This window comes from Oxyura jamaicensis, chromosome 3 (assembly GCF_011077185.1).
Source record: "Oxyura jamaicensis isolate SHBP4307 breed ruddy duck chromosome 3, BPBGC_Ojam_1.0, whole genome shotgun sequence".
NCBI classification, from domain to species: Eukaryota; Metazoa; Chordata; class Aves; order Anseriformes; family Anatidae; genus Oxyura; species Oxyura jamaicensis.
In genome coordinates this window covers 97,478,185-97,591,683 of record NC_048895.1, presented here as the reverse complement: position 1 = coordinate 97,591,683, position 113,499 = coordinate 97,478,185, and the positions used below count along the sequence as shown (strand labels likewise).

The window sequence follows — 113,499 nt, the reverse complement described above, 5'->3', positions numbered from 1 at the left end:
TGAAAAGTTATCCAAAAGTTTGTAATCTTACAAACTTTTTACAAATGTGTAAAACACGGGTTACAAAACAACATGCCTAGTTTTTCTTCCTTGATCTTTCAGAAACAACGCTGTAATATAATTAAAAAGTCTGGAGAATCCAAGAGTTAAGCACAAAAATTTTAGTGATATTTATTTGATGGAAATTTTGCATGGATTTAGGTCCTAAACCAAACCCAGTGGGGTCAACACAAGGAGTATCATCACCATCAGACCTCCTCTGCTGTCTGTGGAGTGTTCCCTCAGTGGTTCAGTGCATTATAACCAGTGAGTAATTGGTCCCTCCTCTCAGCACATTTAACTACAGCCATAAAACCTAGTAGTCAGAAGTCTTCCTATAGACAAGTTTTTCCACTTTCTGTTACCTTCTGACTTATGTCCACTCTCAGTCCGGCTTTCACAAGGCCAGATGGGTGGAAGCTGTTGCTCTCCACCTGAGCCCCAGGTGAAGGCTGAAGAGTGACATGACTCGCAATTAGAAGTACCCCTTGTAACACCCACTGCTCTTGCTGTGTGGTGCGTGGCACAGTGCCGCGAGCTGGTGCACCAGAACAACTGAGGAGGCAGGCAAATGAAGTGCAAAGGCAAGACTGAGCAGACAGGATGGGCTACACATGAGGTGCAAGCAAGGCAAATATTAAATCAGTTTGGACTCTGAAGGGCTGTCTTGTCAAATTATTCCCTCGTGTAAAACAGCAGAGTGCTAGCAAATGAAGTGGGGTTGAATTCACATGAGTAAAATTTTATTTTTTCCAGAGCAATGGAGTTCCTTAAGACTGTTTTAAGATATCTGGTAATGTTCATTCCACGAGCTGAACTGCCTCCCACTTCAGGCTTTGTGATGTCAGTCATCTCTGTCCTCAATGGGATTTTATCTTTTAGCACCCCAAAACTTACCATATCTCATGGAGCCACGCTTCACATTAGTTGCACTTTGTCAGAGAGACACCCTAAAGAGCAAGTTCTCATAGATTAATTGCAGAGAATTCCCCTTCCTTGTTCCCCAGGGTGTATCACTAAATAATTGGTTATGTATGTAGTTACAGACTTGCTGTACCACTCTATATTCTGCGTACTGATGGGTGTGCAGCCAACCCAGCCGCAGAACCTGCTGAGCAGAATCCCATGGGCCAGCGCTACCACAGCAAGGAGCATCCCTCATTTTAACAGCAGAAGTTCGGTGCACAGGTGCACCAGTGAGTCTTCATGGGGACCTGTGGGCTACATAGAGGGCATTTTTATGGAATGGTTGCTTTTAATGCTTCTTAGGGAAAACTTCCCTGAGATAGATAGATAGAGTTCATGTTTTTCTTCAACACACAGGAATTTTATGAGACTTCTGCTTCCATTGAGGGTGTTGGGGGAAGTACCTGAGCTGTTGTAAATATTAAAAGCAGCTAAGTAAACATACTGATGATATAATTCTGTGTGCACCCACTTAAATCAGGATGGAAGTAGACAACCTAAACGTCCAGAATTGGATTGAGGAGTCAGAGTGAAGGAAAGGGGAAAAACAGCCCACCTCTCTTTGTACACCAAAGTACTTCAGGTGAATATTCACTCCAGAAATCCCCGCACAATACTATCACTGTATGAAGTAGAATGGTTGAGCTTGATCTTAAGAGTCTTTTCCAGCCAAAATGAGTCTTTGATTCTAAGTAGGCTTTGACCTACAGCACTTGTGTATGGATGGCATTTAAAAAGTTGTTCACCACCCCTCTAGCCCTAATGTAATTTCTGTTTCCATGTATCACAGTAGGAGCAAACTGGATCACTACAAATAGCCCAGCCCTTGCATTTGGTCCCAAGCATTTCCTACTGTGATAATAACCCTGCACATTTCTTTGCTTGCTCTCCACAAATGTATTAGCAGGCACAAGGAACCACTATGTATTAAACCAGTGTGGGTGACTGCAGCACAACAGCAAGAGCTTCACCCAGCAGCTTTTGCATCAAGTTAACATCTTCTGCCTTCTTTAAAGATATTTAGAGTTTAAAGTGATGGAGATTGCCTTATTCCCAGTACAGTGTTCCACGGGGTGAGGCAGTTTTTTGGCAGCGATGAGAAGGATGATTCATTTGTCTAAACCACTCAACCTTGTTATACACTCAGCTGGTAAATAGAAGTCGCACCCGGGTCTGTGCTCACATACTCCTAAAGAGGAACATATCTCATCGCTTGCAGAAAGAAGGAAAAATTAAATTTGCTAACATTACAAGTTTCATAGCACTTAAAATAATCAGCAGCTGTGGCTAGGAGTCAATTTATTTTCCTTTTCAATTCTCTGTTCTCTTCTGCTTCTTCCTTTATCTTTTAAGCACAGATACAAGGGGCTGGCTGAATTCTTACTGCTATTTTGTAAAAGTTTCCTGGTTTGGCAAAAATAATTGTACATCAAAAAAAAATAAAAAAAAAAAGTCTACCTTCTTACATCTGTAAAGGCAGAAGTTTGCACAGGTAGGTTTATGAATATGTCCTTGTAACAGGGATGCTTTAAGTATCTCATCTGGAAACGTGTCCTCAAATTCCTTGCAGTAATGGATATTCGGATTCAGTTATTCCGAAGACCAAGTCTACGAGTCATCAGAGATTACTTAAAATGAAAGATGCATGTCATTTTTATGGAGCAGCCTCGGCAAGCAACACAGAAAAATGATGTACAGTGAATCAGACCGGAACCATTTGCTGAGGGGCCTGAGGGTCCGGAGCTCTGGGCCATGTGTCTGACACACCACCAGCCACTGCAGGGTGGGAGAGCTCCTCCATGCCCACTTGGTATCTCAGCAGGGTTTGCATGGAGGTCATTGCATCCCGCAGGGCAAGGCTGTTGCCTGGCTTGTGCAACTGATAAAACGATGCTGGTAATGACAGCGAATGTTTCAGTTCCAACCCCTCTGTCTGCAAAAGGTGACCCAGGATATTGCCAAGAACAGTTTTGGCCTGATGTTGGCCTGAGTTCTTTGGGTTGTCCTAGAGCTGGTTGAAAAAAGAGCTAGATTTCAACAAGAGATTAACAGAGATGCATGAGATACTTTTCACTGTTAATTTTCATCTTATTTTTTTTTTTTTTTTTTTGGCCAGTTCTATTTGTGCCTACATTTCTGAAAGAAATATCTTTTCTCTTCTCTCTTAGTCTTCATGCTTCACCCACGCCAGTGCTGTGTGAATAGCTCAGAGCTAAGAAGGAAACCCACAATAACATTTTGTCTCTTGATGATCAATAGCATGTGAAATAAAAGCTCTGTTACTAAAAATAAACAAGGGATTTCTGCTTTCGCATTAACTTGACTTTACCTTAGGCATATAAACTATTATTTGGGTTACATAATGTTGATAGTAAAAACAAAACAAAACAAAAAAAAAAACAAAAACACCAACACTAGGCTGGTGAATTGGACCATGAACAACAATGGCAGTAACAAGAAGAGTTACTTGTACTTAAAAAGTCAAAAGTTAGAATAGGGCATAAAATGTATAAAATGTTAAAACTGGGCAATAACTCCAGAAATGGGAACTAGGCTCCTGCACCAAAGCTGGACACCAAACTCCCTCTCTGGTCAAGGGAGCAAAGCTGAGGCTGAAAGAGAGGAGGAGGTGGACGTTAAGTGCCTCAGGGGGCTTTGCCCTGTGGATGTGCAGCTGTGGCTGCTGAGACCAGGTCCAACCCTGAGATCTTATGGTCCAGCAGCCCCACACTGCAAGGAGAAGTTGAGCATAGAGGTGAGAAACTTGTTGCTATCCTTCTTCCCATGAAGGGACTGCGTGTGCAGACCTACTCAATGGTGCAGTCTTGCAGTGTGATTCTCTCAGGACTGGGTTTTTCACCTGAGGTGACTGAAGTTGTTTATCACTTGCAAACCATCTTAGAGCACAGACAGGCTCATAGCTCTGTCTCAGAGATTATAATGGAAATAAGAATTAATTTAGCAGATTACTTTTGTTGAAGTTCAGTCAGTCTGTTTTTTGTGTGTGCAGTCACATTTCTCTGGGAAGCCACGGGAAGAGCAGGGAAGGCACTAGGAGATCCGTGGCATGAAGGTTTTGGCTGGGTTTCGTACTCAAGCTTTTGGATGCCATTCTGCTGCTGCTCACCAGTGTTCCCTGTGCATCACCTGTGCTGTGGCACAACCCTGCCTCCTCCCCAGCCCCGCTAAAAAGGCCACAACAGCGGGCTGCCCGTGGAGCTCCTGGTGCCACTTCCAGCTTTCCTCATCCTGGGACAGGTACTTTGACTGCTGGACTGCCAGGGCTCAAAGTGCTGAAGAGGGCTTCAATGTAAGATTGGTATTTTTGAGTAGCTTCCCTGGCCAGCACTGGTGTCCTGCAGGCCTTCTGGGTTGCTCTGCAGATCTCCTTTTTCCTCCTGCCCTTGAGGGGAGTGGGGAACAGGAGGTGCTGGCTGGACATCAGGCAGCACTTCTGTGCTGTGCGGGTGACAAACCACTGACACAGGCTGCCCACAGAGGCTGTGGAGTCTCCTCCTTGGAGATCTCCAAAAGCCACCTGGACATGGGCCTGGGCACCCTGCTCTGGGTGGCCCTGCTTGAGCAGGGGTTGGGCCTGATGAGCTCCAGAGGTCCTGCCAACCTCAGCCATCCTGTGGTTCTGAGCTGTGGCATCCACCTGACATGGCACTACTTATTTCAGTGAGGTGAATTTTTGTGATACCTGAAGAAAGCCACCTGGATTTGGCTTCAGTGCCTTTATAAATCTAAGCCAGACATTTTTTTAATTTTTTTTTTCTGTAATATTATGGACCCTTTCCCAGGAAGAGTGGGCGAACAACAAGAGATTGACTCTGCTGGCACTTCTTTTACTAAATAAAATTGAAAATTGATGACTTCCAGCTCTGCCCTTGTACCAAACAACGCTCGGTAGCACTTGGCAATGCCGCTGTGCATGTTGATGTGCCTGTACATCAAACTGCAGGAAGGAGAAGGTCTGAGATCCCTCAGTCCCTGCTTGAATGTTAGGTGGCACTTCCCTCTGGTGAGTCTCCAGTATCAAGTGCTGGTTGCTGTGTTGGCCACTCAGCCTGGGCTCGGTGAGCTTCTTGTCCATAACAGCTTTATCCAGAATTAACACTGGGGCTGTCTGGGGCTGCGTTATGTTCTGGGGCTGCGTTATGTATCTGCTAAAATACCATCAAGCAGGATGGCCTTGGCTTTGCCAGAGTGCAGTGTGAAAAACATACAAAGCTTGGTGTGAGAGCCCTGTTCTAGATGTCCCCACGAGACTGCCTCCCACCCCCGCGGGGGTTTGACAGGGATGACTTGTGCTGTGATTCACCCCATCGATCCTGTGCTTCTGCTCGTCCCATGTTTGTACAGCTGATGTTTTTCCCCAGCCATCAGGCTTTTTGCACTTATCCTTCTGGAATCGCACTGCCGGTTTGAGATGACCCTCCAGATTTCAGATCATTGTGAATTCTGCTCCTGCCTTTAGGCACTTGCAGACCTTCCTGGGTTGATGTTTTATGCGTACCCACTTCCATAATATGAGTCATTAGTAAAAATATCAAGCAGGCCCTGTTCACAGCAGCTTGTAGCAACCCATTCTGTACTTTTTCTCCCAGATACCCATAGAATACCGTTCATTCTTTGTAGTTCTCAGACAAGATCTCATTAGAGCAGCTCATTTAAGAATGCATTTCCCCAGTTTGTTTACAAGACTCTTCTGCGACCATCTAACTTACGACAGTGCTTGCCCACTTGCTTGTTAGCTTGTCAGAGAAGGAAACTGGGCTGGTTCCACATGATTTATTCCTGGTAAACAAGTTAGCTGCCTTTTATCATCTTTGTTTTCTGTGGGTTTGCAGATCGCTATGATTATCTGTTGAGTACTCTTGAGTGTTTGCTGAGTGCTGTTGAGTTGCAAGCTGATCCTAGGCTTTTTAGGATATTTACCCTTTTTTAGTCTTCTGGGAACTCACCTGAACTTCAGATACAACCACTAATAGCTCTGAGTGCTTCAGCCAGATCCCAGTGTACTCCAAAGAGAGTTTCGTCAGGTCCACCTGATAATAGCATAGTTATTAGGTGAGTGCTTGCTCTCTTGCAGCAGCACCTCTCAGGTAATGGATTCTGATTCTAAAATGCTATTTAAAATAACCATACACAGATTATATTAATTAGAAATAACATCTAAGAGCACTGTTTCAGACTTTTTATATACAAAGCATCTGAGACCTCGGCATAACTCCCTTTCAACATTATCTAATACAGTGTGGACACTTTCAGTGAAACTGATGGTCTGAGCAATTCAGTTATTTCCTCATTCTCTCTGCACAAGCTTATTGATGTCTTTCCCCCTCCTTTTGTTAGGAGCCAGCGGCAAGTAAGGCAGGAAAAACATTCTATTGCTCTCTTTTGACTCTTCAGAAACTCTAACAGGTTGTCTGGGTGACCTGTCACACTTTGCATCGTGCTCATTTGCATGGAAAACCATTGGGGCAGGATATTATGTTTAGCTTGTTTGTGCGTGCCAAGCACAACAGGGAGATCCTTGGGGCCTCCAGGAGCAATTGCAACAGCAGTTGTAAACATCCATTCATTAAGGACTGATATCATCCCTGGCTGTACGACACTTAACAAGCTACTTATGCAGCTGGAGGAAGGGAAGACCACTGAGTCAGTTGCTGATGGATGTGGAGCCAGGTGACTTACTATCTTGGCAAGGTTGGATTTGTTCTCAGGAGGAGAGGACCGCAGGCACCCAGGAGGCCATCATTTCTGTTCAAGATGATGATGATGATGATGATTATTTTATGACAGAGACCATTATTTTCATCACTGCATCTCTACCTATGGCATCAGCTCATTTTCTTCGCAGCAAAGGCTCGTTGGTGGCTCTGCCTGACGGTGTCTGGAAATGGCCACCACGGGCAGAGCATAGGCGTGAAGGCAAGGGTGAGGTGTGGAAACAGCTGCCAGCATCCCCATGGGACAGTCACGTACAGCCTGATGCTGCTCTCCACGTACCCTCTCCATTTCTCTCCCACAGGGCAAAGTGGATGATTTGGGGTTCTTGGCACCACCTCTGCTCATGCAGCACAAAGCACACACAGCACTTTATTTACGGTGCAGCACGGATCTGCCGATAACTCACCCTTGGCGATATTGCACAATTACTTATAAACGCCTGCACTGAAAGCAAATGAAAATTATTATTTATGGAGAACTTCTCAGCAGTCCCTGGGATTAAAGAATGTAATAACCAGTAACATTTTATGCCAAACATTGCGTTAACAGAAAGAATACTATCATATAGATATTGACAAAATAATATTTCATTGGAAGGGCCATTAGCCTACAAGTATATGCAGCCTACCTTTAAAGGAACCAAGCAAATCAAGGTAGAGCACAACTCACTTTTTACGCAGATCTCAGAGATGACAGTGAAGCTCGTGAGCAACGGGATGGCCCAGGGGTGGAGGTGTTTCAGTGCTGATGTGTGTAAGTTCATTTCTTGTGCTGCTTCATGCCCTATCTGCATGCATTGCACTGTGCTAGGGTGCTGGGCATCTCAGGATGATGAGCATTAATTCTACCTGAAGAGGACTGTGGCATCGCTAGCTTGGGACAAATGAGTGCCGACAGTGGTGTGCTTTGCTTGTGAGTACACATTTACATCTCCAGTGAAAGCATAACGTTACTCAGTGCTGCTCCAGGCTCTCTGGGTTGTCCAAGTGCCTTGGGTCAGTGCCCAGACTCCGCTTTCTTGGACACTGCTGAGCTGCTTCCTCTGAAAGCTATCCAGATCCTGGCAATCATGCCTTGGAATTTGCTAACTGATTATCTCAGTATCTGTCCTCAATGGGAAATTACTCTCTCACCCCCCTTGGGCTTTCTAAAAGTGAGGTGCTCAGTCCAAGTGATTTCTCCACACACTTTCTGCAGTCAGTAAGGAGAGAGGCACATGTTCAGTGGTGGAAATGGCCCTCCTGTTCTGGGCACCTCCAGAGGGGATCAGTTGCTCTCTGGGCATGCCAATTTTTGGCACTGGCTATAGAGAAAACCTACAGAAATAGCTTAGGCTGAACATTTAATATGCAGTGTCTGAGGTTTAGTGAGATAAAGATCTAGCATCCTACTTCAGTGGCAACATCCTTGAGCAAACTCTGGGCTTTTTAACGTGTTATGCAGTGAAGAAATATTTTTGCTTTTGTGTGGGAGAGCAGCTATGAAGTGGAAGTCAGACTGCATGATTTAACAGAAGAAGGAAAACAAACACCAAACCCACAAAAACCTGTTTGTGACCCAGTATAAGCTGGTGGGTTTACATTCACCTTCCTGTCTTTTTGGCACAAACTTGCATTGAGACTGTGGGAGAAGTAAACCACAGCTCAAACTACCCAGGGCTCAAGTCCCCAGCACTGCTAAATGTCTGCAGGAGCGCTGGCTGATGGCAGCCACCTCTGGATCTGGCGGATGCTGGGCTCCCCGCATGGCCCATGAGGTCGGATTTACACCTCCCCTTCTCCTGCCGGAGGGATGTTTGCTGTCTTCTCTTGCTCTGTGCTGAATTATGCCCATCTTTTCATCGCATACTGGTCTGCAAGACAGGGTCAGCCGAGGCCTCAGTGCCTTTCTGCTCGGCAAGGGAAAGGCCAGAGAGATGCAGGGAGGGACATGAATACAAAGAGCTGAACTATTTGTTATTGAAAAATTGACAAGAAGGAGGAAAAATACATTGCAGGTATCTTTGCATGGCCAACACTGCCAGTGTTTCTGCAGTTTTTCCATTTGTTACAAACATTATCAAATTAACAGTCTAGTTCCATCAGGGGATGAAACAGTACAAACAACCCTTAGGTGATGCCAGCAGCCTTGGAAGTGAGGGTAAAGCCAGGGTTTCCGTGCTGTCCCCCCACCCTTTCTTTCCCCATCTACAGTGAGGGTCTACCCTGGTGTTGTTGGTAGCAGCGCACACTCCTTTGCGCTTATTTTTCCCTTTCCTTAGGGCAAAGCTTGCTCTTTAAAAAGAATTATGGCTCAGTTATGACAGGAAAGCCACACGTTGCTTGAGTTATTCCCAGCCAGTGATGATTCTGTTCAAGCCTTTATGCATTTTGGCTTTATGTGCCACCATCCCTTTTGGGCTGATAGTTTCAAGTTCCTGTAATTCATTACCAAAGAACACAGAGTGAAGGACAAAACATTTTGTTATTTGCTATTTTTTTTTTTTTTTTAAGATTCAGAATGTTTATCAGCAGCAGGGTCACTCTCCGTTGATATTTCTCCCTCACTCTGGTTTAAATCACAGTAAGAAGATACACCCCCTTTCCCCAGTCAGGAAAATTACGGAAAAAATAAAATATTCCCCAAACATGAAGTAAATCCCTGTGTAAGGAAACCATGTACGTTCCTTCCGCTCATTTTAAAGTCCCCTGGGGTGGCTGCCAGGCCACAACGTGGAAGTGGCTTCCAGAAGCCACTTTGCTGTCCAGCAAAAGCCAGCCCTTGCTGCCCACAGAGGGAGCTAATGGGACCCAAATTTTTGGTGGCTCGTGCTCGCTGAGATGAGTCTCGACCACAGTTTCTGAATGGAAACATACTGAAGCAACTACTGGGAATTAATCCAAATCCTCACTCAGTTTGGCATCAGACACATCCTTTAACCACCCTGCCTCAAATTTTTCCCTTGCAGGATGGATTTCATCAGGGGTGTGCTGTGGATTATATGAAGTTCCTACAAACATTGGAAAAGGATTGGGTTACTGTTTTCAAAGCTTTTTGTCCTCTTAAGATATTTTCACAGAAATTCTGCTATGGAAGTGAAGAAACATCTCTTTCTGGGCCTCCTTGGACTAGTTTTATACTTGCAGACACTCACTACAAAGACAGGGGAACTCTGATTAAAAGTCAGTCCCATACCGTAGCTCATGATTACATGCTTAGTTAAAACCTGGAGTGAACATAGCTCCAGGAACCATATTAATCTGCTGTTTGATTAAACTACCTCTCAGCTACCTTATTAAATTGCTGTCTTAGTGGAAGAGTAACAAGAAAGTCATATGAAAGACAAGACAGATTCAGGGGATTCATTTATGTTGTCACTGGCTACTCATAACTAAGGGGGAAAAGCAATGATTAACATTAACATCTTTTGTCTGCTTGTTTTATCATTGATAGGAACTTTAATTGGGAATTGAAAGGAGATGTGAACACAGACCATGCTGACAAGGATGCATTTTCATTGGTGTGTTACCATCACAGCAGCACCCAAAACCTCAGCTGAGGTCAGACATCCTGTAGTGGGTTTACGTGGCAAGGTTTTGGTAGCAGGGGGCCATAGGGGTGGCTTCTGTGAGAAGGATCTAGAAGCTGCCCCATGTTTGGTAAGGGCCCCACTGCTGACCAGAACTGAGCCAATAAGTGATGTTGTTTTGTGCCTCTGTGAGAGCATATTTAACACAGGGAAAAAATAAAAAATAAAAAATGCTGCACCACACAGCAGCTGGGAGAGTGAGAGGAGTGAGGAACAGCCTTGCAGGTGCCAAGGTCAGTGAAGAAGGAGGGGGAGAGGTGCTCCAGGTGCCAGAGCAGAAGTGCCCTGCGGCCTGTGGTGAGGACCATGGTGAAGCAGGATGTCCCCCTGCAGCCCATGGAGGAGACCACAGTGGAGCAGGGTTCCACGCTGCAGCCCATGGAGGAGACCACGGTGGAGCAGGTGGACCTGCACCGACGGAGACTGCGGCCTGTGGAAGACCCCTGCTGGAGCAGATTCCGGGCCAGACCTGCAGCCTGTGGAGAGGAGACCACGCAGGAGCAGGTGACCTGGCAGGAGCTGCTGCCCGTGGGGGACCCAGGTTGGAGCAGTTTGCTCCTGAGGGATGGACCCCATGGTACAGACCCATATCTGGAGCAGTTCTTGAAGAGCTGCTGCCTGTGGGCAGCCCACGCCAGATCAGTTCAGCAAGGACTGCATCCTGTGGGAGGGACCCCATAGCACAGGGGATGAGAGTGACCGAGAAGGAGCGGCGGAGAAGTGCTATAGACTGACCATAACCCCCATTGCCCTGTTCCCCTGCGCCGCTTGGAGGGGAGGAGGTGGAATAGGGTGGATGGGAGGGGGGGGGGGGAGGTGCTTTAGGTTTCTTTCCTTTGTTTCTTGCTTCTCTAGCTTGTTAGTAACAGGCAATAAATCTTACTGTCTCCCTATGCTGAGTCTGTTTTGCCCATCACAATAATTACTGTGCAATCTCCTTGTCCTTATCTCAACCCTTGAGCCCTTTTCATCATATTTTCTCCCCGCTCCTCTTTGAAGGGGGGGAGTGAGAGAGTGGTTGTAGTGGAGCTCAGCTGCCCACTCGAGTAAAACCACCACACATCCATGTATCTGACACAAGCAAAAACGCAGGGTATAAAGAGAAGGGTTTCTCAGCAAGGTACTGAGGGTTGTGCAGCCAGAAAACCCAGAGCTATGCAGCAACTCCCCTGAGGGCCAGGGCAGATGCTCCTTAAGGAGATGGATACCTATTTTGCCCAATGTGAAACTTCAGGATAGCTGAAGGACAGCAAATAGCCCATCCCAGTCCTTTGGTTCTTCAGACCGTATATGTGTACATAATTTAGGGATAGAAGAGATCTTGTTTTGGTTTTATTCTCTCTTTGTATGCAGATTAAAGGCTCAGAGTGACAATCCCATTACCACTGCCTAATGAGTGACCAAGTGTCCGCTGAAAGGTAACTGCTCGAGTTCTTCTTCTTGGTCTGTGGCATATATTGAGATACAGTCTGCAGCTCTATAACCTTCAGTTTTATAAATCAATAATGCTTTAGAGTGGGAATTGTGATGCAGAGACATAATTTTCAGAAGATCTCCAAAAAGATATCACAGACATTGCATTCATTTTATACTTTACTTCTTATTAAATGAATGTTATCTTGAGTAAATGTCCTGGGCTGTCCATTCTGATGTGAAGAAGACAGAAATTCTGCTTTGGAGAACTCAGTATACATATGTGAAAGTTTTCCATTTCAAGTAAATGTAATGGACTTTATTTAGCTCAACAGGCCAAGCTTGAATGCTCCCTGATATACACTAGTAATGCCATTCCCCTCAAACAGCTCTCCAGTCTACACTACATCTATTTGAAGAGAATACCAAAGATGCTTGATTTTCTGATTATTTAATACTTTCATTCCACTTTACTTTAGGAGGTGGACTTGGGCATACAAACCACACAGTTACAAAATCTTCTGGGAATCCTTCTCAGAGAATAAAATAATTAGCTTGATGTATCGAGGCATAATTCAAACTAGAGAAGTGACTGCTGACAGAATTGGACTTGCTTAGTTAAAATTGTTTGGCATCAGGAGATATTAACCTGTATTTGCCTGATTTTCAATGGAAAATCTGTAAAACAAATTTTATGAAATGGCTTTTAAAGTGTATTTGTGAAGAAGGTCTAATATTTACTTATTTAAACCCTAATTCTGCTTCAATATTTTTACAAGCTAGCAAAGGTAAAAGGTATTTCCTGGAGCATAATTCCGCAAACATAACAACGTACGTGCCAAATGAAACCCATTGCTGGTGTTTCTTAAAAGCCTTGCAAAACTAAGTAAGCGGCATTGGCCTCCCGAAGCTCACCAGGCTCCCAACTTTCATCAGCATTCAATTGCTGATAACTTGCCAACATTTTTGAAGTAAAATCCATATAAACAAAAGTACAAATATGTTTAAAATGTAAATGCTTTTTGAGGGAGATCAAGGAAGAGATTAAATACCTCCGTTTGGCAAAGGATACAAGGATGTTCCTTAAATTCCCCTTTGACTTCAATGAGACATAAACATATGCTTGAAGTCTGGCGTGCTTGGAGCTTGAAGGACGAAACTTGCAGGCAGGTTTGGGAATGGAGCAGCACCCTGCCCAGCTTTCGGGAGCCTTTCCTCTTACTGGAGTCTGCGGGTTGAAATTAGGTGTCTATAAATACGGCAAACTTAGGTCAGGTCCAAGAACAGAAGATGACATGCTGGCTGTGGGAAAGGAAAGGAGGTGTACTAAGTGGGTGAGTAACGAGGAGCAAGAAGTCTTCAGTTTGTCCAAATTCTGAATGTAGGCCCCTTCCTGTAGTGGATGTGTAACTCTGAGAAGGTCATATCATTACTCTCCTGTATGATCAGGAATCCACAGGACCATACCAGTCCTGCCAAGGAAATCATCTCAAGAGGAAGAAGGCACAGTGCCAATGGCTCATTTGTAAGAATCTCACAGGTTCTGTTTCTTCCTCTGCCAATGAGTGCTTGTTCTAACAAACAAACAAGAGGACAGAAGGGAACAGGGGATGTTGTCTTCCAGCCACGTTATGGGCAGACCTCCCTTCCAGCCACAGGGAGGACAAGAAGATGACCGTGTCGTTGTGTGCACCCACACAAGGTTTAATGTCCTCCTGCTCATCATGCCCTGGTTACCTGGCTGCGGGGAAGCCTGTAGGCAGATCTTCCAGAGAGCCTCAGCAGCAAAAGGGATGGGCAAGGGGATGTCCTTCATGGCCAGTGTCAGCTGGCAGCTATGGTTTAGAAAATCTAAATTTTGGATTTAGATTTTTACTGCAGCAGATAGGCTTGCTGTAAATGCTGACATCTTCTGCTGGATGGAATCCTAACTTTTCACCCAAAGATGCTTTTCAGTCCAGGCCCAAATCACCATCATCAAATTTGAATGTATCCATTCTGTAATTAATTTCCATTTTGCCTTCCTGCTGCTTCACTGTATGTTCCTGAGGCTCTGAAGTCCCCTACCTTTGCTGAGTTCTCCACGGTCCAGTTTGTCTATTGCCTGTGTTGTCCTTCTTCTGATGGTTTCACTGGTCCCAAGTAAAACTTCCAAAACTATTGAAAGCAATTCTCATGGAAAAAATACGTGGTCCTCATGAGCTCCATTTCCATGATGCAGTAAGATGAGAATGTTTCACTGGTCAAGTTATCATTTATTTTATTTTGTTCTAGTGTATCTACTGAAAATTATATTGTTATTGTACTTAAAATTGCATCATGTTATTATACTTAGCTTTTATCTAAGAGAAGAATTCATATTAGCATAGTAATTGAAGTGGTAACAGCTGCTGATTTTGCATTCACCTTGCAGGAGTGCAGGAAAGTAGTTGACAAAAACAGAGCTCACCAATATCATCTGCATTGATTAGAAAGTCATGAAGATTACACACGGGGGGGAGGGAGATGTCACTCCATACATCCTCAGTCAATGTGATGAAATGCTTTCCAGCGATATCACTTACTTTTGTCAAAAGAATCATGTTTCTTGTTGTTGTCTATTTTAATTTCTTGTAGGTGAAGGCAGAAGATGGAATATTCCATTACATGATGATTTTAATTTTAAATATAAACAGAAGGCTGTACAAGATGGAGGCAATTTGTGGCTTGGTAAATTGAAAAAAAAAAAAAAAAGACCTTGTAAACAGTGATTTTCTAATCTTCTTCAAATTAACCACAGTTGTGGGGAGAAGAGAGACATCTCTTGGAGGCGGTGAGAATGGAAAACATGGAGCAGAACAATTTTAAAAAGAACAGGTAAGAATTTCAACCTTATTCAATTTGTGGTTTGTAAAATTGAGCTGAACAATCTGAAGACTTCAAAACATTCATCTGTGTAGGATGCCCCTTAGTGGTTGAATATAATTATTGTTGACAGAAGAAAGAACTTTAAACATTGAAAAAAAAATGCATTTATTAGCAGAGAACAAAGGATTTCAAACAATAACATATGTACAGAAGAGCCTACTAAGCCATGTTTACATAAAGCATCAGAAACAGCTGCAAAATGCTAACCAGTAGTAACAGAACATTCCTGAATAAGATATTACATTGAGTGAACAGAACAAGAAAACAAGAGAAAAGGAGGTAAAAAAGGTCAGTCGCTATTTTATTTTAATCAGAATGTATATTTTGGAATGATGAGTTTCTGCAGAGGAATAATGACCAGATGTTGAACTCTACAACAAAACCCAACCCCAAATTTTTACTGATCCTTTCTAGAGAGTTTCTGTACAGGATTACAAAGGTATCTGGTCTAGTGTCATGGTTCCTTTCCAATAAAGTACTGATGGTGTAGCCTCCAGCCATCTCTGCTGTTGCACAAGGATATCAGCATGTGTTTCAATGCACAAACATTTCTACACAAGAGGCATCAAAAAGGTGTTTAAGATTCAATAGTAAAGGTTACAGTGCACAAATTCTGTAATCCAAGTAAACGTATCTCAGTTAGATATAACAGTAAAAGTAGTCTATGAGAGATGTATTTTATCTGGTTTAACTCTTGCCATGAGGAATATTTTGCTTCCAACTTTCCTTTTCAAAACCAGTCTTTGTATAGGAGTCAATGTGCAAAAGCTGTAGCAAGGCAATGCTAAGCATGGCATCCTCATCAATCTGCTTACAACTACTCTGATTTTAACTGTATTTTATACATTCAGATGTCCCTTTATGTATGCACTGGATAACAAAGGAAATCTGTTGTATTTACAGACAATTCTTGGAAATCTGATGCCTCAGTTAGTCCATTATTTTTTTTTCTTTCTTGAAGAAATCTGTATTCTTCCATCCTTTCAACTTGTAAGAAGTTGAAGCATGTAGAAATCGAGGCTGCAAAGTGTCTCATTACCTCCACACTGGTAATGGAGACAGAAAAGCTACTCATCAGCACTACTGACACAAGCATTTATTTCTTGGGCCACATCCCAACACAGCTTAAAGGGTCATGGGAAGTCTCTTCTGTTGAGCCAGCTGGTGCGTGCTGTAGCTGGAGAGACTGATCCCAAACATGCCCAGGAGCAAGGCAGTCTGTTGCAGCAGTATGTCCGATGAGTTGACAACTATTTTTCCTGCAGCTTGAGTCTATGGGGAAAACAGGGCAAGTTATACACTGATTCTGCTGAGTGTGACACAAAAGCAAGTCTCTGGAACCTACAAGGCAGTTTTTTAATTTTTCGTGTCATTTAATATAGTATGGCTCTGCTTTCTGCTGAAGAGTGTTTGGCACAAGCTGTTAAATGTTTTGGAAAGATTCTGTTTTTATCACTTTGTAAGACAAAGGACACATTTCTGATCTGATTTTTCTTTCATTTATAATTCAGTGATTTCAGTGACTGATTTTCAGTGATGGGGTTTCCTCTGGCAACTTGGCTGAGAGGGAGAGCTGAATCAAGCTTAGAGGCTTAGGAATAAAGGAGAAAAGACTTTCTCGTTCTGTGAAATAGAAAGGTCTCTTCCTTCCCACAGATTAGCTCCTAATACAGTGATGCCCCCTTGAATGTTAGTTATTCATTCAGGAAAGCAACGGGTCAGTAATGTCTTTCATTAGCTCCACAGGTAGCACTAGACCAAGCAGACAAGTTTTAACACAGGTTAGCTTTTCATCAAGTCTGAAAAAGCAGCAAGAAATGCCAATCAAATAAAGATAAAATTTATTTACTGATTATCTGAATAACGATAAGAAAAAAAAATCATTTACTGTTGTTTGCCTAATACAAGTAAGTGTGTGATACACCGACCAAGAAGCAGAAGCACATTTGCATAGATTCCCCACAGAGTAAAACACAAATCCTTGCACATATTGACACTGTGAGTTAAAACATATTGTGTATCTTTCTAGTTGTGGCATTTCTTATATGAAATGATGACTAAGCCTTACACAAAGACTTCATTCTTTAAGCTTTCTCTTGCCCTCAATGCATGGGAACCACTGAAATGATTGACAAAGCTCCAATTCCAAGGAGCCTGATTTTCACTTCCAGATTCTGTAATGCTTTCTGTCTGAGCTTTGATAACCAGAGCTCAGTGCTCTGACCTTGATAAATGTGGCTGACAGCGTGACTACTTCAGCAGGAGAATAAACACGAAAGAAATAATATTACTATGATATTGATATTGAATGATAAGCAGGTGATATTGAAAGATAAGCAGGGATGCATGGAAGAAATTGGTTGCTAGGACTGAAACACAGTAGCCTTAGCTCTGCCTTATCACTTCTCAACCACCAAATGCTATGAGTTTGAGTGCAGATTGCATTGTTAACAGCTGGGAGATTGTCTGTCAAAAGAACATACATTCTGTAATTATCAGAATATGGAATACAATAAGGAAGATGCCCTACTTTATAGTATCTTTCCTATGGATGTTTTATTCTCAATTAAAAAAAAAAAAGAAAAAAAAAAAAAGCTGATTTAAAATATTTTCTATCCGTATCTTTATTTTTTTAAATAACAATCAATACTCTGGACCGTCAGTGGTCCAGAGGTCAATACTCTTTGAGTTTTCTTTATGATCCTTACGTTCTTAGACATAAAGAAGAAATTCTTCACTCAGAGGGTGTTGAGGCACTGGCACAGGCTGCCCAGAGAAGCTGTGGATGCCCCATCCCTGGAGGTGTTCAAGGCCAGGCTGGATGGGGCTTTGAGCAACCTGGTCTGGTGGGAGGTGTCCCTGCCCATGGTAGCGGAGTTGGAATTAGATAAACTTTAAGGATCTGTCCAACCCAAACCATTCCATGTTTCTGTGATTATAATCATAGAAGTCAATTGAAATGTTTCACTGACAACTCATAATTCCTTTGAAACCCTATCATTCTCATTCCCATTAAAGCTTCCCCACTGCCCCAAACACACACACACAAAAAACGCAGTAATCTAAAATGAGGGAGAAGGAATTTCAGTTTAAGTACTGCAGAAATACAAGCTTTGTCCAGTGTTCTGCATTTGATATTCCAGCATGATAACAATTATCATGAATTATCATAATTCATTTACTTTTCAGCAGAGGCTTAATTAAGATTTCTCTGAGTTGTTATGAATGTTAACCCACCAGAAGCCTGGGTTCCCTTGGGTTGGTCATCCAATAATTTGAAACAAAATCAGTCTGAGCAAGAAAAATACTGGTATTTCAAAGATCTAATTAAAAGGAGAAAAAATCAGAATTTTCATACCTGCAACAACCTTATATACCCAGGTGTCATTCTCCGTAGAGGAATAACCATTATTTCTAAGTATTCGTAGAACTTCAGTCCCTGCAATTTTAGAACAGATAAAACATCACTAATTCCCAAGGATTTTTACACAGTGACCTCCAAATGAAACAGAAAATTAAATCTAATATGCTTTGTTGCAGAGCCAAAGTACTCCAAGAAGCAACATATGCAAACATTTTTTTCCTCACCTGGTGTTCTTCTCCTCGTAAGCCCCTTACATGCTAACGTCCTGCGAGTATATAAAGGCCAGTTCAGTTGCATAACCTGTCACATGTCTGCAAAGCTTAGGTGTTGGCAGAGGCCACAAGTGTCTTGCCTGGGGCTAAGTATGTCTGCGATATCAGAAGGCTCTCTGGGAATGTCTGAAGCTCATTAAGAAAGCAAAGCAATAGCTGACCTCCTTAAGAACAAAAGGGCCTAAGCCTGTCTTATAGATAGCACTGGACATCAAAAAAAGAGGTCATTATAGCATTTTGTATCATAGAGTGACAATGCAAATAGGATTGGATTGCTTTTATGTGACTTAGAGCACGTATTTATATCCACAGGACAACCTGGCTGTGTAGGAAGCTTAATTCAGCCATGACCCAAGTTGAAAGGATGTGCTAATACAAGAAGGCTATTTGGAGGAACATTTAAAAATAAGTTCCTTCTTTTCTGATAGCACTCTCTTTTATGCAGGATTATACATGTTATTGCCCCTTTTTCCACTCCTGAAACTTTACAACTAGAAAATACATAATCTAATATTTGTTATTACTATTATTACTACTTTCTCTTAACTGCGATTCTTTTCACTGTAGTGAGCTTGGATTCAGATCTGCTCCTGGGGTTATATAGTACACAATGTGAAAAATGGTAATCAGTAACTCTGGTCTACAAAATCAAGTTCTCTTTCTTTAAGCAGTGTCCATGGACACACTGTGCCAAGAAAGCTTCTTTTTCCCATTATCAATATATGCAACTTGAGTAACGATAGCAAGGCACAATTTAGCTCCAATTATGGTCACACTTCTAAACACAATAGGTAAATCTTCAGGTGATGTCAGCCAGCATAGCACCGGTGTGCGCTGTGAACTCACATTGTTCATGAGAAGCGCGCAGCAGAACAGCACTGACTTTGTATTGGGTTTACACGGCAAGGTTTTGGTAGCAGGGGGCTGCAGGAGTGGCCTCTGTGAGCAGAGCCCAGCAGCTGCCCCATGTCAGAGCAGAGCCAGCTCCAGCCGGCTCCAAAAGGGATCCACCACTGGCCAGAGCTGGGCCAGGGAGAGGTGCTGGGTGGGCCTCTGGGAGAGCAGATTGAAGGAAGGGAAAAACAAAAAAAGAAAATATAAAAACAAACAAAAGAAACCAAACAACAACACTGTACAACAGCATCTGGGAGAGGGGTGAGAAAATGTGAGAGAAGCAGCCCTGCAGCCTGTGGAGAGGTCAGTGCAGCAGGAGGGCAGGAGGTGCTCCAGGCACGCAGCAGCAGTTCCCCTGCGGCCTGTGCAGAGGCCCCTGGTGGAGCAGGCTGTCCCCCTGCAGCCCATGGGTCCCACATGGAGCAGATCTCCACGCTGCAGCCCGTGGAGGAGCCCCCGGTGGAGCAGGTGGATGTGGCCTGGAGGAGGCTGCGGCCCATGGAGAGCCCCCGCAGGAGCAGGCCCCAGGCCGGAGCTGCAGCCCATGGAGAAGAGCCCACGCAGGAGCAGGGGGGCTGGGGGGAGCTGCCGCCCATGTTAACTGTTGAGTGATCTCCCTGTCCTTATCTCAACCCTTGAGCCCTTTTCATTGTATTTTTCTCCCCCTTTCCCTTTGAGGAGGGGGAGTGAGAGAGGTTGTGGTGGAGTTCAGCTGCCTGGCTGCGTGAAACCACCACAGATTTTCACTCCTTTAGTCTCTCTCAACTATGGCATTCTGTAGCTCTCAGAGAAATATTCTTGCCATAAACCAGCAGAAACACATCATGTGCCTACTTGGAGAAATACTCTACATTAGGAATTCCACAACGATACCAGTTATCAAGAATTATTGTAACTTGTTAAGCAGGTGCCTAGTTAATGTTACATAAAGGAATGATGCTGTTTTATTCTGAGGCTCTGGTTTGCAGGCAGATCTTATTTTTCTCGTGCTGCACCACATTTATACCATACAAACTCTCTTGGCATCAGTGGAGTTATGTCTCATCCACAAAAAAGATAGTTGAGTTGCACGAGTCCTGTATCATCAATCTAAATACTAAAAGATCAGGAAATTGCTAATGTGGGCCTTTTTTAATATGCATTTGTACAATGACTCCTTTCTAAACCTTAACTGCTGTATACTTCAGCTATAAGAAACACTGTATTAATGGGAATCATTCAGCATAAAATTTGGAGCCAGCTGAAATTCATGGAAAGAATTCTTCCTGATTTGGGTTCACATTATCCTAACAGGAGAAGCCACTGAAACACAGCCTATTAGTAAATACAAGTTACTGTGCCTGTACTGTACAGACAACTTTGGGGTTAAAATCGATATTGGAAAAAGGCAAAAGTTTTTTTTTCTTTTTTTCTTTTTTTTTTTCTTTTTCTTGTTATTGTTTTTCAGAGTATGCCACATACTAACTTTTCTGTACAAACAGAAAAACACCTAGCATCGCTGCCTGGAGCATGCTGCTAGAGCCTCGGAGTCTGCATTCTTTTGGAAATACATAGAATGCTTTTTTTTTTTTTTTTTTTTTTTTTCCTTTAAATCTCCTGTCTGGCTCATATTCAGAGCAAGACATAGTTATTGCGGTATCAAAATTTCAGTAGTTTCAGAAATGTACTACTGGCAATTTTTGTAATTGTGTTTGTGATTTTTCAGTTCAGAGGATGGCAGCGGAAAGGAGAGGGGAGGTTCCTGGGGCATGGCATTCAGGAAAGGAGAGCTTTCCAAGCAAGCATCTTTGTGCTGAAAATAAAAGAAAATGGAACCAGTATGCCTTGCGTGCCACAGCTGTCTTTAAAAGTGATTTCCTGGCCATGCTCAGCACAGTTGAACTGACAAATGTTTCTTGTAATTGCAGATGTTACCAAAATCTCTACGACTTTCCTGAGGACTCTAAAAGAATCACATGCACAAGTCATTTCTGGAGGACTTGGAGCAACAGTCTGCCTCAGTTCCTTTGAAATCCGGACCTTGATTTAAGGAAGGTTTTGTAGCCCACACCAAGCCTTTGACCATTCTGATAGGCATGCCTCAAATATTAAGGATGACATTACACTGTAATCATTTCTGGACTTGTTGCTTTCCCTATGTGCCCCAGAGTTGGTTAGCGTCTTTCACACACAGCTGCTCCTCCCATCATCCTGAATTAACAATAATCCTGCTGTTGTGTCTTAAAACCAGGCTCAGCTTTCCTGGGTTTTGTTGCTGTCTGTGCTCTGGTCAGTGATTCCTGTTTTCCAGCTCATTTTCCCATCTACTTTCCAGTATATTTACTTTTGTCCCCAAGAACAGGCAGCTTTTTCAACATTCCCCTCTACACCAATACTTCAAATTTAGTGCCAGAAATTTATCTTCAAAAGAGAGGCTTGTGCTGCTTTTGTCTGGTGGTTAGGGCTCGCCACTGCAGACCATTGTAGCTGCTGGTTTGTGGCACTCAAGAGAATCTAGATGTTAGGTGGCTCTAAGGCATACAGCAGTCTACTGCCTACTGTTTTACCACTGTGTTTTCTCATATATCTTAAACATAGAACAGAATAGCATAGAAACACAGAATGGGTTGGGTTGGAAGGGACCTTAAAGTTCCAACCCCACTGCCATGGGCAGGGACACCTCCCACCAGACCAGGTTGCTCAAAGCCCCATCCAAGCTGGCCTTGAACACCTCCAGGGATGGGGCACCCACAGCTCCTCTGGCAGCTTGTGCCAGTGCCTCCCCACATCTTTAGCCATCGTGAAGCAGAGGGGGAGAGGAGTGAGGAAGCTGGCAGGCTGCAAGAGCTAGGAGCACAGGCATCGGCAGCTGGAGAGAGCAGCTTCTCGCGTTTGTGTGGAAGCCCGGACTGCAGAGCTGCAGCCACACGTGGCTGCTCTGCAGAGGATGCTGAGTCAGGTTCACCTGCACAAGGACCTATCAGTGGAGTCTGCAGCTGCCGCCGTACCCCGAGTCTAACACGGAGAGAGTTACTTCTGGTCAAGAACAGACACCAAAGAGGAATGGGGAGGGAGAAGAAGAGAGGGAAGAGAGGAAACAAAAATGGGGAAAAGGGAAAGTGGCCAGTAGGAAGATAAGTGATGGTGGTCCCCAGGCAAGCAGCCTCCCCAGGGCTCCCCTCCAGTGCTGCAGGGTCCCCCCATAACACTCCTTTAGAAATAACACAGGTTTCTTTGGGACCTGCTCAGACTCTTGGTGGTAGTGATCACAAGGACCCACAAGGACCCACTGCAGCCACGTTACCAGCTTCGCTGGGGCAAGGACCATGAGGCCCAGGAGGGGAACACCCTGCCTCAGGGCCCTGGGGGACCCTGCTTGGGTGGTCAGGGTGATGAGCACCCTGCTGCCAGGGGAAAGAAGGTACACACCTGCACACAGGAGGCTGTCGGCAACACAGAGGCACTCAAGGCCCTGTGCAATGTGGTGCCGAGTGTGCAGGCTTGTGGGCATCAGTTATTTGTGATCCGCCATATGCTCAAGTGACTGAAGCCGATGTCTCCCAGCAGCTGTTGCTCCTCCTACATGATTGTACAAGACTGTTTGCAGGACATCCCCCATGTGTGGTTTCATTTCTGAGCGATAAATTAGATTTATGCAAGCTTCTCTGCTGGCTTTGCAGGTCATTGAGCTTGCTTTACACTAGGCCTTCAAAACCAACAAAGGTGCGGCATTGTACAATAGGATTCTCCATAAAGCAAATACAATTTTTATTCTATACCTGGACGACAATAGCAAGCTGCGTCATTTTGAAGTTATAATTTTGAAAGTAATTAAGATATGTAACTGAAGAAGTGCTTTCTAAATTCACCATCCTTACACAGGCCAGGGGGAGGAATATGTCCAGTATTCTGAACTTACAGAGGGCTTCAACTCTATGTGCAGGATGGGAGTAACACACGATACTGTCTGCAAACAAATTAAACAAACCATATGAATGAAACAAAAGAGCAAATCTTCCTCTACACACAACTATATGAAAACCATGGGGCTTTTTGTACTTAAACAGTCCTTAGATCTGAGAGTACTTCCTCACAAATCATTACATGCAATATTTAAAAATGAAAGGTAAGCTAACAGGAATTTTGCCTAAAACAGATGTAACTCGAAACACCAGCTCTTCAGCTGTAACAGGTTTGGGCACCATCAGCTCATAGAAGAAAGACATGGTCCTGCCCCAAAGAGCCTACAGTCCATGTGGAAGCAGATGGATGCCAACAGATGGAGGAGCACTGAGAAACAAAGAGAGAATATAGCGATTGGCATGGGAGGCAATGTTCTCAGCTCACTCACAGTCAGATTGTTTCCAAATTTTGTAGGCGTTGCAGCAAAGTACAGTGTTAAGGAGGGATCTGAAGGTGGTTAATGAATTTTAAGATGATGAGACGGGCAAGGGAAAAGAACAATGTTAGTCATATTGTTGCATTACACAGTAATATCTTTGTGGAGCACAAAATTAGAGAGCTGTATTGAAGCGTGCTGCTGGCAGAAGTGGGAAATACTGTCAATAAAAGAGGACTGGAACACTGTGTGGATGAGCAGAGGCATAGATTGACAATTGCAAATAGTACATCCTCAAAGTCATCTAAGGTTATGGATAGACAGTAGCAAGAGACTGTGTTGCTGAGGCTTATGGAGTTACCAATGAAGCAGCTTAAACTACTCATTATTTCATGCTGAGAATTGACTAGTTCACTTCCCACAGCTCCAGTGTGAAGTGGTTACTCCTGTATTTGCAGCCAGCCTACCCACACTGCTTTGATGACATTGAAGGACAGAATAATAGAAACAGACAAAAATTTAACAGCAAAAAAAAACAACACATAATACCAGAAAATCAAGTTAATTTCTGCTATGGAGAAAGGAGAACTTCTGCTGTGAAAGAAAATTGTATGTTAGAAATTACTGCAGATTGTATCTGTTAGAAAGTACATAAGAAAAAAAAAAGGAAGAAAAAAAAGAATTGTATGTATATTTTCTCAAAAGAACTCTATGAGTCCTTACTGTGATGCAATTGTGGAAATAGGAAAAGTGATCTTGGCATTTTTTTTTAAGTATTTCCAAAGTAAAGCTAGGTGAGCATTGCTGTCACTGGCAGTAGCACAGACAGCACAAAGGCACTAGCACAACCCCTCTGGCATGTGGTTCTGGCCACTCAGGGCTAGATTCCTCCCCCCTAACTTTAGACCTGTACAGTGTAGATGGCTGCCTCTGAACTAGTTGCTGTAAACCACCGATGTGATTTGCCTATTTTTGATATTTATGTTGAAAAGGTAAAGAAGTGATGATAGGTAGTACAGTAAGATAATACAGCCAGCTCAGATGCAGACATCAATAACATAAACACAGTCACATGGATTGCACTCCATTGATTAGAACAAGAGAATTCAAAGAAACCTGGTATGAGGAAGGGTTACTAACATAACTATTGCATATGAAAAGCATAAATCACCAGAAGTAGTTATAAAAAATTGTCTTGTTCAACCTTGCAAAACGAACACTGGAATGGATACAATTGCTTCTTATAAATACAAAGGGGAACAAATACAAGAGAAAGGGAACTGCTGCTTAGGCCAAAGGTTAATACTGCACGCACAAACAACTCCAGCCATGAAGATATTTATTATGAAAATAAGGTGACTTCTGATGTAGAGTGGGTTTCTGAAACTTTGTAAAAGAGAAAACAGATGCAATAGTTTTAACATGTAACTTAGCCTTTCTTCCGTGTCCCTAGATCTTGTGGTATTGCAAGGAAACTTCATCACATAGTGTAACAGTTGACAAAGCAGGTGCATAAATTCGTAGTAGACACCTGACTCCTTATTAGCTGTTTTAAATCACAGACAGCAAGGGCCATATGACAAGAAGTAGATTCTTTGGAACAGTGCTACTTCTATTGTAGTGCCTGGTAGTAAAGAGCTGACAGTTTTATGGCAGTGTAAAAGCATTCAGAGAAATTACTCTTAGACTCCTAATAACACAAGACGTAGTAACAAAATGACTCATCCTCATTCTTTTTTATATTACATTGAACTTTTACAGCACAGCATTAAATTGAAACAGTCCAGGTGGGGCTCCATGTACCGCTGTAGGTAACTGCCTTCCTACTATACCTTCTAAACAGCTGTTTTACAGGAATTTCCTAGGTGCTTGTTGCTACTGTAGAAAACACAGATTTATTTTTAAGTTTTCTGCCTGATACCTGTGAGAGTTTGGAAGGAAGAAAACTGCTTCTTTACTTATATTTGTGACAGGCAGCTGTCAATGATTAAATGCTTGCACATCCTGTCAGTACTCAGAGAAGATCTGTGACGAGACTGTCCCATTTAGTGTTAGTCTTTGAATGTGGAGCATCTTTGAGATCCACCCTTTCTCAAAAGGCCAGTACAAGAATGCTACTGAAGTTCTCCTTGTGGTGGTTTCACCCTGCTGGGCAGCTGAACTCCAGCACAGCTGCTTTTTCACTGCCCTTCCTCAAAGGAAGAGGAGAAAATACGATGGAATGGGCTCAAGGGTTGAGATAAAGACAGGGCGATCACTCAGCAATTATCGCCATGAACAAAACAGACTCCATGTAGGGAGCTTAGCTGTCCTTCCCAAACTGATTCTGTGGGGGCTGCCCACAGGCAGCAGCTCTTCAGGAACTGCTCCCACATGGCACCATACCACAGGGTCCATCCCCCAGGAGCAAACTGCTCCAGCACGGGTCCCCCACGGGTGGCAGCTCCCCCCAGACCCCCTGCTCCTGCGTGGGCTCCTCTCCACGGGCTGCAGCTCCGGCCCATGGCCTGCTCCTGCGGGGGCTCTCCATGGGCCACAGCCTCCTCCAGGCCACATCCACCTGCTCCACCGGGGGCTCCTCCACGGGCTGCAGCGTGGAGATCTGCTCCATGTGGGACCCATGGGCTGCAGGGGGACAGCCTGCTCCACTGCAGGGGAACTGCTGCTGCGTGCCTGGAGCACCTCCTGCCCTACTTCTGCATCGACCTTGGGGGCTGCAGGGACAGAAATGTGTTTCTCTCACTTTTTTCACACTCCTCTTTCCCAGCTGCTGTTGCAGTTTTTCCCCTTTCTTCAATCTGCTCTCTCTGAGCAGATTGCTCTCAGCTACCATTGCTGACTGAATCACAGAATCAAAGAATATCCAGAGTTGGAAGGGTCACTGAGTCCAACTCCTGAGTCTCCAAAGGGCCACCCCAAAATCAGGTCATATGTCTGAGAGCGTTGTCCAAACACTTCTTAAACTCCAGCAAGATTGGTGCTCTGACCACTGCCCTGGGGGGCTTGTCCCAGTGCCCAACCACCCTCTCGGTGCAGAACCTTTCCCTCACACCCAGCCTGACCCTCCCCTGTCCCAGCTCCATGCCGTTCCCTCAGGTCCTGTCGCTGTCCCCAGAGAGCAGAGCTCAGAGCCTGCCCCTCCTCTCCCCTCGTGAGGGAGCTGCAGGCTGCCATGAGGCCTCCCCTCAGCCTGCTCTGTTCTGGGCTGAACAAACCAAGTGACTTCAGCCACTCCTCATGTCTTGTCCTGTATTCCCCTTCACCATTTTCATAGCCCTTCTTTGCACACATTTTTATGTCATTGCTTCAGCTGTGGCCAGTAACGTGTCAATTTGGAGGCGGCTGGAGCTGGCTCTGATCTGGCACAGGGCAGCTGCTGGGCTCTGCTCACAGAGGCCACCTTATAGTGCAGCCCCCTAACCCAACCTCGCCACATAAACGCAGTCCATTCCTTTAGGCTTTTCAAGGTTGGCATGGAATCCATACACTGCCACATCTGACATGGGATTTTCAAGAGCTTGAAGAACTTTGATAGTCTATATTGTCTTTGGTATGATCACGAGAAAGCACCGTGGTCAGGCTCACATGGACGCCGGCAAAGCTGCAGGGTTTCTAAGGACTATGGACTCTATTTGTATTGCATATCGTCCAGAGAGTCAGCTGTGCTATAATCCTTTGCATCTTGAGAATCCAAATTCTTCTGCTATGTCATCCTTTGTGCCTTCCCTGCTCCATAAACATTGACCATATCAGCAGACTGGTCATGAAGATCAATCCACCCTATTTTGGCTCTCTCTTGCTGCTGCTGTGGAATATTGAACCACAAAGAATCATCCCAAAGGGCTATTCCAACACATGGGAAGGGATAAGGTGATCCATTAAAGGATTCTCAGAGCATAGGATCACCAAACGTTTCCTCTCCTCTAGGATACTGAAGAAAGGTGACTTTGTCCTTGAGGAGTGCTTTTTACCTTAGTTTCCAGCTACTGGATGGGGTCAATAGCTCATGTCCACCTCCCCTCACTCAGTACAGGTATTCAAAGAGGGAAAGCAACACTGAGGCTTATGGAGTGGCCCACTACCCATGGAGAAACCATCTCATGAGAAGGGTGGCATTTAAGGGCCTGCAGGAGGAGGTATACAATATGATCTGATGTGCAAGTATAGCAACTTCGGAGACCCATCTCCTTTGTCCCAGCAGACAGCCATTGCCCTACAGAACATTGCCACTCCTGACTGTTAGTGATCCATGTGCAGTCAGTTTGGGTAAATAAACCCATTGCCTGCTTTTCTGTAGCTAAGGTGCACAATAGAGCAGATATGTTTACTCCTTTTACAACTGAAAATCAGAAAGACCTAACCAAAATAAAATAAAAACTCTGAAACAAATAACAAACAACCAAACCAAACAAACAAAACAACTAAAGGGCAGAGGCAAGACTTGGGGTCTTGCAGGCCTGAAGACCTTAATGGCAACTAGCACATTTCAAAACACACCAACTACCAGCAACTCTGATGTCTGGTTCCACCTTAATGATTTGTGCAGCTTTGCAGGAACTGTGGATTGAACTGCAACAGAAAACTGGGCTAGCAGATATGGGCAAGGTGAGGAGAGAGTAGAAGCTTGTCCACTTCTGCTGTGCAAGTGACATTGCACAAGTACTTCCCTGTTGTGTCTTTTGCTTTAAAGCCACTTCTGGAAAGTGGGTTGAGTATTTAAAACTCAGAGGGGAATAATGACTGTCTTTTTTAAGCAACAGCTTTATGCCTTGCTGCTTCTGAGCTAGGCTCAGGAATCAGCCAGCACAACATGATACCAGAGATGCTGGAACACTGCACACTGTTCTCATTGGCCTGGGAATTTCCTCAGGTGAATATTGGCAGAAAGATTTATCCACATCCATTATTTGGGGAAGGTTCATATCTAGCAAGCAGTGAACAGGCTTCCAGTGGAGATCCCAGATAACCCTAGAAATAGTTGGTAATAGAGCTTAGTGCACTGTCTTGCAACAATCCCAGTATTCAGATCACATGTCAACTACTTCAGCAAGGAGGTGCAATGGAAGCACACATTGCAATCCTGCCAGTTTGTGAAGAAGGTGGGTATAATCATACACCATAATGCCATTTTCTAACTATTGTGTCACTGCTGTGCTGCCTAGGGAAGCTTATGGCAGACCTGTGGATATATCTGGATACACACCACTTAAAAGACACAACCTTAACTCAAGGGCACATCCAATCCTGTGACTGTGCCAATTACCTGCTCTTAATCCAAGGTGGTATGTTATTTGTTGCTCTAAAGGAGTGACATATAATGGCTGCTTCTTGGCAAAGAAACAAGGCATTAGACTCTTTCTTGTGAAAAGCCTGCATTTTCCCTTCCACTTAGAAGAGATGGAACAAAGAGGTGAGTTTGTTAAGGAACAAGGCATGTCCCCTCAACTCTGATCTCCATCCCAAAGTCCAATAGATTCCATCTACATCAAGACATCCACCAGATAGTGGCTCCTGTGCCAGGCTGAACATGTGTTCCTGGCTAGCCAGTCCTCAGTGGGTGTTTTTCACTGTGAGAATCAATATGAGAAATCATATTACAATCTGCGATGAGAACCCTTCATGTTGTGTCCTTTGCTACTGATGAGATAAAAAGCTTGACTGCCGGACTGCATGGTCTCACAGACATCCCTCACTCCGTCTGCAGCGAGTCCCAGTTGATGAGAGGCTCCATCACAGCGTCCCAGGTATTTTCTGCAGCTTGATACACAGTGAACAGCTATACAGACCTGCTGGGATGTTACTTATCTAATACATATACACACACATCCCAGAGACTTTTGAATGTGAACCATTTGTATGAAGCTGGACAGATCATTCCCAGCAGTTCTATATTGCTGCCGGGAAATTTCCTCATCAGTAAATCTGTGCATATGAGCAGGTGCCTGTGCAGCTATTGAACAGGGATCTTTCTCCCCCTCTTCCTCTACATCCCATACTGAAACCATATTACATATTACGCAGATCTTCACAGCGAATCCCACAAAGGAGAAACTTTAAGAAATAGCCTTCTGACATGTAATTCTGAAAGTGCAAGTATCTGAGTATGGCAGTTGAGGATAGAAGGCCATGAGATCTCCTGTGATGCTTGACAATGACTGGGAGGCTTGTGAAGAACTGACATATTTTATGTATGAGAAATACCCTAATGTACAGTACCCTGTCACCTGTAACTTGTTTTTTTTCTGTAGCTAGGGACATTTTTGATTTGTCTCAGAGCAGAGCCACAGCATGGAAAAATATATGCAGTAAGGAAGTTTGAGGTACCAGGACTCTGGAATGGAAAAGCAAGATTATATGGATATATTCAAAGCATGACCATAATTTTTGTTCTAATTCTGAAGTACTAATTTACAAAAGAAGTACACAACTTCAGTCAATCATTTCACTGGTACATCTCTGTTCTTTTCAAACAAATTTTTCAGCTACTCAAAATGTGTGGGTTAGTATATTCCATATGGTTTTATAAATTGTGAGTCATAAATCCTACAACGATGGTTTCTGATTTTTTTTTCCCGAACTAAAACTTTAGGGTTTACACTTCAAAGCACCAGATCTACCTGCTAAAGCCTGAAGAATCTTCTTTTTGGAAGGGCTGGAACTTGTTCTACGTGTTATCACGGTAAAAATGAACCTGGAGTTATTAACAAAATGCAGAATTTTATACAGATTCACCTTTACTGCATAAAGAAATGTGTCTGAACATCAAGAAGTTCTAAACTATTCATCTGAAGTTTTTCTTAGTGGTCTGATAAGAAAGTTACACTTGGCAATTATGGATATCTAGATCTGTAACATCCACAGATAGTTTCTAATTTGGAAAATGTAAATGATTTGATCCATCCTTTTAGATAAAAAACTCTGAATATATACTGCTGTATGCTGCAAGTTCCACTGCACAGGCTAATGAATTAGTCCACCTAGAATACAAAAGTGTCTGTAAAGTGTCTGAAAGTGTCCTGTAAGACTTCAAACTACAATATAATAAGACATAATAAATTACTGGAGCCTTCCAAGTATGATAGAAAATGCTTCAAAACTATAAACTAAACTACATGGTTTTAGTGGGATTTTTTCTCATTGAATTTCTGTTCTTGAACACTTTTTGACACATTCCCTTGTTTTGTTTCTTTGTAATTGTCTTCACATTGTCGATTGCATACAGTTCCCATCCATTACTATCTATATTACTATTTAAAAGTTCTAATCCCTTAATAGGACTTCTATTATTTCTGGAATGGCATCGTGCCAGCACAGTTGTGGCTACTTAGCACGATTGGTAATCTATTTTTAGGCATAATCCCGAGTAAAGGTACATTTCTTATGTTGTGAACTCTCTAGTTGAACCCTACAAGATTCTTTCATCAGGTTCAGCAGAGTGAAAAACAACCTATGCAGGAAATAAAGCATGAAAAATTCATTAATCAAAAGAGTAGCATTTCTATAATGTTTATTTTTTCATTAGGCAGTCTTTATTCTGATTAAGTGTTGTGGCTGTCTGACTGTGAGGCCAAGCAGAAATGATTAAAACAGAATTTAAATTACCTAGGAGCAGAAAGCAAAACATAGAGGGGAACAGTAGTGAACATCTGCCTTAAGCATGACACCCTGGACTTAGCACTGACTTCTCTCTTCAGAGACTGCATCTCCCACATCACAAGACTAAGAGATCACTACGACCAGATGGTATTCACCTAAGGGCTCTAAACCAACTGAAGGATGAAATAACACAAATGTTAACTGCGGTGTGTAACATCTCAGAGAATTGTCTCAGTATCAGAGGCCTGGTAAAATGATGGTAAAACAGCAAATTGTTACAAAGGGTTCCAGGGGTGAGCTGAGGAACTACAGACAGCTAGCTGGTCGAGTGAAGTGACTGTCCTGCTCTGCTCTGCGCTAGTGCGGCCTCACCTTGAGCACCGTGAGCAGTTTTGGGTCCCACAGTATAAAAAAAAAAAGACATAAAACTTTTATTTACTAATTATTATACTAATCATTTATTAGAGAGTGTCCAAAGGAGGGCTACAAAGATGGTGAAGGCTCCAGAGGGGAGACAAGACATACAAGAAGCAGCTGAGGCACTTGGTTTGTTCAGCCCAGAACAGAGCAGGCTGAGGGGAGGCCTCATGGCGGCCTGCAGCTCCCTCACCAGGGGAGCGGAGGGGCAGGCGCTGAGCTCTGTTCTCCGGGGACAGCGACAGGACCCCAGGGAACGGCATGGAGCTGGGACAGGGGAGGGTCAGGCTGGGTGTGAGGGAAAGGTTCTGCACCCAGAGGGTGGTTGGGCAAAGGCTGCCCGAGCCTGCTGGAGTTTGGACAATGCTCTGAAACACATGGTTTGATTTTCAGGTAGTCCCGTGTGGATCCAAGAGTTGTGAGTCCCTTCCAACTTGGCATATTCTATATTTCTATGGTTCTGTGAGACCAGCTAACCTGATATCCTTGCCTGGCCAATCAGTAATATCCACTGTAAGGAACAGAACGAGCAGACACATGGAAAAATGCATTGGGCAACAGTCCATGAAGCTTTATTGGAAAGGAAGAGACATACTTCTTAAGCCTATTATATATATATATATATTTTGAGGCATTGGCAAAGGTGTACTAAACTGGATTTTTAAAAACTGAAAAAAAAAAAACAACTCTTAAATTGAAGTCTCATGGGCTATGAAGATCCTAATTTGTATGAATAAGCAATTAAAAGACACTAAAGAAAAGGTAGGAATGCAAGTGTTCCCACTGGAAGGAAATCACCAATGCAATCCCATGGGACTTTGTGTCAGGATCTGTGCTGCTCAGCAAAGTCCTAAATGACCTGAAAAAGGTGATGAATAAAGGGGGAACAGAGACTGCTGATTCCACTATGTTTATTACAGAGACAAAAATTGAAAGCTGACTGTGCAGAGCTGCAGAAGCACACTTTGATCATGAACAACTCGTGATAAAATGGCAGATGAAATTCTATATAGGATATGGCAAAGGTGTACAAAGGTGTAGCTGTGTAGGCTGTTTATGACCATTCAGGAATGAAATAGCATTTCTATGAAAATGTTAGCTCAGTAACCAGTAAGGGTCAAAAAAACAACCAATTATTTGGAAAGGACTACAGAACAAGTCAAAGAACACTTCAAAAACATGCGGTGAACCTGTAGTTTTAATAACATGGGCAGTTCTGATTCTCCATCTCCAAAAGGATGATGCAGACTTGAAAAAGATACAGGATTGTGCAAAAAGTATATAATCAAAAGTAAGAAAAGTTTCTCTATGAAGAATGTGTAAACAGGACTCTTCACGTTAGACGTGTCCTTTTACTCTTCTCTTTCCTTCTTCCTTATTTTTTCTTACGTCTTCCTCTACTTCTCGTGTTCCTACCAACATTTTTGTAGCCTTCTCAGACCTTCAGAAAAATATATATATTTATATATTTTTAAATATGGACTGGATTTTCTTTCCTTACTTTGAGTTCAAGGGATGGGTTTCTCTAATCTTCATGTACTCCTCCAAGACAGGAATTGCATAAGGATTAACATCTCCCCCACATACAAAGGAAAAAAAATATTCCTTTGAGATTTTATCTCCTTCTTGCACCACAGACTTGTCAACAAGATTTTTACTGATTATCAGATGTTGATTTCTCCAGTTTCAAGGCTGATGGGCTGCTTTCAATGCAGCGCTGTCCTGCGAATTAGGAGCTGCTGTGCCACACTGTCTCACCGTGAAGGTAATTTCAGAGCTCACTGCAAACTCTTTCCGTTTTACAGCACTCGGAAATATCAGTTTCAGCCAACTGCGTTTCCCTGAGAGGTAGGTGGTATTACTAGCTAGGCACAGTTCGGTCACTTATGGGAAATTTGTGTTAATTTTATTTGGAAACTGGAGTAAAGGCACTGCAATAGCCAGGGGGTGCAAATACCCTGGCTGCTTCAACTTAAAATTTAGCTCTGACCGGCTTTTGACTCCAATGGAAAACTCACTCTAGCTTGAGAGACATATTCAGGGAGTCCCACTCATTTAAGCCAAAGACAGGCATTGAATTAATGAGAAAGTCAATGCTTGAATCCTTGGCTCACACCATTTTGAAGACCAGTGCGTGGTTTGGTCCAGGAGAAACAGGACTGATGGGCTGTCCTTCATGTAAGTTCCATGAAGACTTTCCATGAGATACATACCAATTAATTGCTACAAACTTTTACACAAAAGCCTTTTCCTACCAGAGATTACTTTTTAAACTCATCTATAGGAAGTGTTCAATGGATATAGATTATCCAGAATCCTCCTTTGCTTGGTTCCCTGTTGTCTGAAGCACTGACCTTGGTTAGCTTAGTGTATTTTTGTGAGCATTAGAAACTCAGTGGAAGGCTGCTCTCAGTGTAGCAATGTGAAGGAAAAAAAAAAAAAAAAAAGCCAGTCATTATAAAAATGCAAAGCACAACCAAGGGAGGGTGCTTTAATTTCAGGCAGACAGCTGTAAAACTGCTTAGTAAAGATAGTTAGAAATTTCTGTTTGCATTTCTTCCCAGTTGCAATGCAGAGGTGAATGGCTGTGTACTGATAGAGCCATCTGTCTTGTGGGTGCCTGGAGGAAGCCTCTGCAGCAAAGCAATACTGCCAGTTTTACAGTTAACATCCCGGTGCACAATACTCTTGAGCTGAGAGTTGAGTTTCCACCGCGTGAGGGCATTGAACAGAAGAGAATACTCAGCTGAAATGACTCTTGCTCACAAGCACACGCTGCCAGACTGGGAAAAGGAATAAATATTCCTGCGGGGCATAACAGCAATGCAAGCACACGGTTCCATGCACTGAGATAACATCTATGTCCACAAACTTAGATTTGAACCCAAAGAGAAAGATCAGAAATAATGTGTACAATGCCTTTATTGGGTAGGCTTTCAGATGAACTGCTTACCCTGGACATGCACAGAAAATGACAAAAAATGTAGGGATTCAGGAAGAAAGGAGGTGACAGACTGGCCTAGTTTGTATTTCTAACAGTTTCTGTTTTATTCTTTTGGTAGTACTATAGGGTTCTTTTCAAACTTCTTTGGCTTCAAACAAAGAAAATCCTATTTAAGAGACTGCTGTACAAAGCATCGGTGATTTCTAGGTAACAGTAATTCTGATGATTTGGACAGCTGGATCTGCATTAAGGTTGATAAAGAGGCCCCTCAGTTATTCAAAAGACTAACAATCCCCTTATGGACGCTTGCTCAGTGCCAACTCAGCATTGTGACTTTTACGTCCCGAGTTTCCCACCAGTCCCATCTGAAGTGCAAGCCTCAGGTAACTCACGAGGGTGTTGTTAAGCGCAGCGCACAACAGCTCTGTGAGCCACCATCACAATCACATACACATAGCCCCTCTCTCCTTCACACCACCTTGGTAAGTCATTGTTCCCAGCTGCTTCCCAGGACCTTGCCATGTTCAGATTCTCATCGTGTGGTACCCGCCAGGTAGTGAGACTGCTTTTCACTCTGTGAAACGGGGCCTTACACATCCTGTAGGGCAAGGCCTTGCAACGTATGGAGAAAGTGGAGTAGGCTTCTCGAAACACAACAGTCAGCTAAGTATTTGTACCTCAGGTACCCTGACAAGGACACCTGACACGTTCTTGGCTTGATGTTTAACTCTGACAGCTTTTGCTTATGCATGAGGAAATCAGATTGAAAGAATGTTCCCAGGACACACTGACAGAAAAACTGCTTTTTGTTCCCTAAAAACTTTAGGGGAGAGTTAAACAATCTGTTGGAACCCTAAAAGACACGTTCTGTGTTAGCACAGAGCCAGAGTTTGGGAGCAGGAGGCTGTATACTACCTGTTTGTATGAGGGGTTCGTACAGCCACAGGTCAGATTCTGGCTGGGGCAATTAGACTTTCCTCAAGTAAAGCTGCATAACTGCATTAACCAGCTTTATTCACACAAAGATAATAAATCAATATATTGCTCTGAATATCTCTTATCTTTGGCTTTTTTTTTTTTCTCAGTCTCTTTTTTTTTTTCTCTTTTTTTCCAGTTTCTGGTACAAAACATTTAATTCTGCCTTCTAACTGCAGGCTCCTGCAGCTGGTGCAGGGGTGGTACTAGTTATAAGCTGTTTCCTTTCATGCTTAGCGCTGGTGCTAATTGGCCTTACTGTGAGTTTGCTGGTTGCTGTGCTGTTATGCTCTTATTACTCCGCTGTGTTTCCACTATGCAGCTTTGGGGCCAGCCCGTGATACAGCCTTGACTAAAGGGAGCCATGAGGGTGATGAACCATTGCACTGAAGTGAGAATCCCACAGGCAGCTTGATCTCATATCAGGATCTTCCTGAGTATTTGCTCCTGCATCCTTCTGGACTGTGACAGCTCTGGACAGAGTGACTGGGACTTCTCTACGCTGTTTCTAGCTCCAGCAGAAAATGTTAATGTAGCTTGCATTACCCATTGCCTCTCCTCTGCAACCGGGCATTCCATGAGCAGCAGAAGCTGCGAGACTAAGCAGAAGTTAGATGAACGTCTCTGATGAATCCTCACACAGGTGACCAATGATAGATGAGGGTGTAGACAATGTTTAGGTAGTTAATGCCAGTACTGAGAGTTAAAGGTCTGTGCTATGTCCCTGGAAGTTTGCTCAGAGAACTGCTTCTGTAAAAACTTGAAAATTTGCATGCCCCACTATAAAACTGTCAATGCTACTTCCCACACAAATTTCCAAGTCTCAAATCATATTTTTCATCAGTAGATAATGTGCTTTTTGCAGGGATCTTCCTTCAATTACCAGCTGCAACACAACCAATAATACATACACTAGACACCATCACGGGACTGTCTTGTTGAACACAGAGAATACTGGAAATGCAACAGCACATTGCATTTTGGTGACAGAACTAAAATTATGGATCACATATCGCAGGAAAAGAAACAACTACCAATTTTGCTTTGATGCTTAAAAACAAGGGATCTTTCAGAATAAACATTCTTAACTAACACAAGCTATTCTCTGCAGAGCAGCAAATTCAAAATAAACACACAAGACAAAGTTGAAAGGCTATTTAAGTGAACGCTTTTCACGTATTCTGCTTCCCCTTAAACATGCTTTAAAAACAAAGATTTAGATATTTTTGTAATGTATCTTTAGTTTGGACTCTTATCCTTACTTAAAAAAATGACGTTTGCTCTTGCAGAAAAATGAAGAAATACTTCTTGAGCAGTCATTACAAATTGTGCTATTTAGACTCCTGTGGAGTTACCTAGTGCCACATGACTTGCTGATCAAAAGAAAAAAAGCATACAAGACAATAAAGTGCATGTTAAATACATTAGAAATCAGTTAGATGATCTGTGTTCAGTTTGCAAAAAGAAGGAAGAAATAGGGCATCATGACTGGATTATGTTATTTCTCTTTGGATCCCATAAAGAGTTGTACTAGATTCAATACTGTTCAGAATTTTTATTAATGATCTGTAAGAAAACATATAATCATTGCTGGTAAAATTTGCAGATGACACCAAGATTAGCAGACAGTAGGTATTGAGGAAAGCAGTACCGGCACACAAAGCCATCTATCATTTACTAACTTAGACATAGTCAAAGAAAATTAAAGTTGATATGACCACACAAAAGGTCAGACACTTAAGAACGAGAAGGACAGAACCAGGGACTATATCCTAGAAAGCAATAAATTTCAAGATTACCAATGGGTACTTGTCTGGCATGGCAAATAATTCAAAATGGACTCTACACAGTCCTATGGTAAAAAGTGGTCATGGAGAAAGCTGGCACTGCTGAGATTTTAAATGAAGTTCTATGTGCAATTCACACACACTTGTTCTCTAAGTGATGTTAAAAAAAAAAAGAGACAATGTAGAAGAGAGCCATAAAAATGATTTGAAGACTGTAGAAAATGCCTTAAAGCAAGTAATTTAAAGAGACAATCCTCTCAGGTTACCAAAAAGGAGGTTGCCTTGTAGCTTGATTACAGTGTTCAAATGCTTTTACAGACAAAATACTGGCTAGTGAGGGGCTATTTTAATCTGGTGTAGAACAGCATACCAAAAACTAATGGTTGAAAGTTAAATTTAGGCAAATTCAAACAAAAAATAACACAGGTTTCTAACAGTGAGAGTGACTGTGTACTGAAATAAATGACCAAAGAGGCTAAGTCTTCATTTCTTGATGTCTTTAAATCAAGCTTGTCCCTGCACAAGACTTCCTTTAGCCAAAAAAACAAATCGTGCTTTTGTCAGAGTCAAGTTACTGGTCTCCATCCTGAAGTAAAAGGAAAATTTATGGCCTGATATCCAGATGGGGTCATAGAAGATAATCTCCTGTCCTTTGCAGCCTTAACCTCCATCAATCTATCAATTTACTGAGAGAATACAAAGAAAAAAACTCCCTGAGTGACTTTTGCCATCTGTATTACAATGTGATTCATAGCAGACTGTAAATCACCCGGTAATAAGTATATGTCAGAAACTATCAAGATTAATACATTCTTGCAATGCCTTCTAATTTGAAAGTTTAGAGTTATTTAATATTTTACACATTAATTTTATACTGGGTAATTGAATTAATGTGGAAGGGTTAAGCAGACGGGCTAATGAAACACTGTGCCATGTACTTAGCTTAATGTGGTTGGAAAAATCGATGCACTTTGGTGTGTCAGTTAGCAATCAGAGATTTAATTGAATAACATGTCAAGTATTTAAAACTGTTTACCAATGTAAATAGAATCCAGCACTATAGTAATGGTAATAAGCTAAGGTGCTTTCTCTGAATTCCAAGCAGATTTGAACAGGACCTTCATTTTAAGCTCCTACCATGTCAGATTCAGATCAAAGAGCTATCATTATGTCTACAGAGCTTGGCGATTACTCCTATGATTTGACTCTTTATTTGCCATCGGTTAACTCTCTAAAACACAGGCAATGGGTGACCAGTTTACTTGTGCATGAGTGCATAAAAGGAAGGAGAGGAAAGGAGGAGAAGCCCCTCCTCAGCATGAGCCAGGTGAGTTCCAAGCACAGCTGTACACAGCTCTTTCTCTTCTCCCTTTTATCACCTCTGAGCACTGGCCTCTCAGCAGAAGGTGTGAAAGCAGCAAGGAGAAGGGTCATGGCTCTGTCCAAGCTGTAAGAGCTTGCCACTACCAGACCAGCACCTTGAGCAGGTGATGCTTTAGTAATGCAAAATGCACCCTCCTGTCTCTTTCTCAGTTGCAGTGAGTGCATTTTTTTCAACAAGATCCAGGTGCCTGCAATGTAGATGTTTCCATCTCACCTGCTTGTTTATGCTCCCATAACAACCAACATAAAGGCATTAGTTCTTCTCTCTGTACCACTCTTCTCATCCTAAAATAGATGTCTAGAAGCGATCAGTTATACCGGGCTGTACAGGTATCTATTTCATCCAGTGATTTTAAAGGTTCTCAGATGGAAACATCCACACTGCAGAAATCAGAAGTTAGGAGAAATGAATCCCACCCTGCATGCCTCCAAGCTCTCCTTAGGAAGATGAACACTGTCTCCTGCCTATATTAGGGAGTACCTGATCCTTGTTTCAGTAGACAGATCACCTGTGCAGTATATGATTATACCATTTTTAACCATCAGCACCTTCACGTACAAAATCTGCTAGCATATTCTTTATAATAGTTTAATCTGTTACATCATGCTAGCACACTGCTACCTGAGATGTAATAGAATTGTGCTGGGTGCTGTACAAATTCACAATCCCTGTGTCAAATTGCTGCTAGTTTAGGAAAAAACAGATGAGAAAATAGGCAGATTGATGTGGGAGTATACAGATACAATAAGGCAACATTAGTCATCACAGTAGGCAGTTGTCTTAGCACACTACTGACCTAGCTGCTGCCGAGCTTTCGGGCAGCATTATGGCAAAGGACAGTTCTAAAGAAAGCCAGGAAGAAGATAGAAAGACTGCACTGTAGAGGTCTGTGGAGAAAAAGCACACAAGTGTTAATCTGAAAACGTAGCAAATGGGTGATGGAAGCTCATACCAGAGGCTGAGAGGATGGAGGAACCATCTGTGAACCGAGGGACTGAGGAGACTGGCAAAGATCTTGAAAGAGAAGAAAAGCAGCCTCTAGTTGACGCAACCCTATAGCAGCCTAGAGCTGATGTAATAGAAAAGAAGGAATTAAACCACAGATTCATTCCTTCTCTATTTTTGAGCAGTCCTCTTCAATCTTAGATAACATTTATTTTTAATGCACCCTAAAATGGGATGTAACAATGTAAAAGAGAACTACAGCTTGCTTATGTATTTTACAGATGTATATAGTTCATTAAGCTGAACACAGACTATTAATTCTACAAAGTTAAGCACTTGGCTCAGAGAATGTCCTTATTAAAGCTGTACGTTTGGCCTTTACTGACTGTGGAGCATTTATACTGTTTTCAAATAATACATAAAATGTACAGTTCTTCCCTAGATCTTTAGAGGTAGGAAACACACACAGCATTTCTAAATTTCTCTTTTTTCTTGATACGTATGTAGTGTGTGTTTCTGCTGTGGCTTTGTTCAGCATATATTTGGCAGTTTAAAAATATAAATCTTCTTAATTTAAGAAAACATGTATTAAAAACCATGAAATGCTCAGACATTATAATTATCCTATTCAAAAAAAAGAAATTACTTAGATGCAATGCAGAGGACCAAGTAGTTAACAATGAAGCTAAATTAGCTACACAAGCATATGCAGTGCAGCCCTCCATCTATGGCTGAAGCAATTAACCACAAAATCTACTTAACTACAACCTGAGGTTGGCCTAAATATCAGCATTTTTTCCAGTCTTACAGTTTCCTTTTTTTTTGTTTTTCACTTCTACTCTTTATTGTTGATACACAGCATAGCATACAAGCCTAATACACATGACTTTTCATTCTACTTCTGTTGACTGTTTTTATGATATACCAGATACTACTAAGTGAAGTATGTTTTCTTCAAAGACAGCTTATCAATTTTCTGCTTTCATGCTGCCACTCACCACTTTTTTCCTTCCGTGGCTTTTTTTGAAAGGCTTTTCTTTCAACATGGCATTTCAGAGATCCAGCCCACGGAGCAGCACCCCACTGCACTGGTGCAGGGGAGAAAAGCCGGCTGCCATAGAAAACACTCAGGGAATTTATAACCCTACAGGATTGCAAAGTGCTATAAAAATACCGCACCGTTTAAGAAACAGTAAAACACTATAGCAATAGGGACTGCTCCCCATATTAACTTATCCACAAAAGTGAAGAATTAAGGCCTTAAAGGCAATTTTGAGAATAAACCATGTACTTATATATAGCAATAATGGCTTTGGACTCATACTCTTGCATACAAGCAGTGACCAGATATTCACTACTGCAGAGGCTCAAAACTACCTCATCCTGTTTTCTTTGTACACGGAGAAGGGAAGGGACCAGCATCTACTCAGAGCCTGTCTTCATCTTCTCTTCCACCAAGCTGTTATTTTTCCATTGCTATGTAATGTTTAATTACACAAACTAGAAAATTAACTCTTGAAGCCACACGTAGGCTGCTTTCTAGTTGATCCTTAAATTTTTCCTACTCTTGGAGTCTATGTAAGTTTTTTTGTTTGTTTTTTAATGTAAAAGTTGGATCTTCCCAGAAGTCTGAAATATGCTGATAATAGTGTATGCAGAGTTTATTCTGAAATTCTCTGATGCAAAGTTTACCATAAAAGTGCCTCAAAAATTCCACAATATTGCATGTTCAATAGACTGAATGATGTGCAAGAAGCCAAACTTCAGGTCTGTCTCCTGTGCCATTTATAGGTTTAGCACGGGGATCCAAAGCAATAAATGCTTCATTTCTATGTTGAAGGAACCATGTATAGGGGAATGTAAAAACACACTGTGTTTATTGATGGATACTAATTTACAGTTTTCAGTTTTTGTATCCTGGATGTGTTGGTTATAACCCTGTTCGAGTAAACAATAAAAGGTATTTGGAGAATCAGCATCACTTCTTTTAGAGGAGCACAGAAAAGTGGCTACGCATTAAAATTCTGGTGTGTGAAATCTTTTTTACTGCAAATAGAGTGTTAAACATTGAACCAGATAATGCTTCCCCCTGTCATTTTTAGTACATTGCCTAACTGATACTATTATAGGATGGGCAATGTCCTTTTCTTTTGCTTTTAAACTAGATCTTTCTGCTGTGTACTTCCACATGTTGCTTTAAAGTGTCGTTCTGCATCTTACAGTTGAGCACACCAGTGTTTGGTGCGTTTGTTTCAGAAACAAGTACACTTGTGTGACTGCATTTATCTACAATGACGATCTACGACCTATCTGCTTGGATTTGGTCTTATTTTCTAAACTCTCAGACATCTCAGATTTTACTTTATCCTCCACTCTTTATAATCCCTGTCAGTTTGATAAGTTTAAGTGTAAGATTCAGCTCATATCACAGGTCGTTTACAAAGACATCAGATACCACTGCCTCTAACTTGCTATGGTCTGAAATGTTTCCCAGGCTAGCTCTGTTAGGACCAGTTAATTTCTGCACTAAATATAAGGCTTTTACAGTGGTTGAAGTGAAAGGAAAAAAAAAGGGACCGAAAGCAGTCTTTTCACCATTATTGCCCCATTCAAGCAATGAACATTTTTGATTTAAGAAATTTTATTCACATTCTGGGATTAGACTGCTGATAGTATAAAATATTTCTGATTAGCAAAGATACCCATGTCCCTCTATATGCAGCTATTTAAAATTCAGCTTAATTAACAGATCATTTTAATAGTATGAGAAGTGGCTAAGCATTGAAACAGAAATAATAAAGAGAAATTCTTAATGCAGAATTCTGTTATACTAAAGATAGCATCCTACAATTAAATTATTTTACCACTTCTTCTAAAGGTCCTACCCACAATGAAAACCATAATAAAGTTAAGGTCCTATCATAATAAAACTGCCCAATAAACGGCATAAGTAACTAAAAAGCAAAACAATATTTCAGCCCAGAAAACATGTTTATGTAACATCTGGTAAACTGACCACCAGCCTACTCTCAGTTAATGTGTAATTTTTTCCCACCTATTATACGTCACATATATACATATAAAATACGTTTCCACATCATCAAAAATGTGCTTCTTTTGGAAATCTTGGCTTCTCCCAGTCCATAAATAACCCACAACTTAGCACTGTGTGTAATTAATTATAGGAGGGCAACAAATGGGAAGTAAATGGAACATGACCCTATCTAACTACAGTATGTACAGGGACTTGTATGGGCTACCAACAGCATAGAAGGCTTTTCAAGTTTTGCTTACTATGAGTAAGAACCAAGGGACTTTCTGCACTGATTCTTTTCCTTGTATGCTTGGGTAATGGCAGCCCTTTTCTTGACATACATGGGTTAAAAAAGATGACAGAGAAACTGCTTATGCAACAACTAAATCCATTACCTTACGTGAAAATAACATTACTAAGGTTACAAAGCCAATCTGTAAGGGCATGTGGAATGTTCATTCATGTCAGATCAAGGACCTTTTCACTTCAAAGGGAATCATAAGTAACAGAGAGAGCAATAAACAAAACCCCCAGCAAGGAATAACAGAGATCATACTAAGGACTAAAGCTCTCCAGTTGCTAATTGATGGTCCATTAAGAAACTACAGGCGTAGCTCTGGAGATGACCAATCTGGACTTTGTAACATAAGAAGGGGTAAAAAGATAAACTGGGTTATGGATACACAAGGAGGGCCTGTGGGACGATGCATAATTTATTACGGAATGTTTAGGAGAAAGGCTAAAAGAGAGAAAAAGGGGGAATGGGGAGGAAAAAGGGGAGAATAGAAAATAGAAAGGTTAAAAGGGGCCAGTCACATGTAAGCAGCCACAAGTCAGACCAGTTATCTAATTGATCCCTGCCCCTGATCACCACAGTCACCATTTTCTAATTAATCCTTTTAAACTATCTTTGCGTGTAAATCTCATTCTCTATCCACCGTGTGAGTGCTGCAAATTCCAGATACCCTCCAATGCAGAAGCTAGAGCAAGTGAACTAAGAACCAGCAACTGGAGACAGACCTTGGGTGCCAGCAGCCTCCACCTCTGTGGTGCCAGCAGCCACTAGACAGAGCGAGGGTCTCAGCACCAGAAACCGGGGGCACAGTGTATTTTTATTTTCTCCTAGTGTGATTTGTGTGTCTTTGTACATGTACAAAGCTTCAAGATGGACTACTCAGTGAGTAGGAGGCTCAGGGTCTGGGCAGAGAGGCCAAGGCCAGGCTGATAGTGGAAGGATCTGAGTGCTTGTGTGACGAGTGTGTAGGTGTGCATCTGTTGGATGGAGTGTCTCAGGCTGGACTAGCTGAGGAGCTGGAGACCCGAAGAGCAGCTGAGAGGGCCCAGGGGTCAGGCAGGTATATCAGACAGGCTGAGTGCCCATGTTGCTATTTGAGGGATCTGCTAACGTGAGTATGCCTGCGCATCTAGAAAGTGAAGGCAAGTGTGTTTTCACTAGTGAGCTTTGGTCATAATTGGGCAGAGAAGACGACTGTCTGTACTCAGAATTTATGTGAGGCCTGGCAGGGTTACTCATGGGTGTTGTTAAAGACAGCGCCTTGACTGTGTCAGTCTGTGTAGATGGCCATGTCTCTGTTGTCTGCATACACATGTATATGTGTATGTCTGCCTCCTTGGGATATGTGCTACACCTCACTACTGGCTGAACTTGGAAACATGAGAGCTGCAGTTGCATCCATTGGTGTGGGATGGAGGGACATCCAGGTTTCCAGGAGCACCGGGTTGGGCTCTAGAGGACAAGAAGCAGGAATCAAATCCCCAGGTCCTGGAGCCCACCAAAGGCAGCAGCCTTAGAGCATCCCTTAGCATAGTCCCTCAAGTATCAGGAAATGCAGGAACTACAGTTGTTTGCACAGGCCTAATTTTACCTATTTTGGACTTGTCCTTTACGATACTGTCTTTAATTACACAGTTTCATTTATTTTTTCATTTTCACTGTACGGGATAGATGACGCTTACCTAATGAGCTGCTACATAACCTTTTTGTGTGGTTACTAGGCCTCATTTACTGCACAACATTCAAACCTCAATCTGAGGATGAGGTGATTAATTTCCTGTGGGATCTGTCAATAGGGTACCTAGGTGCTCACATTCAAATGATATTTTCTTCATTCTCCAGCAGTGGAACTGAGGCACACAGCAGCTCAGTGAAAAGCCACAGCCACAATTCAGTGCTTATGTCTTAGCAAGTCAGGATCTTTAAAACAGGGAATATGCTATTAGTTTCCTCTGTCTGAGGCCTGGTTTAGATATCTTTCCTAGCAGATACAAACCTAACTCAAGTTCTTGAGGGCTGCACACACCTGACTTAGCCATAACATCATTTTTTCTGCAAGTGCTATCCTTTGGCATGACCCTATTTTTTTTTTTTCAACTAATGAGAAGGAGGTATGGTTGTATATACATGAGTATCACTGAAACAATGCCTTGCAATAGGATATAATAGGCAACATAATAAAAAGACAAAGCAAAAAACATGCTATACTTATATGGTACTTGCCAGTAATGTATCTCCAAGCACATGTTGGCAGAGATGTTGACCCCATCGTACTGATAAGGAAACTAACACACTAGGATATGAAACGGCTTCCCCTGTATCACCTATCAGGTGAATGACTCAGCTAAGAGTCCCTTGCTTACAAAGCATTTTTTTTCAGGATTCAAAATCATTTTACAACTATGCCATGGATATTACTTATTATATCATCTACACAAAGATAAACGCAGGTGCAGAAGGACTGCACAGTAATCAGTAAGAGAACCCAGTTCTGTAGTTCTGCAATCAGTGAAGCCCACAAAATCGTAACACGCTGGGCAATTGAATTGTTCTGAAAATGCCATTAAAGTTCCTGTATAATTCCAAAGAGTAACTACGTGATGTAGGTATAGAAATTCATCGACTTCCATAATTTATCAGTTTATTCAGCAAAAATACAGTCCTCAGATGCATTTTTGCTTAAATTTAACAAATATAAAAATACATATAAAAATACAATATTTCTGTGTTTCAGGTAGACAGATATATATTGCACATAAACAAGAAAAGACAAGATACAAAACTTCCAGAAAGGAACTATCAATTAATAAACATAAAAAAATTACTATACCTCTTAAACAAAATACTTGATACAAACTTAATCATTTTAGATATGGCCCATATCCCAAAGTGAAATATACATACTCATCCAGCTGAAGATTCAGGCCATACAGCGTATGTATAATTCTTGACTAAGAACAAAAATTATATGTAGTTGTACCCTGTTTATTGTCTTCGGGAGTTTTTAACAACAAAAAATAATTAATTTACCTGAAGGTGTAGAACGTATATTGACACTGCTCTTCCTGAATAATTGCTATTTGGTTAAGAGCTTGTATATTAAATTTTAACCCTGCACATATGGACGCAGGCAAGGCTTCATTTCCTGTTCCTCACAGGAAGGATATCTGTAATCCAGTAGTGAAACAGAGTAATGACTATCTTGGTATGATCTGAAACAAATAAAAAATATTTATACTGAAGTATCTGTATAACATTTCTGAACATTAAAGAAAAACAGTTATGTGAACATCTGTTTCCATTTGATATCAGCATTTCTATAAAAACAATACAGACATTGGAGCTTGAAGGCCAATATATATGATTTCCTAGATAAACAGGTGCATTTTCTTGAAGGAGGTCAGTTATTTGTATGAGATACAATTTTGGTTCTTTATTTTTGAAAGCCTCATTTATTATGTTTCGTTAATTCAGAAGAAAGGATTTAAATGATATGATCATATGGGTAAGACTAAAAGAGTGCAATCTTCTCCATTTCTTTCTTTCTGGAGAGTAATTTCACACATTATTTACATTACAGTAGCACCTAGCAGTCCAAGTTGAGAATAAGTCTTCTTGTATTAAATCATGTCTAGACAGCTGTATTAAAGCTTCCAAATCCCTGTCTTAATTCAAGGTTTATCTATTTAACTTTATTTATTTTTAATGACAGGAATTTCTATGGTACTTATCACATAATATCACATTTAAGATGATTCTATAATGTTATGCTAATACAACTTTCATGTTTAATTTCCTTTTCTTTGAATGCTCATTCAAAGAAAATGTTAAAATTAATCATTTTAGGGCTTCTGTGTATCTGTATTGGTGCACAGTAACTCAATTACTTCTGGTTTGTGTAATGCACCCCCCCCCAAAAAAAAAAAAAAAGGAGACATATATAAAGGACAGATCTCCAAAAATTAAAGTTAAAAGAAGCTTCTAGGTCATTGGTGAGTGATAATTTCCTAGGCAACATGGGAAGAGTATATTTGAGACCTGATACTAACCAACAAAGGGGAAATGCTAGTAGATAATGGAATGAAGATGAGTAGAAACCGAATGAGTCCATAAATTAGGAGATAATGACATATTTTTTAAAATTAGGTGATCACCTATGCTTTAATAATTCATGTGAAATGAGAATTAAGTAGCCCTCATTTCAAAGCTATCGTTTCCAACCAGCAAATGGAGCATACAGCTCTTTGCTTTTGCCCACTGCACTGTGCAGGATCATGAAGGCATCTGGCCACCTGGTTTCTGATAGAGACCAGCAAAGCTCCCATCACTAGAAACGTGTGTCTGTTTGACTTGTTAGGCTTTCTGTTCCCTGCATTTAGAGAAGACTGTAGGTGGATCTACGTGTTTTTCATTAAAGACTATAAAATAAATGGAAATGGTAATAGGACATCATTCCTTTTTTAAAAACCTGAGAACAACAAAACTTTAGCTAACCATTTGCAAACAAAATTTGTTGACCACCCTCAATTTTGTATGATCACTGAAGTAAGTACAAGGTAACTATTCAGATGCTATGCAGTCTCCTATTTATGAGGTGATGACTAGACATATCATCCAGTATCTCTTAATCATAGAGATTCTTGCTCTTTTCAGGTATGTTTTCTCTCTTGGATGAAGGACTAAACATAATACATAACTGTTGATCATCTCTCTGTTTCAGCCTCTTTAGCAATTTGCTCTTCCTGAAAAAGGTTTTCGACCTACCACCAACCGTCTTATACTTTTCTTTGACATGACAAATAGTGAGATCTAAGAGCTGAAGATAAAACAGAAACTTTTATTTTTCTTCATTATTGCTTTCTTCTTTTGGCTGAAGCATGTTTCCAAATCTCAGTAACATGCCAGGAAGTGTGAAGGAAATTCCTAAGCATGCTCTTGAACCAATGGTTTTACAACTTGTGGCCTTTTGCAGACCTTGGGCAGTCCATAGTCTTACTCTAAAGCAGTGAAAAGTACTGTGAAAAGTAACTCAGAAAAACAAGGCTGCCATCAGTAGGCATTACTTTGCTAAATATAACTTGGTAGAACCAGTGGAAAATTAAAAAGAAAAAAGAAAAAGAAAAAAGTTATATAATGGTATGTTTACTTTGTAGTTTACTAATGGGGAATGCATGTTTATATGAGAAAGATAGATACCTTCTCATTGTTTATTTCCTACTCCTTTCCTTGAAGTAAATACGAAACTGGACAAAACATAGCACCTATTATTCATTTTTTGATACTGGCACCTTAACTAGAATCATAGCTACAGAAAAAGGGTTAACATATTGGTTCCTGAACTACAGGAAATAAAATGGGTTTGCTTTGTAAAAATAATACACCCTGCTAAAATTAAGTAAAATTGTTTTAATTTCATCATGTGAAGATGGAAGAACCTTTCCTTCTAGGACATCATGTCCCAGTAAAAATAGTCAAAACCAGAAAAAAAAGGCAAGAAAATCATACAATCTTTAAAAAGAAAAAAAATAATCTATGATGTACTGTACATTTTTATCTTCATAAAAAGTCCTACTCTGCATTTCTATTACAAGAACTTGAATTTGCTGAGACAACAAGTTTTTATAACTGACTATCACCTGCTCATTGGGAATGAAATCTAAAATTTTAGAAACTGGGCAAGACAACCTATTATTGAGACAAAGATAGTAAAAAGAAATGTATATTTAAAAGGCTAATTCAATGTAAAATTTCATAGCATTATATTCTCATTTACCGAAATTCCTCTGTTACAAATAGAATGTATCGTTAAAGTCTGCTGAGCTAAATTAATATCTAGCAGGTGTTCAATTATCCTTTAATAATTCATAACAATATATTTTCTTCTCACATTGTTGTACCTCATGAATATCCAATCAACTAAGTTACACCACTGTGAACCTGGCATGAGATTAGATTAAAGCCTCGAGTGACAACAGTTACTAGGAAAAAAATCAACAGGAAGAGTAAACAGTTTGACGCTATACCGGCATAAACATAAATGATTTTAAAAAAATCACTCAGAAAATTGTTTTCTGCTTTTTCAAGTGACAAAGACATCTACCTGAAAATAAGGGCAGTTGCATGGATTTGTTTCTAATTTTGTTTGTTTTCTCTTCTCTCTTCAATTTGACATTTCTGGTATATAAAAGGAAACAGCAGCTTGCCTAAAGGCTGCAAAACCAAAAGATTTCCTACTGTATTCAGTAGAATTTGGATAAGGCCTGTAAGAAATATCACGAATGTGGTCACTTCAGCAGCTCCACTTTGATTTAATCAATAGAAGCTGAATTAGGTCATTTAATAAAGGGTCAATTACCACTACGACTATTCTTGCTAAGTCCTGCTTAGTTTGCAAATGTGTATTAAATCCAGTGAGACTACGTGACAAGATTTAAGATCATAGAATCTAGGCTTGAAATTGATGGTTGAATGTAAGAAGGATTTTGTTCCATGCATACCTGCATACTTCGTATCTATCAGAACCTGGAGGGCTGTCATAAAACTTTTTTACATATTAAAAAATCCATATTTAACTATACAAAAGTGTCTTTTTCAAAATTTATCAACTATGAGCTCTGCAGGCAGGAATTCTCTCTTTTCTGTATTATAACAAAACACAGCATACAGTGTGCTCCAACCTTGACTGTGATCTTTGGCCACTATCATGCTGTAAATTATTTAATGATGTTGTGAACAGCAGTCTCTTCTTTGAATGTTATTGCTAAGCATCTGATAGCTATGATCTTATTTACTCTGTTACCACACTACTACCATTTGAGTCATTACATTTAAAAGGACTTACAGCATGATCTGAAATGGTTGAGATTCTCTTGGACCATAGCAAGTGCTCTCAACTCTGATTAAATTCCTTGGGAGGCAAGAAAATTCAACACATCTTGTAGATTTGGCTGATGCCACAACAAATGACAAGTATGAATGAGCATTTAAATATCAACTGCTTCAAAAATGAATTATTACGGACCTCGTATGGGCTACATGCTCATCTCACAATCACTTCAGGAACTATTAACTGTCCAAGAAGAAGTCTTACTAAAATTACAGGGGATATAATAGAGAACAAAAGGAACATGGATGGAATCAGACTTGGGCCTCAAGGATGAAAGGGTTTAGTAACATATTTTTTCTTTTTATGAATGACATTATTATGTTATTTATTATAGAGACTTTGCTTTTTTACGTAATCAACAGTGTTTTTAGCAACTTAAAACTGACATTTATATTTAAACAATAACAAACCAGTAAAGCAAAATTAGCAAGAAAAACCTATATGTTGAAGAAGCCAGGTAGGTAACCAAAAGGAAATGAAATAATGGGCTTTACTGATTCATATGCATGTAAAATACATCCTACACTAGATGACTGAAAACTCCAAGATAAACATGTTAATTTCAATGATTTGAAAAGATTATAATGACAGCATATTAAAATATGCTTTAAACATGACTAAATATTAAAACAGTTAAGATTAAAAAAAAAAAAAAGTGTTTTAAGAACCTTAATCATCTTGTACTCTGCAGTCACTGCAGAAAATGAAGTTTCTGTACTTGTAATTTCCTGTTTCTTGTTTGGTTATTATTATATTTTCTGTGGGAAATATGCTTTCAAATCTTGTATAAGCACATATTTACCACTACACAATTATTTACAGCTTCCCTATACAAAAACCTGTGACAAATCTGAATTTTAATCCACACGAAGAACATCAGTGAATGATCATGTCTGAATGGTACATACTGGGAGACATCATGGAATGTTCTTGGAATTGTTTCAAAGCGTCCTTCAGTCTGTCAATATCCTGTAGCAATACAAAGGATTTCAGCTGATGTAGCAGGGTCACATCTGAGGAAGATATGTTGCGAGATTCAAGATGTTGTAAAAGTTCTTGGGTAGTTGCTGAATTTACAGCAGAATCTGTGCATTCTGATTTATCTGGAAAACAATGGGAAACCACATTAAAAACATTCAACAAGTATGGAGAATTTTCAAAGATAGTATCTTCCTTTTTAGTATAACTTACAATCAAACATCATGTACTAAAGAGCAGTCTGTTCATTTTTTCATTAATTATTTAAGCAATGATAAGAGGGGAAAATACCAAATTCAAAAAGTAAAAAGGACAATAGAATTGTCCTTTTTTTGTGACACAAATGCAAGATGAATCTAAATTTGGCATGACGAAGAGACTGTACTGTAGACAGAAGACTTTGCTTCTTATACAGTATATATTACAAAAATGCACACATGTGGAGACAGGAAACAATTGTGTGGAACTAATGCAAAGCACAAAACCAAGTGATAATAATAGATTTTTCCCGATTCAGCTTTCTGACATAAGTATAATCCAATGTGACCACTTGAAAACCCTGCTATAAGCAATGGCTTCCAATTTTATCTAAAAAAAAAAGGGGAGTGTTAAAGTCACTCAACCAGAAAAGGCAAACAGCATGATGCCAGAGCTATATTTAAACTAGGACTTGCCTAACAAGAAAGTTAGTCACAGAGATTTAAGGATGTGAGATCTTACCAGCAGATGGCCCAACCTTCTGATATGCAGGTGTGACCCTGGGGCTAGTCAGTCTGTCTACCACTGCTAAAACCCGAACCTGATGTGCTGGGAAGCCAGGCAGCTAAATATTTTTTGTTAACATTCTGCATGTGACACAGCTGTGGACAATTGACCAGTTTTCTCTTCTGGACCATGTGTTAACAACAGAATGGTTAATTGAGTTTATAATTTTACTCAGTTACTCTGGAGTTACACTACAGCAAATGTAAAAAGCAGTGTGGTTTACTTTTACTTAGTCATATACTGAAGTAGTAAGATCCTTGTTTCTGGTGATGGAAGTACGTTAGCCAGAAAGTAGGATGGCTTTCAAATGCTAGGCAGAGTATGAAGACCTCGCACAGCGGAAATATTGTTAACAGTAAGCATAGAAAATTCTGTATATAAATCTTAAGAAAAAAAAAAAAAAAGAAAAAAAAAAAAGAAAACTATGATGTCACCCTAAGAAGGTTTTAAAAGTAATTCTGTAGTCTAAAGATGAATTTTATGGGAGTAGGGGCTGACATCTCTGACTGAAGATGGACTCATATAGGTAGGTAAGCTGTTTAATCTTCCTGTAGATCCACAAAGACAGTCAAGGCCACGCACTTTGAAAATATTTTCACTGCCTTTTTCCAGTTTTACACGGCAGTTATCATTTTAAAGCTATGTTCTGAGCTGAACAACTAAAGAACGCTTTATCTTGCCTTTAAGATAGAAAATTTAATTCTAGATGATACCAACATAAGCTGGTATATGTACAGATAATTTTATCTGTTTTAATTATCATTAAAACATCATTTTTTCAGGAAGATATTAATGACATAAGCACCATACAAACAGCTGTTTTGGAGGGCATCAGAAGAAACATATTTAGCTACAACAATATGAATTTCCCTGATTTTAGTGTCCAGAATGAGCATTCAATAGGCCATTAGGGAAAATATCCATGTAATCCTATTTAAAGTGCTATGTAATGTGCATTGAACATCAGATGACATTCATCTCATTCACAAGTACTTTATGCCAATACCCTTTCCCAATGCCAACAGTATCTTCCTCTTTCCTCTTGGATGCAGTCTGTCTAGATTTCATTATACATTACAAATAAATCTCCCCCTGGGAAGGAGAGCTTTTCAAAAAGTAGGCTGGTTCAGAGACAGCAAGCATGAAAGTAGTTTAGAATAGCAATTATTGCCCTCATTTGGAGCTTTTTGAAAGGAAGCAACCCTTCTGGATGTTTGCTTTCAGAGAAAAGAAGAATTTGGTCCATTTTAACCACTACGCTTACCCAAGCACACTGGAATGTTTTAAAAACGAGAAAGGAATATTACGTGCATTTTCAAAGATAGAGAAACAAAGAGATTAGGACCACAGTTTTCTACATTGATGTGGATGCTTTCATGTACACACCAGAACATGGGACAAATGCTATAAGCATCTGCATCTCTTACAAATTCAAAAGATAATTCTCTGGTAGATTTGGCCCATTCTACAGAAATAACACATCTATTTTCCTCAATGTGGTAATACTTACAAAAAAAAAAGGAGAAAATGATACATACTGTCAGCAAAATAAATTTGTTGTGTTGCCTGCAAGAAATCCAGGATGCTATCCGCCTTTTCATCTATGTCTTTTAAGTCTGCTGCTCCTTCTCTGTTGTTTTTGTCAGGCTGATATGTAAAATCCACACCAGTATTTTTTGTTAGCAAGCCAGCTGCTCTCATTTTTTCTTTCTGTCGCTTCTTTTTCATTTTCCTCTTTTTGTTTTTGCTTATTTTGGGGCTGTCTGTCTGTTGCAGCTGTAAATTATCTTGAACAAGAGTCTCTTGCATTCCAGCTTCTGTTTGTTCTCCATGTAGATTATTAGAGTTTTGCAAACTGTTCTTTTGTTTCTTCCTTCGAACGCGTTTTCTCTTGGTTTGTCCTTGATACTCCTCTGCAGATTCAAAAGAGAAATGATAGTTATAAATAAGAAGATCTGTAATAAGCATTTTGGAACTGCATACAATGAAATATTACTCCCTTCAAACTCTGGGACGTCTGAGTGGCTCTAACCTTACTTTTATGATTAGAATGCCTTTCAGTGCCACAATGTCAAAGCCAACTTTTGTGAATGCAGAGAGTAAGAAAAGTTCTTTTCCCTTCTGCTTTCAAAAAAGACTGTACTGTCCTTTGTGCTATATACTTTACATCATGTTTACTTTCTTAAGGCAGATACTGTGGTTCTACACAGAGAGTGAGGTCAAAAGCATTACCAAGGCAAAAAACAATATGGGCACGCTGGGGGACATGGGACGAGGAGCTCCCCCAAGAGGTCCACACAACCAGTTGGTAGACTTGACCAAGAAGGCAAGAACGCACGTAATTCACAACAAAAGACTGATGCATCCCTCCATGGTAGTCCAGTGCCCTAAAAACACCAGCTGTCTGTTTCTGACTCTTCTACTTTCTCCTCCTTAAACATCATTTTCTTTTGGGATACCTTCCTGCTAGCTCAGCTTTGGACATCAGCTTTATAGGTAAAGCACGCAGGGCATCAGCGACCTTGGCAAGCAATCTCTGATCTCTTTAGCAGCCTGTCTTGGTTCTGCCATTCCCTTGCTACATTCTAATTTCCTTGCGAGCTAATTCTTCAAAAGGCTCAAATGTCAAGGGAAGGAAGTCCCTCTTGCTCTCCAAGACAGCTTTCATGTTCCTCTGTTCAGATCTTATCACCGTGCACAAAGCCAGAACTCTGAAGTCATCTCTGACCCTGAACTGACTTGCTCCCACACACACTCTCCTGTGAATGTAAGCCTTCCTGGTACTAGCAAGGGAAGACTGCCAGAATACATCTTGCCTTTGACTGCACTGCTGCTGAAATCTGTATTTATGCCTATAATAATTTCCTCTCTAATTAACTGAAATCTCCTCTTCCATAGTCTAACAAAATCCTCACACATTTAATCATGGAGCCCTGAGAGGCAGTGTTCTTCCAATGCCTTGCTGCAGGAAGTTCAGCCATTTATCCTTCCCTCAACCTCTGCCTGCACATTTCTAAATTCCTCGCAATGTGCTGAGCCCACTGGGCTTTTTTTCCTGGTTTTATGCCATTCTCTCAGGGTCAAGATCTTTGCTTGCCCAATGCTGGAGTCATGCAGCAGACACCTGGAGCCCATCTCCTGTTTCCAAATGCTCTGCAGTGTCCTGAACTGCCTCTGACATCCTCAGCTTGCTTGGCTTCCTCATCACTCCTCCCCCTCCAGTCTTTGCCTCTATTTTCTCCAGAGTCGGAGGCCCTCTCTTTCATTTCTGTTTCTTTTTCTGTCTTGAACTCTGTCAGCTCTGAGCCACTTTCTCTCTTTAAATATCACTACAAGACTTTTAGTTCTTTAGCTGACAGATGACTCACCGCACAGCAATTTCCCATACTTTCTATGAAGAAGGCTGTGTAAAAATAAATGCGCTGTATTGTAATTGAACACCACAGCGTGTTAATGACACACCAAACGTCACCTTGTACCCACAGCGTGGAATGTTTTGCACGCATGGTATTTGAGCTAAGTATCTTTATACATGATTTGGGCATATGGGATGTGGGAAAGATAACGGCTGTGCAGTCCTATAGGAATGAAATATCAGAACCGAAGGCAGATATGAATGGTGAAAGATAATATAAACAAAACATTAATGCTTCATCTTAAGACCTCATTTGGAATTGCATGGGAGTATTTTTGTTCCAATAGGTGAATTCCACTATGAACACAGATCCGTTGTTCCTCCTTAAAATCTCTCAGCCCTCGGTGAACCTGAACACGCTGTCTGCTAACACAGCTACTCTAATTCGTGCTCTCAGCAAAGGGGCCCAACATGCTTTTTAAGCATCGAAGAACCAGTAAATCACAGCAAAACTATGGCACGTTGTGCAGTCAAGCACCCTCTGTTGGTTTGAAACCACTTAAAAAAATGGTCCACAAGGGAGAAGAGGGCTTAAAATAATTGAAGTTTTGAGTCAAATCCAGAAGTTTCCTTATCCATGGTAGCTCAGGACAGCAGAAGGTCTCAGAGGGGGTGAAGCTGCCAAAATGCTGAATGAAAGTAGTCTGCCCATATATATGTTATTAAGATAAATGCCCGATTGAAAGGAAATCAGAGCTGTGCTGAGCTTCCTCCAACACAGAAGACAAATCAAACCCAAGACATTAACCTAGTTCTCTTTAGGAGTTAACCTGGCAGTCCTCTAGCAGGTTGTTTTTGACATCCTTTCCCCTATATATCCCTTATATTTCCCATGTATCATAACATCTCTTCACTAAGACTGAAATTTTGCCTCAATTATTCCAGGGTTCTCCCTGTTGGACAGTCAGCAAATTTCAGCCTCAACTACTGCCCCACGTGTGGGAACTACTAGTGATCTGGCATCAGGAATAGATACAATTAGATGCTGATAAATGCAAAACAATGCACAGAAAGGGGATTAATTTGGATAACTCACAGCTACGGTCAGAGTGACCTGTTATCAATTCAGGAAAAGCAAAACAAAACCCAGACCTGCTTTCCATAGACCTGGTGTCACTATGAAAACATTTGTTCAGTGATCAAATCAGCAACCACCTTGTTTGCATACCAAAAAAACAGCATGGAAAATAAAATAAAAACATAATAGGGACAATATTACAAAGCTATTATATGAATCTGTTGTACTCTTCAAGCTTGTCACACTTTATTTCATAGCATAGTCCCAGCATAAAGATGTTGGCAGAAGAGAACATGACTCTCACAGAAGTTATGGACATGCCCAAAAGATATTTATTATTTGATTTGAAACAAAGATTAATAAAATGGGCTCTATTTCTGCCTCCTCATGCACGAAGAAGGTGACATCTAATTAATGAGAGCAGTTTCACAAGGAAATAAAGTAAACACTTAAATTCTGAACAATACAATTAACTTATTGAATTCACATGTGTGTGGTAAGCACAGAAGCCAAGAGCTTAATGGGATTCATTAAATGGTTGTTTATACAGGCAGCAAGGCTGTAACAGCTACGCTAACACATAAATAAGAGTTGTAGAAGAAATATAAACCACAATGTTTAAGTCACGGCCCTCAGAGTGACATTAAATGAAATGTTTGGTGGGAGTCACCTCCTATAACTTGAGCTGTCTGAAAAGTAAATATTTAGTGCGTACTTAGACCTATGTTCCTGCCAATAAACTGATAGGCTGGAAGCTTTATCCCTGGAGATGTTCAAGGCCAGGCCGGATGGGGCTTTGGGAAACCTGGTCTGGTGGGCAGGGGTTTGGAACTGGGTGATCTTTAAGGTCCCTTCCAACCCAACCCATTCTATGATTCCATGAAGCTTCCTAAAGCAATGTGCCTCATCCTAAACCACCTGGGATGGAAATGCACCCTAAAGGTCTGCATCTCTCTCTCTCCCTCCCTCTCTTAACTATAGAGGAAATGTAAACAGGGAATTTGGACTAGTTACTTTCAACAACTGAGAAGAATTAGTCTCTTTTACAAAAATTATCAATATGGAAGAATATGCTTCCTAACAAAAGACGTCATTTTTTGATTTTTTACTAATTCTGTTTTTTTTTTACTAATGAAAAAAAATAATCATTGTCCTATGTACAAACCCCTTTGACCGATTCTCTACATTTCAAAGCAGTACGGAGGGCCTGATAAAATTTCAGGAGGCATGACTTTGGTTGCAGTAGTTTTTCCCACGTACTGCAGAGGCTTGCTGTGTCAAAGAAGCATAACTGTAACAACTACATGGCATGTATACTACACAACCAATCTGAATAACATGTTGGTTAGATACTTCAGTAACACTGACAGAAAGATCAGGTTCTGGACCACACATACGATAGCCACAACTGTATCATCAGCTCGTCCTAAATCCGCAAGAGCTAATGATTTGTTTTTTCTCTCTGTTCCATAATGGCCTGTCACCTCTCTCCAAAGACCCATCTCTGCTCCACAGGTGGCTTAATTTATCACATAATCTCATTATCTGGAAGCAATTGTCCTTAACCTGTTTAGCCCAGACTTGGTGCCCTCAGTCAGACTGAGCAGAGTAGCTTCCAAAGAGAATGCTTGTGAGCGTTTTCTAGCCATGGTCATCACAATGGGATAAGCGTTTCTTTCAGCCTCGGTAAGAACAACCTCTTCGGGAACTGCTAAGATTTGAAAATACCTGTTTGTTTTTTTTGTCCTGCCTTATTATTTTTAGCCTTCCCCAATGCAGTTGACCATGTGGCTCCACAGTCACACTAGTCTGCTGGACAGAATGATGTGGAAGTGGCCCGAAAAATGAAATTTAGCACCAAGAGAAAAAGTCATCTACTAACAACTTATCTCGTCTGCTCTGAAGCGTTGAAAACTCTTCTCCATGCAAACTGCATGTCACTTTAACAGAAGGGGCACAGCTCCATCAATAAACAGACTTGAGAAAAAGACTCAGTTTATAAAAACTGCTTACTGAATTTTGGTAATGAAAAGTCAGCACATCCAGTTTATATCTTAAAAAGAAAATAAAAAATCATGATTTACATTAGGACTTTGAATATGCTGACTTTATTTATTAACTGCTATTATATTAGTGAGGTATGCCATGTGATTCATCAGGGCAGGCAGAGAGACACAGAGATTAAATGCCCTAAGGTGAGCAAACTGCCTCTGCTGGCTCTCTCTCCCACTGAGACTAACCATTAGTATGGGAACATTGCTGGCAGCTACATGATTGAAAAGAGCCTCCTCAAATTCAGATGTGTTCTTTCAGTTCCTTCAGACAATGGCAGATGGAAACATTCAGGGAAAGAATCATGTAAGACAATGAAAAATGGGAGACTATTTGCTTAGGGGTCTGCAAGTCTAAAGTATGCAAAGTTTCACATCATGCTGAACTGCCATGTTTGGCTTTGAGTATCAGAATAAACTGATGATGCTAAGGATTTTTAAGAATCAAGCCCCTAAACATATTATTAGAACATTCTTACATTCCTTTAGAACAGCCCAGCAACCCCAACAGCCAAAAAAAAAAAAAAAAAAAAAAAAAAAAAGATAAAGCAGTCTGAAGAAAAGATAGTCAAAGAACACCCTCTGAGCTCCTCTGCAATGTGCTCATCATAACTCAAGTATGGCAGCTGGCTCTCCCGCTCAAGGACCAACTCCCACAGAATGCTTTCCGGACGTTGTTCATGGTAATTTTGTTCTTTTGCTGAGATGAAACAGGATGTTTCTCTCTCCTTATTTTTCATCCAGTTTAAACTTTTCTCCCTGATATAGTAAAGGATTTTCCACGGTGTACCAAGCAGTCGATGCAGAAGAATTATATTTTGGTTTATGATTTTGCAAGAGAGAAGAAGTGTCATTTCTAATGCAAATTAAAATATCAGCAGGCTGTAATTTGACCATGACAGAAAACCTGTGGCTAACAAACGCAACAAAATGTAACGGTTCATTAGAATAAAAGCAATATTGAAAAGATCTCAGGAGCACAGGACTTCACGTTAATATTTTCAGTCTCTTTTGTGTTATTTTGGAAATCATTTCAACCTATCATTCGAGATCTGAAACCCCTCCACTTCTAATGGTTTTAGTTAGCTTCAACACTTTTGATGTTGGAGAAAATGGCAAAAGACTGGAAGCTGTTCATTAAAGGGACTGTCTTTCGTTTGTTCTTTCACACTGCTCTATGTTCTTCAACTCACAAATGAAGGGTTTTTATGAAAATGGGTAAATGCTGCACATACACTGCCAACAACAGTAGAGTGCTGCCTTTCTGATTTAAAGCTAATCCAACTAACAGTGATGACAGCAATAAGGAAAGGCAGATACCACATTGTCTGCAATGGGTTTGTATCCCAAATGTTTACCCTAATAATTCTTATCATTTTATTTATTTTTGACTGCTACTGAAATGTGAAATGTTGTTTTCACAGAGTAATTTATCATACTGCAAAAACTTACTCTTGCTTGGCAACAGCCAGCTGAGAGCCCATCATATTACAGGTGAATTTGTTTTTTTCCTAACTATATCACAGGACAACTAGCTAAAATGAGTTCACCTGCCATTTTTGACAAGTCACTCAATCTGAGATGACACTGCAAGAAGCTCTTGTCTTCAGTACAGTTAACATCTGTGCTTCATTGGGAAACCTTCTGACTTCACTGTTCTCTCTTTTTACCTGACCAGTAATTGAATGCAAGCCTCCAGTTCTGACCTCCCTCTATTTTGACAAGTACTATTTTCTATTTCTCTCAATTCCTACTCTGAGACTTTACCTTTTACATTATTTCTTAAAAATCTTTGATGATGAGCTTTATCAAAAACTTTGTGGAAATTTAAGGAAAGCACATCAGCTGTAGTACCACCCTTATCCACGTATTTCCTGCCTCTTCAAAGAATTCTTGGATGTTTGCAGATTTCCTTTTTGGAAAACACGTTATTTGTCCCATGTAGTTTGTAGTTCTTTGGGCATCCACAAATCTTATTTAGTATTGTAATTTGTGCTGAACTGCGTAAGGCTAACATGAGGATTACAAACTTGCAGTTCCCTGGACTACAAAAGAACCATTTTTAAAAACTGGCATCACGCTGTCCAGCCTCGAAGTCTCTGATAACAAGGCAACCTTAAGCATGGGGTTATGTGTTACTGTCATCACTTTGAGCAGTTTTTCCCTCAAGTTCTTTTAGAATGTTTAGGTGAATCAAGTATGGTACTGGTAATTTTATCATATAATTTGGTTTTGTTCCATGATCACTAAATCACTTTCATATATCCTTTGGGAAATCCCAATAAGGAATGGTCCAGCATTGGGTTCTCCCGTTTCTTCTGCAGATAACATAGACACAAAGAATTTAAGTTCTCTGAAACAGGCTTATCTAAGTATTACTTCTACACCATGATCACTGGCTCAACAAACTCTGGCAGGCAGGTTGGTCCTGATGCATCAGAAATAGGACTTAGTACTTTTGATTCTTTGCACATTTTCTCAAACCTCCCGTACTCTGCCCTACTGTGTTTAACATTTACGTCTGTTAAAAACGTCATTTAGGTATGAATTCAGCTTTTAAAATGGACACCCAACTGTTTCTCACAACTTCCTTTACTCTGTTGTCTAGCTGTGCCATCTTCCTTTTGCTTTTTCTCAAGCCTTTCAAAACAGGTGGTGGGTGCTGGCCTCGTATTTCACATATGGTATCCTCAAGTAGCTCCCTCACCACCTGGTGCAGCTTCCTTCACTCAGCTGACATCTCTTAGGTTCTTCTTAGTAAGAATCTTTATTTTTGTGTGCATCACAGAGAAGTGGATCATAACTGTTGTGGTTTTGTCGTTGCTGTTTCAGTAGGATGTTGAGCCTCATTACAGCTGCTGTTGCAATGTACCTCTTCTGAATCCCAGAACCCATCTCTACTCAGAACAAAGTCCAGGGTCATATTTCCTCTTACAGCCCCTCTAACCTATGGCTCAAGTATTAACAGCATCTTAAAACAGACTGCACAACACCCTGATATGTAACGGCCACATAACCAGCACAGAGAGAAACTGAAGACCCCATCATTACTCTGTATCTGCTGCTCCTCTGATCTTCCAGCACACAGCAACGTGTATTCACCATCCCAGCTGGATACATGATGAAACAGACTCTGAGCTTGCTTTGCTTTTTGATACGTACACTCAGTACACAAACCCATTGATCTAAGGCATCCAGGAGATATTTGAAATGATTCCAATGAATAAATTAATACTGACAATATGTTTCAGGCCTCCTGTCATTTTATGCAAAATGTGCTTTACGGAGGCCTTAATAAGTTTTCCTAAATAACAACTTAGCTGTTACAGTTCAGTGACAATTTTCAAATGAAAGCAAATATTTTGACCTGTTAATTATCCTTCTCATTAATGTTATTATTATTTCTGATTTCAAGCTCCCTGTCTTCATTCATTTTGGTTTTCTTGGGATGATGTGCAAACAACCTGAGCCAGTCATCTTTGAAAGGAGGCATCACACAGCATTTCCTAGATGGGATCACCTCAGTGGTGATCACCAAGAACACTGAGACTCATGTCAACATTGTGTTGACTCAGTGAGAAACTCTTGGAGAAATTCAGTGAGAAAAATACAGAACGAAGCAGATTCACAGCCATGAACGAAGAACTGAGATTCAATGACAACCAGTAACTCTTCTGAAGACTACCAAATCAGAAATGCTCAAGGATCCTAAAGCTGCCTACAGTGTTTTTACAGTTTAGCAGCTGCAAAGACTAATTGCTTCTAAATACAGAAATCGTCTTAGTCTTTGGCTGATAAGATTATGTTTTTGTATTTGAACAGACAGCATCACCGTGAATTGGAGGGGGAGATTTGTAACATTTGTATTAAAAATGGGAGACATTTTAAACATTTGATGTCACGTGTACATTAAAAAACTTGTTCTTTCATCTAACTTTGCAGGCAACTTTACATTCAAATAATTTTCTTGAAAATCTTTTTTTTTTCCCCAGATATAGTTTTCAATGAATGCTTAGTTTAAAGAATCCAAGCCTCTCCTTTTGCTCAGAATAATATCAGAAATGATAAGAACAGCTGCAAGCTTAAATTCCTGATCAGCATTTAAAATGTTCTTTCCAAATATACCAGCTAAAATGTGCAAGAAGTTATTTAGACTACAGGACCACAGACTATTAAATGATAAACAACCTAATGGAAAACTGATACTTTTCCCTTGTGATAAAACAGCACCAAAGAGCAGATCTAAACTGCTATCTACCGGTACATGGATACTGAAATAGCAAAATGAAGACACTCAGCAACAAAACCCAGCCCCAATTTATCAACTTCATATCAAAGTAATCAAATACTTACATGTGATAACTTCTTAATACAATTATTGCAGTATTTTACAACATTTCTTAACTTTTTATACAGCATGCAATAACCAATCACATTTAACATCACATATGAAACAGATGCCACAACTACAATTTATCACATGCTCCTCTAAGTGAATCATATTTCAGAATACATTGGAAAATGGAAGTCTGAAAGAATGTAAATCTTCCCTGTGTTTCATTTTGCATTACTTCCTTTATCCATTTGTCTTTGGATACTAACTCCAGTTTTAATTAAATTTCATGCCAAAGTGTCTAAGCAGTTTTGTAAAAACAGGGATGCTTTAGAGTCTGGGTTCAGCTTATTGTTATCAATCACTCTGTAAATCACACTGTAGTGATAGTTCCTTTTAAAGAACAGTTGAAAACATTCATGTAAATCATTTCTTAATGACCAAGTGTTCTATGTTAAGCTAATCACGTGTAAATATGCGAACAGGTATGCTGTGATAATGAGAAATACCACAGGGAAGATCCTGAATAGTTATGTAAACCAGTAATCTGCCAGTCTGCAATAGTTGGGAATCTGGTGCCACAGTCTTTCCAGTGCAGTGGGTTGTTCTTGGTTGCAAGCTGCAGTGGGGGTTCTCACCTGGCTAGAGCTCTGAGGTCTGACCGCTCATTCCTTTTTTCCAGAAGGAGCACTCTTAAAATACTGAAATGGCTTCTATATAGGTAAGCTAGGTTGTACTATAACAGGCACCAGGACAGGTGACTTTCTGGGGGTGAAAACTCAAAACAAGGCAAATCAAAACTAAACAATCTGTAAACACATCTCCATCTTTGCAAACCAGTCCTCTTTACTCAGGCTTGCTCTCAGTCCAGCACATTGGTGACTTCCAGGGCTGCAGAAAAGTCTACACAATGCCCTTTGGATCTTGACAAGTCCCTGTCTCTCATTTCTGAAGCCTGGGTACCTGCTGTTCTTAGCTGATGTCTGGTCTCTGTTATATATATGCTTATCCCTTGGCCACCATCATCTCTCAGACATCTGCCTGCTCTTTATTCTCTACAGAGTTAAACTCTTTCAGGAAATGTCTCCTCATCAACTAAGGACTCTATCTGGGCTTCTCTCCTGGAATGCTACAGTATTTCAAAGAATTAAATATGATGTTATACCATGATTAGTCCTAACAAATTGCAAAGAAAAAAGAAGTGGTACCATCCTCTACATAAATGTTTAGGAAGCAACTAGAGTAATTTTCATGTTTGTATTGGGTTTATGTGGCAAAGTTTTGGAAGCAGGGGGCTGCAGGAGTGGCCTTTGTGAGCAGAGCCCAGCAGCTGCCCCATGTCAGATCAGAGCCAGCTCCAGCCGGCTCCAAAAGGGATCCACCACTGGCCAGAGCTGGGCCAGGGAGAGGTGCTGGGTGGGCCTCTGGGAGAGCAGATTGAAGGAAAGGGAAAAAAAAAAAATCTGCCGTGTTAGAGCAGCTGGGAGAGACAGGAGTGAAAAGCAGCCCTGCAGCCCCCAGAGTCAGTGCAGAAGTAGGGCAGGAGGTGCTCCAGGCACACAGCAGCAGTTCCCCTGCAGTGGAGCAGGCTGTCCCCCTGCAGCCCATGGGTCCCACATGGAGCAGATCTCCACTCTGCAGCCTGTGGAGGAGCCCCCGGTGGAGCAGGTGGATGTGGCCTGGAGGAGGCTGCGGCCCATGGAGAGCCCCCGCAGGAGCAGGCCCCGGGCCGGAGCTGCAGCCCGTGGAGAGGAGCCCACGCAGGAGCAGGGGGTCTGGGGGGAGCTGCCACTGGTGGGGAACCCGTGCTGGAGCAGTTTGCTCCTGAGGGATGGACCCCGTGGTACGGAGCCATGTGGGAGCAGCTCCCACAGGCTCAGTTCGGGAAAGACGGCATCCCGTGGGAGGGACCCCACGTGAAGCACTAAGGACTGGCTGCAGCCCCCATTCCACTGCACCACTCTAGGGGGAGGACATGGAAGAGAGGTAGAAGGATGGGGGGAAGGTGTTTTTAGTTTGCTTTTAGTATCTCATTGCTCTAGTCTGCTAGTGGTAGGCAATCTCCCTCTGTTGAGTCTGCTTTGCCCGTGACAATAATTGGTGCGTGATCTCCCTGTCCTTATCTCAGCCCTTTCCGTTGTATTTGTTCCCTCTTTTCCTTTTGGGGAGCAAATTTGAGGGAGAGTGGAGGAGCAGCTGTGGTGGAGATGAGCTGCCCAGCAGGGTAAAACCCCAACAATGATATCCACAATAGATTAGACACTACACATGCTCTTTTCTCCTAGAGATTGATCCCCATGCACATTTGCTCTGTTACTAGATCACCTACTTTTTAGGCATAGCAAAACACTACTGGGATAACATGGATCAGTCAGTCTATCATTTCCAAGATTCCTTATGCTGCTTCCTATAAATGAAGCACTTAAAATGGCAATGTGAGCACACTGACCTGTCTTTCCAGCATGGTAATATGCCAAGTTCTTTTTAGTTCCCCTTTAATTTGGTGAAAAACAAGTTGCTCAGCATCTCACTGAAGGATAGTATCCTCCTTTGAAAATGAGAGACTTTCTTACTGCTCTTCAGATGTATGACATGATCTGTGAAATAACCCTGCTACGATAAAGGAATAGTCGTTCACCTGCCTACACTTCACATTATATTTCATACAAATCTTAAAATCTTTCATCTGCCTGCAAAACACTTTTTTTTTTTTCCATCATATATTGCATCTTCAATACAGAATAGTGGTGATGCTATTGCTTTCTTTGCTTTACTTGGTGTATTGCCTGGCACCTTTACAAACTGAAAATTAATTTTTTCTTTTCTACCTTATAGAACTTCAGGTATCAATGGTGATATGTCATAGACTACACATAATACGGTACAGACACGCATAATTTTTCTTTCCCTTTGATATATCTATACGTGTACTTAGATGCCTATTACTAACTATCTCACATGCTTTAGTGCACTGCCTGATGTACGCTACTAATAATGCCTTTGGGAAGAAGGCAAATTCCCTTGCCATAAAAAGCCATCACTTCAGAAGAAGAATAAAAATGTTCTCCCAAAGATAACTTATTCTAATGCAAGCACCTAACTTTAACCTATGTGCTGGCTTTTGGGAAGGAGCTTCTCCCTAAATGAAATACCCAGAAGCAGGTAAGAAAACTGAGACAGAAAGAGAGGGGGAATAAACCCAGGTCTAACAAGTCCCTCTCTAGAATCACCTTAGTGACTCTTCCTTTCTACATTTTCCACAATCTAGACAAGATTTAGGCAAAAAGATGACAACACAGCACATTTAGTAGCCCTAAGAGTTTATTGTAATACTCTGTCACTGAATAAAGCCTGGGACACATTAATTATGTTCCCATGTCTCTAAAATCCCTGAACCTCTATGCAGGGGCTGGAGGAGCAAAGTCCCTCCAACTGTAATCAAAGAGCAGGTTTGAGCCTCCCAAATGAAACTCAACAGGTGCAAGTCCACAGAGCCCAATGACATGCATCCCAGGGCCATGAAGGAACTGGCTGATGGAGTTGCCAAGTCTCTCTCAGAGACTTTGGAGAAGAACTCACTGAGTGCAGCCCTGCAGAAAAGGACTTGGGGGTTCTGGTGGACAAAAAGCTCAGCATGAGCCAGCAGTGCGTGCTTGCAGCCCAGAAGGCCAACTGTGTCCTGGGCTGCATCAAGAGAGAAGTGGACAGCAGGTTAAGGGAGACTTACTCTGCCCTACTTGGAGTGCTGCCTCTACTCTGCCCTACTTGGAGTGCTGCGTCCAGCTCTGAGGCCCCCAGCACGAGAAGGATGTGGAGTTGTGAGAGCAGGTTCAGAGGAGGGCCACGAAGATGATCAAGGGGCTGGAGCACCTCTCCTGTGAAGAAAGGCTGAGAGAGCTGGGGGTGTTCAGCCTAAGGCTCTGGGGAGACCTCACTGCAGCTTTTCAATACTTAATGGGGGCTTACAGAAAAAGATGGAGAGAAACTTTTTGCTCAGGCAGATAACGACAAGACAAGGGGGGGATGGTTTTAAACTGCAAGATGGGAGATTTAGATTAAAGGAAAGGGGGAAATTCTTCACTCAGAGGGTGGTGAGGCACTGGAATTTGATAGATTTTTTCTGAAGAGATACAATTAAATTATCTAGCTATAGCGCAGAAGCTTAAACTTTAACATGTGCACTTAAATAAAAACACCCTCAAAAAAAAAACACTTCCATCCTCCTCATCTGGTTCTGCCTGAAAATAATTTGATTTGCACTGCAAAACTGTTTTACTTTATGTTTGTAATTTGACACTATTCTTTCCAGTTGTAGAGACTTTCCAGCTGTAAACATTTATTTCCAGAGTGGAAAACATCCCGCATCCCACTTCCAAAGTGGGTATCTCAGCACCATTCCCATAGTGAGATACTCAGAACTTTGTCAAAAACTTTGTTTCAACTTGAGTAAGGGACTCAGTTTTCAATAAAGCATCTCTTCTGGAGTAGTGACAATGTTACAAAATCACATTATTTGGCAAAGTATTTCTTCTACATTGGATTTCTGCTATACTTTAATTCAAACCTTTTCAAAAGCTGAAAACAAATGATATAGCATTTTTCCCTACTAAAGACTTTGATTCTAGTCTGTCTCATCTCACTTATACTTGTTTTCAAAAGGGTATTCAGGCTCACTACATTAACGCTGCAGAAATTGCTTCCAACAGTACTTAAGGGTAGCTAAGTCATAACTGATGTTTCCCCAAGACAGATAGTATACCACAGAAAGTTTTCTGACACTAAAAAATGCATTTTATATTCAGATGATATTCCATGACACATCCCACACAGAGTTTTGTTTAAAGATGAAACAATTTAAAAATTATTTATTCATTTTATTTGTACAGAACAAAAAGGTGCTTGCTTACAGGCTCCAGTTACAAAAGTCTTTCCCTACATCATTAAGCCAGGTGGCAAAAGTGAAGGTGCTGGATCTAGATGCAAGGAAAATAGGTCTGAGAACATTTTTTTTTTTCGTAATTTAAACAGTAACAGCTTCCTGAACAGTAATTAACAAGTGCAAGTCTGGTGAAAAAATAAAAAAAAAGTAATTGAAAATGCAAACGTTTTCCTGGAGTCAAAGAATATAGCTTCATTTGGCCTTTTCTTTTGAACTTTCAGAACACAAACACTTTTACAGCTGATTAGACAATGCAGGCTGGCTAACTTGATATCATGAATTTAAAATGATCTGTGTGCCTCTGGAATAATTACATACCTTACATGATTACTACTGTGCCTATCTATACAAAATAGCCAAGTCTTTTACACTCTGCTACTATTACTCTTGTATCACAGGATTGATGAGATTAAAATTGCTTTCTCAGTAATTATGCTTTTTGCATAGAATTTCTAGGTGGTCATGTACTTTATAAGAGTGCCCCTTTTTCTAAATAAATTAATGGGCTATGTTCTATACAGGTCCTAAATATACAGGTTTTTAGGCACAACTCAGCTCATTTTCCACTCTTTCCAAAGGACAGCTAGAAGAGTTGCAAAATGAAACCAGATCGTGTTAAGGATCATCAGTGCTGTTCACCGATGAACAGCAACAAGAAAGCAGTATGGGAACTCAAAAAAGAAAAGTTATTTAAACTAAAACAAAATCCAAGAAATTTACAGTAAGATTACAGGCTACCTGCACAGCTCACTAGCAAAGCCAATTTTCTTAAAGTTTCACTGGAATGCTGAGCTTAAAACCACACTCCCAACCCTCCAGAAAAGCTATCTTTAGTCAAGTTAGAAAAGAGACAACCCGCTACAGGTTTCTGCAATCTCAAAGAATTAGCAGCTTGACTTTGGTAGCCAGCTCTTGCATTCACAGGACTTATTTCATCCTTAATACTAAAGAGTTACAATAAATCTCACAGCAAGTGGCACGACCAACAAAATGCACCAATGGCTTTGGGCTCCCTAGAGAAAATGGCCAGAGCTCTGACCTCTGTGAAAGCAGGACTGGCCACTTGGAGAGAGACAGGAGGTGCTTGGCTCCACGGTTTTGGCTGTTTTTTTGGGTGAGTGCAGCCTAGATTTTTACTACTCACTCATTTGCCGAAGGAGAGATGTGCCAACCAGGACTTCACACAAGATTCACTTCTGCCATTATCTCATGTGTAGCAAGTAGAGAGAATTTCCACTGTACTAACAAGGCCAGTGACACAAAAAGATGGCAGAAATTCACCAGAAAATAGACTTCAAACAGCTCAAAATAATTCAGAGCTTTTGATTTATTTGGCTTTTAAGATAAGCATTCCTCTGTGAGGAAGTTTAAATGTGCAGAATTACTATTGTTAAAAGAGAAGGCATAAAAAATTTGTAAATAAATTTGAACTGAGTTACTTAATATACAATGATACTACATTACAAACTGCTAGATGCCATTTCGCTTTACTACATGCATATTTAACCAATATTTTTTTAACAAAACAAAAATGCCAGATATATAGAGAGAAGGAAAAGCACTGTAGATGACAACTACAGAGCATAGTCAAGTAACCACTTGACTTAACCACTGCATTTTTATGTACACATTCCTCTACATACACACAACGGTTTTATAGCATCTATAAAGATTTTGCTGAAGTTCTCAACACCATATATAAGGTTTTGAGCTAAACACTTGAAGTGTGATGTTTATATTCAAATGCATACATTTCTGCGCTAATATTAGTGAGTGCTGTATATTTTTCATAATAATATTAAACACTATTTTTAATAATTATAATCGTAATTTCTAGATGTGTGCCAGAGGACATTATGTATCAGAATTTTTCTATGGGAAAAGTAATTTCTAAGATTATTTACACATAGATCTAAATTCCATGCAGTCACTTAAATATCCTATAATCTATCTGAAATTAGAAATAGATATACATGTATATAAACACATACGAAGAAAGGAAATACTGTATATGGTATTTGATCAGGTATCTTCCATTCTTCCTCAACATATTCTTTTTTCAGAAAAAACAAAACACCAAAATTGTACAATACTTAGCATTAAAACATTCAACCCATCAAAACAGTGTTCAAGATTATGGTACCACAGTTTGGCTGAGCAGCATTTTAGAACTGACTACAAATACTTGCTTCACCAGGCATCTACATGCTTTAAAAACAGTCATGTGCAAACATTGCTAAAGAATCACCAGAAAGTGACTCAACAGAAAGTGACTTATTAGCGGAGATAAATGTCAGATGAAAAGGGAAGAGCTGTATTACTGCTTTATTACTTCAGGTCTTAAAGCCTATGGCTATGTATTGCCACTTCTTAAGGAGCTGTAAGAAGCACAAAGTAACATTCTTCTCCTCTATACTGCTCAACTATATAACAATATAACAAGTGAAGTACTTGAAAACAGAACCAACCAATTCTCTTCTCTGGCAGAACATGAGGAACACTGGATTTTATGCTCTTTTTAGTAGAAGTGCTACAGTGCAGCTACGGCATTTAACTGAGACGTATAAGCCACCACTATATTTGCTCCCCCTTTTGTGGTCACAGAAAAAGAAACAAGGTTTTCCAAGTAAATCTGATCCTAGCTGGACTTACCACTTGTCATAATACCATTAGATGCCTCACTCTTCTGCTGATTATATGAGCAGTCTAGTAGGGCATTCTCATGGGCTTCAGTGAAGGGATAGAGTCAGGTCCTTGCACAAATCTGTTCTATCAGTCCAGGGTAGGAAACTACACAGAGACTGGCCCAGAACCACACAGTAGTTGCTGTCTCTCTGTACTGACGTATCAACACAGTGAAGTCCAGCCATGTTCCTGTACACATACATGACTTTGTACGTTTGGGCTGCCACAGCAGATGTTTTATTACTTAATAATATATTGTTTGTGATATATTTGTCATGTTCGTGATATGTGTATTGCTTGTGATATGAAAAGTGCATTGATCTGAGCATTCAGTAAAGTTCCCTGGGAATGACTCTTAATTAGGGTACACACTCAATTAAGCTACCTTGTATTTAAATCCAACACAATTATTTATTAAAACAGCACCCAAAGATGCTTGGACTTACTGTGTCAGTATCTATATAGACAATGGAGAGAGACAAGAAGACTCAAGGTAACAGTTAAGGCTGAAACCAGACAAATAAAGGACTTAATGGGAAACTTGACCCAAATTTACTAGTTAGTATAGCTAAGGTATCTTTGCAGATCTTCCTTGTTTTTTTCATCTTTTAGTCAATATACAGTTGCTACATTTGAGTACTAAGAGCTACTTGAGAGGTTTTCACATTATTCACCGTTTTCTTTAAAATACTAGCTGAGTTAATACAGATGTCCCTATATTTAATGCTAGTCACTTCTCATAAAGTTTCACAGCAAATCCCTTTTCTATCAACTTTACAAACATATGCCTTTGACACTTTTGCAAATAATTTACTTGCATATTGTTTTATAATCAGGATGATAAAGCATTCTGTAAAAAAAAATATGGCACGTTCAACGAAGAACACTGCCTCTCTAAAGGTAAGGGTTTAGAAATTAATGACCAAAATATAAGATGAACTATTTATTTGTCCAGGCTGAGAAAGGATGTTTCCATTTGTAAATATTCAGGAAATGCTGAAATACTGATGGAACTGAGAGCATATTAAAAATATAAACATACCGGAATGGTCTGTGAAAACTGTGCAAGCCTAAGCCATCCAGATAAGCAAATACTTAGATAAGTACTTGGATATCTAAGTTGCATTTAAGACAGCAGCGTAAAAGAAATTAGGCTCATCATGTATTAAGGAAGTGTGTTTTCTATTAGATGTTTCCTAGGTTCTCAATGAGGTATTGCAATCATGAGTTTCATTTTACTTACATTTTACTTATGATTACTGCATCTAGTCTATTGTTCTCATTACCAAAATAAAGATTTTATCTAATTTTATATCTGGCATTGTGACAGTACAACTGATGTTTGCCAGTGAAAAACAAAGCAATCCTTTTTTTTTTGTGTGTGTGGCAAGTTGTGCAAGATTGCTGATACCTGGTGCAGTGCTCTGTTTGCACCTTTATCCTGGTTCCAAAATCACACCACCACATCACCCACTAAGACCCGTGTACGAAACAAACTGGAATTAACAGAATGTGTTGGTACCAGTCAGGATTTTACGTCCCATTGCATTTTTTATCCTGCTCTACACACCTTAAAGTTGGACTTACCAGTGAATTAAGCTTATGTTGCATTCTCTCAATGTTTAACGTGTCTAAGCGCTACAAATTAACAGCTAACATTTATGATACTGGTTTTAAATAATCCCTTATCAAATAAGCTTCTTTTTTTTTTGTGTGTGTGTGTGTGCACGCGCTTATTAAATTAGGTTGGTAGAAGACTGGTATCATCAGGTGAAAGAAGCAAAAATAGTCCTGTAGAACAGGTTCTGAGTTCTTTCCTTCTCCCTCAGCAGAAAGATGCAGAGAAACAGTTTGTATGGTAAAATATATAGAAGTCCTTGCCAAATGTCATCAACCCACCCAGAAATAAATAGCTCTGAGACAGTACGGTAACTAATTTCTTATGAAAAAGTACAGGAGCAAGCAGAACGTGTATGAATTCTCACAACTTCACCAACTAGGCTAAGATTGTAGGTTCAACACTATTGTTTAAAATATCTGCCTCAAGAAAAGAAGGGAAGTATCAGAGATTGTCTGTGGGTCAGCGGAGGTCATGCCCCCCACTACAGCCACCCAGTGCTCAGCTACTCTAAGCTGGCAGATTCACTCACATCACACGCAGCTGTGCTGGTTACCCCAGCTGAGAATCTGTGAACACTCAGATTTCATGCAGAGGCATTTGAGGTAGAGCATCATCAGCCAGCTACAAATCACCTAGTACTGCAAATCAGAGATTCAGCTGTTGAAGAGATCTGCTCTTTATCAGGAGAGACTGCAAATTTGCCCCAAAGCCAGCTTGTGCAGTGGCTGCCAAAAGCAGCCTGGAAATGAAAAGAAACTAACGGTGCACAGATCCAGCAAAGGAATACACCATTTTGGTAGCAATATGAAAAACTGCAGTAGCTTTGGTCAGCCAGAACATGCTGTCCAAAGCTACTGGGGATCCCTGGAATGCACTTAGATTGCTGGTAGTGCATTTTGGATAGATTACAGCAATAAATTTATGTGCTGGTATTTCTGACTTTTGCTATATCAACATAACTTCAATTTTTTCAGCTCCCCGCAGATCCCTAGGAAGTGAGAAGGTGAGCGAGACTGACCTGTGGCACATGCAATGTGTATCCTGTAATACTGAGCAATCACGAATCTAGAGTGAAGTATGGGATTTTCTTTATTTCCATTAGTCTACTATACATTCCCACAGAAGGCTCTGGCAGAGTGCAAGTTACTATCAGGGCATGCTCTAAATATGAACCAATTTCCACTTGCAGGGCTAAGATTGAAGGAAGACAGCATGAAAACAGCAAACAGAATTATTTAACAAAAATACTGGGAAGATGAGATGGAGGGCAATTTTCAAAGCTTCCTTGATACAGGTTACAATTGTACAGAGGGTTGTTAAGTACTTTAAAAAGACTGAAACCTGTAAATTTTGTAAAGAACAGTATCCACAGGCAAAGGATATGAGATTGGGAAATTTCCCAAGTGGAGGCTGAATGGAGACATGGTACTGAAAGCTATTTCGATGCATGGCTGCAAGCCTACAAACTGCCATAAATTACAACAGCTGCTATAACAAAATAGTGATAAAATGAAATCATTGGGTAGGGTTGTTTCTGGCTTCCAACATGAGGCAGAAGCACTACCACAAGAACTCTATCAGCAGCATTTTCTGTACATTGTACAAAATACTTACATAAAGCTGTTATGTATTAGAAGAGCCATGGTTATTAGGATGCACGCACTCTTTTTCCTGCTGTCTTCATTTTCCCCTTCATGTTAGAACCAAGCCTTCTGCTCTGTTTTTATGGTGTCCAGAGTATTCAAACAGCATGGTAGCATATAACAATATAAATTCTGCATTCAAACTGCTTTATTCTTGCACCACACCCCTATTTTAAAATGTGAGGATTGAAAATACAGCACTGAAACTTGAAACAAGTCAGGTTAGGTACAAAAAGCAACATGAGTGCTAACAGTGAGAGGATGAGCCAGGGTCACATTCTACTGCTTCGTATTCACAAGTACATTCTGTTAGCAGATGTTTAGATTTTAACATGTAGGATATCAACATGTGTTGGTTCAATACGAACAGGTTCACAAGCTACAGCAGAGCAGAAGCAGTCACCATTTTACATGTACCAACTATAGCCAGTCGAAAGGAAAATACCATGTACATTAATGGTAGCCAGAAACCTCTCCAAGATCTACAAAACAATCAAATCTCCTGCTTTCACAGGTGACGAACTGAGATACAGAATGATGAAGCACTTGAGCAGTCAAAGACACAGATAAACCTGTAAATTTACTGACATGCCTTTCCCTTTAAGCCAGTACCCTACTGACTTTACCCTGCTGCTCCATGACAATTTACAAAAGCTTAGGTCTTGATTATGTGTTCATTATGAAACAAGGAGCTGAAAGTAGTCAAGCAGTGTCACATTTCGGAAGTGCTGGGGGTCTGCTCAAGTGAGGCAGCAATTGTAACCACACTGACTTTTTGCTTGGATCTAGGAAGGGTGGTGGTGGCCTGTTCTCTCTCCTGTTTCTTATCAGTCACCTCAGCATGACAACATGGAGCCTGCAACACAACTGGAAGCAAGGAGGGGAAAACGGGGAGCACACTCCAGCTAGGGGGAGAGGTGACTGAGTGGGTTGGGGGCAAGAATAGAAAATTGGTATGGGAAGCTAAAGGAACACTCAGGAAAGGTAAGAAAATAGAAGGCCACCATGCCTCTTGATTCAGTGATGCTTATCTACCAGAGGAGGGGATGCTCATCAAAAAATGTTTGAAATCACTGTCATCTACAATCAAACAAAAAGCAAGAAAAAATGCCACAGAGATAAGAGCCCTAATTTTCTCCGCTTCACATACTGCCAGCTGATTAGCTGAAGCTACTTTAATCAAATTACAGACTTGTAAACAAAGGATTCAGTCTCAGACCCTGATTGTATTATGGAGGGTGAAATAAGAAACAAAGAAATGATGAAGGGCAAGTATCCCACAGACAGGGAAGGTAACAAGCAGAGTAAACATGTTTCAATAAAATGCACTTGTTCATCAGTTCTTATTCTGCTTAAGCACATGCTTGCCTTTTGGGTTCCATCAAGTGCTTTTATTCTGTTGAAATGTAAAGCCATACACCAAGATCAGGGGTGCCTTGTTTTCTGCACTATGGAAACACAATAGTAAGATCTCATTTCAAAGGTACGTTTTTGTCATTCAGGTACTTAAGGCTTTCTCAAAAGTATGCACAAAATGAATTAATTACAGACCTCTCTGAGACCCAACCTGGAGTACTGCGTTCAGCTCTGGGGCTCCCATAGCACAAGAAGGAGATGGAAATGTTAAAAGTGGGTCCAGAGGAGGGCCACAAATATGATCAGAGTGGGAGCACCCCTCCTACTAAGAAAAGCTGAGAGTTGGCATTGTCCAGCCTGGAGAACAGAAGGCTCCAGAGAGACCTTATAGCAGCCTTCCAGTACCTAAAGGGGGCCTACAGAAAAGCTGGGGAGGGACTCTGTCAGGGAGTGGAGTGATAGGACGGGGGTAATGCTTTTAAACTGAAAGAGGGTAGGCTTAAATTAGATATTAGGAAGAAATTCTTTCCTCTGATGGAGGTGAGATACTGGAACAGGCTGCCCAGAGAAGCTGCGGATGCCCCATCCCTGGAGGTGTTCAAGGCCAGGTTGGATGGGCTTTGGGCAACCTGGTCTTCTGGGAGGTGTCCCTGCCCATGGCGGGGGGGGATGGAAATAGATGATCTTTAAGGTCCCTTCCAACCCAAACCATTCTATAATTCTACAGGCATATTCACTTACAGTTACAGAACTATCAAAGATCATAGTAACAAAACCATTAACATGCAGCCACGGCTATGGTAAGCCATTATCAGTATATCACATTACTACAGTCTTTATTTTTACTCAATACATTTTCACATTTTCAGCCTTCCCTAGCATCACAAATTTCCACTAAAACTCTGTGACAAAGAATCTTTGCCATTAGACTTCTAATGACATCTTCCAGAGTGTTTTTTTTTTTTCTTTTTTTTTTAAATGGGCTGTCTAACAGCATCTATCTACACAGAACTACTGAAGACTTCAGTGACATTAAACAACTTCTAATCCATACCATAATGCAAAAGTTCTGTAATGAACCCATATGTTTGTGGATATATTGGCATTTAGAAGATGTAAATAGTTATAGACAGGAAAAGTTAAAAGTGACTGGTTCGTGTATTTTATGTAAACCTTAACTGTATGATTCATAGTTATAGTTTAGATTGATAGCCCAATCCTGTGTTTAAAAAATTTCAGTGAGCAGCAGTGAATTTCATGCTCACCTTCAGGAGGTGCAGACTTGTTTGTTGTGAAATCAAGAGACATGATTACTCGATTCTGTCTGGCTGCTTGACAGATCACAAATTGCTTGTAATACTACTACAAGATACTGGTATCCTGGGGATGTTTTCTGAAAGTGACTGTCCAAGCTACATCTACCTCAAGTGTTTATAATGTCACATGTAGTACACTAAAAAAAAAGCTACCCCTAAAGCAGTCACACTAGTCAGCTAGCTTTTGCAGCATGGTACACAAGCAAGCATTGACCTTCAAGCACATATAATTAGAATTCTGGAAGATACTTAAATCAGGTACAATGTTAAAAAGGAAGCCTCCTATCTAGATAGAACTAGGGATTTTTTTCCCCCAAAACATTATTAGAGAACTTGATTTAGATCTTTCTTAACCCTGCAGTTTAATTCCAATGATGTAAGTCAACTGGTAACTGTAAATATGCACCACTGGATCTACATTTACTTTTTTTTTTTTTAATAAGCTTAACACAGCAATTATATACTTTAACTGAACTCTGAAAAAAAAAAAAACACACACACACACACGCTTTTTTAATTTTATAAATTTCAGAATTACCTGCAGTAATTTTAACTGTTAGGAATGTGATTGCATCTGTCAACAAATATAAGATCTACAGAAAGTATTTTTTTGGGGAAAAAAAACACTGAAGTACAGAGCTGTTCAGATATCTCAGATATCTCTGAACCCAACATCTCAACTTGTTTGTTGCATCTTTTGCTGTAACTACTTCCAAAATGTCAAGTACACTTAAGCTGAAGAAGAAACTGGATGAGAGAAAAAAGTTACTTAGCCTCACAGACATCTCCCCCTTTCAAGCTATTGATTAATCTCTCCCCCTTTCAAGCTATTGATTAATCTATAAATATCAAGAACATTATGGAAAAGCTTATATTAACAGCCTCAACAGAGTGTCATTGCTACAGCTTGCTTTCGAAGGACGACAAACACGAGAATGCTTGAAGTGGTCGACAGCTCAGGAAAATCTGCCTTTCACAGTGAGCCATGCATTGATTTCTGTTTCATTACAGAAATGACCTGCAGGACTCTATCACCTATAACTTTGTCATGCATGAAGACACTGGTTTAGTGATAAAGAGTGACATCTAAATTGGCAGAATTAAAACCAGAACATCCAAAATTAACTACAGCAAAATTAGGACATCAAACATTAATAGACTGTTTTTAAAAAATAACCTGCCTACTAGTACAGAATCATACTATCACTGTTTTTTCCTTACCAATTTATTGAAAAAACACTTTTCCAAGCAGTAACTCTTCCACATTAGGTTATCAATCTGCAAGTACTTTATTCTATCTTTCCTTTCTAGAAGGGAAAAGACCCATGGTCTGAGAAAAGGAAGAAAGACAGAAACATATTATACCACTACAGTTTTAGAAATAGCTGAAATATTTTTTTTTCCCCCCAGGCAAATTGTAGAAAAAAGTCAGGACATCTGCTTATAAATCATATTCCCTTATTAATGCTATCATTTGAAATATAATAAGTGAATCTGTGCTTCAAAAACACTGATCATAATACTAAGTTAAGAGTTGTACTTGATAGCATTTAATTTACCTATGTTATTTGGACATATTTAATGAAGTCCTAAAGTAGATGTTATTTTTATCTGCAAGTATTCCTTAACTAGTTAGCTGGTGGATTTATTATTTAATGGAACAAGTCTGGAAGGAAGAAATGTTATTACTTTGTTTACAAATGTAGGATCCGCACTTCCAAATTCCCACAGTTCCCTCAAAATGTTTTGTTAAACACTTTGAATACTCAGAACACAGGGAGCTGCCACAGTCAGGCCAGTCAATCTAGAACCATCATACCAGCCAACCTAACTACAGCTTTTAGTCATAGATCAAAAACCAGATTCAGAAAAGCAATTGCATGCATGCTTAAATTTCTTAGACTTCAGGATAAGTGGAGTTTATTCCAAGTTCTTTCTTGAACTGTAATCATTTATTTAAAATTGGTAATAGTAGTCGTTGCTGAGTACTGTTAAACATTACGATTTATACTTGAGACATTCTACAAAGACAAGATATATTTTTAACACCAAGATAACCATAAGCATGAATGGATTGATCGGCATTTAGAAGTCCAGGGATTTTTTAATGTAATTTCTTAACCGTCTTCTACTGTTATTTCTTCCAATTATTATTATTATTTAAATTGATACAGTATTAGTTTCTTCAATGACAACTCCTGGAAATCTGCTGTTACGGGGATGTTGAAACTGAGATGCTGGGACATGTTCAAGCCATGTGGTATGACTCCTAGAATGACAACTGTAAGACGTGAGCTATTAATATATAAAGAAAATACAAATACTTACAGATTTGGATGCCCTTTCCTTATCAACACATTCTGCCTATGAATTCATAGCACTGAGATACAGTTTGAGACCGGTTAAAAAAATAGTTGTCAATGTAAAATTGTAATCAAAGCTTGGTTCTGCAGGGACTGGAAGGAAGCTTGCAGCTATTTGGCATTTTCATCAGTAATTAACATTAAAATTACTGTTGATAAAAAAAAGCAATGAGAATAGGGAAATAATACATAAGTAGTACTTCGTAATATAGTCCTTAACAAACAAATGCTAACACTCACATTTTAACCACAGCCCGATGCAGCTATTTATCAGAAACATTATCCAAGAGACTGACTTCTGGAAACGGCCAAGGTATCAGTATCTCAAATAACATGAGGTCTTGGTGCAGTGCTGTAGCAGAAAAACATTGATACAATTTCTAGGTATATATATTTTTATATATATAAAAAGAAAGTAGTGGGTAGAAATACAAAGACTTTTATTTCAACACATGGCCTTGTAGAAGCCAAAAATATTACAAGCAATACTGAGTTCATATTTTAAAGAGGATGTTGTGAAAAAAGAGATACAGAAAAGAGCTACAAAAATAACTTGAGGATTGAAGTAAGTATCTTAGAGCAACGCACAATAAGTGAATCTGTTTTATCAAATCGAAAAGATTGATGGATGACTTGATTACAGTGCTTCTTTGTGGGAAGAAAACACTGTTTAAAAAAGGCTCTTTACTCAAATGGCAAAAGGAAGAACAAAGCATTTCTCATTTATTTACTTATTTTAAGATAGAGTGAGGCCAGTTAGCTATTGCAACAAATGAGCAGAAAGTAGTGGAGCCTATGTGACATTTTTGAAATGCACATGGTATTTATTTATTGTTGGGAACAAACCACTGAGCTTTATATAAGATCTCTCTAAGAGGTACAGAGGATTAAATTACTTGGTCTAATGATCCCTCTGGTTTCAAGCATTATGAATCTTTTTGTAACCTTCAGTTTCACAAGTGGTGCTACCCACCACCGAACAGGTTCACTGGCAGTCTTAGCTGCTTAAAACATATTGTTCCCTTGGTGTGCTGAGTACATCAGTTCTGTAATGCATCAGATTTCCAACCACCTGCCAAGAATGCAAGTAGTCAACACACCATTCCAACTAGCATCTCCTTAACAACAAACAGAGGCTTAGGTAGTATTAAGCCTTCCTAAAATGGCTGCCTTAAACCTTAAGTGAATCTGAAGACACTACATAAATCTGTCTTTTGCTGATTAGTAAATTCAAACATTTTTGCCAGCAGAACCACCTTTGGAAATGCAGTAGTTTTTGGAAGGTCTGCTAAGGATCCCTCCAAAGCCACTATCCCTCATACACACAGCTAGTAATTTCCTGGGATGCATCTTCCACCTATGTTCCAATACCTTAATTGACTTGTGAGAGAGATCTCTAAGTTCATCACCTCGGTTTAAACCTCTTACTGCAGCAGCGATTGCCCTTTGACAGAAATAAGTAACAGATCAGAAGTCCAAAGGTCAGCTGCATTAACAACTGACTTGTATGCATCTCTCACATACAATTAATTGCACTGCCCTGGGCCAACAAATACGCTTAAGTGGGTGAGGATATGTACCAGAGAAGAAGTACCTTCCCACATGATTTCAGACTTGTCAGCCTTCAAAAGGTAGAAGAAAATGGGTTGCTTGCTTTCATTTCTCTAACTTCACTTCTTTACAGCATGGCAATGGAGTATCTGAGCTGGACTCTGTAGCTACAACACTAGCTCATAACGCACCCATTAGGAGGTAGGACGAAGCACAGTTAGGTCTCGGCTCCTTTTGTCTATATAAAAGGTTTCAGTAAAACTGGGTAGGTTATTATCAAGATAGAAACAACACGTATCATCAGATGAATACTGCACTGCAGTTCAAGAATATGAATGAAAAATAAGTGAGACTTGACAAGAACAAAAAGGGGTTATGGAATTAAAAATAAAAAATTACTCTAAAGAACACTACTCTTTGCATTCTCTGTTCTTTCATGTGCCCTTGACTTTTGCATATTCCTGAACTGTTACACGCTGTCTTTATTTTCCACAGTCTCTGGGTCAAGAATTTGCTCTGCCATGAATCTAAGTAACACCAAATACCACTTTGGGACTCTCTATAAAAATATGGATTTAATATTAAAACACTTCATAGAGAAATTATATTCCAGTCCAGTGCTTTGTGCACAATAAAATTATTTTATGTTATATCCTATTATCTTAGCTTATATTAGAATGTTCAGGAAGAAATGTTGCTGGAGAAATCAAACTGTTATCTTTTAGAGGGAACATGGCTACACTTTTAGCATTCACGTTCTAATGGAAGATATAATATTTCTATTGTTTCACCTGTCTTGAAATAAATAGCAAGAACTCAACAGTTTATCTTATAAAACAAACTAAGCAAAACAAATCAAAACTAAGCTGCTACTTTGGAGTAAGTTGATGAATACATAACTAAAGTCTTTTGGGTTCTCCTTATTTTGAGAATATCCTTTAAAACATGGTGCATATTTAAGGGACTACTCCTGAAGAAATATCTCTCAATAAGAAGATAATCAAAATAAATAGAAGCAGAGATCAAAATTAAAGAGCTTTAAGCTATGGAAATATTGACTTCATGACCAGAATTTGATATTTACTTATAGCTCAAAATCACATATTTTGGGGCCCCTGTCAAAGGTATAAAGTCTATTGCTAAAATAAGGTTGGCAATGCATTAATATGTACTAAAGCAAATACAAGAACATTTGAAAAAGAAAATAAATTATCTGTATTATTTCCCCTCTTTACTATCTAATTAAATTCTATCAACAAGAGGTTGCCCTGACCCCCCACCATCATAGTGACTCAAATCCTACAAAATAGTCAAGTCAATTTATTGTCCTATGAACACAGGGTAAACTTTACTTTCACTACTTTCTTGAAAGACCAAACAGTCTTCAATTTTTCTTCTCATTATGAGATGTTCATCAACCACCAGCTTACACAAAGGAAGCAAACCTGAAACTTTATTTCCATCCCTCCCACCTCTGGGAAATTACACAAAGAAACCAAGACACCTCACACAACTCTAAAACCCAACTCTGTTGGGTCGTTTATGAATTTATCACAAAGTAATTGCATAAGGTCAGCGGCATAACTGGTCACAGTTAACTTATTTGGCACAATAGGGAAGAGTATTTGAAATGCTAAAAACAACATGCAGAGGCAGATAGAGAAAGACATTGAAATATGCACAAAGACCCACTTTTTTGTTTTTCTTCTTAAGCAGCTAGTCTGGATAAGATTCGTTTCATTATGACAAGACCAACCATAAAACAGCTATAACCTTAAAGAAGAAGAATGGACAAATACAAATTTACTTTATAGCCAAGAAGAAATTAATTTACAACTGTAATTAACTTCAATTTTTAATAACTCAAAAACACGTCACAGATAAATTAGTGTAGCAACTATTTCATTTTTCCATGGATGAATTTAATGCAGTAAAATATCTGCCATGGCGCATCTATTCCTCCTGATAATCTTGTTATATTAATTTAGACTGACACAAATTTAGTTTTCTTAGTTTATAGAAAAAGTCATGCCACAAATCTGCAATGAAATGTAACTAAGTTCACAGAATGGCTGAGGTTCGCCGGACCTCTGGTCCAATCCCTGCTCAAGCAGGGCCATCCAGAGCAGAATGCCCCGGACCATGTCCAGGCAGCTTTTGAAGACCTCCAAGGAAGAGACTGCACAACTTCTCTGGGCAACCTGTGCCAGTGCTCCATCACCCGCACAGTACAAAAGTGCTTCCTGACATCCAGATGGAACCTCCTGTTTCTCATTTTGTGACCACTGCCTCTTGTCCTGTCAAAATTTTAATCCCAAAATAAGGTCAGAGTATTTTCATGAGATAAAAAATAACTTTCTGATTTATTGAACCTGTTTATCTGAATTTCCACAAAATTTATTTCCCTTACTTCTAGGTCCAAAAGCTAAAAAAGGCTAGAAAGGCACTAGCTGGACCACATAATCTGTAGTAAACAGATGTGCGCTTGAAGAAATTTTAAAAAGCACAGCCTCTCAGAGGCTTAACCTTGACTGAGTTAAATGAACATAGACTGAAGGCACGCATTTGACATTTATCATTGTCACATTTTGACACTTGGGTGTGTGAGGGATTTTGTTACATTTTTGAAAGCCACACAGATTCTGACTTCAGAATCAGTCCCTAGATACTTGGTCATATGCACATCTACTATTAATGGAAGGATATTTGAAAGTTTTTTGTTTAATTAAATTTAATTTTTCCTAAACTGAAGCGTCAGACAGGAAACTCTCAATAACAAAGTATCTTCAAGAAAGGCAACACTGCTTAGGTAGTAAGACCTCTGAGCTTTTACCTCTACACACATACCAGAGGTTAAACTGTAACACTTTTCTGCTTTACTGTGAGCATCACAGCCTGTTTTGATGTATTTCCAACTATTCTGGTATACAACCAAATCTAGACCAGCAAACTAAATAATACATGCCATGATTTTTTCCATATTTTCTTTCCATATTTTATAAGCACTGCCTGAACTTGCAGCCTTCATCCCAATTTTATGTATATCCTCAAATTAAATACAATAAAACACATATACCTAAGTAAAATTAACCATGTTCTTCAACTCTGCAGGATTAGCACAAATGTCTAATTCTGTAATCCACATTCAGACAGAACAAATATGTGTCTTCAACTGCAGCAAGATCTAGCACATATAGAAGGACAGTGAAACATTGGAGCAAATGGAAAAAGGCTGGTAAGACAATCTTCCTTCCTGGAGGTTTTTAAAAGAACAGATTAGGAAAATGCCTGGCAAGGAAGACATTTATAGTCCAGCTTACCTTGCAAAGAGAATGTGAAAAGCCTGAACAACACTTCAAACTTACTTTTTCTTGATTCCATGATAACCTATAAAGTCAAATAGCAAATCAACCCCAAAATGTGTCTCCCAAAATTCCATGTGTTAACTGTTAAAGAAGAAGCTGAAGTTCAAAACCTAAAGTTCAGAAGCCAAAAATGCAAGCAAAGCCATTGTTTAATAATATATCAATTGTAAAGCTAGACAAGTGTTTATAGGGCCCTAAGAAGGGACAATATAATGCAACCCTAAATTCTATTCTGCTTGACCGCTATGCAATATATGACCATCTAACATGCACCATATATTGATTTATTGCTAGATTTTAAATAGTAACTGAGTGACTCTACCACAAAAGATCTGTACTGATAGCATATGTATCAGTATATCCTAAGATAAGGGTATATCTCAGTTGTAGAAGTGTTGAGAGGGTTGGGTTCTGAAGTTGTGTTTAGAAGTCACGCAAGTCCCTATATAAAAGTGAATGTCTTAGGGCTATTTGCCAGCAAAGCATTATGAGACTTAATTTACTCATTTGCAAAATACAGAAGAAGTGTCCCTCTAATGCCTGAAAGGAGATCACAAAGATTAAGCAGAGATTATACAGCATGGAGGAAGAAAAAGACTGCTCTAATATCAGAATAAGCAGCAGCTTGAACCTGAAGTGCTGTAGAACCCAATGAATTGTCCAAAGATAACTACATAATTAAAATGTAAGGATAATTTAGGAATAGAATCTGGACTGAGTGCGAATCCTATCTTATAACGGGAAAAGCAAAACTTGCAAGTTATGTGCTAAAATACCTTCCTTACCTTAATCCTGATAGCATCAAGATGTACTGTTACATTACTCTGATAAAGTTATTTCTTCCCCAATCCAAGAAAAAACATCTCTTAATTTCACAGTGAGAAAGAACATTCAATGTGCCACCAAGCATGCTGTACATGGACTCTGTTGCACTACCCTCATACGAAGATTCAAGTATGTATCAGGATCTCTTCACAGAATGTTTCCCCACACAAATGTGGGATTCCTACCCACATGTTACAACCAGGATACTAACCACAGCTAATATCATGAACAGAGATCTGAATAGAGACCCAATTTTCAAGCTGAAAATTCACCCATGTAGGTACTGTTTTCAAAAGCCAAGGCACACTTGCCTTTCTGTATTTGCAGGTTGAATCTCAGGTTTTCTTTAGTCAGTCTCCAAGTTGAAATAAGCAGTATTTAGTAAACTACTATTTAATAAATGTTTTACTTCAACAGGCTTACCTAGATGTTTACTTTACTGTGGACTGCTCCTAGTAGCTGTTAATAATATCATAGCAAATGACAGCGATACACAATTTTGAACAAACACATCCACAGAAACATAGCAGTTGAAAAAAACTAAATGGATCTGTCTTATGTAAGCTTAGCACTTCTTTTTAAGACAGATGGAATCACTTCAGTTGCAGCAATAACATTCTGAAAACCATGTTTCTTATTGAAGTTCACTTAAAAGACTGTTACTCTACAGATCCTGTTCTGCTTCTCTTCTATCCTTTGACAGGTTCTGAAGTTACCTGGTCACAACTTCTCATCAGAAAATCTCTCAAAGTTTATGGATTGGTATTGATTCCCTATCACATCCCATCAGGTGAACTTCTCCCAACAGGGAGAGGTAAGCCTCTGGTAACCCCTCAGAATATCAGCGTTATGACTTAGTAAAACAGATGATATCTAGTGTTCTTCTTAAAAATAATATGACTGTAAGCAGGCATTATATATGTGTGGTACTTGAATGGGAGAAGTTGAAGACTTAGTCTCCAGATACACTTTATGTTATTTCAGCAAGGTCAACGGCACTGTCTGGTTATAAACGAGCACTGAATCTGGTCTTCAAACTAACAAAGGAAATGAACCCGTAAGAATATACATCTCAATTTTGCTTATGTTGCAAAACAGTGACACCCACTGGCAGCAAGAGTTTAAATACTTAATTGTTGCAATTTGGATCTAGGTGGTAAGGCTTGCTAGCAAGTTTCTCTGAAAAAAAACACAGCACAGTAACAATCATACAAACTTACCTGTAGACTCAGCACTATCCTCTGAGTTTTCAGAAACTGAAATACTATTAGTATCTTGAGTAACTGCAACATAACCCTCAGGAGGAAGATTCACTGTGTACATTCTCCTTGGAGGCAGAACTGTATTGTCACTACCTACAAAACAGAAAAACAAGGTGTCTTGCTATTGATTTCAGTAAAGATTTTCTCAAACATTTTGCCAACTAAAGCAATGATAACAAGTGGTCTCAAAATCATTAAAGAGAAAAAAAGTACGAGTCAGATGTGGAATACTGAAATTATCCTACAACCAACAAAATTGTACAGAATTCTGTAACAGCTACAAATAAAATAAAGTTAGTTCTTTCCATTAGAAACACTTTTTCTTTTGTCATAGAATTTTTCTGTCCTAACTTAAGAAGATTCCACTCATAGTGACACACTAAAAGACACCACATATTTCTCCCTATTCAGCATGAGCAGACACTTTTTGTAAGAACTGTTTCACAGAAGATGGAGAGATTAAAAGTGATACAAGTAATACAAAAAGAATCACAGAAGTAGAATCTCAGAAGTGTGTTTCTCTATTTGCAGACTTCTACAGATACAATCTAGGTGCAGTTGTAAAGGGCACAAAGATAAAGTGAGTCTGAAAACCACACTTGACTAAGCCTCAGCAATTCCTGCCCAAGAGGGTTCACCTCCCCATTTCTTCTCGAAGAGTGCTGAGGGCCAGCTTCCCAACTATTTAATTATATAAGAAATACTATTTGTTATGATAGCAATAGGCTTTTTTTGTAGAATTTCTTTCCCCTTTAAAAAGGTATTTAGAAATGTACTACCACTCTTGCACAATGTCTTGCATTTGTTTGCTAGGCTAGAAGTAACTCTGTAGGAATGACTGATGCTTCTCTGTTCCAGTTATCTTTATTATTATTACTATTTTTTTGCCCCTGTAGTGACAACAGTAGGGATCAACTACAGGGAGACAAAAGCCTTTCCAGAAGGCCAGGATCTTCAGGTTGTCTCCAGATGCTGCACTATAATTTTAGATGGTTCAGCATGTTCTTTTCCCATCAGCTTGCTCCATAAGCCAGCACCAACACAATGTAAAGCTTCTTTCCTTGAGGGCAACTTGCCCCTTTAGATGGAAATGTTGTAACGCTGTTTGGTGAAAAGGTCTTTGGCAGGTACACAAAATTAGCCTCTTCACAGATGTGCAAGATCTGAAATGATCTGAGCCCATTCCCAAGCTGTACCAATGTGTAGATTAATACCTCAAAATTTAAAATGCAGTTGTGTCTGATAGAAACACAGATCCCTAACAAGAATTATTTCTATAACAAAATAGCTTTCACCAAGTCCTTTTCTATCCAAGTATGTAATTTATCTATACAGGTTGAAATTTCTCAGATAAAACACTTCAAAGAGTTCAGCATGACTGATCACCTTAGATATCTGTGATGATTACATTTCAGAATATTTAAGGCACTTTTGAAAAGCTACATATCACTGTGGTTTTTATTATCAGGATGCATTCTTTTTATTTTGATAATACATGAGAAAATGGTTGTTTTTCTTGAACAAGCCAAAAAAATTCAAACCGACATTGAGGATGCTTCAAAGGATAAAGGAAGTTAAATAATTAATACAATATGATGAAGAACAATTATGTGATTTGGGAAAAAAGATTAACTAAAATTAATTTTGAGTAATTCTTTTACAAGTCCTTTTTGCTAAGCTGATGCCAAATCACTGAACTGGCAGTACTTGCATTGTTCTCCCCCCCCCCCATGTTGATTAATGATGAAGTGTTAATTGGTGATATTTTAATTTACAAGTATGTGCAAATGTATTTTGAATTATTCCCTTCTGAATAATTTAAAAATGTTATTTCCCTGCATTTCACCCCCCCCCCCCCCTTTATGTTTGAGTTCTATAAAACCATAGACAACTATTAAGACATTAAACTCAATTTGCAGTAGTCATGGCTAACTTAAACCCTTTAATCATACAAGAATTGGATTTATGGGGAGATATATTGACCTCCTAGGACAAAACAGCTGAACAAAACAGAATTTGGGGGAAAATCTGTTAACACCTACTCTTGGAAAGAAGAACATTAACAACTGTTATTACGTAAAGGAGTGAGCATTCAAGAGAAATTTAAGAAATCTTTAAATGGAAGTCCCCAAATTATTTACCCTCTATACATCTTGAAATTGTTTATAAACCATAAATAAGGCATTAGTCTTTGGTAATCCTGTAAAAGTATGTAAAACCACACAGTTAGCATATCATAAAAACAGTATATGCACAGTTGTATGATCTCAGCACATTAATTGCTCAGTCTCAAACCATGAAGTCTGGAGTTTTCCAGACTGAGGCCAGTCTCCCTGGGCTAAGCAGAGACAGATTGATTATAAAGTCTCAAACATTGCTGCCAAGCAGGTAAGCATATAAAAACATGACACTGTACTATTTTTAAAATATATATGTCTATTTAAAACTAATGAAAATAATCAGATACGGGAAGTACTCAAAAATCTTCCTACTAGTTAAAAGTAATGAATTCACCAAATTGGTAATTCCAGTAATGAAACTAGATCAAACCAGTTATCAGTGAATCTCTAAGTGATTTGTTGCAGCATCATTAAGAAAAGAAGTACAGTTCAGAGGGAGTCACATTTTTGTAACCTTAACATGTTATGGGAAATTGAACAAATGCACTTATCCAAGATGCACAGTGGGTGTTTTTTCCTTGTCTAATGCATCACAAAGAGAAAACTGAAAAGTCGTACTGTATTTGCATACAGAAAATGATAGATGCTTATCCACAAGTAGCATAGGCAAACAGCAGTTTCTGTGGTTTTATTTTATTCAATAAAAAAAGACAAACATTTAAAGAATGCTTACAAAATCAAAAAAGAACAAATATCGTTCTTAAAGGTAAACTAAGAATACAGAATAAATATTTTGAATCAATTTGTCTCCTATTCATATTCCAGTCCACAATTTTCCCCACACAAGGCTCCTTTGCATATAAATCAACCTTGTGCATGGAGTGGGGAAGTGCATCTAAACTGCATCGTTACCAAGGTTACATCTGCAAGGATGTCAGCAGCCTGGCTAGCTATGTTATCGCTTGCTGCCCTGCCCCAGACAAGTACGGGACCTCTTAAGGAGCTGAGGGTAAAGCTTCCATCTCACCTTAGCCAAGTAAAGTTGCCAGCTGCTCAGTCTGTCATCATTTCAGGTAAAGATAGTGTATTTTGTTTCAGGTTAATTTTAGAATCTTGAAGGTTTTTAAAGCTTTCCCCTAACTGCAGCTTGGAGTGCTGGTACTTCAGCACGGCTTCAACCTGAACACCTTTGTGCTGTCACACCTGGCAACACTTTGAACACATTCTGGCCACAGCTGCATTCATATGACCTCAGCCCTGTGCTTGCTTTAAGAGTGATTAATCCCTGGGCAGCGATGAAGCTGCTGGTTTCTGCGGTGGGTTGGCTCTGGCTAGCAACCAAACTCCCAACCAGCTGCTCACTTGCTCCCCCCTCAGCAGGAGAGGATAGGGTGGTGAAGGGAGCAAATGGGGCCAACATGCATGGGAAAGCTTCTGAGCAGAGATAAAACCAAGGAGATCACTTACCAGTTACTGCTGCAGCAAAACAGACTTCACTAGGAGAAATTAATTTATTGCCAGTTAATATAGATATTTAATTGCAGGTTTGGGTACAGGGAGACAAATGTAGTCCAGCTGTGGGATAACTTTGGAAGGAACTGGAATTAGCTGTTAGCTATAGAACAACACAGGGCAGCCCCTGGCCTCTTCTCACAGAGGCCACCCTTGCAGCACTCCTGCTACCAAAACCCTGCCACCTCCACCTAATACAGTCTCCAAATCTTATAAAAAAAAAAAATCTGTCTTTATCAGCAAGTGCTTTCCTGCAGCTCAGAAAGCCTTAATAACTGATCACAGTGTGGAAGTAGTAGAGCAAACAGAAGACCCAGGACCAGTGGTCAGCCAGAACCTCTTGTAGACTTTTCCAAACAGTAGCCAAGAAGCACATTAGCTGCCCCTGACTTTAAGAAGTTACTCTTTGGAAACACCCAGCTGTCACTTGGGGAAGTGCAGGAGAAGAGGTTAGCCTCAGAAGAATTCCTTACTGAAAACCCCAGGAAGGCAGGATTGATACTGGATCAAAGCCAAGGTCTGATTAATCCAGTGCCAGGGCTTTTTACACAAGTCAATATTCTTCAGGTTAGCATTTACTGTAACCCCACTGCAGAAGAAAGGATCTTGACAAAAGTGAGGCTATCTCCTTTAAAATGTTTTCATTAGTGCATTTTATTTGTTGAATATGACTATATTCTAACCCTTATTTTCATTAAATATAAATTAGATTTAGGCTATGACATGAAAACTAGGACATTTGTTTTAGTGAAGTGACAACCATCACACTAATGGAAGCTTTATGCTACTTTGCTAGGTACAAAGTCACCATTGCAGGTGGGAACCTAGCTTTCACAAAGATATGGAACTCCCTTACAAAGAGCTAATAGACATAATTTACTATCACGGTAATTGTTTTAGCTTGTTTAACACCTCTAAAGTGCCCAATCTTTCTGATTTAATTAATCCTTAAATAAATTCTCATCTGCAAACATTAGTATCCAATCTATCCCCCTCATTAAATGTACTTTATTGTTTAAATGAGGAAAGACACTCAAGCCAGTCTTTGGGCCAAGATACACTCCTTCCAAAGATTCTTCATTATTTTTAAAATAAAAGTTAACTGGCTTTTGGATATCTAATGATCTCAAGTTATGCTACTTGCTGTTGTCATGTATTTCATTGGCACCAATACCTGCATCAGAATACTGAAAAATCATTTTCTTCCGCAGAGTATATTTCAGATTTACAGTTTTAAAGATGTCTGCTATTCTGTTTTGAATGATAAATTGCCCTATTTGCCAGGTAATATTTCATAGTGTGCATTTTTACTCAAAATTGTAAAATTTACATAGATCCAAACAAATAAAAAATGAAAGAAAAAAAATCTAATCAAGTGCATACCTCCAGCTCAGAAAGTACCCAGGTTGTGAACTGTGGGACAACATTATTGGGAAGCAGTACAACATGCCTACTTTATTCCAATACTCTTTTCAACAATACCATCGGCCAGTGCATAGCGGTTTAGATGGCAGTACTAAAATTTCTAGACTGACCTTATTTTCTGCTACTGTGTACACAGTTGTCTTTAGACAGAAAAGGTTTGCTATCCTTTGACATTCAAGAAATAGCGTGTTTTTGCTTCACTCCCAGATTTGCAGTAGAAGCCTGGCCACATTATACAAGTCTATTCCCTGTTCTTAGGCTGTACGCCATTTGTGTCTGGCAGCATGCTGTCACTCAATTCACTTCATTCCAACCTCCATCCTGACACTTCATGTCACTCTAAGTGACACCTCATTAAAAACAGAAAGTTGAAGTTACAGAGGCTGCTCCCTCTGCTCAACTAATGGAAATGGCTATAAAGTAAACAAAGTCAGTGCTTATGGAGTCTTTCCCCAGCATTCCCTTTATGACTTGGTGATTTAATACTTCAATTAAATAAATCAAACTAAGACTTCTACCCACAGCAGCTTGTTCAAGATACCACACTGCTGGAAAGCTACCAAGCTTGATGATCAGCAGCAGTTTCTCTTTCACCCGCCCTTAATTGCTTTGAGGAATTAAGACTAACCTATGACAATCTGCACTTGGTCCTCACAGGACCATAAAGGCTGGAAAAGACCTCCAAGATCTTCTGGTCCCACTGGCCCACAAACACCAGTATTACCCAGTAAACCACGTCCCTAAGCACCACATGACCACCAAGCTTCTCAGGAGACTGGATGAGTACAAGGTTTCCCCAGACAGTTCCCTAGGGAGACAGCACTCGCCCATGGCTTAACACAGATGAAAGGTGTGGCTGGAACCAACGCCTACAGCAGCTCTCTCCCCGCGGGCATAATCAGGAATCAGAGCAAGTTGCCCAGGAGGTGGTGGAATCACCATCCCTGGAGTGTTCAAGGAAAGGTTGGACCTGGTGCTTAGGGACATGGTGGGTGACATTGGTGGTAGGCAGATGGTTGGACCAGATGATCTTGGAGGTCTTTTCCAACCTTAATGATTTTATGCAAATTGGACACAATGGAAAAGGAAGAGGGTAACTGCTGTCCAGCCTTACAATTCGTCCCTTCCAATGTACTAAGACAATGACTAGATTTTTCAATGGAATTAGATACAACCACCCAGTGTAAATTTGGTCGGACAGACTCCCACGCCTTTTCAGATAAGCATATTGCAATATTTCTGGCAAGAAGGGTCTACATCATATTTAAAAAGCTATGTTTCAGCCTATGCATTCAAGTGTGAATGTTTGAGTAGAGGGGAAGGGAGATGAAAAGATGAATAACAGCACCCAAACTAACAATGATCCACATATCTACCTTACATTTAAGGTCTCATACATCTGGAAGTAGTGCCAATGTAATTATTTTTGTTAAGCCCTGGCTACTTTGGAAAAGCCATCTACTTCGGATTTTATGTTCCGCTTTTAAATTGTTTTGCTTTAATAAAATTGAAAGTTAATTTAAAATTTAAGGTTTAAACACCCATCACAGGTCATCTTAACACTTCCTTATTCAGATTCATCATCCAGCTGAGAAGTATGCAATTATAATGTCATTCAGCAGCACTGAGATCTTCAGTGCCTAAAGTGCTATTAAGGCTTATGCACAACTAAGGGCAAAGTACCCATTCTTAAGAGCTTTAGAATAGGGCATGTTTCTTTTTGTGGCAATTCACCCATAGCTATTTCTCAAAGCTGGCTTATTATCTATGCCGCAGGCTCATTGAAGTATTTCCTATTTATTAGCATTTTGCTGTACTGTCTCATGATTTCTCTGACTCTAAATGCTGGTAGTTTATTTCTACCAGCGTATTTGCACATCTCACAATTTTTATGGCCATGTATTTATTTTCATGTAGATTGCAGCTTCTATATAGTATAAGATTAACATTTGTTTCCACTGAATACTAGGCCTTATTATATTCTCATTTGTATTAAAAGCAGGAATCCAATTTCTTTCTTAAGAGCTCAAACAGGTGTAGGATGATCTAGAAACAAATAAAGTTTTTTTCTTTTCCTATTTTAAAATACGCCACAGGTCATTATATAGCTATACAAAGGAAAAAAAAGGAACTGTTTCCTTTTTATTTCTTGCAAGCATTTTTTTACAGCTAGCAAAAATGACACCCTCATCTATAAGTTTGGTTTAAAACACATTTGTAAACCATTTTGTTTCCTGTTAATATCTCCAATGGAATAATTGAAGAAGTTATCAATGACAGTGACATCATCAAACATAGGGATTATATACCTCATAAGATTACTTAAATCTGCAGATTGAACTAGTTTAACACAAGTATGCTCATAGGACTAGAAAATTAAAAGAAGAAAACTTAAAAAAAAAAATCAAAAGTGCTTCCCTCATCACTGTCTTTTCCCTCAGCTTGATGGAAATCAAAAACTTCAGAAGGAAATTGAGGTCAATAAATATATAGCTATTTTACAAGGACCAACTTGGGATGGGAAATTCATAAAAAGCAAGGAACAAGAGAGCTCAAATTTATTTGCCTCACCACCTCCCACAAGTATGCTAGCTCTTAAGATTTTATTTTTTTAGACACCAAGAAAGGCTGTATTTGTATTATAGCTCATTTTATTGAAGATAGGACTTACTATTATTACCCAAACTCAGTTTCATTACATTAGACCTGGCAAACATTGTCATAGAGAAAACAAAACTAGAGATGCTTCTTCTTCCTCTTCTCACTCTTCAGCTATGTATGAACTATTGCTATGAGCTATGTATGAACATCAACGGTCCTTTGGAAAAAGGACAACACAGAGAATGAAGTAGGGAAAAACCTTGATCTAGGAAACCAAGAAACAGAATGCTTTCCAGAATCTGACTACAGGTAGATGAAAGTTTTAGAATTTTTAGACAGAAGAATAATAATTGTATACAGGGTGAGATATATACTATTAAAAAATTGACAGCAGCTTTTACCTCTTTGAACATTCTGAAAGCTGAGTATCTGAGGTAATCACGAAACACTATATAGCTAAAGTATTAAGCCACTTATTTAACAGCTTCATTGTCTTGTATACATCCTGGAATATGATAACAGATGATATTTTGGTTGCATGTCTAAGAAATCAAGTTGTATAAGCATAAGAATAAAGGTATCTTAAAAACGTTCAGTTAGCACATAGCTCTATCATTTCTCCTAGTGCTGTAGATCTTACTTGTTCACACAAATAAGAACACACCTTTCAAGAGCCAAATTCATACCTGTCAGTCAATATAATTTAAAAAATAATGCAGCAGCACTGAATCTAAAAGGCCTATGTCTATGTTGTAATTAGTTAATTGCACTCACTGATTAAGTGATTACATTATTACTGGGACTTACCTGAAACTAGTCCAGGAAACAAAAAGATGTGCTCATCAGAATAAAAGCAAACGAAGTTTAAGGTTTAACCACTCCTCTCCCCTCAAACCCACCATTTTTATTTCATAGTCATCAGTAAAAGTCCACTCTTGTTTGCTTACAAGAATAACCCAACTCCCAGGAATACAAAAAACATGGAAAATCCTTTGCCCTGAACTTAATTCAGTAACAAATTCACAACATAACATTTCCACTAACTTAAAGTAATGGTTATAAGGTATGTTTGGTGGGGGAGACAACTAGGAAGCAAGCAATTTGTAATAAGAGCAAACATGAAGTTTGACCGAATAACTACAATTTTGTCAGTGACAGCTGAAGTTATACACTCACAGCATACATGGGTGCACGAGAGGCATCTCGCACAACCTTTTTTGTCATTAATGCATTAAAATAATTTCAAACAGGGAGCCAGAGTGGACAGTGCCAACACACATATGCAAACTATGCTGAAGTTAAATTTACCTCAGGATTGTCTGACAGCCCTTCTCCAGTTGAAACAAGTCCATTTTATCAAGATGGCCTTACACAAGCCATTTTCTGTTTCCTTTCCCAAGATAATGAGCTTCCCTGCAGCTGGTTACAGTTAGGTTTAGAGCTTGTTTACACATACAGCTAAAGCTGGCATTTTCTACTCCAATTAAGCAACTGCTACATACTATTAGATGAGCTATTTGTTAAATTGCTTTCAGTTGTCACAGACGCCAGCAGATTTCTCTATGACAGTGAAGCTGTTTGAAATGAAGATGTAGAAGAGAAGAGCAAGTGTACATACGTACATATGCAAGAACACTGGAAAAGGAAAGAACGGGTCAAACAGCAGCAAAAAAGCATTGCTAGGGGAACCAGAGACCAAACGACAAGGCTGTTTCTGTCACAACTGAAGTTACAGATATTATACAGGCAGCCCACTTACTCTGAACTGAGACAGGATATAAATACATTTTTTCCTCCCCCAAGCCCCAGATCTTTACATTCCCTTTCAAGCATATAGCTACCAGCTTGGAAATCTGGTTGAGCACTGTTTCTACCATAACCACAAGAGGTTGGTGTCTTCTGTCAAACATTCATTTTTGGATATGTTTGTTCCATTTGCACAGTGTAAAGCCATTGTAATAAAGCATGTAATGAAAGAATGTATAGACTCTTGAGAGAGGAACACAAGACTGTGTGACAACACTTTGTTGTATAATTATAATCTCCACTGCTCTTGATCTTATTCACAAAAGACCGCCTTTCAGAGCAATTAACTGCTGAAGTGATGCTGAACTGCTGAACCAGTCCCTAAAGCTGCTCACTGCATTGTGTGCTGCTAGTGTTTCAGTCCTTAAGCATATGTACTTCAGCAGTTTGATCAATTGAAAGCCAGTGCTGACCATATACATATATGTATCTTTGACAAGCGTTGTCTTCTAGGTGCTTCTGCCACTAACTTGCTTCTATAATACCATGGCTCCAGGAAGACAGGATTAGAGCTAGTAAGGAGACAGTCCATGTATCCCAACTCTGATAATTTCTGAAACAGTGTACTGACAGCATTAATAACTGTAATGGAAAAGGTAAGGTGGACAACCCACACAAAGAAAAGTCTAGCAGTTGTATTGAATTTTAAAAGGAAATCCATACATGGAACTCAGCAATGCTGGGATATTCCACAGGTGGTAAGATTCACATTTTTATTTTAAGAACATGTATTAAGCTGCATTTTTGTCTACTCTGGTAGAATAATACAGTATTCCCCCCTCCCCCCAAATTTAAACTTTGAACTTCGTAATAGTAATATCTTCACATTTTTCTTCATTAACACTTCCACAAAAGGAAGAAACAAAAAAGAATAGGTAGGATGTCTCCACAAGATCTCACACTGTCTAGGCCCTCTGCATTTCAATTTTGTTTCCAGAAGTAGGGGAAAAAAGCCAAAAGTGAAACATGCATTGAAGAAAAAAAGATACATATATTTCACCTGTGTACAATTACTCATCTTCAATTCTTAAATTTTAAGTTTTATAACAAAGATGCTAAACATCAATCAGTAAATCCCAAATCCTTTAAAAGATGGCTAATAATTCTGGCCAAGAAAAAGACCCAGGATTAGGGAGGCCATTAAAAATTCAATTTGAAAGGTAGCAAGTCTCAAGTCTCTAGCCAGAAGCATGGAAGTTTATTTTTAATATGTACTATTAAAGGTTTTATGAGTAATTAGTGAGATTTTAAAGTATCAACAAAAGTAAAGAAATCACAGAATTACAGGTCTCAGGAAAAACATCACCATGAAATTAATCCTTGTTGCAGGTAGATCCTGCCCTAAAAAGGGCTGGAAATTAACAAAATAAATCCTCAGAATACCAAATTTAGACAAAGGCCACATTTATGTGAATAATTTATACTTAGAAATGCTTCCTTCATCATTTGCCAGACACTTTTTCTTTTCCTTCACTATAACAAGTTTTTAGGTATTTACACTTGAAAGCATATTTGCAAGGTCATGGAAAGGAAAGTTAAATCCCCTTCTTTGTAGGAGATTTCAGTTTTCCATTTGCTCTTTAATACTTTGGCACTCAACAAGGCTCTCGTTAATTGCCTTGATTTTAAAAGGTTTAAGGTAACAAAGCAGGCTGTCTAGAACCTCTTTAAATTTTATGTTGAAGCAAGAAGAACCTTTATTCAGAATCTTCTGAAATTAAGAGCTATTACTCTTGCAATAGAAAATATCAGATTCCTGAAAGGAAGAAATGTTTAGAAAGTCTTATTTAATTGTCTTAGGGCTAATCAAATCAACAAATCCCCCCCCCCCCCTTTTTTTTTTGGTTAAATTAATTTTTTTACTGAATACTATGGCAGAATAGGGGAAAAAAATGATTTAGGAAAATTAGAATCCAAAGGGAAAGTATACTCCCAGAATGTTGGGCACAGATTTATTTATTTTTTAAAGTCACTTAAAAATCTTTTTAAGAGTGAGATAAGTGATTATTCTCCCTCTTTGGGATTCAGAACAAGAGTGGCATCTCCACACTTTCTCCACCCCTAACAGAACTACCAGCATCTGTAAGAAAATGTACATATAATTCAGAAGATCAGTTTGTAGTCACAAAGGACAGTGTCCCTCAGAATTTTTATTTCATCTCCAAATATTCTGTAAGCCTCGGTTCCAGAACTGTGTGTGGAATTTTATGGTACAATCATTTCTGATACTAAACTATTAACACCTTTCAAGATTAAATGAGAACCAGCCATAAACACTGGTTCTGGTGTTTTGAATACTTCAGCACCTTAACTTTAACTTACTTGATTTGAAAAGATACATATAAATACAAGTATTTACAGGATCAAGATTCAAAAGTACAACCTTAAAATTTTATGGGCATATTTACTATTATACTTCAAGATACGCTTACAGCAATGCTACAAATGGCATTATAATAAATACACAAATCTGGGGGGAGGGGTTAGCTTGTGAATATTGGTAACACTATTTTCACAATTTGAAAGTTGGTGTTAAAGGCAAGCTGAACATTGTGACAGGCTTTGTAGCAAAAGCTGTTACTTAATGCTAGAAAATACTTGGACCTTAAGTCAAGTTCCTTTTATGGAAATCCTCAATTTCTTACTGACACTAAATTTAATTTTCCAGTAGATTTTTGTAGGACTGACAATCACTTTCAAACTCGAAAGGAGTTCATATCTATGCTAAAAATCCCTCATTTTCCATTCTTCATCTTAAACTTAGACTACTGCTCCTTAAAGAGGCAACTTTTTCATAACTATCGAAGCCCATAACCTTTGTTGTACTAAAAAAAGAGGTTACTTAATATAAGATCAGAAAAACTGATCAATGCCTTTATGCCTTTTTCCAAGACTACACAGTCGATTGCTCCAAATCTTATAGCCTGTCACTAAACACGTACTTTCAGGGATCAATGCCATAAAAATCACAACATGTAAAAGACTATTCATGCAAGAGCTCTTATTAAATTTGAATGAAGCCATAACCAGAAAAAGAATGGTTATCTACTGGCTTCACAGCTGGGTAACCGATTTCTCTTTTCCTATGAGTTTATCCCTACGACCTTCTCCAAGTCTTTCCTCTTTTTTTAGTAGATATTTATAGAACATCCATTAAGGCGGAACCCTTCTGTAGTACCATAGCATTTACTTGCCTCCAACAGAAAATAAGCTCTGGTAGTTTGCTGCTAATTTACAGGGCAGCCTTGTTGCTTTACTGTGAAAAACCTAAATAAGGAGATAAGGAACTGTTCTTTTTTTACTTCACCTTCTCTTTCCCATGAGTTGTATTTTACCTGAACTGAGATTTTGGATAAAAAGCCTGTGTTTATACCTAGTTCCTAAAACAGTATTCTTAAAATTAGGAACAGAGGAGTTATACATCACAAGATTAACTAAGATTAACACTTCAGCTGGAATTTGGGCAGACCATAATTTATGAGGAATGCCAAGCACTCAGTACAAATGAAGGTATTTTGAGCATAAGAAGTTACCCTGTAGTTACACTTATTCAGTGTGTCTTCATCGTAGGAAATAAACAGCTTGTTAACTGTTTCCAAAGGACAATTCTTTCCAAATGCTATTAAATATCAATTTATAGCCTAAGTTTAATGCTGTATAAGCCTTTCAAAATTGTATCTCATTATCAGCTTCAGAAAAGTACAGATGTAGCAAAACAAAATGGGCAAACAAATGGAAATGCAACAAGTAGAGACTTAGAGGCAATCTTCTGTCACTAGATGCAACACAGGACAACAGCCACACAAACCTTCAAAGGCAAATTCCATTATGGAGGGATGTAAGAAAGCACTGTAGCCAAGCTGTTACTAGCCATCCTCATTGCAGGGGGCATCACCTCGCTTCACTCAGGAACTGCCTTTAAGCTGAGGCTCTGACCCTCAATCCCAGCCCGAGTCAGACTGCAGCATGCCTGGGCCTGGCCACATACCCCAACTGATGCACACCCTGACTCAGATTTTACTCACTGGTTTGACCACAGACCTGGTGATTTGCCTTGTGTGACTGGACTGTTGGCTGAACCTGGTTATTGTTACCACACTTGCTCTGTTTTGTTTTCAGGTACCGTGGCACTGCTTCCATGGTGAAGAGACTGCCCCTGTGACTGCCTTGCTGCCCCAGCTAGCCTTGCCTCACCTTCCCTTTGCTGCTCCCTGACATATCTAAGCTCAGTCAGGTACCCAGATACACTTGCTCAGCTCTCTGCATGACAAAATGGGTTGTTCTTGTGCTTCAAAAAGGTTATTCTTGAAGATCAACCAGCTCACCCAAGCTCCTTTGTCCAGTCTTCCATTGGGTCCTACCAAGATCCCTGAACAACACAAGTCTGTTCTCACATAGTACAGGGTTCTAATTCTACTAGCCAATTTACTCATTTCTTTCAGGACTTTGATCTTCTGTCCCTCACCACATCTGTGATCAGTTCTTCCCAGTTTGTAAGTAACACATCTAGCTAAGCACCGTCCCCAGAGAAAGCTTTTTATACTCTAAGGAAACGTGTCTTTGTATTTCAAGTCAAACAGCTTAATGACCTCTTTCAGTTACAGCAGATTTTGATTTTAGATGAGCTACAACACAAAGCAATTCACACTTGTTCTACATGTAAGCGCAGAGCCTTTCACCCACAAGTAATACCACAGCTACTTCATTTCACAACTCTGTCACCTTTTGGCAATAGCACCCATGTTTTACAACCCATTTGAAAAAAGACTTTTACTTACCTGTCAAAATATTCACATCACTTTCACATATACACACTGAAAATAACGTTCTTTAGCAGGACAGGGATGTATCGCCTAAACCAGTATTTACCTTCTGTTGAGTTTACAACCACCTGGGGTTTCTGTTGCAACACAAGGGCAGGAAATTAATGCTGATCATTGTACTCCCTCCAATCTAATCCTTCCAAACTCTAATAGTTGAGCAGAGTTGTACCAGTATAATTCATTTTTTCACTGTTAAACAGATAAAAGGACATTTATAGAATCATAGAATATCCCTAGCTGGAAGGGACCCACTAGGATCAGAAGTCCAACTCCTGGCTCCAGCTTCATATTAGCTACTGCTAGACGCTGCATACACACACGGCACACACTGCGTATACACCAAGGCTATTTCTTGGCTGTCAGAGGACTAATGCACTGAGTCCAAGTATTCTAGGTATCAAGTACCACTAGCACTTTTATTCAGATTTGTCTGGAATCATCAATTGAATGAAAAAAGTAGATACTACACTGTTCTCAAATTAAGGAACTATATTTAAGAGCATATTATCAAAAAAAAAAAAAAAAGAGCATGCAGTCTCACCTTGAGATGATTTGCTGGGTGCATCACTTGATGTACTAGCACCTGCTGACAGAGTCTGAACATTTTCCAAGTCCTTCTCTCTGGATTTTGAGCCCGGATTTCTGAGAACCACCTCCTCTTTTCCACTCGAAGTATGCACAAGGGATGATGAAGTTTCAGGATAGAGCCGTTTCAGTACATTCCTTATGAACACTGTGTGGGAATAAAACATTTTCAAATAGGAAAAAAAAATTATCAGTGCTTTAAAGGTGGTTGAAGACATTACAAAATAAAAATTAGAAAACTAATTGACACAAAGTTTTCCTCATATTCAATGCAAGTCTGTCTTCAGTAGTCCCTATCTCTCCCATGTAATAAAATCAAAATTAAATATATTAAGTCCTAAACTGCATGAGAATAAACCAGCTTTAAAACCCCAGAGTTCACTAGTGACATGACATACCTTTGACTAGATTTTGGCAACAAATTAGCATGGTACATTTGCAGGCTAAACACACATTAATTTTTAAATTTCTTTTAAAAACAAGCATCTTCCTACACAAGTATCACAAGGCTGCTAGAAACGCAGGTCTCTTCTGGTAGAGGCACTGCAATTCAATCGCTCATTAAAATCAGTAAGCTACAACTGTCTAATCACATGAAATAACTAAAATTAGACAGTAGCAGAACACATGGTAACCCAATTATTTCCACAGAAGTAGCAGTATTCTTATACGCCTCTTCCTCTTATGGGCCACCTTCTCATGACACCTGCAATCTGCTACTACTTAATCAAATGATGCTTGCATTTGAGTAAAAAAAAAAAAAAAAAGGATATATATGTAAATAATCTAGTCATGAACAAAATTATCATCTTTATATGAATGCATGCATGTTGCTTCAATTGACTGAAACATGTTATATAAAATTATAAAGTGCCATTAAAAACGTTTGTCTATTGCAAAACATCCTTTGTTTCATAAATTCTACATGGTCAACCAGATATTGCAGGATGGGGGGGAGGTGAGTAGGAGGGAATAGAGATTTGGAGGAAAATATGTAATCTTGATTCCAATTTTAAGTTTAACAGAAAGTGTAGAGGCACCATATAAGTGACTTGGTGCAGATTGTTGAAGTAATCCTGCATGGAGATTGCAGCTTACAGAAAAGTGTGCTATGATCAGATAAGTCTCTTCAGTAAGTGGCTTTCCTCCACACCTAAGGAATCATCTTCACCGAGGTGGGACATCCTTGAACCACCAGTCCTGGATAAAAAAGCTTCATCTTCCTGCCATCTCCTTGCATGTACTTTGGTGATGTTTGAATGGTCACGTAAATGAATAGCTACTTGTTCAACCTTTTCTGAGCTTTTTAGTAGCTTATACATAATCACTAACTCTTAGCTTGGACCCCATCTCTTGAATAATCATTGATCGTATCAAAAGACCTAAGAAAAGAGTTAAGCCTAAAGAGGTACTTGTGCAGAAAGCTTTGCCTATGATGCCTGAATTCATTTTTTCTACACTTATCCATCATAAAGTGACATGAAAAATCCTGTGACAAGCAATCAGTGATGTCCCCTTCAAGAAAGCACAATCCATTTTGCAAGCTAAGTGTTAAAACTATTGTTCCCAGAAAGAAAGACTTCAACAACTGAACATGCATTTTATTTTAATAACGTTTCCTTGCCCAGATGTTCTACACTTAGAAAGACAAAACCCACATATACTGACTGGCCTTACAGGAAATTTAGAGAAAGTAGACAGAAATAAACAGTGCAATATGAAAAAGTTCACTGGTCTTTGCAGATCTCTTATTAAAGCAAGTTATCCGAGAGGTTTATTCTGGATCTTCTCCCTGAGTACAGCTACTAAAACTGCAACATTTTACTTAAATTCAGAAGTGCTGTTACCAAATTAACATTCAAGCACTTGTACTGAGGAAGCTGTTCTCCCAAAGCAAATGCTCATTGAGATATCGATGAAGCTATAAATGGAAATATGCTTTCTCCAAATCTGCTGAAAAGAACCAACTTCCTAATAGCTACAGTGGAGGTTATGCTCCCCACCTTAAAACTGGATTTTTCTAGTCATCCGTTCAAACGCCCTCTTCTTTCATTTTAAAAATGAATGTCTATACTCAAATGCACATTAGCATTGCTACAGAAAGCAATACGCAATCAGTTTTAAGATGTTCTTATTCTCATGGGTTCTCCTCATCTGTAATACCTATGTTTGGGAAAGCAGGCTGAACACCACTTGCCTTTGGAGGGTACAAATATTAGGGAAGCGTTATCTCTAAGAGAGATTTTTGTGAAACATGTATCTAGATCATTAACAGCAAATGGATTTACTTCAGCAAAGATGTGGTTTAGCTGCCAACACAAGCAGTATCCAATCTTACTGGCTTTCAGCACAAACACAGGAAGAAGAAGCTGGGTGCAAAGTGGGGGAGCTCTTTGCATTATTTTCACACCTGGCAGCAGCTTTGCAGCACTGTGAGGCACCTCCACAGGGGAGTGATAAGTCCCAGTAACCACAACAGAATGGAAATGGACAGCAGCAACGTAGGGCATGACAAGTCTCCTGTCTGGAACTAGACATGGAACCACAGAATGGGTTGATTTGGAAGCGACCTTAAAGACCACCCAGGTCTAGCCCCCCTGCCATGGGCACAGACACCTCCCAGCAGACCAGGTTGCCCAAAGCCCCATCCAGCCTGGCCTTGAACACCTCTGGGGCCATTTGAACACAGGAGGAAGGAATGCACCCCAGCAGGACGCCTTAGCTGGGAAAATAAAAAGGTGGTATCACTAGAGCAGCTGAAAAAAAAAAGGACTAATTTAGTCTGGGATATTTGGAATCCTAAATATATTCTTGCCTGGGAAAAACAAAGAAACCTGCCTGTGGTCCAAACCTTTTTGATCAAGTCTGTCCTGTGTATCAATGAGCAAGGAAATTAGGCTCTGAGGAATACCCATCCTGCCATGCTCATCAGCTTTATACATTCCAAAGAAGCAATCTGCTTTGCTTCTTTGTATCTCAGAGCTAAGCTAATAAAAACTTATTTCAGCTGATAGAGGATACCCTTTCCTCAGGGTTTTATTGCTGCAATAAATAAATAAATAAATAAAAGTCCTGCAGTATCAATGAGTACTGGCTTAACCAAAGGAGGCTCCTCTTTCCAGATGCTACAGAGCTTTTCTCCCGCATTCAAAACCCTCCTTAACCTGGAGTTTTTGGTACTATGCAGCACCAGAGATCTGTAAACCTGGTATAAACTGCTCAGACCCTTAAAAATAACTACCTCTCAAAGGGAGATAGGCAATTTAAGAAAATTCAAGGAAAAACATCTGCAATCAGAGATATGTCTAACTATGCAGAGCTCCAAAATGGAATAATACTCGCTCTCAGCATGCCAGTAGCACAGCTAAGCATGTGCAGATATTTATTGGGTTGTTTTCCAGTCAATATAACAGAGGGAGGAACTGCAGATCTGTGTGCTCTTTCAAGAGACCAATCCAGGAATGAATTTCCACCCTTGGTAGCAGACTTGTTTCTGAACAATCACAAGCAATTTGGAGATGTGGTTTTAGAATCCCTCATGACTTGACTATAAAATACAGGAAGATAAAGAATGAGGTATTTGGAGTCTGAACAACAGCAAGTTGTCACACTTACATACAATGCTGATGTGCAAGGCATCAGAGGGTTTAATGTTTTCTAAGTTTTGGAGGGCATTCTTGAACGTATTCACATGTAACTGTCTCTGGACAGCTCTCATTTTCAGTAGGATGCAAACAATAAGATGCCTTCTCTTTCTGAGTTGTACAGGGAATGTATTCTGCAATGTGTGGAAAAATATCCCCATAGTTATACATTAGTAAAGGTAGACACGGTTCTGAACACCTGGTCATAGAATGACAACAGGGGGAAGCTCTAAGCCTCTACCTCTGATGAACATGGCCCAGGAACCCCCCCCACTTTGGGGTTCTGTGTCATCACAGCAGAGTTATAATTTTAGTTCAGTACAGCGTGTGGGAAGACTTGTCCATTTGATGTCTTCACAACCCAAACAGGAGCACAAACAAAACTGCTAAGAAGTTTTTACCACATTTCTTGTGCTATTTCCCTTCTAGCAAGGTGACAGGACTTCAGCAGTGATAACAGGTAGATTCTTTTTTTTATAATGCCTCTGTGTATGCTGTTGAAACCAAGATACTGCAGACAATGAAAGCATTACTCTTTCTGTAATCATCAGCTACAGATGACTTTGCATTTCGAATCTACCTGGATTTGCCAGACCTCATACTGCATGTGCTCACAGGTGCACGTGGTGGTGGGGTCACAGCTGTGCATGCTGCGCCAAGGTTGTCATATGGACTGAACACACAGTTCTACCTGTAGTAAGAGGAACTTCACAATATTACAGATATGGTGAAAAGGAGGCACTGCACAGTGGTAACATTAACAGAAGGATTTGGACTAAATTCTAAGGGTTTGAAGAGAGTCTCTGCTCCTTTCCTGCATGGAAGGACTAAGCTAGACTGACACTGGCTCTGTTAACAAGGTCATAAAGATAAAAGAGAAAAATGAAGCCTATATTTTAGGACTATATTTTTTTGATGGTGTGGGGGGCCCTTCATGCTTAGTAAGACAAGCAAAACTTTCTAAGTGGAGATTAATAAACTGGAAATGACTACAGATGAAAACCTGTGTGTACTATCAATCATGGGAGAGACACAGCCACTACCGTCATTGAAGTCACGTACAGTGGCAGTGTGATCCAAGACTCTGCCGGGCAAAATATTTTTTTCCATCTGAGACAGGAAAATGTACAACATTAAAATATGGATCTAGAAAGACCTTGCTGGAAACACTACATAGCCTTATGTCTGCCGCACACAAGCTAGCTCAAACCAGAACAGACGGAAGAGTTTCTACAACAACCAGCAAGACATGGAAGAATAAGGAGAACTTTGGCTGCTTAAAATAAGCAAACAAATGCCAAAAGAAGTTTAAGTATGAAATGGTGAGAAGTGTTACATAGCTCAAGGATAAGGTTGCATAAGACCACGTCACAAAATTATTAGAAACCAATAGTGAATAAGAATTGCCAAACTAAATGCATTGATGAGCATCTAGAAGTTTATTAAAAGAAAACTGAAAAACTATCAGGTCAAAATGAAGTAGTTAGGAAAGTCACTTGCATTGAAGTCTAACTCCTACAGTGATGTTTCTAACAACAAGAAAAGCTAGACCTGACTCCTGAAGATTACATTTAACCTTGTGAGGAATCCTGGAGTGATCTAGGATGAACACTGAGTTACCGACATGCAAAAAAAAAATTAAGCCAAACCTCAAGTGTACGTGATTGCTCTGCATCCTGTATTTGTTAAAAGGAAACTGAAAAAAATGTCTTGGTTATGAAATTCACTAGGGAAAGCAAAGTTTTCCAAACGTAACCGTAAAGCTATTACAAAAAACAACTAGATTCATTAAATCCACTATCTGATAGACCAAGAAGAGCCTAGAACAGGTCTCTGACATTAGAGCCAGCAAAAAGGCGATATGGCGCAAACAGCAGTAGCTAGGCTGACTTTCATTAGACCGACTAACAGTGTACAAGGCAGACATTCTTAAGAAGTGAGTTATACCCCCTCCATATGCATAGCTCTTTAAAAAAAAAAAAAAAATATGGTAAAAACCACAATGATCTTAGTAAAGTAACCAAGATCCTAAACTTGGTTTGCACACGGTGCCCACCAACAGTATCTAAGGCACAGTTACATTTAAGAGCAGTAAGTAGAAATGCATATACACAACACTTAAAACATGAGGTTTTGCCTCTTTTCCTCACAGAAATCCCACTGACATCAAGTTTTCCACTTAAAGAAAAGGAAGCACAATGTGGCTTATGGTAGTGGCAGATACCAGTTTAAGAAGCCAACCGTGGAAGACTGTCACTGCATTTTCATTCCAAGTATAACTGCATTTAAACACAGGCTGGTAATAAAGCTGTGAGGGAAGTTCATAAGTCATTTTACAGTGAAGTACAAGGCTTCGAAGAAAACAAAAACCAATGGGGCCTTGCGTATTTGATATAGAGAGCTGCAGTCACAAAACGAAGATAGTAGTTGGTGTATTTCAGCAGAAAACTTCAATTCTGATAGACCTACAAATATATATATTAAGAAAACATACATTCTCTAGTACTGTCTTCTGAACTGGATTTCTATTTAGACTTCTGAACTGAAATAAAACTATTTGCTTTCCAGACAAAGCTATGCAATGCTACCAAAACACCCACCCTTTACCTTAAAGCACTAGATTTTCCTACTGCATAATGATGCTGAAGCAACACCCAAAGATGCATCTTTCCAGGAATTCCTCAGTGATGAAAAGCCACCAGTATTTTCAGAAAGAAGTCACAACAGGTACCAAACTGTTTCCACAGCTAATTCTTGACAACTGGCATGTATAAACAGTGAAGTACAAGTACATGAGAAAACTAAAAGAAAAAAAAGCACCAGGTGTCTACAGTTTGACATAACAGAAGCAAAACAGGAACTCCAAGGAATAGAGCACTGAATATATATTGGGTAGAGGTACAAATTGTGAACATTCAGGAACTTTTCACCACAGTTGTCTAAGACTGAAAAGCCTTCCTTCAAATAAACGCATTGTTTGGTATTTGAGTATTGAACTGACACCATTAAGTTTCTTGTTTTACGCACACGTGCAAACTGCCCACAAGTGCCAAGACAGGAGCAGCACTGCAGATTTATGACGGTTCCCCCGGGAGCTGACAGAATGACTGAAAACTCGGTTAACACTACAGGCTGTAACAAAAGCAGGATGAATAACTAAACAAATAAAGTTCTGATCAACAGCAGAAGCATTCCTGTCCGGCTGAGTGTAGGAGGACGCTGTCCTCAAAAAGCATTTCTGTGGAGAATGCTCACCGCGTACTTCTGGCTACTTGCCACGTATACTGTAAGCACCCCCGCTGCGTGCCTCAACTGGTTGCCTGCTGCCTACTCACATGCAAGTTGGGCAGCAAGAATAAAATAAACAGCATCGGGAGTGCTGAACACAGAGCTCCGAGAGGCTTGCGACTTGATCTCTCTCTCCTATAGACAGGAGTGCTGTGCAACTAGGGGACCGGGAATTTCTCCTGAAGCCAGGAGAAATGTGGAAGATGTTTCAACACATTATTTCTGCTAATGCTGAGAAGATATGAGTGCAGCAGGACAGAAGAGGATGGGAGGAGCTGACAGGGATAATCCACACACAGAACTATAGACAAGGCTTCATTAAAACATACAGTTCACCTGAACAAACAGCACACAATTACTCTCTGATACTCAAGAGAATTCAAATCCTTGAGGTCTCTTGTTATGTAAGTATCTGACATCTCCTATGAAGGCTGTTATTGGACATTCACTTTACAGAATGGCCACAGATTGGATGAGACCTCCAGCCATCATCCAGCCCAATCCCAATGCTCAAAGCAGAGCAGCTTGCTTAGGGCCTTGTCCAGCCCTAAGTTCAACAATCTCATTACATGGATACCCTGCTCTTCCTAACCACAGCTAGATAGGCTACTCTTGACCAGTGACACTCAAGGACATCACGTGGAGAAGGAAAAAAAAAGTTAATATATTTGGATTTCTGTAAGACTCGTGGTGGAAAAGTGTTTTAAGAGACCACTGTGTACAGAAAACATTAGCCAGACTGACATTTTTACCAGCAAGCAGGTGGAAAATTGATGAGTACTTCTAACAGCTGTTCTCCATCCCCTCAAGCCATTTTCTACAAAGCTTACTTCCCCCTCAATCATGCAAGATGGAGTTTCATGTTTTAGGTCTTCTAGATTATTTCTGAAGGAGTTGCTCAGCTGGCCAAGCTGATGAACCTTATATTTGTTTGGCCTGACATACAGAGCCATGACCCAAGAATCAGTGCAAGCCTCAAAAAGACAAGAAGCACCTAGTTTACACTGCAGACACCAGGAACAAAATTCTGTTTGCAGTTACGACACCGAGTGATAGACACGTGCAGATTCACAACTCAGATTACAAGTCAGACACTGCCCCCCCCCCCCCCCCTCCCCCAAGAGCTGGTGTTTATACCAGACAACAATTCAGCTGGCCAGCCACTGGGCATCCAAAAACCAAAATGCTTTCAGTACAAAGAAAGCTGTGCTGAGTACATACCCTCTTATCAGAGCCACAGAAGGGCTTGGATTGGAAAAGACCATAAAGATTACCTAGTTCTTTACACCCTGCCATGGGCAGGAACACCACCCACTAGATCAGGTTGCCCAGGCCTTGTGGAAATCAATACCCGCATATCTGAGAATTAGATTTGTTAACCTTGACCTGAGCTTCATAATACAAGGCTAGCCAGATACACATTGCTTCCAGACAAAACCCCAAATCATCCTTCTTTCTGCAGCCAAAACCTCACATGCAGATCAAAGAGGGGACAGCTGAGATCTCTAAGGCACCAGAACCACCACTGGAAACAGCAGAGACCAGAGGTCTGGATTAAGTGAAATGTGTGTGTCTGCAGACAAGTTCTAGCCCTGGGGACAACCTAGCTATTGAGCCATTCAATTCCAACAAATCTTTCAGTCAAGATAACTGTAGATAACATTTCACGACTTGGGACACCAGTTCAGTAAGTACCAACAGATTAAATAAAGAGAAAACAAAGGGAGGCATTAACTAGAACAAAACCTACTGCAGCAGCCTAACAGGATATCACTCCCTGACACCCCCTTATTCCTGTACAACTTCCCCATTTTCAAGAGTTCAAGCTGCACAGAGATACAAGGAAAGAGAAGAATGCTGTGACACGGAATTACACCCTGTAAAGCCTAGATGCCCATGCCATAAGGGTCTATGTCATACTTAAGAGATGCTCTTTTCTTCCTCCTGAGTTGGACAAAAGTTATAGTTTTCTTGCTACCAGTGAGGTCAGCTTTGCCAAGCCTGACATACTTCTATTCTACCACTGACAAAATGTGTGCAAAACACTGGTGTGGGGTAACCAACCTGATCTTTCCAAAGAAAAAAGGGGTGCGAGATATACAGAATTTTGGCTGCAGTCACAATACAGTGATACCTATTTAGAAATGGGAAGCTTTCAATTTTACAGTTTTTCACTTTATGTTCTGTCTATAAACAGCCCTCATCCTGCAGGAGAAGCTACGGTAACAGGTTCTTATGGGGGTAGCTAAAGGACAAAATAGGATAAAAGCAAGGTCTAAAAGTGCTGCTGCAGAAAATTCAGGCTAAAGCAGACAATCTTGTGAAAGAGGCCCTTGCAGACCCCAACACAGGCCAACAGATCTTAGAAGATCTTGTGCTTGGTCAAAGCATGTGCCATCCTGCAGATCATCCACAGCACTTTCTGTTCCCATAATTCAGACTTAACTACATCTATCTACAAATCAATAGCTCTACATATTAATTCTCTCTTTTTAATCCCAGAAAGTCCTTGTTTCTTAAAAACACTTACTTGCTGAAATTCATTCTTTGTTGAATTTGCCAAATAGTTTTTCAGTTTCAAATTTCAGTGTTGAATTGACTTGGTACCTTAAAGCCAGAAAAAACACTAGGACTACCTCATCTGAAGGATTGGAAGAAATAATTTTACTTACTTACCCACACTGAGACCAACTTGTGTCTGAATACATATAGCTTATCCCAGCAGACTCTGGAGACCCTTCAGGAAGGAGGCACTAAATAGTTCACTTCAGTTTTTTCTACTGCTTAATCACCTCTCCGTATATAATCTTTCCGTTCTACTGCCCTAGCTAAAAATGAGTGACAGCTTAAAGTGAAAAATGTACATTTTTGGCTGAACGTCCACACAAGGTGGGAATAGTTCTCTCCCCCAGTTTTACAATATATCTCACTGACATTCCATATAGCAGGTAACTTTACCCTTAATAAAGCTATTGTAACTTATTTAGGTGGAAAAAAAGGACACACTGCTTGGGTATCAAACAGAATTTACTTATATTCAAGGTCACATGAAGTCTGTGCTTGAGCTGCTAGATGTCAGCTGCCTGCATCTCAGCACAGTTGTTAACCAGAACGCCATGGGGAGCTGCATCAGAAGCTCAGATGTTGTCATTTTTAATCTACTGTGTAATACTAACTTCACCATCTTAATGTTTGTCTCAAGCCCTCAGTTGTTACTCTCCGAAACAACATCCATTAGCATTCCATGTCCCATTAGACATTAAAACCAGATACTAATTGCTTAGATTTTGCTTGTCCTATTCTTTACTACAGTTCAATAACTACATAGTTTAAAGAACTTCCAGCTTTGTGCTGTAATATAGCAGTCCATAAAAAAGTGTCTCCATTTATCTTTTCACTTAGCACTACGTTTTGTTATACATGGAAAAATCACTGCTACCTGAAACTTCAGTAATTTATCATTCTCCCTGTCTTTCAGGCAACTCTTGAACGAGAGCAACTTATTTAAGTATACGGCTTAACACAAGTCATTTGAGGAGAAAGGAAGGAAAAGAAAAAAATATAGAAGTGACTGCATACCCTGCACTTTTGTATTCAGCTAAATTAAGCAGTAAGTCACAAGAGGCAAGTGATTTACCAAAGATTGACCTCTGGGCACCCAGACCAACACAGTTCACTGCAATTGTAGATACAAAACATTAAGATACTCACTACAGAAAGCAGACATTTATTTTGTCTTCTTAGCTAAGATGAAACTGATTCAGCATCACTAAGTACGATCCCTGTGTCACATCGCAGCTTCAAATCAGTAAGTCTGGTGTTACATCTGTCAGTGAGTTCTACATGACTGTGTAGTTCAATACGAATCTGACTAATAGATCGTGCCATCCTGTCTCAACAAAGGCTTTAGAGATCTCTCAGTAGGCCACCTCAGTTGCGACCGCAGGCTTCCAGACATCTAATAAACTTGACATGACACAGGATGCAGACAGTAAGACACAGCCATCACCATGAGAACATCAGGATTTTGTTTCAGCTGTTCGTAAGGAACCTGCGTGCCTCATGGTGAAGCCCTATTAAGCTGTGTATTCTTACTACAGTCCTGGGAAAACGACGCATCTTCACCACTGTACCAGTCCATGCATGCTACCTGTGCTTCCAGGCGTCTTTCACAATACATTGCTCACGCTGCACAACCAAACAGACCTCACTCAAAACAGCTAGAGATCTCACACCCATTCTTAAGAAAGAAGCTCAACTTTGCTGATTAAAAATGATAATAACTCTCACTACTCAAAGTTGGGCCAAGCATAAATCCTGGCAGCAGGAGGCTTTTTTTTACCCTCTCTTCTCAAGCAGAAGATGGGGAGTGGGGAAGGGCAGGAGGAGGTGAGGAAAAAACATGAATCACCCAAATTGTGCATTTCAACATCACTGGCCACCAAACCAGCCCTACCAGCAATTATGTAAACTTTCTAAATTTCAGGAAGTTTAAACCTTACTTCAACTAGACCATTGCAACTAAAAAAACTCTTTCCCTGCTTTAGAGATGCAAAGAATATATGGCCTGAAGTGAGCACACTATAGCACACACATGCTGGTTCAAGTTAAAGCAGTAGCCTTTTCCTTTTGAGCAACTACAGTAAGTTTTTACTAAATCTTGTCAGACCCTTGTTCCGTTCTAATACAGAAACACCTTTGGCATCATCAAGTGATCCTACAGTAGATGCTGCAGGAAAGCATGGAAAACATGGAAAGCAGATCAGCAGTACAATAATGGCCTGAAGCACTGCTGTAAGAATAGCTGAAAACCAGTGAAAAAAAAAGCAATTCAGAGTTTAGACTGCTGAAAAGGAAGAAGAAATCTGGAAATTTTAAAGCAAGCTTGCTCTCTCTGCTTGTAAGAAACTAGATGCCTGAAATACAAGTATTTACAAAACAACCACAAAACTATCAGGGTTAGTATCACTGGGCATAAACATTTTATGTAAGCACAGCTGAATGTCTACATCACCTTCCTCTGGGAGTAAATATACCCTTTTTGCTGTGACTATTTGATTGTGACATAAGAACCAACAATTTCTGCAAATGTCCCCACATACATATAACAAATCAATACCTCATTAAATAGCCCATCATTACCAAGTGCTGGAAGATTCAATGAGAGAGAATTTTTCTTTTCTTATTAGTTATAAAAGGTACTTTAATATAACCCATTAAGCAACCCTTGATAGAAGCGCACATTTCTAGACACATTGATTTCAACCTTTTGAACTAAAGACAACCAGAAAAATGAGAAATTATACACTGCCTACTGGAAATGACAACCTTGACTTTTTGAGGATTGCTCTAAGATATTCCAAAGACTATCTTTCTAGACAGTTGGAAACTGCTAATTAACAGCTTAGAAGCTAGTTTTGTGGAATGAAAGGCATCACATATTGATTGTTTAAAAAATAAACAAAATAAAATAAAAACACCAAGCCCAGAAGTGACACCCTTTCCCCACTTTTACCAAATTACACAAGTACATATGCCTGATCCTAAAAAAAGTATCCTAGCATCTTCACACAGAATCATGTCTCTCATGGACCATTCTGCAAAGTAGAGAAGAAATGCTCCAAAGTATCATTTCAAAAGAATATGAGAAAAAAAAAAAAAAACACCCACAAACTAGGAAAAAACCAACACACCATAAAACCCCCTTACAAACCAAACACACACCTCTCCATCTCATTTCAATCCCTATAAAAGTACGAGCTTCCCACCGCAAACCTAAGACTCATCACAAAAAGGCAGAGAAGGCATTACTCAAATGCATTATTCTCACCATTCAAAAATCTTTTGTTAGCGTTGCTGTTCTTGTAACTACCCAAATCTCAGACAGGAAGCCTCCTGTAGTATCACTTCTTACAGTATGGTAAGTTTTGCAGCACTTCTTAGCAGAAAAGGTCAGTGATGTGTGTGACACCTACACCCATACCTTAAGTCTGCCCTCCAGCAACTGGAACAATAAGTACCCTGTAAGCCTGTATGACAGCATAACTTTGGAACCACACAACCTTTCAACAACAATGAACATGGCTTTGAAGAAGCAGCTGATGATGTTTAACAGCTATGAACTCCAAATGCATCAGTGAAGGGAGGATAATCATTCTGTCAATAATGTATACAATGAGAAATGCTGGTTCATCTAGCCCTGCTATGTATCATTGGTATATGTGACTGAAAGACAATTGAAAAACACATACAAAACTCAAAGGCATTTGACTTTCTCAGTCAGGCCTGTCCAATCCACTGCTGGCAAAGTCAACCCTAAGTATATCTTACTTAGTATGCTAGCAGTGTAGGTATCTGCAAGAAATTTAGATTCTCTGCAATGACAATACCACAGTCTACAAGCTGTTGACCTCCCCTTTCATTCTGTCTTCAAGTGTTCATTTGTAATACAGACAAAAAAAAAAAAAAA

The 113,499-nt window shown here is 39.8% G+C and overlaps 1 protein-coding gene and 1 long non-coding RNA gene across 2 annotated transcripts; both read right to left on the bottom strand.

Moving 5' to 3' along the window:
* Window positions 1-14,717: 14,717 nt before the first annotated feature.
* LOC118164214 lies at window positions 14,718-19,190 on the bottom strand. Its single transcript, XR_004749375.1, has 2 exons — window positions 17,988-19,190; window positions 14,718-15,901 (listed from the first exon to the last, which is right to left on the bottom strand). It is a non-coding gene; the product is annotated as an uncharacterized LOC118164214 (long non-coding RNA).
* A 26,283-nt stretch (window positions 19,191-45,473) lies between these two features.
* On the bottom strand, window positions 45,474-101,355 carry ERICH1 (glutamate rich 1). The gene is made up of 6 exons (XM_035321607.1): window positions 100,497-101,355; window positions 100,055-100,246; window positions 85,185-85,319; window positions 53,022-53,396; window positions 50,649-50,843; window positions 45,474-46,066 (listed from the first exon to the last, which is right to left on the bottom strand). The coding sequence occupies exons 1-6, from the start codon at window positions 100,582-100,584 to the stop codon at window positions 45,993-45,995; spliced, it is 1,059 nt and encodes a 352-aa protein (XP_035177498.1). The 5' UTR covers window positions 100,585-101,355; the 3' UTR covers window positions 45,474-45,992.
* Between the last annotated feature and the right edge of the window lie 12,144 nt (window positions 101,356-113,499).

Excerpts from the sequence above, each read along its gene's own strand:
- ERICH1 (XM_035321607.1), bottom strand. The coding sequence starts at position 100,584 with ATGCTTGTTTTTAAAAGAAATTTAAAAATTAATGTGTGTTTAGCCTGC. Across the intron at positions 85,320-100,054 it reads ACCCAGCAAATCATCTCAAG|GTAGTGACAATACAGTTCTG; the intron begins GTGAGACTGCAT and ends TCTGTTTTGTAG. Across the intron at positions 50,844-53,021 it reads ACAAATTTATTTTGCTGACA|ATAAATCAGAATGCACAGAT; the intron begins GTATGTATCATT and ends ATTGTTTTCCAG.